We start from the raw sequence: 117,710 nt of genomic DNA, 5'->3' as shown, positions 1-117,710 counted from the left end.
TTGTCCTAGCAGAGCTCAGGTGTCCTCAGACCTTGGCTAAATTATTATCTGTCTCAGATGCACACACACCCTTAATAGAGTTGTGAAGTGGGAGAAGTTATTTTAGGCCTATTTTAGAGTTTCCAGTAAAGTCCAGTACATCTTCTGATAGACAACATACGATTATGAGTTCTTCAAGACTTGTATGAACATGAAACTCTCCTGGTTTAATCACCAGTACAGAAAAAACAACTTTGTTAGAAAATATTCTAATAATAAAAGTTACTGTGGACCAGTGGACATAAAAACTGAGGGAAAGACGTCAGCTTCAACTTCTAGGGTGCTTTTTAATAAGAAACATCCAATAATGTAGCTACAATTTCTGTTTCATGTGTTTCCTATAAAGTTAAACTAAAGGACACACTTTGTAGAATTTAGATACCGTTAAATAAGAACATTTTTACCTTGAGTTACTTGCACAAATACAGCCACTGGACTGTTTTCACCCTTAACAGCCAATGGGAGTACTGCTTCTAGAAAGGAAGAGGGGCTTGCCTCCATAGATACCACATACCTAGACAATATTTATTTCCGCCATCAACCATGACCAAAATAACCACTTGTACTGGAAAGCTGGCTGTGCCGATGTTTGAGCTAACTAACCGGGGAAGGCAGCTAATGCTAGTGCTAACTTGGCTAGTAGTAAAGTACAACCAACAGCTGGAATCAAGTAAGAGAATTCTGCCCCCTTTGCCAAATTCTGCCCTCAAAAGTTAAAAAAGGTCTGGGGCATTTGTAGTCTTTATATCCATGATGGTCACAACATCATCCTGAAGGGTCATTAAATTGTCCAGGAGACTCCAGAGTTTCTGTTTTAATGAACTCTGAGGATATAAACACTTTCAGAACTTTCCGCTTCTCCCACCCCATAAACTTTCATATGAAGTGTCTCATGACTGATGTCCAGATTGTGGACGACTTGTCCTGGGTCCAATCACCTAATTAATATCTGTGATGATAAATTCTACCAGTAGACTGTGTATCTTAGTCCTGGATCAGGGACCTCAGAGGCTCTGCCCTCTGAAAATCTGTTGGGTGGTAGGCACCTGTCTTCTTTAGGACTTTTACAGTGGGAAAAAGTGTAAAGTAAGGAAAAGCAGGATTTGTTTCTACAGAGAAAGGTGTCTTCCATTACAGTCAGTCAGAACTCAAATTCAGTCAGTGAGTGAGGAAGAAATCTTCATTTATTTTGATTTAATAATTGCATGAATTGAATTAGTTACTTTTTTGTTTCTTCACACATGCCTGAGTTGATGTCAGTTTTCCACTTTAAACATACCTATGGAGGTTGCTTGCGGCCTGGTGACATTGTACTTTTAACATTTTCCCCGTAACAAATTTTACAAATCCGAGCGATGGCTCCCCGGGATCATCTCACCTAGTTTGATCCCCCCCTGGATCAGGACTCATTTAGGATTCCAGATTCTCCCTCTCTCTGGAAATGCAGCCCCAGCCACAGTGTATTCCTCACCACTGTCCCTTCCACAGCCCCCCCTCTCCTGTACATACCGCTACTGAATGATGCCAGTCACTGAACGCTTCAGGTCACATGACTGCAAGGCTGCAGCAATGCTTCTCTTCACCAAAGAGTTTTTCAAGCTGTGACCGGGCTGACTTGATTTTTAGGTCCTAACCAACAGCAGAGCAGACAGACAGGCGAAAAGACAGCAACAGCTCTGCATGCAGCAGGAAAAAAATGGAATTGACTTATGTAATCAAATAAAATGTTGTTTACTTTGTATTTTAGCTATGCTATCCTGGTAGTTTTTAGACACTAATTGCTTAATTAGCTGTGTATGAAGCTTTAAATGTTTCTTTTATTTCCCTTTTGTTCATCTTGGATGAATCCAGTGCATTATGGGAATGCTGGATTGTGGTGCTCAGGGGTTCAAAATATACAAAAAAGAGGTGAAAGTGATTTTCCTGTTTTGCCATTTGACTTGCAGCGTATTTAGAAATAAAATCATGCTTTTAACTTCAGTGTAAAGCTTTCTGTGTCATTCTTGCTCTTGTCATTACACCACCGTGACTCTAAATACAAACACACACTGAGGCTACAAATTTCTGCCTAAATATTCCATCTCTGCTGCACGTGACCACCCCACATCATTTCATCAGCTCACACTCGCTGTATGTTGGGAAAAATATCCTTTTGCTCATGTTTATTTATTATGTTTTTTCCAAATCACATTTTTTTGTTCAAAAGCACATGTGGAAAGCACAAAACTCGCTGATGATGGTACAGGAGGATGGTACATCATCAGCGTCTATCTGCACAGGACATGGGGCTGCTCCAGTGGAAAATTCTATTTCAGTGGATGGAATTTTAAAATTAGAATTTAAAAAAACCATCATATTTTTTCAGAAAAAAATTTCCCAACACTCTGATTAACCTCCAATAACCTGCACAATCTCAGAGAAAATCTCAAAACTTGGACTAATAATAAAACCAAAATTATCTACACAATGTATTTTTGTTTCTTTGGATTTAAATTTTATTGGAGAATTTTAGGTAAATGACATTTAGAATATTCCCTTTGGATGGAATGGGGGCTGTTAAACAGCTTCACTCAGTGTAAATATATATAACTTCAAGGAATATTGAGACATTTAGATACAAAGTCTATTTTCCCTGAAAACATAGAATCACAAAGCCTTGATAAAAATCAAGAGTTTTTATTTTTCTTTTCTCATTCTGGCACCAAAGATGACAAAACAAAGATTATGAAAAAAAAGGAAGACATTTGCTTTCTTTAAAAGTGACAAGTGGAAACCTGCAAACTCCAATTTCAGCAAACGCACGCAGTTGAACTAATGCGGTTTGGTTGAGTGCAGCATTAAGCAGGTAAAATGGGGTAAAGATTGGTTAATTAAGGCTGAGAATCCTCATGTAATTAGTAGCAGCAAAGATTAGTGGCTGTCGATGGAGCGACAAGGATTTGCAAGTAATAGACTTATTATTGGGGCCAGCTGAATGTTACTTTATACTTCTGAATAAACAAAAACAAATTAGGAGCAGTCGTCCAATAATGGGTTATCTCGTCAACGGCTGACAGAAATCCATGCCCCTATAACACAGTGTTAATTTTATGCACCACTGACAAGCACAGTGCTAATCAATAACACTACTATAAAATAAGGTGAAGCATCAATCTGCAGTGAAGGTGTTAGATGGAGCTGTGAACAGACCGACAGAAAAAAAATGTCAGCAGTGGTTTTTTTGGAGAAATTTACTAGTGACCCCAGATGTAATGAAGCCTGTGCACAGTGTGTTAGGCCAGACAGACTGACACAGCAGGAAGGCAGCAGACTGCTGAGCTGCTGCTTCCTCACTCCATCTTTTTCAGTGCGCAAACTGTCATGAAGTAATCTGATTACTTTCTCTGCAGACAACAGTCACATCACACGTGCTGTATGAGGCATCTAAACTCCTGCTGCGGGGCACGTATACCCTGACACCTTCAATTATAAACGGCTCGTAAATTGAATGAAAATTATCTTTGGTTTTATTAATATAAACCTCCTATTGTATAACACCATGTGGGATTATCGGTACTATGGTGAAAAGTCTAAGGTCCAAAGGTCAAAGACTCTGATGACTCTTAAAAATATCTGCTGCAAGACCTCCACCTGACCTGACAGCACCTCTTCAGTCCAAGGCCCAACATCACTGTTCCCATCAGGAGTGGTACTTACTGCTGAGTGAAATTTTCTGGTGATAAAATCATCTTACTCCAGATTCAAGAGGAAAACTCACTCATTAAGTCTCAAAGGTTGAGTTAGAAGGGTCACGGTCCAGGACTAGACCCTTTTTTCTTTTCTTTTCCATGTGGCCCCCAGTATGAAGAGTTTGGAGACCTCTGAACAGTGAGCTTCATTCACTTGGTCAGGTGTAACATTTAACAAGACTCATAGTCACTTTTAACATCAGACACTGACATATCACAGAAGGAGAAGGTGTTATTAACATAAAGAACACGGCTTTAGAAAGATCTTTCAATGCTGACAAAGGTGTGTCAAGATTCTATATTGTTGTTAATGATACATCTTGTAAAAAATAATGTTTAATTTTTTCTAATTTATTTTTCATGGGAAGATAAATCATCATTTCAGAAAGAAACAGGATGATGATTTTATTCTTTTCAGTTGCACCATTAAGACCAAATGGTTAAAAATCTGTAAATCTCCACAATCATGATGGATTAAGGGACGAACACTAAGCAAATTAAATTATACATTCAATTATTTACAACTTTAAAAAAATATATATCATATTTTTGTGTCTCAGATGTATAGTAGTTACTATTTTTATGGTGGTTGGTACATTTTATTTTTGGTTTCAGTGCTTTATTTTTTGTATAGGAAATAATAATCTAAAAATAATCTAAGGTATCTCATAATGTCTTTAATGTTCTAGTTCTTTTCTTTCATCTTATTCTTACTTCATGGTTTATATGGTTTGAGGTGAAAGAGTCAGAACAGCCAGAACAGAGAGGAGGACTGATTCTAGACATTGTGGGAGCATTGTCTGAAGATAACGTCCGAAAAATTGGAACATCTTTGATCATCAGTGTGTTGTTTGTTTTTATAAGCACTTTGACACAGTGGTATGACACACAGAGTGTAAAATGACTCTGCTGAGTGATGGAAGTACACATTGTTTTATTCTTTGTAACATGTCACAATTATGCCACTGTATTGGAGCTGTCAGACCATCTGTGACGTCCTCATTATGAACGTCTGTCCACTGTGCTTTATACATGGAATACACTGAGTTTTTACAGGAACTAGATCTGTTTAACTAGGGATTCGTTTTCACAATCCCTTGTGTAAAACATAAATTGCCCTGGACACTAGAATGCACCATTGTTGATTTGCTTTGTTACCAGGATGTCAAATCATTCAAGTCTAGCCTGAACAGCACAATAAAAAATTTTAGGCAATAAATATATATATTCTTCTTTATATACACCCATATATTCCTGTTTTAGTTACAGTTATTTAGTAGTCACCTACCTGCAGTTTACACACTTGTACATCCACTGTCCACAGGGATATATGGACAGTATGTCCAGTGAAGTTGACAGTGGGACATTTAGCTCATACAAAGGTTCAGAAGGGAAAAATAACTGCAGAGGCAGAAAAAAAGTGGCAGCACTTAACAGCTTAAGTAATCAGGAGGTTGGTGGACGAACTTTTATTCCTTTGTTCTTTGTCTTTTGTGTGAGGGGGATGAAAGGTGGAAGAATGCTGTCAGCTCAGCAGAGTCCGAAGGCCGTCACAGACAATCACAGTCCACCTAAAAATAACTGTGTTCTATCATATAACACACTGATCATTGTGACCTGAACTGAATGGAGTGTCTTTTTTTTTTCCAGTCGCTTTGTGTGATATTACTGTGAAGCAGGTCTTGGCTGTTTCTCTCAAAGTAAAGCAACCTAAGGAGAAGAAAAGAGAAAACATTCCATCCCATCATCGCACTGTTTCAACATAGTTTAAAAAGTCGGTTAAGTAGTGCGTCGCTGAGACAAAGAGGAACACTTCGCCTGCAGCTACTAACAGTTCGCTGGCTTGGTTAGTTGCTCAGCAACAGTTCAGCAAAGCCACACTTCACGAGTGTGAAGTGCGGCATGAAGTGCCCCTCCCATCTCTCCGTTTGTCAGCAGCTCAGGTTTCCTTCATCTGTAGGTGAGATGCCTCAGGTGGAGCTGAACATGAGTCTCAGATCAAATTTATTGGGGCGATCCAAGAAGACAAACACAAAGAATCACTTCAAAGGCAACCTGATAGGCTCATTCATCATCCCCTCATACCCAATCAGCTTTCATCCTTCCCCAGTTTAGGCATTTTGTCTTTTCAGGAGTCTCTTCAGGAGTGTCTGGTGTATATTATAGATATTAAATGTATAACATGTTGACTCATACTAATACTAGCCCATAGATAATTATCTCTAAATTCTGCAGTTCCTCTCAGCATGGAGCTACCATATCTGAAAAGTCATGCTGCACCAGCCAATACTGTTTAAACCCACAGAACTTCAAACTGTGCTGGAAATCCAAATGTTTCCAAAGCTACCAAATACATCAGGTTGAATATTTGGGAAATGTGTCTAAATGCACATGATGCATTAAACATCTCAAATATTTGCATTTGACGGAAAGATACAGAAAAAAAACCATGGAGTCTTGGGTTCAATATTGCTTTTCATTGCAACCACATAGATTGGGTGAAGAGCTGCAACAGGCATCATGTTGGGTTAATGAAAGTGGTAATCAACTTACACATCTGAGTTTGAAAAACATAAAGCCCATTTTCACGATACAGGACCTGTAATGACGTCTTCCTTGGAGCCTGGTCAGCTGGTTCCACAGTAAACTCATACAGATGTGACATCTATGTAAGAGAAAGAGATTATGAATACAAATAGCTAACACACTACTGTACAACTCCTGTAATAAATACAGGCCACTGACTGAGGACATGTATGGTCTAAGAAAACCTGCAAAATGAATAGTTCCTTGAAACAAATTGTCATATCAGCACTGAATTTAACATTGTCACTTCCTACTTTGCATTACAAATCTTCAGAGGACCACACCACAACAACTGATAGTGGACTGTTGAGGATAAGCAGAGCTCCTGAGTGGAGCATCCATACCTGTACACACCTGTCAGTGTGTCCACTGGGCTGGAGAATATGGAACATTTAATATGCAAATATACTAAAAACAAACAAAAAGGCAACAGGAGGCTGGATAATGATGAATGTCACTGAAGCTAAGCTGCTGACAGTCTAACAAACACAGCTGTGGGACTGCTTTGCCTGACAAATAAATGGAAAAAGAGCCCTGGTCATGGTCGCTGCTGCTCCACAACACAACAAGAGACACAATAAGAGGGAACAAGCACTCCTCTGAATCAGTATTCTGTCTCCCTGTCCGTCCACAGTCTCTCTGCTGAGGTCACTGAGACTAAAGCAGACAACAGGCATTAACAACTGCAGTCATTTGTTTTATGGGACCAGTGAGCAGAATAAAGATGGTCATGGTGAGGTTATTAACTTTGAACAGGCTTAGCATGATTGGTGATAAACCTGAGCAGCAATGTTTCACTGACCTCTTCTGGTTGAACATTTCAAGTCCAGGTGTGGTCCAGAGCGTCTCTGCTGCATCCATATCTACACCCAACACTGATTTCTCTGTGTACAGGAAAACCTCAAAGTCATCCACAGGATGTGAGCAAGAACAGAAAGTTCTTCTTTAAAGTGGCTACAGTCAGTACTTTATGACAAAATCAAATGATACTTACTTACGTAGATTTTTTCAGCTAACCCTGTTTTTAGAGAGGAAGCTGTAAAAGCCACTGTCCACTACCTGCTCAGCAGCAAAGAGCAGACAGACACAGGGGAGAGACCAGCTGGTGAACATAGTGGAGCATGTAGCAGCTAAAGAGCCTGATATTTCCCTCAGGAGCAGGTAGAGACCAAAAACGGAGCTAAAAGAGAGGGAACACTGGACTAAGACTAATCAGGTGGACATAAACACCACTCCAGATGAAGGATCATGTTGCTCTGTGTCTACTGGATATGGGAATGGGGTAGTGTTTGCTAATAACATTAACCTAAAAAGTGATGATATGTCAACATTGTGATGTGAACTTATTTCTGTTGCCTCCAAGGGGTGAAAAAAAAGTTTTTTGAGGTTTAAAGTTAAAAATCCTTAAAAGGTTGACAGCAGCACAGTTGTACAGTGGTGCACTGTCACCTCAAAAGAAGGTTCTGGGTTTGAACCCACTGGCTGGGACTTTTTGTGGAGTTTGCATGCCCCCCCTGTGCTGGTGTGGGTTCCCTCCACCTTCCTCCCACAGTCCAGATACATGCAGATTAGGTTAATTAGTGACTCTAAATTGTCCATAGGTGTAACTGGAGACCTGTTCAGGGTGTACCCTGCCTCTCACCCAGTGTCAGCTGGGATTGGCTCCTGCATTTACCAGTGAACTCACGTCGCCTATAGAACTGGCCAACCAGAAGCATATTACAGGAGCCAAATGTGACTCCTGTGATAGATGTGTGCTGCTGTAGAAGTATGTTCTATACAGACAGACTCTGTGTACTGAAGACCTGACAGAGTTCAGAGCAGTTTGGTTAAATAGTTGATTTTGCTTGTCCTATCAGTGTAGTACAGTCCATTTGTTTTATTCCTAACTAAAGTTTTTGTAATTGAAAAAGTGTTTAATGTGCCTTATTATTTATTATTATTTATTATTATTAATTTGAAAACAGTTTTCTGTTTTCTTGAATTTCAAATAAACCTACATGCATTTTCTATTAACTACACAGCACTCACCAGGTTTTTCCAAAGAATAAACCTCATAATGAATCTAACAGGATGCTTTGGTCAATTAGTGTTTTCAGTGTTATTAAAATTGGTAAGTACAAAAGACACCTAAGGAAAGTACACATTCATGTCTTCTGGTCCTTGTCAAATTTCAAGGACAGCAACATTAAATAAACATTTCTATTATTTATGTATTATTCTGGCAAAAACCTCTATCAGTGTGTTGTTGGATTATTACAATAGAGTGCAAACCAGATAAGGTATGAAAAAAAAATCTAAAAACTTAGAGTAAGAGCTTCATAATTACCTTTACTGCACATTAAAAACTATTAATTTCAACAATTGTATTAACCATCAATATCACTAGAAAGGTGCATAAAAGAATGTAATGAATTGATGAATTAAATAACCACTTAAAAATATATAACAACAACAATAATAATGATAATAATAATGATGTTAAAAAATACATACATACATATACACACACACGTATGGCCTTTTAACTGATTCAGCAGAACTGTTTAAAAATTAGAATTTCCCCTTTAATTGAAATTAGCTCCATCAAGCAAAAATAGCACAGTTATGTACAAAGCTGCCACTTAACAATGAACAAACTGTATGTGGCCATAACACTGTTCACAAATGTGCGAGGCTTGTTGCTTTTTCCTCAGATCGGTCCTGCCCGTTTGTCAAAATATGGTAACTTTTGGCTCCAAAAAACCAAGATGGCGACGACCAACGACGACCAAGGCTTCAAAACGGCAGTTCACAAACCAATGCATGATGTCACCATGGGTTGCCACTTGCTCAAAACAGATTTTAAACACACACGTACACACCCACATGACTGCTGGCCCAAGATGATCAAACCAGTCTTTTCTACTGGGATTTTTGTGAGTTTGAAACCAATCGAGCCTCTTCGTGTACTTGCGACAATGAGATTAAACTTCTGATATCGCTGTGTTTTAATGCTAAAGAAGCACATGTCGAAAAAACACTGGACAAACTCAGTGAACAGCTGAATTCCTCCATGGAAAATGTACTTTGGTTGTTTATGTGCTGCAAATAGTCTCAAATAGCTTGGTGTGATTTCCTCTGCTGAATTCCCACAGTCAGAATCACAGTCTCAATTGATCCTTGTAATGGATACTAGCCCACAAACTGTGTAAGTGATACAATTACAGCACAGCACAGTCCAGCACACAGGTCTACATATACCTGAGCAAATATTTAAAAAAAATAAAATAAAACACATATAGAGAAAGACAGTCACACCACGCCACATGCTTAAAGTGATGAGCATAATATTGGCTAACTGCCTTCATTCATAATTATTCATTGAGCAAGGCTGTGTGGAGGACAGAGGCTGACAGGGTAACAAGGCTCCTAGACAGATGTGAGAGGAAAACTCCCAGAGGAAGAGTTCCTCCAGCAGCTGAACACCTAACAAGCCTCCCGTCCACCTCACTGGGAGCAACCGCTGCAGCTTCATTCCACCAATAATTGGGATCTTGCCTGCGTCTGCCATCCGCCTCTGCCAGTCAGAGCCATGACGTGCTTAATAAAGGCCCACTGCTCCGGCCTGTGTAGGCGTGCAACTTCTTCTGCTTCTGTCTTTGTGAGAACCTATTAGAGCCGCAGAGAGACTGTGTGTGTACATGTGTGTTGTTTTTGTTGTTGATCAAATTAAGGGCATTTTTTCGCTTGCTTGCTTGTTTCTTCTAGATGCTGCTGTAGGATTTGGACTTGGCTAAAGGTCTGTGGTTAAAACTGGGATCAAGCTGAGGTTAAGATAAAGGTTTAAGATTAGGGGGTTGTGTGTGTGTGTGTGTGTGTGTCTTTGTGAGGACCAGTTTGAATTATAGACCTTATGCAGTGAGGACATTTTGGCTGGTTATCTCTCAGATCCATCACTGTAGTGCCTTCCATTCCCTTTCATGATTTCTGTTTTCATTTGTAGATTTCACAAAAAGTTTGTCTGAATTTAAAAGGATTTTTGTGTTGCAGACCTTCTGGAGGAGCCTTCTTTCTTACAGAGACTGTCCTCACAAACGGCTAATATGACTTACATGACTGAACCAGGACCTCTACCAGCGAGCAAGACTCTGATCTGTCGGGAAGAAAAGCAGAAGCAGGGTGACACTGATACAGTACCGAAACCTCACTGGGTGGAGGTTTATGTCAACACAACCTTCAGCTTTAACAAAGGAGACCGCTGTTTCCTACCAACAGTCAGTACTGATTTCTTTTACCCATAACCATGATCTCTAAACTTAACAAACTGTAAGTATACCTTAATGCTGATTGTCATGGATGACTTACATTCTTTGGAAGGCTTTTAAAGGACACCCAGGGAGGGGGGCTCGACAATCAGCAATCTGGCTCTGGAGTGATTAGATGGATTTCTGATTCTGATTCTGATTTCACATTCCTGTCGACCGTTTTAGTCAGTTCCATAATCAAGTTTCCCACACAGCTGTAGTGAAAAACATTGGCTATCAACTGTAGTGAGCTGACCTTTATCTGTATATTGAAACAGCTTATGTACAGGTTGGGGTTCCAGCAGTCTGGACTGGAAGGCTGGATGGCAGTTTGATTTCCAGATCCTCCTTCCTTCAACAATGGACTAAACCCCAAGTACACACAATGTCCAGGCCACTATCTTGCATGGTAACATGCAAGCATGGTGCTGTCACCAGAGTGTCAGACAAAATGTAAAGTGTTTTCAATAAAACTGCTTTATACACTGCCGGCCAAAAGTTCTAGGACAGCCTAGAATAGGTAAAGCCCAGTAAATGACCTTACAAAGGTACAAAGGTCAGTGTAATGAGTAAGACCAGAACAGTCTCCAGACTTAAACCGAGCTGGTTTTGAGATGAATGGGACTGAAGGTGAAAGCAAAGAAACCTGCAAGTGCAACACAGCTTGTGTGTTTGGTTGTTGAAGACGTTTGTCCCGGAGCGTAAATACAGCTCATTTGAAGGCACCTGGGAGCAGAGGTACAGTGGGACAAGGTCAGGTGGACCCTGCAACTCTTTTCTTCCTGTGTGACCCTCAACAGTTTAAACCAGCCATGACAGTAATCACATCTTAGAAATATAGGCACTAAAGGCAAATATATTTTTTCATTTTTTTTCCAGCCTAGGTCTTGTTTTCAGTGCCTGCTGTTTGACAGCCAGCAAACAAACACCTGCCACTGACCTTAACTTAACCTCAGCCTTCACTGAGTCCATGTCTGATAGTGGAATCTGATTTCCCAAGTTGACCCCCCACCCTCCATTTTTGCCTCTGCTTTCCCCACATCCCCCCTCTGCTCTCTGGTTGTCATTTGACCCTGACATGTTGAGTGTACAATGATTTATTGGGCCCCTGACCGCAGATTAAAAACAGTTGACAGGGGTGGTTGCGGGGGTATTACAGTGGTCTAACTGATTTGAGGCCTCACTGAATTCAAGCTTTTTTTTTCTAAAACAAGTTATTGTTTTGTAGAGCTGAGAATCAGGTTTTCAAGTTCAGAAGTTCTGATCTATTGATTATTTTCCTCAAACATCAGGGTTTTGGGTGGTGAACAAAGTCGGCCTGAGGTTTTCTGATGCCACAAGAGGAATTTGATCTCAAAAGAAAATCAATTAATTGCAGTTTCCTTTGTAACAAAAATTTGCAAATAGAAAATGTTATCGGTATTATCTGTAATTGTTTGCATTCATACAACTGCAAGAGTAAATACATTTTGTAGGAAATGTAATCGCTCTGGATTCTGTAATGAGGAAATGTTCATTTACATATCTGGTAAGATGTGCTTTCTCAGGAAACAAGTTGTTGGTGTGAGGCATAATACAGAGTTCAGAAATCATATTAGCTGACAATCCAATCTGAGAAAGTGTGTGTGTGTGCGGGGCGGGGGTGTCTAGTCTGGAATTTTTGATGGTGGTTTTGATTAGGTCATGAAGCTAGGTAATGTTTTGGAATTTATTGCAACAGTTGCTGTAAGAGACCTTTGGTAACAATTAAAGCAGACATGATGTGCACTCCGTGATGAATTACCTAACTCAAGGGTGTTTGTGACATACAGACAGACTAGGTCTCGCAAACTCTGGTTTTGCAACAAGACAGAAGTGACACAACTTGGAATCAGTGCAGTCCAGTCAGATACATCTGTTTTGATGAAAACATGACTTTCTTTCTCTCCAAACCCATGAACCTTGTTCCAAAATTAGCTATAAAGTGGCAAAATCAAATATTAGGGATAAAAGTTATCTGGTGTCTGCATCACAAAGTGAGTTCTGACTCTCTCAGGGTTACTCCTCTCCAGCTATGAGCGTGTTCACCTGATTTTTTGTGTGATGGTACAATATTTGCAGTTTCTACAGATCTCATTAAGTGCATAGGCTGTTCAGCTCTTTGAGTGTTGATGCAGAAAGTTTGAGGTTAATAACTTTTGTGGTTTTTCTGTTTCAGGTAATTGAAAAATTGAAAGTCAGCTCTGTCATTGTGCAGTCTATCTCTGTCTCAAGGGCTGATCACCAAAGGAAGTCCACGAGGACCTGGTGGCAACACCAGCAGAGGGTGCCCCTCTTGCAGCATAGTGAATCCTCTGAATTCAAACATGGCAGAGAGAGTCTGGAATATGACCCCTGTCTTACAAGGCCAGTCACCACACAGGAGACTAGTGACAAGATCCATGATGTGATCTTGACAGATTGACAAATAAAAGAGGAGTACTTCGCCACAAATCTGGGTAGATACCCTGATAAGAAGAGGCTCATGAAAAGGCACAACATGTAAAGGGACAATATTGCCATTATTGAGGTGGATCCAAAAAGATGTCTCAAGCAATGTGTAACCATGGACGAGACTTAGGTCCACCGCTTCCAACCAGAGACGAAAGAACAATCAAAACAATGGAAACACCCAGAGCCTCCGGCTCCCAAGGAAGCCAAATCTGTGAGGCAAGGTGATGGCCTCTGTTTTCTAGGATGCAAAGGGAGTGCTGCTGGTGGACTACCTGGGAAAGTGTCACACTATTACAGGAGCCTGCTGCGGTCATCTCTTGAGACAGCTGCAGGAGAAAATCGAGTTCCCATATCAGCATAACCCGGTAAGAACCACAGTTGTAACCCTGAAAAGCCAGGGTTATACTACAGGCCTCTGCTCTGGAGTAGGTTAACCCTGCAACACATGTTATTATGGTGATCTACTAAAGTGACCTATCAAAATCTGGATGATAGATTTCCATGGCACAGGGCCCAGGTCTGACACCAGAGAACCTTGTTGAACAGAGGCAAGGGTTCCCCCCATATATGACCATCTGATCAAGTTACCTTTCATGTTTACATTTGTAACATATAGTTGATTACTGTCATGACCAGATTGAATTGTTTTGGGGGCCAAGGAGCAGAAATTAGTTGTGGGCTCATGGACCCCACCACCCCACTCTGTGCACATAGTTTTGTACCTTTATATATTAACCAACAGAACATAATTCAGTAAACATAATACACTCCTTTCCAGACCACGCAGAGAGGGAAGTGTCAGATGTTTGTTACGTGGACTGAAAAGAAGGAAAACACATTCAAAAACAGAAAATGTGGCAACGCACTGTTGTGTTATTCATGCTGCAATGAAAAGATATTTCATATAATATGTGTAGTGTAGGCTTGTGTCACCAGTGTCTGTAACACACGTTTCATCTGTTTCACAAGTGCTGAGCTGTGGTCTGTGTCACTGATAAGGTTGCACTGCCCTCCTGTGGAAGAGGAGAGGAACCTCACTGTCTGCCCCCTGAAATGCCTTCTCATGAATGACAGTATGGGACCCCTGGTGGTGGCACTACATCTAACATTTAAAAACTGGAAAATATATATATATACATACAGTCAAGCCCGAAATTATTCATACCCCTGGCAAATTTTAACTTAAAATTACTTTTATTCAACAAGCAACACAGGTGTGTCCCAGAAGAAAATAAGATGATGTATAAGAGGCATCATTATGGAAAAAAATATTTCTCAGGTTTTATTTACATTTGAACAAAAAGTGGCATGTCCAAAATTATTCATACCCTTTGCAAACTGTCAGTCTGTGGGAAAATCCAGAATTCTATACCATTCCAAATAGTGCAAGCTGTTCTAAAGCATCCTAATTACCCTGATTCATTGGGAACAGCTGTTTTGATCAACTCAGCAGGTGAAAAACAGCAGCTCTCTGCAGTTGGTTTGTGGACAGTCATGGCTAAGACAAAAGAGCTGTGTTTGGAAGCCAAAAGTGACACCTGTGCTGGCCAGGAGAATAGTGAGAGAGATGAAAAAGATTACAAGGATCACCACCAAGGCCATCCTGGTGAATCTGGGCTCTGCTGGTGGCAGTGTCTCAAGCAGACAGTCCAACGGACACTGCACACCGCTGGGTTCCACAGACGCAGACCAAGGAGGACACCATTTCTCCAGATGAGGCACACAAAAGCCCACTTGGCCTTTGCAAATGCTCATCTGGACAAAGAAGAAGACTTCTGGTCTTCTCTTTTATGGTCACATGAAACAAAAATTGAATTGTTTGGCTGCAAGGATGTAGCCTTCATTTGGCATAAAAAAGGAGACGCCTTCAACCCTAAGAACACCATTCCCACTATCAAACATGGTGGTGGGAACCTAATGCTTTGGGGGGTGTTTTTCAGCCAATGGACCACGGAACCTAATCACAGTAAACGGCACCATGAAAAAAAGAGTAATACATCAATATTCACAACATCAATCAGTCTGCAAAGAAGCTTGGCCTTGGGCACCAGTGGACATTTCAGCACGACAACGACCCAAAACACACAGCAAAATTGGTGAAGAAATGGTTAGCGGACAAAAACATTAACGTTTTGCAGTGGCCCAGCCAGAGTCCTGACTTGAATCCAATTGAGAATCTGTGGAGGGTGCTAAAGATTAGGGAGATGGCAAGGAGACCCTCCAACCTGAAAGAGTTGGAGATCATCGCTAAAGATGAATGGGCGAAAATACCAGTGGAGAGATGCAAAAAGCTGGTCAGCAATTACAGGAAGTGTTTGATTGCTGTAATAGACAATAAAGGCTTTTCTATTGATTATTGAGAAGGGTATGAATAATTTTGGACATGCCACTTTTTGTTCAAATGTAAATAAAAGCTGAAAAATAATTTTTTCCATAATGATGCCTCTTGTACATCATCTTATTATCTTCTGGGAGACGCCTGTGTCATTTCCAATCAAGAAAAAACTTGCTGGTCGAATAAAAGTAACTTTAAGTTTGCCAGGGGTATGAATAATTTCGGGCTTGACTGTATATATTATAAAATTATATTATTTTGAAAGTAGAGGTAGCGGTTCCTTTGCTTCAGCCCTGTTCTACATTAATTCTACATTAATGTATTCTAAAATTTAATTGGAGCTTTCTCCCAATAAAATGAACTAAACTATTCAAAATCGAATGTACTTCATAATATCACACCAGAGAGAAAAAAGTAAGACTGTTTTAGAGGAATGAATGGTGGGGCCGATGAGGGTTGAACACTTGTGTCCGATTGGCTGTTTATTTACATGTGATTAATCGCTGTGAGCTGTTATGTGTCTCTCCATCACTTCACTGAAAGTTCCTGGAAATAACAACACTTGTTGCAACTAGTTCCAAGAGCGACGGCTTTTAACTGAATTTAAAAAAAAAAAAGAAAGAAAAAAAAAGCGTTTAATAGTAAAAAACAGCAACACATGGTACCACAATTCAAAATGCTTCAAGTTCACAGATACAGGAAAACAAAACAAAACCAAGTTTGTAACAAACCATTCTGTAATAAACTTTGTGAATGTGAGGCAAACAAAGATCAGTGTTAACATGGTGTCAAAAGAGAAAGATCCACGTGATCTGAGTTATGTTTCAAGGTTTACAAAGGAAAAGTTTATGAAAGGGAAAAAAAAAAAACCTCATGGCACGTGACCCCGTGGATCCACATCACCAACATCTGCCTGCAGGTACAGAGAGACTGAGACTAAAAGTCTAATCAGTAATTTCACAAAACACTGACCTCTCTTCACTAATGCCTTTTTTTTTTCCAGATGAAAGGAGCTGCACAAATGGGAAAAGGATTGGATAGCGTTGCTGAAGTCTGAACTTCGTTGAGTTATTAAACCTGCAAAGGGCTGATTCACCAAAATTACAAAAACATATCTTCTCACCTACATCTGACAGGTTTGGTTCTCTTTGTCCAGATTTTGAGATATCTGTTTCTAAATGGATGGTGAACTGAATTTATCAACAGTTTTCATAGTAGTTCTACTCAAGACTGTCTCCGGTGTGTGAATTATCCAGAGTAACACAGACACTGAATCTGCAAAACACGCTGATGTTGATTGTTTTTAAATGGCATGACTGAAATCTCAAGACTCAAAACCTGTTTACATAAAACAAAACCTTCCTCATAACTACATAATGCCATTTGGGTGGACTGAGCCTCATCACTGCCTTAACATCAACATTCATTATTATGTTTGAATGAAACAGATACACTGACCTAAACTGATTCTACGTTAGCCTAGCCCTTACACCACCATCTGTGTTTCAGTTACAAATGCTGACAGTGTTATTTCTATGTGTCCGTACTTTAAAGAGGAGTGTAGGTCCCTGAGATTGAGCGCTCAATGGCTGGAGGGGTGCGTCCACATAAACAGCAAGTCATCCACATAATGTAGTTATTAAACAGTAGCTGCCCTGTTTGTCATTCTTTGCTGCTGCTTGCTATTAACTGTAAGAAAGTGGGCTTGAATGAAGGTGTTAACACTGAGCAGATGTTCATGCCACATCCGTCCGTCCCATCCCAACACAAGACAACACAACACAACACAAGGTGTTATCAACATACAACATGGGCCTAAACTAGCAGAGAGGTCAGAGTTCAGGTGAATTACCAAGTGTTAACAGAAGGGAAGGAAATTATAGACTTTTGGCAGCACAAACTTCACATTATTTAAAAAAAAATCCACTAATCTGTCTCAGACTTGTCAAAGCTGATGAGAACATTTGTTTAAAAAAAAAAAAACAGTTCAATATTTGGACAAATACACTTATAGACTTAATTTCCCAAGAGTGAGATGAGAAGATGGATATCAATCCCAGGTCTGTAGGTTAAGTACAGGGTTAGAGACACGATGTGATGTTTAGCCTAGCTTAACATAAAGACTGAAGGCAGGGGTACCACACACTAAGACCACAAACTGTGGCTCTTCCATTTCTAACTGAGTGAGAAGCAAACTAGTGAGATACGTGTTATTATTTTAGAACTTTGGACCGTGCCAGGCCAGCGGACCCCTGCCCCCCATTTCCACTCCTTATGCTGAGCTAGGCTAACCACATCCTGACTCCAGCTCTGAGATGGACATCCATGTCAACACCTGACTCTATGAAAGAAAAGAAATGAGCGACCTTTAGGTGTATTTCTCCTCCAACAAAACAAAATCATGTGTCTCTCTCATATATATATATATATATATATATATATATATATATATATATATATATATATATATATATATATATATATATATATATATATATAGAGAGAGAGAGAGAGAGAGAGAGAGAGACTTGACCATACACAGAGGAAAGAAAGTTTGATTTGGGAGGCAGAGTGGCAGAGTGGTATGAACCAGGTGGAATCATTTACTGAGTATCCAAACTACATTTACACCTTCATCTAACCTAACACTAGTTAAATTATTATTGCTCTGACTAAATTACAGTAAAAACAAAGGAGCAAAATTTACATTGGTATGACATGAAAGCTGCCCAGTAACAACCCACATCAAAGTACTGAGCGCCAACTGTTCTGTGTTTCCATCAGTGGGAATTAAAGTCCAAACAGGAGCTTTGGAAAGCCAGCAGATACAAGAAGAGCCCTGTGTGGGGTACGTGAGGAGGCCACACACCTCCACAGTCTGCTTATCAGTCCACAAGTCTTTTACCACTGAGGGGCTTCCTACTTCCAACCATTCATTTACATGGATGCAAAGATGCTGTGCGAAACAAGATCTTGCTGTGAGTCCAAGCTCTTCTTCCCTTCATCCTGACTCTGTTCCATGCAATGAGGCCCGCAGTTCACGTCAACCAGGGCCAGAACAGGCCTGAAGTCAGATTTAAACGTACGTGTGAGCAAACAAATTGGTATAAATGGAGAGTTCACTGTTGGGAGGTTTTTCCAACACTGAAGAAACTTTTTAAAAAGTGTTAGCAACATTTATCTATGTGCCAGGAAGACCTCCGCAGAGCTGAGGATGGAAACTGTACGGTGAAATACAAAGAAAGTCCTGATTAAGGCAATATTTCTGATATAAACGCTGACGTGAATGACTCCGCAATGTGAAAGGGTTGCCACCTCCACCGATTCCACTGAGTGCGATGCTCTCAGCCCGACACGCAGTGGAACAGAGCTGAAGGCAGTGGGTGGCTGGTGAAAAGAGTGAAACACCCAAATGAGGCAGAGACACAGAGGTTTTCCCCAAACTGGACTAAAACCAAAGCTAAAACAACAGGGCACTGTGGACTAAACTGAGGCTAAAACCCTCTTTTGTTTGGATCTAATGTGATTAAAGGATATCACAACAAAAAAAGAAGAGTCCTCTACTGCCGAAGCCCAGAGAACTTGAAAAGAAAAATTGGCAAATCACAGACACAGATTAGGGAAACTGTCACATCTTCATGACAAACCATTTATTATCCTACCACAGCAGATAGGATAAAAAAAAGAACATTTGTTTATGAAAAAACAAAGGGCCTAAAGAAAAATGCCTGGTGTAAATGCTCAGGCTGTCAAAGTGCTCATGTATACCAATTTGGGTGCTTCCATGTAAAACTTAAACATGTTATGAACATGTTGCCCAGACGAAAAAAAAAAAAAAAGGCCACAAAAAAACCAAAAAGGGGGCCTGAAAAGGTTCAGTGAGACGTGGGCTCAGTCTAGTGAAATGATGTCTGAAATGCCACTGTCGGTCCCTCCTCCAGCTGCTCTGCCTCCTCCTGTGATGACCCGGGTTTCGTGGATGGAGCTGGCAGCATGGGCGTTAGTGTCATAGTGGCCGCTGGAGGAGACCAGCGCTGAGCTGGTGCTGGCTGCGGCCGTGCTCTGCATGCTGCTCGTCAGGTTATCCAAAAACATCTGAGGCCGGTAATGCTGTGCGGGGAAAAAAAAAAACCAAATGGCCCATTAACATCCATGTTAACCAGCAGTCACTTTCCACGCTGCACGTTTCCAAGCTGCTGCTAAAATCCTGATTTTCTAACCAGAATCACCATAGCTGGATTCACCTGTAAAAGTCAGAGGATCATTCATGTCTATGTCAGCTGCTGAGGTCAGTTTTTTTTCTAGTCTTTCTGACCAGTCAAAGTTGCTTTTACACTACAAGTCACATTCACCCATTCATACTTTCCACTCTAAGGCTTTTGGCACTTTTTTGACCAACACACACACACATTAATACACCGATGTGCACATCAGGGACAATTAGGGGTTCAGTATCGTGCCCCAGGATCTTGGGTATCTTGCCCAAGGATACTTCGACATGCAGACCAGAGGACCACCGAACCACCGACCTTCTGATTAGTGGACAACCCGCTCTACCTCCTGAGCCATAGCCGCCCCTCAGTGACAGACATACATGTTTGGCTGTTGCTGCTACAACTCCTGGTTTAGACTGATATGATGTAGTAATCGGGCACAGTGCATCCTTTAACAGTAACAAAGTGGAACATACCTGAGGATCTGCTTGAATTAAGGAAAACAAATCCAGACCTAAAGGTAAGAAAGAAAAACCAGATTATCAACAGTATCACATAAATGTTAGCGATAATACTTAACAGTGTAGCTCACTCACTCTGCATGTCTGTTGGGATGGTGGCCAGGGTGGATGGGTGGAAGGGGACTGCATAGTCAGCAAGCGTAGAGGTCAGAAAAGATGGGTCCAGGGACTGGACGTTTGGCATGCGCACAGTGGGCGGGTAGGTCAACACTCTGAGAGAAAACAGCAAACTCTGTGTTTTGATGTGTTTTACACCGAAGAATTAGTTGCTGTGCCATATTGAAAAGCTCTTACTATAGTTGTGTGTTCCACATCCCATCCCCTCCAGAAAACAACAATCAAAGGATGGAAACAGTAAGAGAGTAAGAGAAAATACTGATGTGTCTGTAGACGTCTGACTGTAGACCAACGTGACTAATAAATGCAGATGATTTTTTTTTTTTTTTTTTTTTTTAAATATGTTGTTTATATATTTATTGTTTGTTTAAATTTAGGAACTGGGCTGGTACACACAGATCTGTCTGGTGCTACAAAACAACAGAAAGGCGCTCACTTACCCCTTCGCATGCATCTCTTCGCTCTTGGAAATGTAAATACAGCGTTTCTTCAATGGAGGGTCCGTATCCTCTTCATCATCATCATCAGAGGAGGAGTTTTCCAGAGTAAGATCAATCACGTCAGCCTTCTTGGTGGCGCTCGGCTCAGTAGAATGGGAGACCGCTGACGGCTGGCGCAAAGGAGCTGAGGTAAAAGGGAATAACGTTATAGGACAAGGCTGATGTTCTAGTGAAGATACAAATCATTAATTACAACACTGAATATATCATTTTTTTCAGCAAAGGATTATTCCATGTTTTCTCTTCTACTGAGGATTTGGGGCAGCAGGACAGTGTATGTGGGACTGAGCCAAAATAAACCACAGTGTGTATGTTCGTGGTAAGGAATGAATATATCACCCAGAGCAACAGTGTAGCTCAGGAGGAATAAGATGCATCAGACTCTGTTCCACAAACAGTGCTTGTTAGGAGGATAAATTCAAACCTTGCCCAGGTAGCAAGATGATGTACTTACTCTCAATTTTTGGAACTGACTGAGAGGGGACCTTGACTGCCTCTTTCTTTGGTCTCATGGGACACCAGGTTCCATCCTCCTGAAATTTGATTTCATCCACGTCTGAGCAGTCATTCAGGATCTCCAAGAATAATCTGAATACAGAATAAAACACTTAAATGACCAGTGTACAATGACTTTACACCAAAAGGTCACACAAGCACATTGACTTTGTTCTTGTTGTCCATGATGAACCCAGCCATTAAACACTTTAAGTTCTCATGTAAATTTTAATATGCATGAGAATGAGGAATCTCCAAACCGATTACGGAAATGAGTTCAAATCTGTTTATGCTTGTGTTGATGTTAGAGATATCCCAATCAAACTATTTTTGCCCCAGTGCCATCCAAACAATCCATTTTCTGGCGCGTATCTGGGGTCAGCTCACGGTGGCAGCAGGTCGGGCAGGGCAACCCAGACACCCCACTCCCCAGGAACAATTTCCAGCTCCCCTTGGGGGACCCTGAGGTGTTCCCCAGCCAGACGAGATATATAATCTCTCCATGTCCTACATTTTGCCAGTAGGACATGCCCAGAAGACCTACAATAGAAGGCACTCAGGTGATCTAAGGTCCGACCCTCACCTATGGTCACGAGCTTTGGGTAGTGACTGAAAAAATGAGATTCAGATACAAGCAGCTGAAATGAGTTTTCCTCCGCAGGGTTAGGAGCTCTGACATCATGGGGGTGCTCGGAGTAAGTTGAGGTGGTTCACGCATCTGATTGGGATGCCTCCTGAGTACCTTCTATTGCATATTAAAATTCACATGAGAAGAAATACTGATTTGGATTAATGACTACTAGTCGATTAGTTGGGAGCAGCCCTAGTAACAAGTAAGGAGAACACTGCACAATGGCTCATTTGGAAATCCACCAAAACCTGAATGTACTGCTGCCTCAGCAACAACTGTTAGGTCATGTTTTGCATTAAGTGGCTGAATCAGTGTGACTAACCCATCAATGATGAGACTCTCGTACGCAGCCTTCTTGTCACACACAGGACAGATCCAGGTGGGTTTCTTCTCATTCATCTGTAGGTAGAGAGCGGCGTCAAAACACTGCAGGTGAGAGCAGGTCACCGCTCGGCATGGCACCGTCAGTCGCATCTTACCCAGCTGGAGGTCAGTCAAAAAAAAAAAAAAAAAAAAAACAGCAACAAAAAACAAAGAAAATGATTAGACCTTTGCACAAGCAATTCATTTATGTACTGCAAAGTTCTTGCATTCCAGAAAATCTGAGGTGCATTGGATCATTAAGTCAGAGGAGAACAGTATGTCACCAGTAAATATACCACTGTCCACCGGCAGGCACTGTGTAACACTCGCAGCTAATGCCATAACAGTCATTGATGTGATGAATGTTAAATTTTTCTGTTAGCTAAACTAGCAGAGCAAACCATACAGCTAACGGCACTGATGGTGCCCTTGGACAATGTTTGGCCATTATTGCAACTATATGCCTATGGACATTATATTAAAATAATAATTATACATATAATAATAATAATAATAACAATTTACTTATTTAACGTAAATGTCAGTGGAACATTAAATCAGTGGACACTGGCACACCACAAATATAGCAGCGAACAGTGGTATCTGTGGTATTTAAGTCGTATACAGCAGCAGCAAATCATAATAACCACCGGTATATGTCAATAAGAATTGTTATACTGTAGACGGGTGAGAAGTGACACATGACAGTGGAACATGACATACTGTTTATACAGTCATGGAAAAAATGATTAGACCACCCTTGTTTTCTTCAATGTCTTGTTCATTTGAATGCCTGGTACCACTAAAGGTATACAGTGCTGTGCAAAAGTTTTTGCCCCCTTACTGATTTTTCACCTTTTTGCACCTTTGTCCCACTTAACCTTCTCAAATCATCAAACAAATTTAAACATTACACAATGATAACCCAGGTATTTAAAAAATGCAGTTGTCCTGTTGTGATTTTATTTGTTGAGAGAAAAATCCTCTCCAAACCTACATGATCCTCTGTGAAAAAGTATTTGACCCCTTGTTAAAAGGTGAGGTAATTGTGATTAATCCTACTACTGGGGAAAGCTGAGTTCAATTTCATGGCCACACCCAGGCCTGATTGCTGCCAGACATTCCCAATCAGGAGACCACTGGTATAAAACCTGTCTGACAAGGTGAGGTAGGCCATACTGAACACACATCATCATGCCACGTTCCAGTGAGCTTCAAGAGCAAACAAGAAAGAAAATTATAGAGATGTCTCAGTCTGGAAAAGGATACAAAGCCATTGGTAAGTCTTTGGGACTCCAGCGGAGCACTGTCAGAGCCATCATCCATAAATGGAGAAGACATGGCACAGTGGTGACCCTTCCCAGGAGTGGCCGACCTACCAAAATTACTCCAAGAGCATGGCGCAGACTAGCTGCAGAAGTCAACAAGGATCCAAGAACCACATCTAAACAACTGCAAGACTCACTAGCTACAGTTAATGTCAATGTTCATGACTCCACCATCAGAAAGACACTAGGCAAAAATGGCATCCATGGAAGAGTTCCAAGGCGAAAGCCACTGTTGACCAAAAAGAACATCAAGGCCCGACTCACTTTTGCCAAGAATCATCTTGATCATCCCCAAAGCTTTTGGGAAAATGTCCTCTGGACTGACGAAACAAAAGTTGAACTTTTTGGGAGACATGCATCCCGTTACATCTGGCGCAAAAAGAACACTGCATTTGATAAAAAGAACATTGTGCCAACAGTGAAACATGGTGGAGGAACGGTGATGATCTGGGCTTGCTTTGCTGCTTCAGCACCTGGTCGACTTGCTATTATTGATGGAACCATGAATTCTGCTCACTACCAAGAAATCCTGGCAAAGAATGTTCGGCCGTCAGTTCGAGACCTCAAGCTAAAGCGCACCTGGGTTCTGCAGCAAGACAACGATCCAAAGCACACCAGCAAGTCCACTTCTGAATGGCTAAAAAAGAACAAAATGAGGGTTTTGGAGTGGCCTAGTCAAAGTCCCGACCTGAACCCTATTGAAATGCTATGGCATGACCTTAAAAAGGCTGTTCATGCCCGAAAACCATCCAATTTGGTTGATCTTAAACAATGGTAACAAACACAATGCACACATTCTGGGTTCTGACACAATTCCATAACAAAGCTGTGAAACTGCGGTATTTCAATAATGGCAATGACAGGATGCTGCATTCACACAAAAGAGTAATGTTGTTGCAGCCAAAATAAAAAGTCAGTTGTGATCAGTAGTCTCCAGTTTTAGTGCCTTTTATATGTTGTGTATTTGTACTTTCTACTGCATGCTGACATCCCACTCCTACCCTGATCTGATCCACGGACCCCTCAGACAGTGTGACAATTCTTTTCTCTACAAACTATAATTTACACAGCCACAGTGGCTTAAAGGTTGTTCTAATGACAAACATTTCCACACAGATGCTTCATTTACCGGACACATGAGTGAGACTCGAAGGCTTGTTGTAGCAATCTCACTGTCTGGATCTGCTGTCAGCTTCTCTTTAACTGGAACACAGAGAGCAGGGGAAGAGAGGAAAAGACAACCATTTATTTCAAAGGTATTTCAATTTGCCAAAACAAAATAACTAGACAAACATCAAATAACCAATAACTTTTAATAACTGATAACCTCTGAAACAGACAGTTGTAGGATCCCAGCCATGGTAATACATTCAGCTTAACCCGGTTTCCATATTTTAGTTAAAGGAATTAATGAAACTTGATTTCCTCAGCCTGATTTCTCCTGACCTGCATGGGGTAGTGGTCTCAGACTTAAACTCAAAACTAAAACTTCAACACACACCTGGCCTCTGGAAGTCTGAATGAGTCAGTTTCCATTGATGAACACCTGCCTATTTGTAAAATTTAGGCACATTCACTCTCTCACTGCAGGGCCTGTTCTCTCACTGCACCATCAGTGCTCCAACACAAACACACATAAAAGAAATCAGGGAGTGCTGCACTATGTCACTACCACAGTTATAATAAGTAAGTCATTCAGAGACTTTCAGGAGCCATGTTACTACACTGCATGTAAACTGATTCTCCTGAGTAACCTGGTTTCTTCTGTGCATGTAAATATTCCACTCATGCTTTTCAGGACAGGTAAAATTTTGGGATTTGTAAAGACTAGGGCTGCAACCAAAGATTATTCTCCGGATTTAATTGATTATTTGTCCTGGCTATAAAAAGAAAGAGAAATAATTGTGTGGTTTTCAGGTGTCTTGTTTGACCAGTAATCCAAAACACAAAGATATTCAGTCTGCTATCACGTATGACAAATAAAGGCATTGAATTCTCACATTTGAGAAGCTGGGAACAGCATGTATTTGGCATTATTGCTTAAAAATCACGAAAACGCTTATTCAACTATCAAAATAGTTGTCAATCGTTTTTCTGTGGACCATCAGCTCATTGTTCTAGTGAAAACATCTGGTCTAAATGTAACAATCTCTTTAAATTAAAACTGCTGCTCTATTTTATTAGGAAATAACTGAAGTGCTGTCATAGTGGTGGAATCAATAGTTACTCAGTGCTCTGGAGTGGTCTGGGTTTCTGATGCCCTTCATCCTCAGTCTCTGCAGCAGCAGTGGTGATGTCAGCTGCCTCACCAGGTACACAGACATAGAATAGGTCTGAAAAGCAATAGGATCAAAGAGGCTTAACCTAGAAGTCACTCATACTGTCTCCGAACATGTCATGTCCAACTCGAGGACAGGAAAAAGAACTGGGTTTTTGTTCTCACTTTTCCAATTTCAGGCGCCCATGTCACTGAAATCTGATTGGGTACTGCAGCGGAGAGCCGGACGAGGGAGGTAATGTTTAGAGGTCTTCCCGGTCTCTTCTGTTCCACGCCATTTTTTGGTGGTGGTGCATAACCCTACAAGAATAAAACACTTTGTTAGTGTCTTCATAGACGAATACTTAAGTTGCCTTTTCTTACTGGAACTGAGCTATAAAAGGAGCACTTACTGGCAAAGGAAAAAGTTTCCCATTGACCTTTATACAGAGACTGTTGGGGTAATTATCCTCTTGAGGGCAACTTGTCTCTGACAAGCAAAACCTGACAACACAATAAAACATTTAAGAGCCTGAATGTACAGTTGGATCCTAAAGTCAGAGACCACTTTGATATAATTTCATTTAAACCTGAAAATAGAGAGTTTGAGGGTGGCAGTACAAAAGTGACCCACACCATCAGAAAAACAACACATCAAGCTTAGTTCCCTCACAGATACAATATTCAAGTCTGGGGATGTGTTGCCTTCTCTGGATTTGGACACTTCCACCAAACTGACTACACCCTGATCAAGGAGAAGGATGACCCCATCCTTCAGAGACATGCTGTTCCTTCTAGTTTGCCTCTGTGGAGAAGGATTCATACAAACACACCTCACAGCTTTGTAAGAACTACCTGAAGACCAAAGAAGACCAAGAGTCCTGGCTGTCATGGACCTTCCTCCATAGTCACCTAACCTAAGCCCCACTGAACATCCTGTAGAAGAACTTTAAGACTTGGAGTCATCAAGAAAACACTACTCAAGTTACTTAACATGATTTTAAAAGAGTTTTTGAACTATTGTGCTCACTTAATACTAAAAAAAAGAATGTGTGTTTCTTAGTAGAATTTCAAGATCCATTATTTACAGCTCAGAAAACTCTGAACATTCTCACCTCAGCTGAATTTGAACCATATAGTCCCTTCTGCCTCCAGGTAGAAAGTCCCTGGAAACAAACAAGGTCAAACATTTCATCCTTAACTTACACAGGCATATCTCCAGGTAACTGTGGCTTAACTCCACTACGAACAATTAGTCCTACCTGGATATGCATACTTCTCGAACTTGCTGAGGTGTCAAGGCAAAGATAAAATATTTTTCTTGGTGATACCTCTGTGCAGTACTCGCTCCTGAAAACACAAATCATGACTGTTACAAATTACAACTAACGCACTATGGCTCAGAACACACATAAATGTATAATTTATGATCTTTATTCATTTATTTGCATATTTATTTACTGTAAACCTGCATTGTTTTCTGTCTCAGTAGATTCTATTGCAGTAATTCAAAACTCATCCATACATATGGATTCTGCTTCGAATGCACTGAACTGTTAGCTTGACTTTAACCACACTGACAACACATTATATGAAATGTATATTAATATATATTAATGGTTTGTGATATATGATGATGTATGATTACAGAGTTGATCAAGTGAGGCTTAAAACACTGTGTACTGACAAAATAACTCCATATCCACAACATTTGGGTAGAACTGTACTGAACGACAGTCTTTGGCTAATGCAAGGTGTCCACATTTGTTCTGTTTTCAGGTGCATTTGTGTTAATGTATTAGCCAGAGTTGTTGCCAGGTGTTTTGTTATTATACCAGAACTCAAATATTGTATTTACAACAGTATTTTTGAAAAAACAATCTGATTCCCAGCTGAAATCATGATGGCAAAACCTGGAGCTACGTGGCTAAGTGTTATTCTTTACACCCCGAAAGAGACAGACAAGAGCACAGACCTAGACTTGAAGGTTTGATTAGGACATCCAGCACATCATAGAAGGGCAGGGGCTTCATCTGCACATCAGGGTGGACGGGGGGGATGAGAGGGGATTGCTGCTGGAGATTCATGCTGGCTTTGCTGTCGTGCCACACGGCTGTTTCACCAGTCCACAGGCTGAGGTCTGCGTTACAGTACTGACTCCTGCTAAAAGAGATGTCATTGTTTACAACAGTTACTCCTCTCTCAGCCGAGAGAAAAATCAGGGCGAGGTGTATGTCCTGACACTGGTAACACAGTTCCTTCATTTAACCTGCTGGAGGGCAGCCTCTCTTCAGCTCATGCAAGGTTCTCAGGAGAATTTCATGTTTACTACCATTTTTGTTGTGCCACACAAAACCCAGTCACACCTGAAGCTTGGACACTTTAGAACTTGAAACAGCAGCACATCATACAAGTAAGAGTATTCGGTAAGAGTATTACAATAAAGGTTTACTATAAATGTCTGGAATAAAGCACTTTCCAGGCTTATGTGGCATTGCTTTGAAATAATCATTAGTTTTGTTTAACTCTGTACCCACTCATCATTTACAAAGTCCCTGAGGCTAGAGTCTATGCAACTGAATTTTATTATTATAATACTATTATGCCTACAGATAATCATGTATCTAACACTGGTTATCCCATAACAGCTGTAATGTTACACTGAACACTGTTTCAGCACCTTCACATTTAGCCTGTTTGCTTGTTAAAGAACTGAATGTTTTCTCTGACATCACTTAAAGCCGTTAAAATGTCAACTATTATTTAACAGAAAATTGAAAGTCAGCCCCAGCCTTCATGCAGTCATCAGCTAGTTTGATTACAAGGGCTCTTGGTCCTTGGCCTGATTTGGCCCCTTTGACTACCACGTCTTCCCCAAGATGAAGAAGAAGCTCAGTGATCTCTATATGACAGTGATGATAATGTCATTGCTGCTGTGGACCACTTTCTGGAGGTCCAACACTCTAACAAAGATGGATCTGTACGCTCTATAACCACTGAATTAAGCTTAAAAATGTGGGAAGGGATTGCACTGAAATATTTTCTGAACTGTATTTTTAAAAATATTGTTTGTGCATATTATGCCTATATTATAGGAACCGTGTAGATATGACAGGGAAAAAACAAAGGGAGAGAGAGATGGGGTGGGGGGGCGACTGCAATAAAAGTATGTTGTTGTTGAAAGTGACCAATGAAAGGAGCAGAAACATCAACCACTGTCCGCGCACCCAAAGTTTCAAAAGTGCATTGAGCTAATAATTAATTTTTCTACAGAGCAGCTGGAATTTACTAAGCTTTTGGTTGTTGTACAATAATAACAACCCAAACCTAATGGTAACAATACAATACAATGTGTACAAATGAGTTGTTGAAACGATGGAAAAAAAAAAAAACCCTTTTAAATGTAAAATTGATATTTAAGCTCTCAAGACACCCTAGAACTAACTTTTGGTTAGCTGGGAGTATTCTCGTGATATTAGCCACATGACAACGGTTTTTAAATCGTTAACATTACTTATGGGTTACTTAACAACTACGTACTTCGACAGTGACCGCGTATCTAGTTGCAGTCAGAACAGAGATACAGATCAGTGCGGTCTCAGTTGCTTGCAGCGAGTAAACAAGGAGCCTACTAGCGACTGGCTATTCTTAAAGTGTTAGCATTTAGGCTAACTACCGGGATGTAAAAGAACTACTATGAAAAATCGCCTTCCTGCCTAGCAACGCCCAATCCTCTTAGCCCATCAGTACGGGATGTCATATATAAACTGGTCTGTGCGTTACAAGTTATCAGTGCATGTTGCTATGTTGACAGAAGCGAGTCACAATCAGTGTTTTTCTCGTCGCCTACCCGAAACTCCTCATTCTCCACCATCTTGCTGTTCCGGTTATCCCCCCCTAGTGTGACTACTTCCAGGTGACGCCTCCTCCTCCTCCTTCTTCTTCTTCTTCCACATTTTCTTCTTCTTTGTCTGCGATGGTCAACGACAGCTAGCATCCAAATGATTGCATTACTGCCATCTTCTGGAGCCAGTAGCCTCCCAGATCGTCCCTATTTACTAAACTTTTCCATCAGTCCCGTTTTGGTTGGGTGGTTATATCTTGATTACCGCTCACATTTATCCAGTAGTTTACTAATATTTGTTTCCTGTGTAGACACAGTAGCATTTCTCCTGTTTCTTCTTGGACACAGGGAAGGTTCTTACTGTTCCCATAGGGCTCATGCCAGGATAACATCAAATCCCAAATCCTCTAAGTGTGGTTTCTGATGCTGAACCATATGCTGCACTACCATAATCCAACCGTGATCTTATTAAAGTTTTGTAAATGTGTTTCAAGGATACAATATCTGCTCCTCAGTCCAACCCTACTAAGATAGATAGATAGATAGATATACTTTATTCATCCCTCAGAGGGAAATTATGTTACAGCAGCAAGTAAAAAAAGTCACAAAAAGAAAGGAAAGGACAAGTTGACAGCTAACTGGCAGCACTTATGCATATATATATATATATATATATATATATATATATATATATATATATATATATATATATATATATATATATACACACACACACACACACACACACACACACACACACACACACACACAGCTCTGGAAAAAATTAAGAGACCACTGCAAAATTATCAGTTTTTCTGATGTTACTATTTATATTATTATATATTGAGTAAAAAGAACATTTTTGTTTTATTCTATAAACTACTGACAACATTTCTCCCAAATTCCAAATAAAAACATTGTCATTTAGAGCATTTGCAGAAAATGACAAATGGTCAAAATAAAAAAAAAAGAGGCAGTGTTCTCAAACCTCACATAATGCAAAGAAAACAAGTTCATGTTCAGTTTTAAGCAACACAATACTAATGTTTTAACGTAGGAAGCGTTCAGAAATCAATATTTGGTGGAATAATCCCGATTTTCAATCACATCTTTCAAGTGTCTTGCCATGCTCTCCACCAGTCTTTCACGTTGCTGTTGGGTGACATTATGCCACTCCTGATGCAAAAATTCAAGCAGATCAGCTTTGTTTGATGGCTTGTGACCATCCATCTTCTTCTTGATCACATTCCAGAGGTTTTCAATGGGGTTCAGGTCTGGAGATTGGGCTGGCCATGACAGGGTCTTGGTCTGGTTGTCCCTCATCCACACCTTGATTGACCTGGCTGTGTGGCATGGAGTATTGCCCTGCTGGAAAAAACAATCCTCAGAGTTGGGGAACATTGTCAGAGCAGAAGGAAGCAAGTTTTCACTCACATCCACCAAATTTCACAGTGAGTGCGAGACACTGTGGCTTGTAGGCCTCTCCAGGTCCATAACTGTGTGTGTGTGTGTGTGTGTGTGTGTGTGTGTGTGTGTGTGTGTGTGTGTATATAACATGTTTTTTACACTTACCAATAACATTTGAAATATAGTCTTTCCATGTTAATCTGTTGTCAAAGTAGACACCTAAAAAACATGAAGTCTCTAATATTTCTAAATTGTTTTCATACATCTTCACATGAAAATGTCCCCTAACCCTCCTCCTCATAAACAACACTACTTTTGTTTTTTCAGCTGTGAATTTAAATCAACGTTTCTTTCCTCAGAGTTCAGCTTTTTTTATGCCTTCTTGCAATTTTTGAACTCCTCTTTCGAAATTTCTTTCTTTTTTTTCCACAAGGCCCCATAATCCACAAATAACCCTCCCATTTCCAGTAAACACAGTTCCAAAGATGTAATTTATCCTAGCTGGGAATCTCATTGAAAATCTTGTCACACTCCCTTGTGAAGTTCCATTCTCTACCTCATATTTTCTGGGCATTTTGACACTTTTACATGAATTAAATTAAACATTTCCCCTTATTCCCATTAAATGCATCTTAATTAAAAGTCCTTCCTTCCACAGCATATCATAAGCTTCTTCTGCATCACTGAGCACCGCTGCCACTCTTTCATTATTCGCTTGTACCTTCCTTACCTCATCTTCTAAACTTAATACTGAATCCAAAGTACCTGAACATTTTCTAAAGCAACTCTGACACCCTACTATTAGCTGCTGCTTCTCTAAACAATATAGTAACATTTCGTTTACCATGCATTCCATGAGTTCATGTGAAGTTAGAGCAATTGTCTAATTTCCAGATGACGCTACATCTTCTTCTTCTTTTATTGTTTTCATTGGCCATTGGCAAAGCAGCTTGTAGATACATTACTACCACCTGACAAAAACGGGAAAAAACCAAATTCTCCATTAACCCTGTTTCCTTCAGGTACTTAATTAGGTGACTTTCCCCCTGATGTATCTCTAAAACGGTTCCCTACAGTGATACTTAGTTTTCTTTAATGCTGATGTCAGGTCCTTTCTTCCTCATAGCCTCTACATTTCAGCAGCACATACTGAACACATTTAGTATGGCCACAGTGTGTGTCTACCAGTTGGATGTTTTATGAAGTGTTAAATCTAGTTACTCCTATCCTGACATGGGCAATGAATGCCTCCTGCTTTTGTTTCCTGCCATGCCTCCTTCCCAAACCCACATTTCTGGATATTATAAAGAGATCTTCCAGTGTTGTTTATGTCAGAGTGTTCTTGTGATACTTTCCTTCAAAAGAATAAGTAATTAAGTATAGCTAATGGATGGATGGATACAAACACTGCCCTTCAGGGTTCCATTCCCTACATAGTATACTCTTGCGTATTCTGCACCTACCCTTACCTCTACTGTCCTGCCAAACTGGAAGTCAGGAACAGGAAGAAGCTATATAACTTTCTGCCCACACATAACTTAATTTGATAAGCAGTTCCTCCTCCCACTACATATCATATGCTTTTTCTACTTTGAAAAAGATGGCTACCATGTTTTCCTTATTTGTTTGGGCTTGTTTCCAACTCTATGCATAATATAAGTTATATTGTATTTCTCCCTTCCAGAAACCCACTTTGAAAATGAGAAAAAAAGTTTCAACTTTCTAGAAAATATGTTAATCTTTCAGTTACCATTCACCCCATAGTTTTCCATAACTGTGATTTACGTGCTATTGGTCTATAGTTTGAGAGGTCTGAAGAGTCTTTACCAGGTTTCTAAATTGGCACAATGATTGACTGTCTCCATGCTACTGGTATTTTTCCTGTGTCCCAAACTATCGAAAAGTGTTGTCCCTACACTGTCTAGCTCCTATGAAAAAAAAATTCTGAACTTCTAAACACTGGTGAACAGTGTTTCTGCTGGAAATTCTGCCTTTTCTAAATTGCTGACAGCTGTTCAACTCAATAACACCAGTATTATTTTGTTTCTCCTATTCACCCTATCTTTTTACAGTTTTGTCTCCAATATGCAGGTTTGATTATTCTTAGGCTGCGTATGACATCAAAATGAGTATAAACAAGAAAACGAGGGATTTTTTTTCCTTGTCAGTGTCAACAAGAGCTTGGAAAATTGCCCTGAGATGACTTCTGTTATTTCATGCATTCTTATTTTCTTACAGTAGTGGTGGACACCCCAACTTTCTGCTAAAAATCTGTCTCATATTTGTTTGGAGAACAAATTCAACAGTTGGCCCCTTTAAAGACAAGTCTACCTCCACTAAAGTGTATCAGCAATGTCATATAGCGTACAACCATCTACTTTAGGTAACAGAGGGCTACTAACTGTCACACATTGAGCATGACACTTACACAACTGACAGAGATATTGCATGCCACATGTCTTAACATTTTGTCTTGGCTTCATCTTTTGAAAAATTTGTGATGTTTTTAAATGAAAGAACAGCAGTGCCTGCAACAACACACCATTGTGATATATGTTCCAGTGGAGCAGCCAATGAATTGCTACAATGATTATGTATATTGTAGAAACAGATGAATGATGTCAGTGACAGTTCAGCTCAAATTATTTTATATATATACATATTAATTTTGGTGAAAAACTTACCAAGCCATTTTTGACTGATACTGCACTATTATAAATCAATTTTGCTTATAGCTGATAAATAAATTTGAGCTGTCTGTTCCAGACTATTCACTTTTTGTGATCCAAGGTCTCTGAGCTAACTCAAAAGTTGGTATCCGTAGGTAAAGCCTAGGGATCCACTACACGGATCTAGTTAACGGGCAAATAACCGATCGTGAGTCCCACGGACTAGACCCATATTCGCCGCGCTGTGTATTCTGGGAACACACAGTAGTTTCAAGATGGCGGCGAGCAGGAGGCTGGCCAAGGTAAATCTCCCGATACCATTATTTTCATACAATTTATAACGTGTAAAGACGCACTGGCGGCTAGTGGGTGCGTTCGTTTTTCGCATAAACGCATATAACATAACGTTGTTGTGTTTAGATGCATTTAGAGCCTGTCGTTAGCTGTTAACTTAATAAAAACGAGAGGTCACTACTATCCACCCAGCCGACCCAATATTAACGTTAGGCAGCAAAGCACCGGCAAATTAGGCCAGAGAGTCTAGAGTCAGTCTTCCGAAGACCACCAACGATATGATGTTTCGTTTACCAGCCAGTACTGGCCTTCGGGAAGCTACTGGGTGTATGAACAAGGGAGCGAGCTTAGATATGGTCAACGTAAGACCGCGAGCGAGTTTCCACCGCATAAGGCGTTTGCTAATCAGCTAACTCGCTAGCCTCAGATCTTAGCTGCGTTTCAGCTAGCTAGCCAGTGAGCGTCAGCCAAACACGCCGTCAGCCCGGTTTGCGACTCCGTCATCTGGGCACGGGTGAACACAAACTTTGTGTAAATGCACATCTAACGTTTGTCATTGCTGTTATATGAAAGCGACACACAGCAAACGTTTTGAATCGTTTTGTAAAGTGGAGTTAGCACATTACGCAATGTCTGTGTTAACCTATGCGTTTGCATGTGATGAACGTTAGGCTGTATGTCTCTTTTTCAGCCCCTGCTTCTTTATCCTAGGCAAATGACCATACCAGTAAATTACACAGTTAGCTCATATATTCGTTGTTTGAGTTCTTCAGACTGTTCACTTTAGCCGTAAGCTGTCATTCACAGAATGAGGACGCCTGAATGTGAAAGTAAAAGTCAGTAGACATGTCACTGCTGTTGGCGCATAAAAAAAGACTTGTGTTACTCAAACTAGACTTCTTTTGATTTTGCGTAATCACTTTATGATAATTCCATTGTACAAAATGTAGGGGTCATTACTCAGGATTTTGAAGAGCCAGATGAGCAAGTTTTCTGTCTTTCTTTCTTTCTTTTATTCGAGGCAAAGCGGAAAAGGCTCCGTCGTGACATGTGACACCAGTGAACAGTTGTACAGTGTACTTCAGACCATAAAAAATATAATCAGAAATTGTTTGGTAATTCAACACTGCATAAAAAGTACAAATTACCCTTAGCGTGTGGTGTTGTGACTATAATACAGGATGTATCGTTTTCCAGACAAGCCAATCAGATTTTGTACAACAGATACTTTCAATCTCACAACACACACCACAATATTCAGCTTTCAAAACGAGCTGGCGGAACAGAACAAGGAAATCAACCTGAAAAAAAAAAGACTGAGGCGTGAGCAAAGTACTGCCTTAGTCAACAGCAGTGTTTCACAGAGCAAACTGGGGCTATAGTTTAGACCATTGCCTAGTAAATCACAAAAGATCACTCCGTCAGGATCTGCCAGACTTAGCTTGGCAGATGACAGTGATTTAAGATTACGCGTACACATTATACCTTTTGCTTTATGGGAAGTAATCAGACCAGTATGTCAGAATGTTGGGAAATACAGTGTGTAATTCCCCCTCCTTTCTACCGCCCACCATACTTTAAAATCCTTGGGGAGATCCCTGAACTATCCCACCCAGCACTGGTGTCTTTATGAGCTAGGAAGGATAAGTACTAGCTAAGGGCTTCTCAGTGTACTGTTAACCACCCAGCCGCCAGGCTATTGCTAAACAATAACACAATCATGTTATCACAATACAATCCATCTGAGTAATTACACTCAGTATACACTAATATTGATTTTTCATGTTGAATTTCTGGAAATCATTTTTGAGGAGCCTGTTGTTTGTTCTACACACACACAAACACACACACACACACAGATGTATACTCTATAAAAAGTTACAAATAACAAACTAAAGCAGATAAGTGAAGTGTAGTGTGTTTTAGTATTGGAATTGAAACGGTTTAAATTCAGATTTAAGAGAAATATTTAATAAAAACACCTTTATTTAATGCAGCTTTAGGCTGCCGTATACAGCTGTAAATTACATATTTTGTGGAAAACTTCTCAACGCTACTTCTACTGTCACAAGGCACAGAGTAGACGGGCACATACTATCTTCATTACTCAAGGCTGACTGAGTCCTCTCAGCTTCATTTCTCATTGTGTGTGCCTGACCAACTAGTAAAAGTTACTGGTGCAGCAAAAATTATGGTAACGCTTGCCAGCTTCCTACCTGCACATAAAAAGTGTTGCACAGCAGCCTGTAGGTAGCAGTGTTAGTGATTGAACCAGGGATCTCTGAGGTGGTGGACAGGAGTCTTACCACCTGTGCCACACATCACCTCCATGTTAATTAGTTCGTGTTAGCCACATTGTTGAGCGCTAGCTCTCTTCTGCCACATTGTAAATGCTGTGCATGTGTTGACACATTCTTGTCCAGGGAGGCACCGTGAGACTTTCAGGAATGAATAAGAAGAATTGAAAAACAATAAACATGTGGTTATATACTCTGAACCACTTCCAAACTGGTTCTCTGTATTGTACACTTCATATGTAAATAAGCTAAAAACTAAATTCTAATGGTTCCATTCTTGTCATCTGTATGGGACATGGCATCTCTACCTTGAAAATTTTCACTTATATATTATGTAATATATTATCTGCTTCTTCTCTCAGGAACTTGAAGAGATTCGCAGGTCTGGAATGAAGAACTTCAGAAACATACAAGTTGAGGAATCAAACCTATTGTCATGGCAAGGGCTCATTGTTCCTGTAAGTAGCCATCCCTTGTTTGGTGGCTCTGACATCTGTAGGCCCACAGGTTCCTTTTGCTAACCTCCATCTGTCACTTTCAGGACAACCCCCCTTATGACAAAGGTGCGTTCAGGATCGAAATCATTTTCCCCACCGAATACCCTTTCAAGCCTCCCAAGATCACATTCAAGACAAAGATCTATCACCCCAACATTGATGAGAAGGGCCAGGTGTGCTTGCCTGTGATCAGTGCAGAGAACTGGAAGCCTGCCACCAAAACTGACCAAGGTGGGTGTGGGTGTGTGATGTATAACGTTAACATCGTCATGGTTTAAATCTGGAAATATAGGAACAGTTATATGTTTCTGTGTTTGCTGCACTTTACTACTGTGAGTTAAAAACTAACTTGCATCAGCATTTAGATCTATGGGAAAGATGTCAGTAAACAGGGTCAGAGCCTATGGTCCACAGAGCTCTTGTGATAAGTGTGATGCTCGTTCATTAGTGTGATATGTAAGGACAAACAGAAGAGCGCCTTTTCCTCAGGTGGCTGCGGATGTCACTGCAGGACGTGATTAGACTGTGTCAGCAACAACAGTCCATCCACAGTTACACAGAGAGGGATGCTATAGTAAGACTGCAGAACATAAACCCCTCATTACAAAGATGGAGGAACATCTGAGAGCTCAGTAATATTAAAACCATAAACTGGTCTCTACCAAGATGACAGTGCCTCTATCCATAGGACAGGAGGGCTCACTGAATATCATCAATATCATATGCTGTGGCCTTCACAGTCACCAGATCTCAGCCCAGTTGAACACCTATGGGAGATTTTTGGAGCGATGTGTTAGGTAGTTCTCTTCACCACCATCATCCAGACACTAACTGAGGGAATATCTATAGATTCCAATTGGCACGGTGTCTTTAAAGTTGTGTTGCTGCTTTGAGCACCAAAATTTTTTATTTTTTTTTACCTGGTTCAGCTTTTGATGCAATGCTCTGTCAGCCAATCACATACATGCATGCACACATACAAGCTGGATCTCCAGCTGGATTACCTGGATCATGTTTCACTGCCCCACAGGTAAATTAAATAACACAGCCCCTGGTGTTGATTAATGCAAGGCAAATGTCTGTCTGAATACAGCCTGAGAACATAGTATAGGGATATTATACAGGGCCTGCTTACATTTTTAATGCAGTCCTCTTCAATAATAGAACACACCTGCTGCATTCATGACAGAGACATAAAATAATTAGATACAAATTTCATTCAAGACTAATGGTGAGTAATTCTTCTCCACAAGGAGGAGAGAATAAAATGACACTGAACCTAAACTGAAACTCTATTTGGTGTTTTATTGCAGTTCGTAAATGAATATACAGATAGATACAGAAACACTGCAGCTCTCAGCAGCAGATTTCACGCACTGCTTAATGGTCTAAGGTGGTGGTGATGGACTGGTGGCACCTCGTGTTCTGTTGACCTACATTTAAAATCCGGTTATCATTATTATTATTTTGTGAAATATAGTAACAGCCTATAAAATAATCATAATTGTTACTCAGACTTTTTTTTGTCAAATCATGTCATTCTCTCACAGGAAATGTTCTGTGGACAAGATTGAAAAACCTTTGAAATTAGCCACTGAATGTAGCTAAGCTCTGATCTGATGATGATGATGATGATGTAGTGGACACTCTTCCTTATTCTAGAGGTGAAAAGCATGCGTCCAAATTTCAGCTTTTGTAATATTTTGCTAAATTGGTCATCAGAATGAAATTTTAAGGTGATAATCCCACCTTAAAATGTAGTGCTTTGTCCGCCCCCTGCATTTCTAATGTCCTGCCTCTGAGTAGTTCTGATTGGACAGGCTCTGCTCCGTGAAGCACGCTACGTTTCCTGACCCAAATGTTCCAGTTAGGAAGAATTACGCAACTTTGTCAGCTTCACCGCACAGCTGCCATAGAGTGCTGAAATCAGGATGGCTCGTCGCACACATTGGTTCGCCCACTGCATCGCTGCTTCACTTTGACTCGCACAACAGCGGCGCCACGATGTCCCAGGATTCACTGCTGGAAAAACACTGGATCGCTGTATGGTTGTTCCAGAGGCTGGCAAAGTTGTTAAAATTTGAAATTTAAGTTTAATCAAATAGATGGTGTTTATAATCAAATGTACAGCTTGAAGACGAGAGATATTTACAAAGTGTCGTTAATGAGATCAGTTGTCCTGCACAGCTCTGTGGTCAGCTGGTCATGGTGACTGGTTAGAACGTGTCGCTGTTTGTGTTTTATCATGTGTTTATAACTTTATAATATCATTACAAAAGTTGTGAGTGTTGCTACAAGTCACAGTCACACATTCATGCAGCAGTTTTTCTTTCTTTTTTTTTTTTTACTAACACACACATTCACACACCAATAGACACATCAGAGATTCAGCATCTTGCCCAAGGACACTTTCGCATTAGGTTCAGCGCTCTTGCAATTTACCGTACCATTGTCACCACAGAAACATCAGCATCAAGCTTTGCACACAGTAAGCTTGTTGAGCTGGTTAAGGTAGTTAGCACTGTAGGTAACTCCGTGACACCAGGCCACATAGCCTCCTCATCAGAGTGGATGTGTGTTCCCAGCTTTATACTAACAGCCTGACATTCACTCAAGGAAGCATCACACCACCGTAGCTTAACTACTCTCTGTTTACTAACCTCCAGTCCTCATCATCCAATGAGAGCACACATCTGGTTTCAACACAGAGGAAACGGTGTATTCATATGCTGTCATGTAGCTAAAGCTTTCCTTCACAGTGAGGTCAGCATTTTCAGAGACCATAGTCTTATCAGCACGCCTCACATCTAACTTGATTTCTTTGGCTGTGTGTGTGTGTGTCTTGCAGTAATTCAGTCCCTCATTGCGCTGGTGAACGACCCTCAGCCGGAGCACCCCCTGAGGGCAGACCTAGCAGAAGAATACTCAAAGGACCGTAAAAAATTCTTGAAGAACGCTGAAGAGTTTACAAAGAAACACGGCGAAAAGCGGCCAATGGACTGATCACCCGACGAGCGCGTAGCCCCCTCTTCTGTCTCTTCCTCCTCTTCTTCTCTTCTCCTCTTATCTCACCTGCCCCGACCAAACACCATCCTTCCTCTCGCCTCTCTCACACACACACAAACACACACACACACACACACCTCCCCACCTTCCTCGCTCACTCTCCTTCCCCCCCGCATCCCCCCCTACACACACACACACACCACTCATCCCCACAGCCCCAGGAGCCGCCCAGCTGAAAGTCAGGCAGCGGCAGCCTAAGCCGCCCTTCCCATCCAGGACTCTCTGTGGATCAGACAGCTTCCTCCTCCCCCTTCCTCCTCCTCCTCCTCCTCCTCCTGGCCATAAATATCCAGACCAACTCTAACTTTCTACTCTTTTCTTAAAGTGAAAAATGGAAAAAGAAATGCTAAGGGAACACGAAGTTCAGATGAAGAGTTAGATGGAAATACTCAAAGTAACGTGTTCATTTTTCTGTTGGCTTTTCCTCTATATAAACAGCTCTTGTGTTAAATAGATCTCACTTAGACTAGCCATTTTTCTGAAGTATGTTTTTTTTTTTCTTTTGACCCATCACCAATAATCTTTGAAGCTAAAAAAAAAAACGTGACAGAAAGAAGAGAAGCTGTAGCTAGGACCTGGAGGCATGTGCCGACTGACTGCCATGTTTCCCTTACCTTCACTGCTTCTCGACTTGCACTGTACTCCGTGGAACAGTCCCCCTCTCTCATCTCCTCCCACACTTTTCGTACGCCACTGAGCAGACACACACACACACACTGACAGGCCACACATGAATTGAATAGTTATTTTCTGACGATGCTACAGGAGAATCTTGAGTTGTAAACACTTGGTTTCCAGACATGCAGCGATCATCAGCAGGCCCTTACATTTTTTCTCATCTATGTTGATGGGCTTTTTTAAAATTTTGCACCACAGATCAGTTGCGCGCTTAAGGCCGTACTGTTAAAACAATTGGCTACGGCCACTTTCTTTTCCTCATTAGCCATATGTTTCTTTCTCCACCTTCAATTGTTTTCCTCTGCACTCGATCTATTAAATCTGAGGGAATGTGGGAAGAACCTGTTTAGTTAAATCAAATCTTTTGCGCATGTCTCCTCTCCCAACCTTGGGCGCCCCTGTAAAACCACCACCCAGAAACAAGAGCCCTTTACCACACCGAGCGCACGTTCCAGCAGTAGATTGTCAGCTGCCCGGCCCAAAAAGGGACCCAGGTCGTCGGGGTGAGGGGAAGGAGGAGCTGGAGAAGGATGCACTCAGCTTGGAATATGGAGCTCAGCTCCCAGAGGCGGTCCAAAAACAAGCACCTTGAAGGCAGTTGGGAATGAGGGCTGGCTGTCCCCCCCCACCCCCGGAGATGTGTCGGGACACGGGAAGGGACTGCAGTGGCAAAAAAAATCCACCATGTAACAGCTGTTTGATCTGGTCCCAATATTGTTTCATAATAAAGATGGCTAACCATTTGGCCTCACTGTCTGCCTGGTAGTCAAATGGATGTTGCACATGTTTGGCCTGTGATAACTCATTGTCATGACTATACAGTTGCTCCACAGTCTCACAAAAAAAAAACCCTCAGTCCATGGTCCATTAATTGTTTTTATTTTGTTTGTTTTTTTCGAGTTTGTAACAGCATCTCAGTCTTGTAACATTCCAGGATGATGAAATACAGCTGATACTCCTTAAAAAGGTAGTAAGTGGACCTTGAGTTTTGAGTTTTCTTTTTTGGTAAATTTCCAAGGTAAAGAATAAACTTTGCCGGTCATTATTTTCCCGTTTACTACAAATCCCACGTATGTGATACCATAGATAGAAGTGACAAACCCTGTTAAATGTGGAGGACTAACTGATTTACAAAGCGCAGTTTAGAAGTTTTTATGGCTGTGAAGATAAAACAGTGAAGTGCTTTCTTGGTCACTTGTGTAGTTGTGGTTCAACACAAAGGTGTGGAGTGTTTTTTTGTAGTTAAGGGTGCAGATTTGTTCCAGCATAGAAGTGTTCCTCCATCGTACAGTAGCTGTAGGGTCACTTATTACTTCAAGTACTCTATTACAAGTACAAGCCCTGTATCCAACATGGAACTTCAGTGAAAGTACAGAAGTATATTCAGCTAAATGCAGGGTACTTCAGTTATTAAAAGGAAATGACTTGTTAAGAGCTGCTGTGAGTTTTATTTTATATATTCTTAGACAGTCAATACTAGTGAATTAGTATGTGAGAGGTATTGTAGCTTGTGGCTTTACTCCTGTAAAGTTCAATTGAAGTACTTCAGTAAATGTACTTAACCTGAAGGTTTAGCACTGTCAGAATGAGCTCAGCTTCAGATGTTAGTACTAACCTTTATTCGTCAGTGTGTTATGATGTGGTCTGGTCCAGTTTTAACGTTTGATGCTGAGTCTGGGTTATCCTTTTGAGGGTTGTTGTTGGAGGGGAAGTAAACATGCAAACTCCACACAGAAAAGCCCCCTGACAGGTTCAAACCCACAGCCTTCTTGCTGTTGGGGCAACAACAGTAATAACCACTGCACAATATCTGATGATTATTACTCATGAACGAATAAAAGCAGCACTGTAACGCTGTAGCTGGTGATCATGGACTTTTACCATCTTACACTGGGCCTCTTATTCTGAAACAAAGCAACAGTCTGAACTAACTGAAGTTACTTGTCAGTAACTGGGACAAAAATGCAAATGGAATGAAACGTACAATATTTCATCGAGCAAAAGAAGAACTGCATAAAATAAAAGCACTGAAGTAAAGTAGATGTAACTTACAGATCTGCTTTGGACTCCAGCTCCCAGCAGCTGCCCCTCCGCCCATGAGCTATATGAAAAAGTATGTTTCAAACATGTCTATGCTTTTAATTAGTGAAAAATGGTTTTAGATGTGAGACTTGTTTTATTTAGTTGAGTCCAGGCTTGAGTTTGTCCTTCATCCAGCAGATGGTACTGTTTGTCTCATGTGGAGGTCCACACCTCCTGTCCATCAGATGTCCAGTCAGGCCTGTAGAAAATAAGTATGTCATAAAGGCTAGAGGACCTCATGAAGACAACCATGGTCCAGAGAAACAACCTTGCGTTTAATCAACAGTCTCCTGCGGTGACGTCCTATATTCTGTTGACCCATCAATCCATTAGAAATATCCATTAATATCTATTAATATTAGAATATGAGAAATTGGTCAAGTAAAACGTTATTCTTTTTTTCTGTAACTTACAGCCTCAGGAAGTGAAGACTTCCTGTGTTTCATGTGCCTACATCACTGACACTGATGAAATTAACCCAGGTAATTGAGCTTATAAATTTAACCTGATGCTGAACTTTACGCCTTAAAGGAAGTTCAGGTCTGTCTTTAACGACACTGGCTCCTTACTGTAATTCTTCGCCCTGACCACTGTCCACTCTGGTCCTGAAGAGATGGCTCTGCACAGCTGGAATGAACAGGAGGAATAACTGCAGTGACCGCTCATTCTTCCAGTGGACATATGGGCGTGTGAATGTTGTATTAAGACAAATTTAAAAAGGTGAACCTGTTCTTTAAACTTCTGTTAGACCTGAATCAGGTTGAAGCTACATGAGCTCCAGTCACTCATACAGTCCAGCTACATATGATCTGAACTGTGAACATACTACCTTTTCCTTCACCCACTGTTTACTGTTCACCAACCTTCTTTCAGATTTGTTGTCCTTGTTTTTATCTGCAGATCTGTTTCTGCTGTTAGAAAAGACTGTGGTGTGTGTTTGTACTTTCAGAGCCATCAGAAACCGAGGTCATGTTCCTCGTACTTGTGCACATGCAGTGAGGCTAACTGATTCTGAGGCTCTCTTCTGGGTTTCAGCTTAGTCAGTGGCACAGGTCAGTCACGGAGGTATGTGGTATCTGTGGAGGCAAGCCCCTCCTCCTTTCCTGAAGGAGCACTCCCATTGGCTGTTAAGGGAGAATCATTGTGGACTGTGAAATCTTCCAAAATCAGTCTCAGTCTGGTGAGTCTGAGTCCGCCAGGTCTCACTCAGGAAGAACCTAAACATTTCAAATCACCATAGTAACCTCTGAGTTCAGCTGGGCGTGAGCAGCTGATTTCGATCAGCACATTAAAGGAGTTCGGTCTGTGATATCTGTTCACGTTTGTCAAACATTAGACTTCATACAAATATATGCAAACAATGCAAAATACTTTCTGGCCTTTCCGGAAACCAAGCTCAGTCCCAGCTTTTAATTTTTAAACAGCAGTATAAGCGTTAGCTTTACTACAAGACAGCAATCAACCATAAGTTACCAATAAATGCCATTAATCTGTCTTTACCACATTTGAAGTGACACACACACACACAAACACCAGCCATGAGTTCGACATCTTTTATTAGCTCACACTGTCTGGTTTGCAAGCTCCTCACTTCTAATCTTTGAATGCAAATATAGCAATGCATAGAAAGTTTCAACAGAAACATCATCAAAATATAAAATCTTAAATACCACAATGGACGATGGTTATAAATACTACAAATATAGTGTACTGTGGCAGGTGCTTTTATTAGAGACACACACTTGGCAGGAGATGAGATGTGCTACATGTGCTACACAGACCTGAGATCTCTGGAAACTGTCCCCTCCACCCTCTGACAAGAAAACCACAAAGACCACATGGCTTCATGATGCTGTTAAAGGCCCCTGAGGCAGAAATTGAATTGAAATACGTCACTCTATCCCTCCGCTGTTTGACAATGTACAATGACATGACACTTCCTGACTCTAGATTTCAACATGTAAATGATAAATATGCAAAATGTAAGCACAAAACTAAATTAATACAAGGTCTTAAAACCGGGTCCTAACTCTAACTCAGGACCTTAACAGGAAAACCAGCGTTTATTACAACTTGGGTCTCATTTTATTATTTTTTTTTTTTTTTGTAGTTTCATTTCTCAGTAATTACAACAATTGCTGGACACAAACCAACAGTTCATTCACAGCTGTCTAATCCACTTTCATGTGGAGGTCAGAGTGAAAGTGAGTGCGCTGGACATGTCTCTAATAATCCCTCACTTCACTGTGAAATGTGTGTGCACAACTGCAGTGAGTACAAAGAGGTCAAAGCTGAAGCAGGAAGTGAGTGTGTAAGCCGTGATGGGACGTTGATAACACACAGTTTGTCACCCATGTCATGTCAAGTGGTTTGTTTCCAGCCTGATCGTGTGTTTTAAAAACCCAGGTTTTAATAAATATGTGCAGTGAGGAACCTGTGAGTCCTGTGAAACAACTCTTTGCCTCCAACATGTCAACTTAAATTCTAAAGGATAATATCATGTTTTGTAGTGCTTCTGTGCTCCACAGTCACATGTGCTGTGCTAAATGTGATGAGGCTGTGGAGCAGATTTTGGACTCAAACGTGAGGATCTAAAGAGAGCTGAAGCCCTAATGCTACTTCCTGTCTGACCTCCTCCTCCTCCCGTAACTCAGTCCAGTTTCTAACTGAAGCAAACAAGTAAAACTTGTTCCTGGGTTTAGATCCTTAATGTTTTAAACAAAGGTTTACTTATTAGTGGCAGTGAACATCTTTGTGTTTTAGGAAGTGTCTTTAAAAAAAGAGATAACCCCGTTAACCTGTGAAATACTGTTCATTAAAGGCTACTAAAAACCGAAAGATTGGAAAAAAAAAAAAATATATATATATATATATAGTTTTGTTGTTAAAAATTCTCCATATGGAATAGCCCTGTGATTAGGATTCACAGTATGTGAATCCTAATCACAGGGCTCTGTTGCAGGGTGGATTTATAGATTTTTTTTTTTTTTTTTTAACAGAACAAAAGAGGTTGGAGCAGAACCTGGGGAAGCAGCAGCAGCAGTCAGAGGTCTTTGAAAGCACAGAGCTGCACCCTCTCCTGGCTGTAGAGGGCCAGCAGGGAGGGGTCTCTGAGAACGTTCAGCTCGTGCTGTCTGTCAGCTGACTGGGAGAAGTCATCCGGGCCCTCTCCGCAGCCTCCTTCCTGGGGGTGGCTGGGGTAACCTGGGTGAACCATGAGCTCTGCTGTGACCACAGGCTGATTGAAGCCCGGTGCACTGCTGGAGCTGGTGTCTGAAGGCCCTCCCAAAGCCTGGCTGAGGGCCCTCTGCAGGTTGGGGATGGACATGTTCTGGCCCATGGTGGTCAGTCCCAGGTACACATCAGGCCACCTGCGTACGCGGAAAAGGTTTAGACTCTGACTAACGTTTGTCAGCCACAGACCATGAGAGAACCCATCCATAGATGGCCATTTAGTGACACACATACCAATATAACAAGGATTTTTAGATCCTGTTCACATTAAACTAATCTAACTTTAAAAGCCTGGCTCTACAATCAGTTTGATTCCTGACTGATTAGAAAAAGCTCTGGAAGAATCAGACCAAAGTTCAGTATGTAGGTCACCCTGTGTAGCAATGGTTCAACATGGCCTTTGTGCCTCCAGTTGTCAAATCTATCAAAAACGTTTGCATGCTTTATATGATACTGGTTTTTATGGTCCATGGTTTTTATACAAATGCATAATTTACACATCTGACCTCAGAACAGAATATAGAATATACAATCAATCAGTTAATTCCACTGCTATTACAGGGTTTTTTTTGGTCCAAACACACACACACCCAAACAGACCTGATTCCATAGCGTGTGAAGACAGGGATGGAGTCCAGAGCATCTTTCTCGACCTGCTTGTAGAACCTATGGAGGTGTGCTGGCAGCCATGGACAGTTGTGTAAACCTGGCTCCACTGGAACACGAGTGTATGGAATCCTAAGATCTGACAGCACCTGTGCAAACACCTCACGCACCTCTGCAAACACACAGCACAACAACCAGGGGAATAACAGACTGGCTCCCACAGACAGAGAGCTGCAATAGTCAAGACATGACGTAAAGAAAGTATGTAACCGTCTCCAAGTCAAAGGACAGCTGTGGTAATGTTTTAGCATCATAACAAAAATACTTCATGGATTACTGGCATGTGTACAGATGGTAGGAGACAATGGGCCAAGACTGGTATAACGGTTTTTTTTATATCAGCTTTCCAGAGCCAAAGTTCATGTATTCAAATCTCTTGTTTTGGCCGACCAACAATCCAACTTTGACAGAAACTGGAAAATTAGAAAGCAGTGAATGCTGGGTAGTGTAAACGTCCCTTAAATTTGTGACTGAACTTATACACAGGAACATTATCTGTAACCTCTGTTATGCTTATTTATCATATAACTATATATTCTCTTATCATGCACTTGTGTATTCTCATAAACTCGTATATTCAAATTCTGTGTGAAGCACATACAACTTGACCTGTGGTGACCTAATGTACTGAGCATGCTGTTCATCGTGCTTTGTGAAGACACCTGCTTATGTCTCGGACAAAGACTATCTTGTACCTCAAATTGTTACTTATTCTTTATCTCAGTTGCTCATTATTTTTATCACTTGACTTTCAGCTTGTTTTCTCTCCCTGCCATCAAAAAACCCTGGGAACTTGAGCTGGGGGTCAGATCTCTGTAGCACCCGTTGCTGCTTGAGCTCTGTCCTTTCTGCAGAAATTGATTACTCTGTAAACCTTTTTTTTTTTTTGTAATAAAACATCAAAAGACAATTACTGTCTAAAGAATTTTATTTCACTCCTCATCAGGAAGAAAGTATTTTTCCACCACAACCTCCAACCAATTAAATATCTCATGTTAACTATCCGGTTGGTATCTGGTATTCTTTTGTTTACTACCAACTTTATGTTGCTCACCAAGCACTTTAATAGGAACAACATACTAATGGGTAGTTCCTCCCTTTGCTCTCATGGATTTCACAAGATGTGAAATCTGGTTCTGCTCCATGTTGACATGATTCATCACATCATTCAAGCTGCCAGTCTCCTGTTCTATTACATCCACATCCCAAAGACTGGGGAGGCCACTGAAATTCACTGAACTCACTGTTATGTTAATCCAACTAGCTTGAGACGACTTTATCTTTGTGACATGGAGCATTATCCTGCTGGAAGCAGCCATGAGAAGATGGTGAACTGTGGCCATGAACGGATGAACAGGGTCAGCAACAATACTCAGCCCCCTACACCATCATACCACCACCAGCTGCACTGACTGTGGACACAAGGCAGGTCCATTAATTCATACTGCTGATGCTGGTCTTCTGCTGTTGTAGTCCATCCACCTCAAGGCTGGATGTATTGTTGATGTTTAATGATTATTGATAATTACTGATTCTGAGATGCTTTTCTGTTCACCACAGTTGTACAGAGTGGTTATCTGAGTTAGCATAGCCTTTCTGTCAGCTCCACCAGCCTGACCTCTGACCTCTGTCATCAACAAGGTGTTTCCATCCTCAGAACTTGTCTGTGAAAATCCCAGGAGATCAGCAGCTTCACAAACAGTCAAAGCAACAATCACTCCACGGTCACTGAGATCTGCAGGAGTTTATGCACTGCACTGCTGCCACGTGATTGGCTGATTGGATAGTTACATAAGCAATCCGGCATGCAGTGCTTCCTAATAAAGTGTTAAGTGAGAAAACTGTAGCTTGTTGAGTCATGTACTGGGGTGAATCAGTGAATAGAGTGAACAGTAACAGTTACAGTTTGAGTTCTTTGTTTCATGAAATAATTTGCATTACCTGGCAGTACATGGACGTGCTGGTGTCCATCCATGTGGTGGGGTAGGTGACCTGTCAGTTCCCTGAAAAGCCTGACCTGGGCCCTCAGCTCCAGCTCCACCTGGGAAGGAAAACACACACCTGGAAGTCACAGTCATGGAGAAACACGACTCTTGCGGTTTGCTAGCCAGCACTGCTGTAACTTCAGCAAAATATGCAACAACAACAGTGACTATAACAATTCTGCTCCCAACCAAAATTACCTCACTGCACATGTTGTGAATGTTAGTTTGATGAGGTCAGTCTAAGATGGTCTGGATATACATTTACAGACAGTAAAGCAAGTGACTTTTACTACTCATGACTCTATGACTCCGATAAAGGCATAGTTAAATACCATCAAGTGCACAGGACTGACACGAGATGCAACCTCCAGCACTAAGTCAACTTCATGTGGCTCCAGGCAGTTTGTTTATCCACCTGATAACGGACTGATAACCCGGTCTTTCTGTGGCTTACTACAAACCTGTGTGTAGGTGGAGGTTTGTGTGGCTCTGCTGAGTGTGTGTCTGCGGATTTACAGTAGTGCTGCAGTAAAATTTTTAATTTGCATCTTCCATTGTTGTAAAACCAGGTGCACCGGAGTCATTTAGTGACTTAGCTAGAGCACACTGCAACACACATTTGACTGTTTATTACAGTGCGTTCAGAGAGTATTCAGACCCCCTCACTTTTTTAACCTTTTGTCTTGCTGCAGCCTTAAGCTAAAATCGATTTCGTCCCTCATCAGTCTACACTCAGTATCCCATGAGGACAAAGCAAAAACAAAATTTTAGAAACTTTTACAAATTTATTAAAAAGGAAAAACTGGAATCCCTTTAGGGTTGGATGGGGACAATCAGTGGACAGCCATTTTCAGGCCTCTCCAGAGATGTTCATTTGGGTTCAAGCCAGGCATCTGGCTGGGCCACTAAATGACATTCACAGACTTGTCCCTAAGTCACTTCTGCGCTGTCTTGGATGTGTGATCAGGGTCATTATCCTGTTGGGAGGTGAACCTTCAGCTCAGTTTGTGGTCATGAGTGCTCTGGAGCATGTTTTCTTTCAGGATATCTCTGTACTTTGTTCCATTCAGCTTTCTCTCGACCCTGATCAGTTTCCCAGTCCCTGCTGTTCCAAAAACAACCCCACAGCATGATGCTGCCACCATGCTTCACTGCTGGGATGGCACTGAGCAGTGCCTGGTTTCCTCTAGACATGAGAATTGAGGCCAGACAAATCATAACTTTGAATTTTGAAATCTGAATCTGTGGTGGTATTAACCATTAGAGCAGGCTGGGAAGACACTGATAACATTCAGCTGGCCAGTTCCCAATGGCAGTTGCTATAGCAAACAAGGTCACAGTACAGACACTACGCATTTACTAATTTAAAGGATCTGATAAGCTAAGCTTCCAGTTGAGGGATTAAACAGCCACCACAAACCACCTGTGCCTTGGTGTCTCTGGGTCAAGTTTTTTAATTGATTCCGATGATTGGTTCTGAGTGTATCCCCAGTATTAAATATCAAAATAAAGACAAACTGAGCTTTGGAGCAGTGTACCTGTTTCATGCTGAGCTGACCTCTCTCCAAGGCCTGACGGAAGCCCATCTTTCCATGGAAGAAGCCATGCTGGTTTATCAGTGTGGATGCCTGCTGGAGTCTCTGACACACAGGAATTCCCTCTGACAGGTTTGCATGGAGGCCGATGGGGATGTTGTGTCTGACAAAAAAAAAAAAAGAAACAACTCCATCATATCATGTGATGCTGGCTGAAATGTATAACCACTTTAAAGCTTCTTACTTTAATAACTTAGCTTTCATTGTATTTTTAATTCCTATTTTGTTTGATCTCATTTTATTTTTGACCTATCTCTGACATACAGGTATTCATGGCAGTATCTTCGTTTGATGTTGACTACATTGCCTTGAGCTGCTGTGTCAAACTGAATCTCCCCTAATAAAGGTACACCTTATCTTATCTTCCCTCCTGCAGCAATCAAGCATTGCAGTCTCTCTTCAATGCTCGGTTACTTTTTACATCAGGAACACAACAAAATAAAGAAATAAATAGCCATTGTGTTGAGTTCAAAAGTTTAAGCACCCTAAAAGCACCCGAGCACATCGCATCACCAACAGCTGTTTCAATTCTCTACCTTTTAGCCAAATCAGCTGCCTCTTTGGCAGCAGAGGCATTAACTAGCAGTGACACATTGGAAATGCCACCAGCCTGGAAGCAGTCCACAATTCCCTGGTTCCTCCGGGGACAGTAGCCGAAATCATCTCCCGTCACCACCAGCATCATTCTGGGTTGTGGCATAATTGCTGGTCTCTGTGGAGGACACTGTGGAGGAGACAGAGAAACACTCATCATAAAGGTCATAAAGGCAGCTGTGGCTCAGCAGGTAGAGAGGGTTGTCCATTCATCAATTAATTAATAAGTCAACACAATTTTTTCCTGGTGGTTAAACCAGTGCCTTCCATGGTAGCTCACTGCTATCCGTATTTTTTCTTTCAATCCACCTGCTTCTAAAGTCAGTGATGAAAAGCAGCTGACTCTGAAGTCTCATATGTGTTTCTCATTAGCGTATCTCATTAACAATACAGCCCACCTGATCATCTCTGGGATGTCATCTGCAGAAGAGGTTTCATCTCATGGAATACACTTATGATCTGTGCAAATTACAAACTTGCTTCCATTCAAATACTTGTGAAAATACGGTACTCCAAAAACAACAGCCCTCTCTCCCTCTTTATCTATCTGGGAAAAAACTTCTTTTCAGGAGCTGAATGTGTGCACGATGCAAACCTTCCTCCTCTCCATCTAACACGTGGTGGGCTAGTACTGCTCCAGCTCTGTATGGAGAAGCACCATGGGAAAGTATCAGTTCTTTTTTTTTCATCATAGTGTGCTAACACAGAGTTGGATTGTAAAAGTTCAAGTGATGTACTCAAGTTTGGCAGGAACTTAACCTAAAAGGTCAACAGTCCCAAATAAGGTTTGAGTTCAGCCACCGCTGTGGGTGTTGTCTTGTCCACTCAACAACAACGTCACTTCCTTCTCCATAAACTTGCACTTCCTCCTTTTTAAGCGCAGTCCTACATTCTTCCATTGCTGCAGCACTTCCTCCAGTGTCTGGAGGTGATCTCTGTCATCCGTTCCAGTCAGAATTATTATGTCATGGTACATTGCAACATCTTCTATTCCCTGCAGCACACCCTCCACAGTGTGCTGAAAGAGGCCTGGACAGGAACTCACACCAAAAGGTAACCTTGCGTATGTAAACATCCCACTGTGTGTGTTCACTGTGTGTGTCCTTGAGTCTTCATCTAGCACAATCTGTTGTCTGGCATGGCTCATGTCTAACTTTGTGTATTTCTCTCTCACAGTTAATCATGCTTCTCACTCTGAGAATTTCACTGGCTCTACAGTTTTCTCCTATAAGAGCCTCTCTATCTTTTGCTTTACTTACTATTTTATAGCAAAAGGAACTGACCTTGGCTTTTAGAAGCAGAGTGTAGCATCACTAGTGACTCTTACTTTTGCTGTGAAGTCTTTCAACATCTCTGACTCATCCTTAAACACTGTTTCATGTCAAGACAGCACTCCCCGTAGAGGGTCTTCTCTGGGTTTGAAAACATGAGATATATATAAATATATATCTCCAACACTACAACGACTTTAAATTTCATATGGCACATCTACAGGCAGCCACTTTCTCATTTAGGAGCCATTGTAATATTTCTTTAAGAGCTTACAGTGACAGCCGGTTGACTGGGTACAAACAGTAAACTATTCACACTTGGTGTTTGCGTGTTCATTTTGACCGCTTCCAGCACCCGTACCGTCAGCGCACGAGGAGCTGAGCAACAAAATCCAGGCGGCGGCTGGCTTGACAGAGATTTAGCTATCGACGGCTCATCTGACCATGCAAGGTCGAATATCCAACTTAAAATTAAGTTCCCCGGTAGCAGTGGAATCCAGTGAGACAACAATAACGGCAGCAAGACACCTTCTGTACAACATAGCCTTTTTCTTTTTTTTTTTTTTTTTAGTGAAACTGTTAATTAAACTGACTCTTTGAAGCTGTCCTTGTGGAGCGCTGTGGTAGTGCTAATCTGTATTATATTTTGGTAAAATAAGGTTACATACTGTATATGGTTTACAGAATATTGTAAAGATCTCTCAACGAACCACCGAAAAACTATGGTCTCCTCAGTTACCACAGAGCTGAATGAACGCCTCACTCACATCTAAACAAACCTTTAAGACAACAGTATTTTTATTCGCCGGCTACGTTTCCCCTCTGCTTCTCGGTGTCACCGTGGGAAGACCCGTTGTAACACCACCGACAGGTTCGCCCTGCTGGCACAGATAAGATAAACACGATTCTCTCTTGGGAATTAAAACAAAGCTCAATCTTACCCATTGTATTACACACGATTATCCATATATGTCCGAAGCCACACAGGGACGGCAGAAACAAGTGTCCTTCCGACTACAGAGAAGCATTGATGTAGGTTGGTGCGGACTGGACTTTACTAGAACACGGCGCCCTCTGCTGGAGGATAAATGGCACCTCCTGTGGGAAATGAGAAGCACCTAACTGCCAGCAAGAAAAACTTCAAAATAAGACGTCCGCTGGTCTCTCAATTTTGTAGCGAAAATAAGTAAAACCACAAAACCAGATCTTGATATGTCAAAATATCATTTAGTTTAAACGTCGCTTTTATATATGGATATATTTGTAACATGTATTTATTTTGTCATTGGTAATCCTAAGTACAGTTATTACATTTTATATTGCTCTTAGTAACCCCATTTATCAACACAGCTATTAAATGAATGCCTGGCATGCTCTTAAAAAAATTAAACATATTATTATATATATTATATTATATATTATATTATTATTTTGAAGCGAACATTGTACATTTGATTGCGCTTTTAGAAAGAAAGAAAAAAGAAAGAAAGAAAATCGTAACGGAATGTTGACGTGCCACATCTTTCTGTCCTTGAGTTAAAAAGTTCCACTCTCGATAAAGTACAGTGTCCTTTATCGAGTTTGGAACTTTGGAAGTTTGTTCTTTTCAGGACAACGTAGAACGAATGGCATGGTCACCACACGGGCTCTTTAAATAGAACAACGTTGACTACACGGAACGTCTCCAGTAATATGCATCAAGTAAGTTCATAGACTCCAGAATAAACAGTTCGCGTTCATTTTTTTCTTTCTTTCTTTTTTTTAAATGAGCAGCTTCGAGCTATTCTTGTTCAACAGAATCTCTGACTGACCTGCCCATCCATCCATAGCCCTCAATTATTGCCGCCACTCACTTTCCAAACTAAATGAACTGTACTGCACTACTATAGAATCATAGTAACAGATTACTTTTAAAAGTCAAGAAAAATGTCAGTATATGTTTTACCACTGAAACAATGTGTCATATTGGACAGACAGTGAAAAGGGGTGCAGCAAAGGCATACTGTAGATGCAATATACATTTTATTTAGCCTACATGAACCAAATTAAGCAATCTTATTTTGGATTTTGAATTCTTCATGCAAATCGTCGGCATGCAAGTGCTGCAGACTTTCTCTGAGAAACATCATCTTTATTGAGCCAGTGAATCGTGATGCCCTTCAGATATTTGTGTGGATCAGTTCTGCGGTGCCGAAGGCGGCTTCTCTTTCAGCTGCACCAGCCAGGCTGTATACTGTAACGTCGACTGACAGCTGTCGTAAAACTTTTTTTTTTTCTTTTTTTCCCTGAACCGGGGTGAACGTCGTTATTTCCCTCCAGATTGAGCTAAGCTCACGTATACGCTCACAGTTGGAACAATTATGCGTTCAGTTCATAGTTCACAAAAATATGGACGTGTTCAATGGACGCCATTCCTTGAACACGTTCATGCACAACACTGTAAATAGTAAACATTCATATTTCATGACCACCACCTTATCATCGTACCGTGTCTGTTTTTCAGTGACCAAATTGACCAACACCTATTCCCACGAACGGTTTTTCTGAACATACCTTACACAACCAGCAGTCTCACTGAATGCTGAGCTCAGTGCTGACTGTGTTATAACTGTGTTATAACGTGTACAGGTGTGGCTTCCCTCAAGTGTGCACGTCATGGAAGCTTGAGAGACTGCGGTTTACACAGGATCAGGACCAGGATCAGGAGCCTCATTCCTGTGTGTAGAATGAAAATCAAACCAAATAACAACAAAGAGCACAAGAGACCAAGAGTTGGTAGCAGCCTAGTGGTGTGTTCTGGACGCCTGGTGCCTCTGGCAATACAGTCATGTGATCACTGAAGAGATTTTTAACAAAAAAAAAAAAAAAAAATCCAGAAATCTAAGAAGACTATTTGATGACAAAGAATTCAAGGTGTCGCCTCAGCCTTCAAATTGTCCAGATTGCAGTCTAATCAAGTATCTTTGGGACGTGCTGGACAAACAAGTTTGATCCATGGGATCTGCTGCTAATGTCTTGGTGCCAGATACCAGAGGACACCCGCCAAGGTCTTGATTCAAGGTCATGTGATTTTAGGCAGGTGGTTTTAATGTTGTGCTTGATCAGTGTTCAGCAAGGATGAAATAAAATAGGCTGAAAGAGAGACAAAATTCTGCTGTAAGACATTCTGCTGGTGGTAGGCGACGTCCATCACACAAATCATATCATAAAGAGAATTTATTCCCACACTGGGACATGCAGACAGCAAAGATGTTGAAGTCAAAAGAGCTATGATAAATGGTTTTTATTCTTAAGTTTGTGAGTAAGGACTTTTACAACGATCTTTCACTTAAGTCCAAAATTTTACTTTTAGCATTTATCTTTTTCTTAGACTCTGGGACGAACTTAGTGCCTCATTTTTATTGTGTATTTTATTACAAATATATTTTTCTGTTTTTAAGTTATGAGGTACTTTATAACCTTGAGACAAGTGCTGCATAAATAAAGTTCTTAATCATTACTGGTACTTGACAGCTGTCAATACTCAAAGGTTTTAGCCCCATCTACCGTGTGATTGCCAATAGGACACCGTGACAATGCTGTTTCCCCAGTGGTAATTTATATATAAAAATGACACAAATGCAACAGTGCATGAGTATATTCATACAGTAGGCAATAAGACAGCCAGTGTCACAGCCAGTGTCATAAAGTCCTGGATAAAGGCCCAGAATCTGAAGAGAGCGATTCTACTTTGAATGTATCACTGTTCTTCAGGATGGCAAAATTTATGAAAAATAAATGCAGACTGGAAAATAACTACAATTCTTGTTGAATTCTGCAAATAACATTTGTTGACAGTCCTGCCACTGGAACCCTGCAGGCAGAGTTCAGCTTCTAGTTATGGTCCTTCATCCATTGCTCAGTCCACTGTACTATCTGCTCCAGGTTGCACTCCAGGTCTTCAGGAGTGTTGCTGGACAGCTGGTGGACAATCTCCTTGCTGTAGGCATCCATGGCTTCCTCATAGATGGTCTGGAAGATCTCACACTGCACGTTGTCCTGAAGCTTCTTCCCTGTGTAACCCCTGCAAGGCACACAGAGGACAGAGTCCACCTCAGACAGGGGGAGGGAAATGGAGACAAACAAGAAAAGCTTTGCTCATAGCAAGGGGGGCCAGGTTTCTAATATGGTGAGACAGATCAATAACTGACTTCATCATAACAGGTGAGACAAAAGAGTGATGGGACAGGCAGGTATTTATCAAACAGCCATGGTTTCAAAGTGATACAAAGATTAAAAAGTGGCTTATTTACATGTCACTGAACCATGTAACATATGTCAAATCTTTAGTGGTATGCCGCTGCTGTCTGCTGGTGTGCTTCTAATGTTTTACCGGGATACGTCGCATTAACATGGCATGCCAGACACCGCTTTCCATCGACAGGTACCAGTAAAATTAGCTTATAATGTAATACAAGAAGACCACTCCTTGTGATCAGTACTTCCTACTAACACTATTGTACTCTTTTAGCAATGTTAGGCGGTAGTGTACATATTAGCCTTGAATGGCTAGTACAGTGGGTGTAGACACTTGGACTACATCTGAATAACAAAATGATTTTCCTTTTAGGAAAGTTTGGAACTGGAAAGTTAATGTTATGAGTTGCAGAGTTAAATGTTGCCACTGACAACCATCAGTGCATGGTGGTGGAGAGTGGCTCCTGTCAGTGGAAACCCAGTAACTAGCCATTTTTACATAGCATGTGCTGTTTATAAGTGGTATCTGCCAGGGAAACACAAGTGACATGCCATATTAAGTGTCATATACCATGACCTTGACCATAGCTGATGAAAAGGTATGAATTGTTCAAAGATGTTAACTAAAACATGAAATCGTTGTGGCGTTGGCTCGATAGTCCACAGGCTCAAAGTCCAGTTGGAGTCCTAAATGAACTGAAGCTCTGCACATGTGGGAAATGAGAGGGATGTTACCTGCTCTCTAGCCGCGTGAACAGCTGAGTGTTATCTGTGCGGAGGACAAAGACGATGTGAAACCAGCGTTCAGGAAACAGGTCACAGCCATGATAGTCTACAATCACACCGCCTTCTATCATCTTTTCATCCAGCTCGTCCACCACCTGCAGGACCACAGCAAATCACAATATTTACTAACACTTACATCATTCAGCATGCAGTGATAATTTACTTCATCTTGGTTCCACATTTTCACAAACACACTTGTATGCACAGACAGGCGAAGCTCCTCCTGCAATCCTCTTAATTATAGTGATAATTTAGTCTATAATTTGACCACATGCATTTTAAGTAGCAGAGGACATAAACATGAGCACAGCACCTCTTAACTCACATCTCTCATAGATGTGAAGTGCACCAATGGTTGCGTTTTGAGCAAACACTGTGTGAACATCAGCATCTGACCAGCACCATGCCGGTTCTGTGGCACTGTGTTTCCATTTCTGTGCACTACAGATCAGCACTGCAGAACTAGGTTCAAAGCTTGCATAATTTAACTCACCCTGTCCTCATCCAAAATTGGGCACTGGTACTCTTCGTCATAGCCGTCATACAGTTGTCCTAAGGAAAGAGAATCAGGATAAGTAGAACAGCCTCGGGGGGACCCTGCCATTCACCTGCATACTGTTTATAAAGTCTAAATGTAACCTGTTCAAAATCTGGGTGAAGATTCAAAGCTGGAGCAGCTCCGACTACTCAAGGATAATGACCAATAAGGGTTTTTAATTTGTGATTCAACAGATGGATGAAGGATGCTCCATCCTCTAGGAATCTAAATCAGTGTAAGACATTTTTTGTTTCAGAATAGCTCTGAAAGCTGCGAAAGTCAGTTGAAGTTTTTACCTTCCTGGGCAAGGTCTCCTATGTTAACATAGTGCAGCCCAGTCCGCTGGGCCAGTTCCTTTCCTAAAGTGGTCTTTCCAACGCCAGGTGTTCCTGCAGAACATTAACATTCAAGATTAATTAACAATCAAGATTTACTAGTTCATTTTGTCTATCAACTAATCGATTAACAGCCTAACTGTTGTGTGGTTTTCCTACAATGCTGAATATCACCACAAGGTGGAGTTTCCTTGTTCATGTGTTGAGCTAAAGTTGAGAATAGTAGACACACACACACATACACACACAGATACAATGTTCTGACTGAGATGCTCAGACCCGGTGTTGGCTATATTCCGCTGCTCGTGTATAAATGTGCGGTTAAGCATCATTGTGGAAATCCCTATTCCAGTATCTGTCCACTCTGAGCTAAGCAGCTAACCCGGATCTCATGCTAGGTAAACTAACCGCATGTTGCCATCTCTCTATCTACACCACCTCATCTTTCAATATAGGCGACACTATATATAAAGATACTGACAGAATAGCCCTGATACATGTGACGTCTCCTGCTTAGAGCTGTAACACTCGGAAGTGAAAGGCCTGCAAAGTCTTAACCTAACAATTCAATGCAACTCCGATGTTACTAATTATACTCAGTTACTTATAAAAAACGAATTTCTTTAACGAATAGTGGCTCGTTAACTAAACTAGTGAAGTGTCTGTCACCTGTTAACAGAATGTTTGGTCGCTTCTTCATCTTCATGACTCGCCAGCCGCAAACACGTGTCTTGATAACGACTGCCCCAAAAACAGAACAGCCCCGTTATCTCTTTCCGCCGTTGTCGACGGACTATTTAGTCTACAAACCTGAAAAAAGATCAAGCGGACAAAATGGTAGAGATTAATCACTTGCTTGTTGTTTGCCGTCACAGCCACCTCGGTAACAATCCAACAGCTCTGTGCCCACAAACACTGCCACCGACTAACGCTTCACGTCACTTTTACGTCAATGAACAGCCACTTTACGGCATTCCGAGTCCACGGAGTTTAAATAGAGAAACTCAACTTTGCATCTCTGTTAACACTAACGTTACTCTCTTTTGAGCCATAAATTACTTCTTATTATACCCGAACGAGGGTCTGAAGTGACGGAAACACCGAGGTCTGCTTCTAACTCAACAAATGGTCCAACAAGGTAAGTTAATACAGAGACATCACATTAGCTTACAATAAACTAGTTAACCCGTTCCACTATCCCGCAGTCAAAAAGCAAATGTAGTTAGCTAAGTGTTTGACTCTTAAAAATTGCCGAGTACGTGTCTGACGTGTCTGAGGATGTCTGAGTTTAGCAGCACAATAACAAGGACCTGAAAGCTTAAATACCCACTATCCTTTCTTTTTGCTCTATACTAAAAAGTGTGTGTTTGCTGAATTTCTTTCGCCATATATACCACCACCAACAACGTCTCCACTGATTTTCAGGTTCCCAGTTTTTCAACTGAACTGCTCCCACCAATGCGAATCACCACGGTGAAGGATGAACAAACTTTCTCTGGGAGATAAAGCTGCTTCGGGCAGAGTAAGTTGACTTGATAATCTAGAAACCAGATGTCATTATCAAGCTATCTGATGGGTATATTTGGTTGCTTTAGTTTTACAGACCGGTGCTTCCATTGTTTTGTCCAACACATAAGTATCAGTGAGGGAAGCTGAAATAACAGAAACACCTCTCAGAGTAACACAATGCAGTTCAACAGCACCACAAGCTACATACTGCAAAATGCTGAATAAACACCTTATTATAAGAATTTCTCAACCAGCAGCTGAACACACTCCTGTTGATCTTTGTACAATGAAAATCAAACATTATTCAGAAAGTTCATCCAACACTGTTGCAGAAGTTCCCACAGTTTGTAAACAGTTTTGCCTTCAATTAGTTGCTTTCAGTTGATTCAAAAATTACTTTAATAACTTTCTTGTTGATTGTATCTCACTGCTTCCTGCATTTCCTCTTCTCTCAGTCATAGCACACATTTGTCACATACACGAGCCACATTTCTTAAGAAATAACTTCATTTCTGCTTAACTCAGTTCTCACTGGTGAGGTACCAGTTTTTCACTGTGCACACAAGGACCTTTGCCTCCACTTGTTTAATGTCTGGTTCTGTCATATAATCTTCTCTGATGTGGCTGTAATTTACAAACCTTCAGTTTGCTGCTTCAGTTGTACCTCATAAATGTTTAATCATTTTTGTTTGACTGTACTTACAATAGGTGAACCGCTGGGTGGATCCGTCTTTCATTGATTTGCCGGGGGAAAGCTTTTCTCTGCTTGAAAGAAGGAAGGGCACCCACTCGCGCTCTAAGGCCGAACCCAAGAGGGCGAGGAAGAGGAAAGGAGAGGCCTGCAGCTCAGACCCTCACACATCCTATCTGCCGACAGAGTCAGCCCAGGGGGAACAGGATGAGCCCTGGGTGGACAGATACTCACCTCGTTCAACGGTCAGCATCTGTATCCATGAGTTCCTTTACATTCAGCCAATAACTGTGTGTTCTAAGTCTAAATAGCTACTCCTCTGGACTTGCTGACTTAGCTCATACTTACTGTGATGTGTCTGAAGTGCTCTGTCATCACATCCAGACAGTGAGGGCAGTGGGTCACCGGGGGGGAAAATACATTATGAGACATAACTTAAGACTCAACTTCTCACCATAGATATTAACAAACACCTACGTCTGGACTTTGTCCAGAATTCACATTTGCAATTTGTCTGACATATCAAGCCTCAGTAAACACAAATATACACAGCGTCCTCAAAAATTGGGGTGCCTGATATGATTCTTCAGTCACGTTATACGCAATTTTAAATAATTATATTGATACCGTATATATTTTAATACAGTCCATTTTTTGCAAAACCTGTTAAGAATTTATGGGTAATCCAGTAAATGAACTACCTGTCAAATTCACATGAACTCAAAACTAACTTAGGATCCATAGGATAGTCCTGCAGAATAATTTCAACATCCCATGTGATGGCCTAATATATCCAGAAATATTTAAAGCATAGCTACCTCAGTATATAAATGGCGTAACAAAATCTCTGATGGTTGACATTATCTTACTGTAGATATCATCACATCACCCAACCCTACTTCACATCTAACTTCTCTCTACTATGGTGTGCCATTCAGCAGCACTCATCAGGGGCTTATGTTAATTTGACTTGAGTGTATGGAGGTGTATTTTTAGCTGTGATGAAGCTGTGATAAAGGTTCCAATCCGAACCTTCTAGCCTCTTGTAATTGTTACCATCTGTGTTTATATGCAGGCCGAGCTAGCTGTCCACAAGAAGAAGATCGAGGAAGTGGAGAACTGGATGAGAGCTCACATAAACTCATCAAAGGTAACTGAGGTTTTTCATTTTAATAATCAGTGATTCCAGTAACTGAACCCTGGCCCACAGACTGGTCTCCGTAACAAAGTCTTTTAGTAATTATGATATAATTAATGATAATCTTAAACTGTCAAAATGCTTTCTATGGAGGTCTTATGTGAAGTTGAAGGTTCACGTCCAGCTTGCCCATTGTCGTCTATAGGGCGGCATCTTACTGCTGACAGGACCATCAGGCTGTGGAAAGACTGCTACAGTCCAGGTTCTGTCTCAGAAGCTGGGCCTCGGGATTCAGGAGTGGATCAACCCCACCAATCTGGAGACATACAACAGCAGCAGTCAGCACGGTCAGGAGGATCCCTCTCTGTCCTACCTGCCCCATGCCTGTCACTGTCAAACTAAGAATTAGCATGAAATTTTTAATGAGTCCCCTCAGTCCCCTCAAAACTGCCCCCTAGTGACCAGAAAATTTTAAGCTTTTATTTTGTCCATGTGATGTTTGTAAATAGGGGCATCACCCTGTGTCAGCGTACAGGCTTCTCCAGCCTGTTTTTCTGACATGTCCCTTATTCTCCATCATTTGTCAGAATGGCGGATGAATGGCTTGTCCTGCAGCTCCCAGTTAGCCCAGTTCCAGGACTTCCTCCTCAGAGCCAACAAATACAACTGCCTGAGGATGGTGGGTGACAGAGGAGCCACAGACAGGAAGCTCATAATGGTGGAGGTATGTACTACATTGTTCTTGTATTTAACCCCAGTGTATCACTCCTGTTCATTTCAGTAGTACAGTACAATGACTGTAGAAGATTGTCACGATTGTAAATTGCTCAGGCTTGTTCTGACCTGGTATTGACCTGCTCCTCAGGTGATCCAATCACAAGTGGACAGCTCCAAGTACAGGTGTGAATGCACCCAAGACATATTGAGGACACATTGAGATTCCATCACTCAGACCACATTCTGAGGTGGTTTAAGCCAGTGTATGTCATTCATAAACAAATACAAGTTGAACAAATTCTATAAGCTGGCTTTGTCCACGACATCTGAAAATGTCCAGTTAAATCCACCTGTGCCCAAGATGACCTGTCCTTGCAAATTATGTACTGAAAAATAAATCTAAATAAATAATTGTTTATTAAATTGACATTTCTTTAACATGCAGTAGTTAATAGCCTATTTAGGCATTTGTTTGCTAAAACAGAAAGTCATTGTAAAGTAAGTTTTTCACATCTCTTGACACTTGAAAATTTGATTTTAGTAACTTGAGAACTGGTCTCAAATTGTCCAGATTTTTGCAGTCGTATGTCTCTGGGCTTATCAGTTCCTCTTATCGATGCTGGCGTGGTTTTCTGACAGTTGTGCATTGCAAAACAATACCGTCAGACTCGTGGGTATGCTGATGGAAATTTGCAACAAGAAGGAGTCATGGCGAAGAGGAAGGAACGGTCCCAAGTGTGGCTTCATTTCATGAAGAAAGACGATGACAGTACTAGTTGTAATGTCGGCAAAATCATTTTTTTTCCCCACAAAGTAAAAGGATCAATAATCGTGAAGAGAATGGGGCCCGACAAGTAGAACGTATAATGGCGTTGGTATAAATTAACCAGGAGATAACATACCTGTATGGTTTCTGTTATCTCCTTCCATCTGTGCTTATGTTCTGGTGTTTAGAGTCACAGTAACTAACTCTTTTTATAACAGAGTGCTGCATCTGAAATGTGCTTTGTCCAACGATGTGTTTCTTCTTCTTTTTTTTTTTTTTTTTTTTTTACCATGCACTAATTATGTTTATATGTTATTATGTTTATAATTATATGTTTTAGGTGATGAACAATTTGACACTGTTGTGACAGTATTTATGTTCACTGAAGCTAAAGTGTGCCCCACAACGCAAAAGGCATTTTTTTTTTTCTTTACCAGCTCTTTTTCATCTTCAGCTGTGTGGAAAATTGATTTTGTTATTATCAGGTGCATTAAAAGTAGAAATCTGGGTTATCCGCTGAGCCCTAATTTGGCTCCAGCTTTGCCAGATTGGTTAACAGCTGTTGGAAGCTGGATCAAGAGCTGCTAATGTTTCATATAACCATAGTTGGATTCAGAAATTTCCAGATGTGTATTTTCCTGATGTAGTAGATAAAGCTGTAATAATTAAACAGTTTAATTAAACTAAACCCAATGCTTTTTTGTATTTAAAACCGGTCTAAAGCTCACACTGAGAGAGAGACTGATTTTGGTTGCACACCTGAGTTAATACTTGATTCTCACTTCCTCAGGATTTGCCAAACCAGTTCTACAGGCAGCCTGGCAGCCTGCATGATAACCTGAGGTGAGGGCAGGTCGGGTTTCAGCCTACATTTCCTTACATTCTTTTTCAGAGTAAACCAGGAGATGTTGCACAGATTTTAAGCCACTCTTTAAAAGTAATGTCAGATGCGCTCCTGGTTTAACTTTGCAGCTTTTAGTGTTCCTGTGTTTGCATCACTATCAGTGGACCAGATTAAAGCCCTTCTACAGGAGTGTGTTTTCGTTAATTGTATTTGGTAATACAAACTGTACTATGTGTACAGAGTACTATATTCTCTATGTGAGACTTTGTCTTTCTGTGTGTCTTCCAGGCGCTTTGTGAAGACCAGTCGATGTCCCCTGGTGTTCATAGTGTCTGACAGTCTGAGTGGAGACAGTAGCTCACGCTTTCTTTTTCCCAGAGAGATCCAGGAGGAGCTGGACATCAGCAGCATCAGGTTCCCAATGATGCACACCACTGACTGTGACAGGGATGTTAGACCTTTATGGGAACCTGCATTAGCCCTCAGAGACCCTAGAGACAGTTTGAACCCAGCTGTGGACTGAGGAAAGATCAGTGTTGCACAAGTGCACACTGTGGTTTTCATTGAGTTTGTGGTTGTAATCAGTATCTATTCAGAACCTGATTTACGAAGACAGCAGCTAATAACGCAGTCAGCTCCTGGGCTGAACCTGGCTCTTGTAAATCCCATTTGGCAGAGATTTTCAGTAAATCCAGCAGAATACATAATTATCCTCTGTTAGTCCTATCCTTCCTCATGTGTAGGGCAGAATGCATCAAATCTGCACCCAAAACATCTGACCCTCACTATGAAAACGTAATGACACAGTCTATGTGGTAAGTTCAGAGTGACAAATGGAGGTATAAATTCCAATTACACTAAATTCTCAAATCTAAAATCTGCTGATCTGTTTGCATTTCAAGTAAACAGCCAGTAAAGTCATCCCTCATCATGTTAACCTGTGTGGATTCCATTCAAAGGGACCACTGCTTTCCTCTGAACATTGTTCTGTGTGTTCTCTGTTTCTAGTTTTAATCCAGTGGCTCCAACCACAATGATGAAGGTCCTGGTGCGCATTTCAACCCTGGAGGCAGGAAAGGTGAGTGGAAGCCTTGGAATTGATTATACTTTTTGGTATGGGTTTTGTTTTTGTTTTTTTTTTTTGTTTCTACAGTGTATTTTTTCCATAATTACAAGCAGAGCTGTGGGAGGATATGTGTCCCAGACCAGGCAGTGTTGGAAAAGTTGTGTTCAGGAAGCTCAGGAGATATTCGCAGCGCCATCAACAGCCTTCAGTTTTCCTCCCTCCCAGGTCAGGAGTAAATCCACCACACCTCACCACACCACACCACACCAGAGGGGTAGTCAAGAGTCTATGATCCCTTTTCATTTTAATGACCTCATGGCCTTTCCTAAATAAATACTGTCTCACCAAATGACCTCAAAGAACTTCTTCATTGTAACTTTTCAGACACGTCGTTGGAAAAGGGGCTATGGAGGCTAAAGAAGGACAGACCTGTAACTTCAGTGGGCAAAGCTTCTTCTAGGACAAACCAAAGGAAGAAGTCCAAACAGACAAAGGAGCAGGAAGAGGAGCAGGCGATTGGAGGGAAGGATGCCTCTCTTTTCCTGTTCAGAGCACTGGGAAAAATCCTTCACTGCAAACGTGAGTCAAATCTCCCCTATTTTAGTTGGAGCGGATGGATGATTGTTTTCCTGGTAGGAGCATGCGTTTTTTGTACCATAAATTGTCTAAACAGGAAATAAATTTGATTCAGATTCATGCATAAAATTATTTCTCAAACAATTGGGTTATGAGGGGCCACAAAAAGCAGGAGATCATAAGTCATATTCTGTCAGTGCTCTTTGCTGATTCAGAAGCATCTCATCACTGAGGGGGGTAGCTGCTGTGGCTTTGCTTGATAGTTCAGTTAAATAATTTGTATCCTTGGTTGTTTGTCATCAACAGGAGGGAATCACGAAGGTGCCGAAGCAGCTGAACGTGCCCCTGGACCTGGTCTATCATCTCACCTGTCTCATCATCATAGAGAAGCATTATTAGTAGACCCTGAGGTAATAACATGCCCTTTTTTTGCCTCAAATGTCCTTTTATTCTTCTGGAAAACTCAGAGATCATCTGTCTCTGTCTCTCTTTTCAGTTGGTTGTTGATCGTTCACATGTGTCTGGAGAGTTCTTCAACCTGTACCTCCATCAGAACTACCTGGACTTCTTCTCTGAGGTGGAGGATGTGGAACGAGCCAGCGAGTATCTATCTGATGCTGACCTCCTCACTTCTGATTGGACGGTTAGTGTTTCCCACAAGACATGAACAGCTAACAAGAATGCTTTGACAAGACTTGTCAGACACCAAATCACCAAAACAAACAGCACACTGGTTTATGATGCAGAGACAGGATTTTAACATTATCAGCGTGAACTACAGTCTATGTTGCCTTATAAAGGCCTGTCCTGTTTTCAGAGTCGCAGCACCATGGGGGGTTATGGGTCTTCAGTTGCCACCAGAGGGCTCCTTCACTCCAACTCTCAGCAAGTCTCTGTTGGCTTCAGGCCGCTGCACAAACCCCACTGGCTGCTAATCAGCAAGAAGGTAAGACACATCAGGGCTGCTGCTCTGTCATTAGCTTTAGCTGTGTTTATGTTTATGGTTTAAGACTGGTTTAAACCTGAACAAAGACATATGGTCTTTAAAACCTAATGACCAAAAGAGGAGAGACTGGTATGTGTGTGTCTTAGTAAGGTGTTGTCTCCAAGCACCTGGACTCCACTGGAGGGATGAACACCTTCTTCCTAAAGATATTTACTCATCTGGTGTTTGGATGGTGGTGGTGCAGAGAACTGTCTAACATGTTGCCCCACAGTGTGAAGGCCACAGCATATGATTCACATCGTTTTCATACTCATCAAACTATTCAGTGAGCCCTCCTGTCCTATGGACGGAGGCACTGTCATCCTGTTTCTCCACTTATTATTCAGGTTTTCCCTTCCACTTGTCACTGTATCAGCTGCTAAGTATTGGTTGGAACTGTCATTGTTTTTGCTTTTTGAATAGTTCTTTTTGTTCTTATTATTTTGTTTTTTGTCAATTCCAACAATTTTACTTTTTAACATTCTTACTTTTTCTTCCACTTGTAAATAGGATGAAATGTATAAACAAGCAGTTTCACCCTGTATTCCTTTGCAAAAAAGATAATACATGTGACCAGTCTGAGCTAGAAGTCAGTTCAGTGCGGTTGGTGGATTCCTAACCTGCGTGACCAGGGCCAGAAACTGAGAGACACTGAAGTCTAGTGTAATGGTCTCCAGCAGGTTTACTGTGATGTGGTTTACACTACATGTCTCAGTGCTCTGCAGTATCAGACCATGTGTATTTCCTTACACTCATTTATAAAAGTAAAAAAAAAACAAAAACAAATAGACATCAGCCCTCACTCAAACATCCTTAAATATATACAATGTTTCTCAGATCCCAAAGGTTAGTTAGAAATGGACAGTGTTGTTGAGCTGCGTCTAATGTGTCTGGAGAAGACGACTTTAAATGTAGCTACAGTAGATTAGACTGTAAGGAGACTCACGTTGTTCCTTTCAGCATCGGGAGAACTGCCTAGCTGCCCGGTCCCTGTTCAGGAGCTTCTGTCTGACACCAGTGAGCCTGCAGACTGAGCTGCTGCCATACCTGACCAAACTCACCAACCCCATGAGGAACCAAGGTAACACACAAATGTTGGTCTTACTGTAGCTGTGGGCACACGTATTGACATCCTTACCTGAAACGCCATAGTGAAATGCCTAATCCAAACCCTTATCCTAATTCTAACCTAAACCTGATTCTCATCTGAACCCTAAAACCAGGTCTCAACCCTCTAAAACTGGTTTGACAAAGGTTTGGAACTGGTGTGAGCAGTGATGGAACAATATTATAAACTTTTTAAACCCTTTTTAATGTGACAATCTGGTATCTTAGCATAATCATTAGGACTTTGTAGACTCATTTTAATGAGTGTGTTGTCATTAATATAAGTGTTCTGTCTGATACAATGTGTTTTCCAGCTCAGATAGCCTTTATCCAGGACGTGGGTCAGATGTCACTGAGGAGGTTCCCTGGCAGGTACAGCACACACTTTTATTTTCCCACAATGCACTTAGATTCAAGATTTCCTTAACAGCAGCATTCTGTACTGTCCTATTGACAGAAGAGAATAGTGGAAAATATAGCTTTTCCATAGCTGGAATCAAACCTATTAGACAGTGTTTACACTGAACCAGGAGCTAACAGCTAAAATAGAACTGATGTGCTTTTGCTGAACATCAGTTGTGTGGTTAAAATGTAGATGCAAGGAGCTGGTTCAGTGGTGTGCTGGGAAAGGAATTCAGCCCTGGACTTATATGGTGGGACAGGAGCCGGGGGGTGGTGCTTGGGTCCGTGAAGGTTGATTACATATTTACTGTATAATCCATATGGCAAGTGGGAGAAAATATTTTAACAACTAATATTTTTTAAATGAATTTAAATACACAATAAAGAAAAAAACATTCAATACTAAAAAGGCTGCTATCATGTATGAAGTCCGAACCAACAGACCATTTTAGCTCCCTTCCAGTGGCTTTCTCTATAAGGCTCTGTTATTTCAAGCCGTTATTTTACCACAGCAGTGGTGTAAACTGTATCAGACCAGACCATCTTTATTTCTCTGTTTGGATGTGTGTTACGTGTGAGCAGATTAAAACTGGAGGCTCTGACGGACAAAGAGCCGGGCCAGCTGGACACAGACAGTGAGGAGGAAGAGGAGAAGGCGGAGGAGGAGAAAGAGGAAGGCCAGTGTGGAGGTGAGGAGGGCCTGCCTGCCAGTCAGCCTCCACCTACTAGGAGCCAAGTCCTTTTGGAGGAGGAGGACCTGATCATAGAGGAATACAACAGTGATTAACACACACAGCTCTTCCATACATCCACTGTCACACTGTGACACACTTTCACTTTTTCACTGTCAAATTTGTGTTGTATAGATTTTTTTTAAATGGAGTTATGGTTTGGTATGGAGGAAGATTAGCACCATGTGGAATAATAAAAAGTACCTCTGAGGCTAACTGACGTAATGTAAATAATGTTCCAAAGTTGGTATATACTTTTTTTTTTTTTTAACTTTAATTTGAATCTTGAGAATTAAAATGGTGAAGTTGATCCCAGAAGTGAAATAATTCTCCATGTGGTCCTAACCCTCCTCCATAGTATGTTGCTGTGATAATAGTTCTGTTATTACCAGTATTTTTTGCCTTATTGACATGTTAATTGGGCAAGATATGATCACTTTTCAAAGGAGCTGAGTTGAATTCAGTGATTCTGTGGCTTGTCACAGGCTCATAATGCCATGAAAGCACTGGAATTAATTGTAGTAATCTCCCAAAGTGACCCTTAAGAGTTCAGTCCTATCAGCTGAAACACTGTCAGTATTTATTAGTTTTAAGTGCACATTCAGCACTTATTTTCCTTTCTTTCTTTCTTTCTTTTTGTTTTTTTTTTTTACTCAACATTTGTTTTGCTGGTTGATTTTTGGGCCTGGACTAACCTGTAATGGAGACCCGTCCAGGAACAAACCCAGCCCAGCTCTTTCACATGGGTGGAAAATAAGACATATTACATTAATGCTTATTGAGAGATAAGTTGTTTCAATCTAAATAATGTGAATAAAAAATAATGTGTGAAAAGCTGATCATGGGGCTCTTTACTTGAACATTATCTCTTTACACTCTACCTTTACACACCCTTTCATCCAATATTTACTCAGCAGTTTCTCATGAAGCTCACTGACTGTTTGCAGCTGGAAATCCTTAAACCACTTTCAACTTAAATCCATTTTACTTTTGTTTAATGTAACCAGCTCCCGTAACGCATACCATACGGATTTTATTGTGAAAAGATGAACTAAAGTTGTATTTTATTGTTAATGAAGCAGTAAAGTTTGAAACCACACGCTCTGTTTTCCGTTGTAGGTTAAATTTGGTATTTGATTTGTTTTTATCTTTCGTTGTATCTTTTTCATTTTCAGAAAAAAGTGTTATTTATTTTTATGATTGTTATTTCTTAAATAAGTAAGGAAGTCATTTCAAGCGTAGTGTTTTGCTTATATATATATATATATATATATAAAAAAAGGGTTTATTTTCAAGGTAATGACCGGAAGTAGTTAGTGGTAGCGCTTTTAGCTTGACTGCGCTGGAGGGGTAAACTGTATACGGCTGGTGGAGGAAGGGGAGACGAGTAGACCCAGTAACGCGGGACGGAAACGTTTTGTATGAAGTATAAACTCTCACTTCGTCGTTAACATTTAGTTAATTAACTTTCTTTATGTCTGTGTGTCGGCGGAGACTTTAAAGCACCGAGGAATATAAGTTTGTTTCTTCAAAGTTGCAGGTAAGAGGAAGTAGCCGATACTAATTGATAAAAAAAAAAAAAAAAAAAAAAAAAAACAGAACCACGAAAGTTAGATGGCAAGTTCCACTTTATATTAGAACAAATTACTTCTGTAACGAACGTTGTATAGACCAGGTTTTGTTTGTGTGTTTCATCAAATGTTTGCATAAATGAATCAGCTCCAGACTGTAGTGATGATGTCCTCTGATAACTAATAATCTATGATCCATATGATACCACAGATACGGCAAATGTATTCAGAATGATCTAATTTAATATTCAGAGCTATTAACTGTTCCCAATACGCTTCATGTGACATAAAACTTTTCACATATTTTAAAAAAAAACAACTTATTTTGTAGTTTTTATAATGCATTTGGTCAACATCAACAAAACTGTTTTTTTTTGTTTGTTTGTTTGTTTGTTTGTTTGTTTTTTACCTCATCAAGCCTCTAAAGATATATGAGATGAAGTAACCTGTGAAACAATCAGTGTCTGTTTTCTTAATGGTCTGGCATACCTATTCTGTGATGATGGATTAACAGTGGTTTAAGGATTCACAAGCATAGAACAAGCAAGGAGTGTAGACACTGTTAACAAATAAAATAAAAAGCAGACAGCAAACAGTGTTTGATTCATTCTTGAAGGATTTTGAAGAGACAGCATCCTAAGTATCAATGGTGTCTTAGTATTTAAAATATCTGTCAGGGGATGATTTATATTTCTATATATTTTTGTACTAATTACTTTATATATATATTTAAATAGCACTAGAGGTTCTGGATTGACCATTTCAGTTTGCAAATCAAAATGTGTTTTTTCTTATAGAGGTGAGATTTGACCTGATTCAGATGCAGGAGATCAATGAGGCCTGCAGCCTGGATGATGACATGGTGGACGGAGACCTGGGTGATGGAATGGGAGTCAGAGCAGCACCCAGCTCCACTCGTACGAAGAGCCAAAGCTTCACTGGTCTCTCAGAGACCCTGCTGTCCCAAGCAGAGCTGCGCAGGTGCAGCAGCCAGTCAGCAGAGACAGCCTGGATCCTGGGACTGAAGACTGCAGAGGTACAGCAGAGAGCCCGCTGGAAGCTGCCACTCTATGGTACGAACGTCTGTGAATGAAGCCTTTACTGAAAAAAAGGAGTCAAACAAGACTAGAATAAAATGATTGGTTTCCATTCCACTGTGCTAATGATACATTTGCTTACTCCAGGCCTCATTCTGGATGTTGGATAACTGTCTCTGTGTAATGTGAATGGGATCGCTCCTAATGCAGAGATCATAGAGAAGAAAAACCAGCTCACTGAGCTTTTTTAGCCACTTTAGCTCATAGTTTTGGTTTTACATCAGTGTTATTTACAGCACTGGCGGCTATTTCCAGTGAAAGGACTCTGCACCTCCTGCTGAGCAGCAAGCAACAGGCAGACATAGTTGGAGACTATCTTGTGTCCACAGTTGAGCATTTAGCAGCTAAAGCGCCTGATATTTCCCTCAGGAGTTGGTAGAGACCAAAAACAGAGCTAAATGAGAGGCAGTACTGGAGTTAGATTCATCAGTGGTGCAGGTGTTTCTAGATATTTCTAGATCTTTTCATGTACCTACACTGTGTGAATGAGTATTTAGTTTAAAGTAGAGACTCAAACCGTGTTTGGTAACACAACTGTTTGCTTAATCTGTGGATATATTTCACCCAGCAAATGTTTTCAGTTTGATCTCATCCTCATTATGATGATGATTTTTACCGTGTAGTTACATTTAGAAACACTCCTCATCAGTTTGTCCTCTGTCTTTAATCACAGCACAAGTAGTAGCCTTCAACCATGGTGTACAAAGGTCGGGTCAAAGTTTAACAAATTTGAACTAGGGCTGTCAAAAATCAATGTCAAACAAATTTGAAATGATTTGCAATTTGTTTGAATTCATTCCAATGCCTCCATTTTCCACATTTTCATAGTAGTTCACCATTAGGTCAGTAGGACATGCTGTAGGTCAAGCTGAAGTTTTAGAGCGCTCTCTGCTGGATCACAAGGTGGACTACTTCAAACGGTCTGTCGTGCTTATAGACTGTACACATACAAGTTATTACAGTTCGAATATGAACATTTTCCCCCGCATTTGAATGAATTTCGGATGAAAAGTGATGGCCCTAATTTGAACTTTGGGTGCTGCACCGCATATAACAGGGGAGGACCATCACAACACACAACATACACAGTAATGAGGGTGGCGTTTGCAAACATTTTTTTTCATTGTAACATAAATGTGTTCTTGCTCTGAATGTATAAAGCTCCAACTGGTTCTTACAAAACACAAAGCTACAACAAAGCACACACACACACACACATTTTCTGTGACCTTTTCTGTGACCTCTAATTTTTATGAATCAGCAGGCTCCTTGGTTGACCTATCCAAAGATGAGCTGAGAGACAGACTACAGGAAGCACGTGAGGTAGGAAAAGTAAAGAAAAACTATAGTGGATATAAGTTACACTCTTCTCCAGCCTGCAAAACTCTGAATGATGGTTCTGCTATGTTGACAGGTGATAGATGCATTATCCTGTGAGCTGGAGGTGGCACATCGATACCTTGAAGGCAAATACGAAGCTCTGAAGATCTTACAGGGAAAGGTAGAGCAACACATACTGAAGTTACTGTATCTTACAGGTCACTGTTCTGTAGTTCAGGTGGAATCACAAGAGTGTCCAAAACCCAGATCAAGAATACTGAGCAGTGGTCTGAAGATCTCTTGTGACCTCAGAGTTCACTTGCAATCCTCCAGGTTGATCGGAATCTCACAAGGGTTCCTAAGTTTTGTTATTTTACCACAGGTCTTCTCCTTCACTCTCACCCTGTGTTTCCTGCATGTTTCTGCCATCAGCTGGTAAACTGGCTAAAGGCAAAAAATACTGCCCAGTGGGATACGTAGCAATGAAGCTTGTGAGTAAAGGATATAAATGATCACCAAAACTATGAAAATAAGGTTCAGGTTTAAAAAAAAAACAACAGCTTCTCAGATCGAGGTCATCCTGGCCTAGAGAATAAGGCTGGTGATACACTGTCAACAAATTCCATGAAAACACCAAAGTCAACACTTGCCTACTCTGTGTGTGGCTCTCTGCCCCAAACCTATTGGTTTCTACAAAAGATGTCAGTCTTTCAGGAAGGCTTAATGACGTGTTTCAGCTCTGTGGCCCAGAAGACAGAGGAAAATCAGGGAAGCTGTTCTGCATCTTTGGATCATGTCATATTTCCAGTTGTCTTGGTATTGATGTTCAATTTTCCAATTTTCTGAGCATTTTAATGACTTCTTATCCATATTGACTCAGAAGTTAGCTAATGGTATCAGACTGTTTGTTGTAATGTATAAAGGATATAAAAGGTACACAATTAGATTGAAGAGTCACCTCAGGAACAGCTTCAGGTTTATCAGCATGAAGTCTGCCAGTGCCTGATAGAGTTCAGGCAGTTTTGTAGAATAGTCACTTTTGGATAGTTCTGCACAAAAGCTATTCTGACATCATGTGTAAACATTACACTGTACACATAAAAGCAAATTAAGACTTCCTGTGAAGACCAGTGTTTCTGTATGAAACATCTTTGCCTCTGAAGTCTCAGACTAGTGGTCTTCAGTTAGAGAGAAGGAAGTAACCATCTTCTGTGATGCTAAGCTGAGAGAATTTTGGCTTCGTTCAACGAATAAATAAAATGTTCTCTTCTTCACACAGGCCATTCTTGACAAAGCCACCAGTCACACTAAAAGTCTGCTGCAGAAGAGCGAGGAGAAGGCCAAAGCTCTGGAGAAGGTAGCTGCTTTTCTTTGGTCTGTAGCTCATAAATGTTCAGGCTGCTCAAATAAGGGCTTGGTTTGTTTGCTTTAACATTCTGCAGCAGGTTTCTGCTCAACAGTCAGGAGCTGACTGATCCTTTCCTGTTTATCAAAGACAAACTGTAATCCTACAGGAGATGGTAGTGATGTCTCTGTTTACAGTTCCACTCTGACTGATTTCTGCTTTCCAGACAGGGAGAGTCCACAAAGTTGATCAGTTCTATAAGAATTATCAGAAAATATGAAATGGTTCAAGAATGAAGAAACATTTAGCACAGTGAGTATTTAAAAGAGCTTCACTCGGAGTGTTCTGGTTCCTGAATGGTACACAAAGGAGAGCCCAAACAAGTAGGTGTCCAGCTGCTCTTTAAAAGTGTCTACGGCGTCCAGAGATCTTAAATGGGAGAGAGGATTCCAATGTTTAGGAGCCACAACCTCAAAAGCGCAGTCTCCATTAGTTTTAAATCCTTGAACAGCCAGCAAACCCTGATCAGAAGACTGTAGAGACCTGCTGGTAACATAGATCTGCAGTAGCTCTCTAATGTAGGCAGGAGACTGACAGTGTAGAACTAGACCTTCTGAATTTGATGCAGATCCAGTGAAAAGCAATTAGAATTGGTGTCACATGAGACCTTATGGAAGACCTGGTCAAGAGTTAAGCAGCAGCAATTTGGACAACTTGTAAACGATTCAGGGATAATTTGCTAAGGTGGGTGAAAAGGGAGCTGGAACAGTCAAAAGCATGACATGAAAGCATGGATTAACAGTTCCATTTCCACTGGAGACAAAGTGGGCTTAGCTTTGCAGTGTTTCTCAGCTGGAAAAAAAAACCAAATGAATCAGTTAACATGTTGGTCCGGAGTCCAGGGTCCAGAGTCCATAGTGACACCTGTGTTTCTTATGATTTAACCGACAAGGTGAGAGATCCAAGACCATTCATTATTTTAGGGACAACACTAGGAGGGGCAGAGATGAAGAAGTAATCCAATGTATAAAATATAAATATAATGTTGCAACAGTAGGTAAAATATGTCAGTCAAGATGTGGTGCTTCCATCCCTTGCAGGAGGTGAACAGTTTGCAGTGGGAGCTCAGCTTCAACCAGGTCCAGATGAAGAAGTCTGAGCAGTCCTGGGAGCAGAAATACAACAGGTCAAATTTACTCTACATTCACCCATATCTGATTTTTCACTGCTGTGTATTGTAACTTTTTTGTTGTTGTTGTTGTTAATCAGAATTTTGAGTGAGAACAAGACTCTGACGGACAACCTGCAGGAAAGAAAGCACGAGATCCAGCATATCCGAGCAGAAAATTCTGGTAAATCCTGAATTATGCAGAATGATTTTGAGCTGACCCAGACATGTCTCCACACATCATCTCCACTTGTGAAGTGAAGGTGAAGTGAACTGGTGGTGGGTAGAGTTGATTACCTAGCCTCATGCAGCTCCAAACTCCAAGTCGCTAACAGTCTTTTACCAGTACTTTCAAATGCATCTTGTGGTCTTTGGCCAACTTGGAATGGTGTGTATGTGTGTGTGTGTGTGTGTGTTTACGTTTACAGCCTTAAGTCGACAGTGCTTGGAGCTTCTCTCCATGTTGAATGTGAAAGAGCAGAGAACCTACCAAGGAACCAAACCTCAGTACGGCCCAGAGAGAGACGCAAGTGTTCTGGAGGTGAAAGAGCATCACCTAAAGGACGACACAGGAAGTCCTGCATACCTTCTTTTACTACATTTCACAGCCCCTTACCTTAACCATCACATTTTATTTATTTGATCTTAATTTAATGAATGAATTATATTTTTTCAGCCCATTAGTGATCCTTAACATTATGGCAATACTAGGTGATTCACCTGACATTTATACATTCTTGCCACACAGTGAACCTGGTCTTCTAATGGTCCCCCTGTGTACATTGTGAACATTGATGTAGTTGTAATATTTAAGAGTATAAATGGCATTTTCAGCTGTTTTACACATCTCAGGTGGAAAACTGGAGTAAGACTGTGCACGTAACATCTGTCTTACTTGTACTTAAGTTTAAGTTTATAAGTAACTTGTGCTCAGGAGTTGATTTAGTTTAGTCTTTGTCTTCTCTGTGTGTCTTCCAGCTGGCAGTGTTGGGGGCCTGCCAATGCCTTGGAGTTGCGGAAGCTTGTCCGTGCAGTCGGACTGCTGCTGCCAGCAGGAAGCAGCTGGTCCAGCTGCAGCAGGAGGTAAAATACCTCTAACTTCACCTGCTCTCAAACCATCATTGGTGTTCATTGTTTTCTGATCTGCTCTTCTTAATCTTGATTCTCTTCTTTATCTTGGGTGGAATAAAAAACTTCTTTGTCCTTACACAAACTCGACTTCCTGACTGCAAAGCATGTGCAGGAAGTGTTGTGTTGGCATCAACAGTAGCTTTATGCTTCAGCATCAGTTCATCACAACTAAAGAGAGAACAGGGTGGGCAGTGGACATGACTGGACTGTTGAGGAAACACAGCATAATAACTCAAGATTCTAAAGATAAGATACCCCAGTAGAGATTTGTTGAACAGATTCATACTCACACAGAGACAGTTGTTTTGGTGACCCCCTGTTCTACCAACCAGCTCTCACATTACTGGGGAAGAGTGGAGGGAAGGCTTTATCAAAGATATTTGGGATTTTAACATTTCCTTTCATTTTTCGAAATAATTTTTCTTTTTAAAGCTAAAAGAAAGGTGGAAGGGATATATATACACACACACACACCCGTCAAAAGTTTGGACACATGTTTTTTCTTTATTTTTATTACTTTCTACATTGTAGATTCATACAGAAGACATCAAAACTATGAAGGAACACATATGGAATTATGTAGTTAACAAAAAACGTGATAAACCAACCAGAATATGTTTTATATTTTAGAGTCTTGGAAGTAGCCACCTTTTGCTTTGATGACAGCTTTGCACACTCTTGGCATTCTCTCAATCAGTTTCATGAGGTATTCACCTGAAATGGTTTTCCAACAGTCTGGAAGGAGTTCCCAGAGGTGCTGAGCACTTGTTGGCTGTTTTGCCTTCACTCTGCGGTCCAACTCATCCCAAACCATCTCAGCTGGGTTTAGGTCAGGTGGTTGTGGAGGCCAGGTCATCTGACGCAGCTGATTGAGAGAATGCCAAGAGTATGAATCTACAATGTATTTGTGTATATTGTGTGTATGTATATATAAAGAGAGAGAGAGAGAGATACATATAGGCATGGCTGTGCAATGTAATTGCATGCGTGTGTGTTTTCCAGCTTGATGCTCAGCGTTCGAGGAGAGAGGAGGCGTTGATGGTTGCAGATGCTTTTCGCATTGCCTTCGAACAGCAGCTGAGAAAACGAAGTGAGCACTTTCTGCTGCTGGCTGAGGCTAACATCCTGAAATCCCATCACTGCAAGGCTGAAGGCAAGTCTGCCATCAGTACAGTGTGTTACATCAGATCGGTGGATCCTGCCCATAGGGTGTGAATTTCTGTGAATTTAAAACTGATGCACTCAGGTGTACCGTACCTTAGAGTCTTAAGTTTAAGGTGTAGACCTGTAGTTCTCACATGGTGAATTTTGGAGTTCTTCTGCAATTCGAGGGGTAACTAACTAAGTCACAGATGGAAGAAGAAAAAAGGCACAACAAGGCAGTTCAGTCACAGACCTACTACAGTGTGACACTTTCAAGTTGTTAAAATGAAATGAAATGTATAAATTCAATCAGGTGTACAGAAAATGATATGAATCACTAAAATGAAGACAGGAAGAGGGACTATTACAAAAACCTGTGTCTTTTCCCTCCAGGTGCTAACAGGAGTCCTTTAATCAGTGTGAGCCAGAGGTTGAGGGGATTGCTGCCTTCAGGTTTAGAGTTGAAGATGCCTGATGATCTTTTAGAGACTCTCTACAGACTGCTGGACTTGGTTAGTATATGGTCCCTAAAGAATTCGCCTCTTCCTGTATTTTTTGCTGGTAGGCAATAAATAGCCTTAGCTATAGCATTTGTCCTTAAGTGGACCTGAATTTATCTGTTCATTTATCTGTTCATGATCTAAAACTGATGTAGCTGAATGACAAGGAGGAGGCCCTGGCCCACCAGAGGAAGGTGAGCATCATGTTGGCCCACAGTGCAGAGGAGCTGCAGAGACAGTTGAACCTAGACTCACAATGCCGGCCGTCGGATCCATCAGAGCCCAGCATCACATCAAAGCAACCGCAAGACCCCTCGAGGAGTCAGAACCAGTCTCAGCAAACAGCTGATCCATCAGAGTCCAGCATCCAAGCAAGGCAACAACCGGAGCTGCCAGTTTCCCAGCTCTCCGAGTCCAGGGCTGAACCACAGGAGCTGTCAGACCCATCACAGACTGACATCCAGCCCCTGTCTAACCACAAGAGCCATGGGTCTGAAGTCCAACAGTCACACCAGTCAGAGTCCTGATGCACCCACAGGATCCACCAGACCACTCGCCTCAGCCGCAGACATAGCCACAGCAGTTAGGATTTGATCGTGAAAGAACAAAGGAAGACGTCGGTGTAGCATATGAGATGTATCTGAAGGAATGGAATAGAGGCATGTGCTGTGGCCTGACCACTCGCTGGTGTCCCAGCAGCTATTGGAGCTATTGGTGGGCTGGGACATCCCACCCCACAAACTACATCTCAGAAGCAGTTTTTACTGCTACTTTCAAGCCTGGAACAGCAAATGAAACGTTTAGAACGTGTTGAACTTGCTGTTATTGATAGAGAATATGGGAAAATTTATGAACCTGCATCAGTTTGAAAATCAGAAGTCAAGACTAGTTTGTCCAGTCAAGAATGGCTGGTGTAGGAGTAGGAAGAGTTCCTGTTGTTGTCTCAGTGAAAGAGACACATGTCTGTCAGCCAGCCTACCTGCGCCATGCTTGACCTGCTGGCTGGTTTGTGACTCACTAGTAACGGTAATTAATGAGACTAATAATGCGGCAGACAAGACAAATTAACATGTAACATGAGAACAGATGGCGAGAGGGGAGGAGAGGAGCTCAGTGCATCATGGGAAGTCCCTTGGCGGTCTGAGCCTATAGCAGCGTAACTAGGGGAAGGTTCAAGGCAAAGCCTGAGCCAGAACTAAGTATACGATTTATCACAGAGGAAAGTTTTTAGCCTCCTCTTAAACATGGACAGGGTGTCTGTCTCCCAGACCCAAACTGGTAGGTGGTTCCACAGGAGAGGAACCTGGTAACTGAAGGATCTGCCTCCCATTCTACTTTTGGAGACTCTAGGAGCCACAAGTAATCCTGCATTCTAGGAGCACAGTGTTCTAGTGTTCCGGTGTTCAAGGGTTGCAGGGAACTATGATATGAAGCTCCTTAAGATATGATGGTGTCTGACTATTGAGGGCTTTGTAGGTGAGGAGCAGGATTTTAAATTCTATTCTGGATTTTAGAGGGAACCAATGCTGAGAACCTAATACAAGAGAAATATGATCTTGTTTCCTGCTTCCAGTCAGTACTCACACTGCAGCATTTTGAATCAGCTGCAGACTTTAGAGACTTGTTGGAGCAGCCTGATAATAAGGAATTATTAACTTACATCTTTTTTGAAACACGATGTGTCTGATTTTTGCAGTGTTACGTAGGTAAACAAATCCTTGAAGTTTGTTTGATGTGGGAGATAAAGGACATGTCCAGTGTGATGTTCTAAGAATGTTCTAGTGAAGACGAGTAACTCTACCTCTGCCTCCACAGACTGACATTCATGATATTTGATATATATATTTGATAATACCGGATATTTTGAGATGTAACTTGTGCTTTAACAATCAAAGAGGAGTTGTACAATGGCTATCATGCTGATTTTGGTCTTATGGAATATTATAACACTTTCATTATTTTTTTCCACAAGTTATTCTGTGCTTTCATTTAGCTGATATGACAGTTAAATACATTACATGACTTCAAACTTTTTTTTTTTTTTTTTAAATGAGATCTGCTTTCAATAGCAGAGCAGATTCTGGAAGCCTTGAAATGGTGAGCTCGACTGGAAATACAAACCTCTGTACATTCGGACTGAGAGAAAAACTGTCACTGTGAGCTGAGAAGAGTTTTATGTGTTCCACAGTCTTTGGCCTTTGAGTTATTGTCCAGTCTCTTGTATACAAGCAGCTTCTATAATAATCAGGCTTCTTTGAGATGATGTTTAATCCTTTCGATTTTAAGTTTGGACTGGAGGTCAATGAGATCTCACCACCATGTTCCTGAGAAACTAAATGCGCCCATGTTTTGATAATTTCATGAAATTTGTGGATATTAAACTTTTCCATAAATTTCTACCTCACCAAATTCAGCTGGAGAGACTAGAGGCCGGTTTGGCGTTTACACTGGACTGAAAAGATGAAGATCATGAGATAATTATTTAATAGTCGTGAGGATACAGAAAGTTAGTTCCACCCATTATCTGTATGGCTTTGCTTTCAAAAAGAAACAGTCGATGCATGTACCTCTTTTTATTTATTTATTTATTTTTATTCATTGGTCCCCTTGGTGTGATGTTATTCAAACCAAGGGGCATTTGTGTGTCATCTGAAGCCAAAGTTGAATTTAACGTGTTTGTTAGAAAAGTCTCACATGTTTGGGATAGGGTTAGAGGTGCATTGTGCTGTTAAAGATGTTTTGGAACAGGCTAAAAAATATTGGCATTACGCTGATTTTTTACAGTGTTAAAGAAAGGAGCAAAGACAGCAGAATATGTTAACTTTATCTTCCCTGATCAGTGAGGATGGACGGAGGACGGCTTCTCACAATGTTCCTGACGATGGACACCCTGTAGTCAGACTGCATTCTGACTTTTCAATGAACAGAATGAGACGTCTGCCTTCTGTGTGAAGCTCGTCCTATATCTGTGAGAAAACTCAGGCGAAATATACATTTTGAATGTGCTGTTTGATTGGGAATAGCGTGCTTTGACTTTTGGCAGCGAATTGTGCAACCATGGCAACGCAAGTTCCATAGAAAAACAATGGAAAGTCATCAAGACCTGATTAAACCCTCCCCTTTTTGGAGCCTCATCTTAGTTTCGCATAGAAACATACTTAAACCTTTAAATGGGCTTCAGGACTTCAGTATTTTGATTATTTTATTATTTTAATCAGAATTTTGAAATTCTCTCCATAATGCCAACTATAGATTTAAAAATGATCCTTTGTCTTATGTTTTACACAGATAATTAAAAACAGTGTGTTCGTTGTCTTTTGTTACCTCATGTTTTTTTTTTTTGTTTTTTTTTTTTAATGTTCTGATAATAACTGATTGTAGGCACATTCTAAATCTTACAAAATATGCACATAAAGTTTAGAGTTATTGGTTGATAAATATCTCCACTCTTTTATTTTTAAGAGTCCTGTGTTTTCAGCTTTTATTTTTCAAGCACCAAACCCATGCATACATATACATGTAAATAAATCATGTACCCCATTGCTGATTTTATTAACTAAAATCCTGTTACTCTTAAAATATACAGGTGATGTTTTGTGAAGGGTGTTAACATCCTGTTTCAGGGCCTTTCTTCTGTGTCAGAATCTGCTAAACAAAAACACTCCTGTATCCTCCTGTGTTTTCCGGTGCACAGTGCATCTTTTTCATAACCTCCTCCATTGTTGTTGTCATAAAAATGAGCACACTGTGTATTTGTGTCTGTGTATTTAGGGATTTTTTATTTTGGACACATCCATCATCAGCAGTCTTATCTCACAGGATATAATCTGTTCTGGAAAACAGGCAAATATCTTTTACATGGATACACATAAAAAAAAAAAAATCAAAACATGCTTTTGGATTTTTACTAATTAGAGATTCTACTAAACATTAACGTGTTGTTTCCTGCTAAACATCAAAACACACAGATCCACACTAACAGCACAAACACACACCACATGACCCCTGGATTTTACATGTGTATGTGTATCAGCCTCCATCTGTACCACAGTGTTAATCCTCTGTCACGTCTCTAACACGTTCTGACTGATGTTTAAATCTAGAACATTGTGTTGTCGTTGTCATTGTCATGTGTTTCATTATCGACAGCATCACACAGCAAAGTTCTCATCTAACATTTGACCTACAGACTCCACACGTTTCCCATCATTCTAAAGTGTTTCTGACCTGAGATGAAAATGCTCCCTGTGCTGTCACAGCAGAACCACACTTGTCTGCTCCTTTTAAAGGAGAACTGAAGTGGAACTAACAGCTGAGCTTAGCTAATAAAATGTTCTGTAATCAATAATCAATCCAAATGTGTCTTCTTTGAATTTATCTATGGACGTGTCATTTTGGGTGAACTTCACTGTCATGACTGTGAGGCAAAACGACAGCATGCTGTACAGGAAGTGACCAGCTGAGGGCAACGTTTGTCCACACATGGCTGCTGCACACACACACACACACACACAGCATCATCCATCCCAGTGCGTCCATGACTGATCCATTCATGTAGCTTTGTGTTACTGAGCTTTCAGCATCAATGGAACAACAAGTCAGAGAGTAAACTCCAGGTTCAGGTGAATGCTGATGTCCTCACACCTTTACAACCAGTATGAAGCATTTTTCCACCTTAGATGTTCGTCAGCAGTGTGTTTCTTTTCTGACTGATCCTAAATGTTGGGAAAGTATTTTTCTCTGGATTCTTTTGCAGTCAACACAAACATCCACATGTTCCAGGCTCTGGTAGGACCTCAGACCTTCTGAGGATAATACATGGACCTTACTCTCACTACAGACATCATATCTGCTTTTTCTGTAATCATCCCTGTCTTCCTACTCAGAGGCTTATCTCAGCTTCTAAGGGTATTTTTTTTTCCATTGTGGTTTTTGCAAATATTTTTTATTTATCCCCGTTGTCAAAATTTTGTACAGTGAGATCGATCGAGGTTAACAGTGGAGGACACATACAGTGGGTACGGAAAGTATTCAGACCCCCTTAAATTTTTCACTCTTTGTTATATTGCAGCCATTTGCTAAAATCATTTAAGTAAATTTGTTTTCCTCATTAATGTACACACAGCGCCCCATATTGACAGAGATACACGAAATTGTTGACATTTTTGCAGATTTATTAAAAAAGAAAAACTGAAATATCACACGGCCATAAGTATTCAGACCCTTTGTTCAGTATTTAGTAGAAGCACCCTTTTGAGCTAATGCAGCCATGAGTCTTTTTGGGAATGATGCAACAAGGAATGGCAGAGGATCACCAAATCCAGGTGCAAAAAACTTGTTGGATCATTCCCAAAAAGACTCATGGCTGTATTAGCTCAAAAGGGTGCTTCTACCTGGTGCTTCTGGATGGTGAACATTGGTGGACAGTCATTTTCAGGTCTCTCCAGAGATGTTCAATTGGGTTTAAGTCAGGGCTCTGGCTGGGCCATTCAAGAACAGTCACGGAGTTGTCCTGAAGCCACTGCTTTGTTATTTTAGCTGTGTGCTTTGGGTCATTGTCTTGTTGAAAGGTGAACCTTCAGCCCAGTCTGAGGTCCTGAGCACACAAGGTTTTCGTCCAGGATATCCCTGTACTTGGCCGCATTCATCTTTCCTTCGATTGCAACCAGACCTGTCCCTGCAGCTGAAAAACACCCCCATAGCATGATGCTGCCACCACCATGCTTCACTGTTGGGACTGTATTGGACAGGTGATGAGCAGTGCCTGGTTTTCTCCACACATACTGCTTAGAATTAAGGCCAAAAAGTTCTATCTTGGTCTCATCAGATTATTTCTCACCATCTTGGAGTCCTTCAGGTGTTTTTTTAGCAAACTCCATGCAGGCATTCATGTGTCTTTGTTATGAGGCAGCTCTGCTGCCTCTGGGTTTTTTCTGTTGTTTTTGTCCATTCTCTCTTTCTCTTGGTGTGTATGGGGCTGTATGTGTGTGTGTGTGTGTGTCCTAGGTGTGGGTGTGTTTCAGGTGTTGGATTCCGGGGCGGCTCCTCCCTACTCCCACCTCTCAGCCCAGGCTGACTGTGCGCACCTGTGCACAATCTGGGCGTGATCAGTCTACTCCACAGTATATGAGGCTCGGCGTTCCTGTCCACCCTTGTCAGATCATTCCGTCATCGTCTGTGGTGACTAGTTCTCTGAGCTCCTTTGTATTACTCAGTTTCCTCAGTGGCATAATCTTTACTCCTGTTACCCACTGTTAGAGCAGCATGTGACAGGACTGAATGATTCTCGCTGAAATAAACTGATCCAGGCTGCAGAGGTGCTCCAGCTGTGAGAGCTGAAAACAGCTCCTCACACTTTACAACTCTCTAAAGCAACACTTACTCCTACAAATTACATTTCTACACAACTAAACTGGGACAGCAACTGTGTTTTGTGGGAAATATAATTCCTGGCTGGATAACGTTCAGAGGCAACATATTTTTTGAATGACATGCTACATATATTAAGAGCAGTGGAGCTGGTTGTTGTGGATGGTAGATGTACATGCAAAGTGCACTAATATCAGACATATAGACCGGAGCTCAGATCCAGAATTCTGTCTGTGGACCAGGCAACAAAAACACTTCGGTTAAGGTTCAGGAAAGATGGCGGTTTTGGTTAAATGTAGCCTAACTGGTTGTGCCTGAAGTTGCAAGAACTGTGTCTGTATTAAACCAGACCAGGATCTTTCTCAAACCTGAACCAAGAACTCAGAGAGTCTGAGAAGAACCATAAAGATTGCTTCTCTGTTTCTGTGTAAGTATGAAACAGTTACTGAAACGTGGGCCATTAAGATCCATGTTAACCAGCAGTTAACAACACTACAACACAACAGTTAACAAGACATTTCCAAGCTGCTGTTAAAATACTGATTTTATAACCATGTCGTCTGACAGAATCACAACACACACAAGTTAAAGACAATGGCCAATGGAAAACTCCAACACTCAGCCAGACAACCAATGGTGTAACTTCATCACTCAGTCAGTCAGTCAGACATTTATAGGTGTTGTGGTCCCACCAAAAAAAAAAAAAAACAGATCAGATGGTTTGGCAGAAAACAAGTGTCTGTGAACATTTTACTGATATGTTCAATAACAGCAAGGTTGCAACCTGTAAAACATGCAGTTATCATTTCCACTTTATATACATTGTGAATAGCAAATGTAATCCAGTCACAATTATGTGTCCTACAAAACATATTTGGACAGGGTTGCTCTAAAGACAAAGGCCCAGTAACATCCCACGATGCATCTGTGGCCAGTTAGTGCCAATCTGTGGGAGTTCATCTCTGAGCAGAACTGACTGAGGGTCTGTCTAGCAACAAACAAGAACTGTTGTTTTCCATTTTGTAAAATGTTGTGTTTTTGAATTCTCTGGGCCACCTGATAGTCAGTGAGGTCTAAATACAGGTAAAATAAAGTCTGGCCTTTAAACAGGCCAATGAATTAGTTAACAATAATCATTAATAATGATTAGTCAGCAAAAATAATTTCAAAATCTGCCAACTGTACCATTTTATCCTCTCATGTTTTAAAGGATACACTAAATGAATTCATGCAAGCTTTATTTCCGTGTTCTAATTCTTGGATCAGAGCTAGCTACCTCCAGGAATGAAGCAAAACCTGCCTGGAGTGGATGGTATTTATTACACAGCCAGAGTTTGTTTAAGTGGTTTACAGAACATACAGAGGACGAGCAGAGGCTATAAGTTCCACACACACGTGCACGGACATGCACAGAATCACCTGTTAGCGTGATGTTTCTCAGTATGTGTTCAATCCAAACACTGTTGCTGCTGTGAGGCTTTTGAAATTCATGTGTGTATACAGTAAACCCTGTTTGCATGATATACAGTATAGTCTGAAATTTTCTCCATTTGAAATAAGTAAGTGATTGTAAGATCTCTCGCCTCCTAGTGTTTCAGCCAATCAGCAACAGGGGGAGTTTGTGCACAGGACAGGGAAGAGAAGAAGAGAGGGGTGGGGGCAGTGGGAGCGAAAGACGGTAAATCTGGTAAATGCTAACGGATAGTGCCAATTTAAGGATTACCAGGGGAAAGGAGAAGGAGCAGTCTACCCTTCTGTTGCCAGTGGACAGAGTGGAGTTTGGAATGGAATTGATTGGGACTGCAGACGAGAGACCGGTGACAGGTGACGTTGAGGCGAGCGCGTAGAAGGAATGTCTGCCAGTGGCAGCATGGTGACAGTGCATGCTCCACAACATGATTGCACTGTCAAGAAGGACAGATGGCCTCTCAAAGAGGAGAAGGTTGGAAGAACTCAAGAAGTGACAGTGATGATCAGAAGAGGATGAAGAGCTGCAGCTAACATCAGTGAGGTTTCAGCCCTGGACTGATGCACTGGGACCAGCCCACAGCCTGGATGACAGGCCCATAGTAAAGAGACCGACGGGGCTGGTCAGCCTTTAACAGTTTAAGAACTTTAACAGTTTCTGTTGAATAAGTAAAACCAGAAGCATTTAGAAAAAATCTTATGGCCTACTTGATCCCCTTGCTGACTTGACTTGACAGGAAACACTGAAGGCACATCATGGTACATTTGACTGAAGTCCATGAGGGCTCAGTCCACAAGTCCAGAGGGTGAATGTTTGGACTCAGCCACTGACAAAGCAACAAAAATGATTTTACATACTACTTGAGGGAAAGATAATTGTTGCCTGCACAAAATGCAGCACCACACAGTCCAGGGTTCATGTCCTGAATTTATGCAACAAAAGCACTGTAGTTCAGGTAAGGCTCAGTGAGTGGTCACAGAGGCAACAGACACAGACAGAGTACTCTGAAGACTGAGGAGAAGGTTCAAGTGCGTGTCTGTTTCTACACCTGCACACCTCTGGCCAATCACAGCGTAAAGGTGGGGTGGCGCAGTGGTGGAGGAAGTACTGAAACTTAGTACTTAAGTAAAAGAACAAATATCCCACAAAACATTTACTCAAGTGAAAGTGGAAGTACTACATCAAGAATCTTACTTAAGTAAAAGTACTTACTTTTAAATTTACTTTAAAGTATTTTTTTTTAAGTAAAAGTACTCATGCAGTGGGTTGTCTCAGTGTCGGGGCTGTGCCATTTTTTTTTTCAAAAATGGCTTTATTGATCCTCCTGGGGAAATTACTCTCTGCATTTTGCCCACACCAAGTGAACGAAACACACACACAAGCATGCACATGCACTAGAGACGCTAGTGAGGCACCCAGAGAGCTGGGGTGAATCGGTGCCTTGCTCAGGGGCACCACAGGAGGCGCATGTCCTTTACCACCACCGAATCCGTTTTTTTGCACTTGGTCGAGGGATCAAACCCACGACCCTCCGATCTCAGGCCGGTGCAAAGTCCAAAGCTGCACTCTTAACTTACTGTGCCACAGCTCTCCCCCAAACTTTGATAAAGAACGTAGATATTCTGATTTATGCCTCTGCCTATGTCACTGCTCACAAGCAACTAAACAATACCTGCTTAAATACAGCCAAAGATGGCTGTCTAATTCTGAGCTGGAGGGCTCAGGCTCACGCTCAGCCAATGCTGGCTCTGGGTTCATGTTGACGCTGGCTCTGGGTTCATGTTGATGTTGCAAGTCGTTTCTTCTCACCGGAATCAGGCCAGGCCACTAGCTCATACTGCTCCCAAATGCGCGCTCTGCCATCATTGGAGGTAATAGAGCCACCTGATTGGTGGGCAATAGCAAACAACGCCTCAATGGAATCAGTCTTTTTTTTCATGCAAGATTTTGAGGAATTTTATGTTCATAACATGTAACGAGTAACAGCATAAATTGTAGAAATGTAGTGGAGTAGAAAGTACAGATAATTGCTGCAAAATGCAATGGAGTAAAATCAAAAGTATGCATTATTATTTTTACTTAAGTAAAGTACAGATACATAAAAAAATACGTAAGTACAGTAACAAAGTACAAATACTTTGTTACATTCCATCACTGGGGTGGCGTGATCGTGTGACTGTAGGTTTTGGAAAGTTACAAACTTCGTAAAGGCGTGGGAGGTTTTGAGCCACTGTCCATGAGTCCACCCCGTCCTGCTTCCCATGTGTGCACACGTTGTTTTTAGCCATTTTTCTGCTGTCAATAAGACAAATACTGATCATCACAGGTCACCACTCACAACGACAGGGACTGGATTCCTTTAATCAGCTTGTGGGCGGGTAGTGGTAGTTCTTTAACTGATACACAGGAAGTGAACCGCAGTACCGTGGCCACTGTATCATTTCCACTGCCCACGTCTGCCTCATTAGCTTTAAATAATGGCAAAGCTTTTTCACACTTGGGATGGCCCACGAGCCATCTGAGCCATTTGCATCTTTAGGCCTTGAAGCGCTAAGCATCACTGATTGCGGGCGTTTTGGGAACTGGACCGTCAGTGAGCGAGTAGACAGAATGAGAATTGAATAGCAATAACGTCTTAGGCCAATGACCACATTCTAAGATGGGGATTTATGCTCAGTGCTGGTTAGATCAGTATGTGGCATCATTTAGTGACTTTTTTTTCTCTGATTAGAAATTACTCACACTGACACACTGACAGGATCACATATACAGTAGGTTCTGCATCTGCTTGTTCCAACCTCACACAGCTAAGCTACAGTGTGGTATGGTGTCTAAGATAGAGGACACCTGCTGCTGGGCTGTAAACGAGTTTAGGGACGAGCTACCTATGTGGTCATTTAGGTTAAAGGACTCATTGTCAATACCAGCGCAGGAAGTAGAGGGACCTGTATCTGGAGAGGTGTTAGGGTTTGGAGGTTTGGTTGGTGAGTTTTATTAAAGAGTCACACATGGATGGAGCAGGATCTGGGAGGTTGAGACTACACTTCTAAATTGTTCTAAATCACAGTTGTATTGTAAATTTCCACTACTGATTAAGAGATAAACATCTAATTTCATTGTCATATTATCCCACGCTGATGGTCAAATGGAAGTGAATAGCATGTGTTTTAATGTGACTTTTTTTATTTGGTCAAATGAAATGTACCATGGGTGCATCTGAAAGGCGTGCCACAGGCAGACCTAACCCAGCTCTGTGGGTCACAGCCTGTCTCCTCCTCCTCTACACTCAGCTAGCAGGAACAAAAGAGCAGAGTAGCATGGTGGAGACAGAGGCTGCATTCAGGGGCTTTTTGGGCCGCCCGCATCCCCAGGGCACTTTATTTGGGGCAGCCTGAGCCTTCAGGACTTTTTTTTTTTTTTTTTTCACTTTGGAAAATATTGACACTCCCTGAGCTCTCAACCCAGTGCCATTGATTGGAGCTTAAGCTTCACGGCCAGACCCCAGAGCGAAGCTGCTCCATAGTATTGGCGTGATTAATTAAAAAGAAAATGGTTTTTAGTATGGCTGGCTGCATGGAGAGTGGCAGCAGCAGCAGTGAAGCAGGGGGAGGGGGGTGGTAATACACGTAGAGCCAGTCACATACACACACACACACACACACATACACACAAGCTGATTGGCACACTACAGTGACTGTGGGTGAGGGGAGGTGTATGAAAAACATTAACCCACAATGCACTGCTGAGTTTTGACAGATCCCTGCTCCGGGGCTGCTGAATTTATGAGCCATTACTCCTGCCGGCCCAGGATCTAGTTGGTGCATTATGTTCCATGTCATCCGCCATTAGTGGAGCAGTGAGTGACATCCATTGAGAAAGCCAATGCTCTCTGACACTGGCTGGCTGATAGGGGCCAGGGTGGCATGCTTGGACTAGGATATAGCCGCATTGTTGTTTTGTTTCCAGACCCCCCCCCCCTCCCCACCCCCCACTTCTCTTTTTCTTGTGCATCCAGTTGAGTTCATGCCTGCAGTAATCAGGGGGACAATACTGCAACCTCCAAGCCCTCACAGTGGCCATTGTGCTCCACAGTAAGCTCCAGCTGGCCTGTTTCCACTTTGTTTTTTTAGGACACTATAGACTTGGGTTACCTCCATTAGAAGGATTTACTTTAGATTGTTTATGTCATATTTAGAGGATGATATGTTTGTGGTTATGTTTACACCTTTTAAGACAAATGACATTGATGGAAAGGAAAGGAAGTCCAGGACATATGTGACTGATATTTGGGTTTTAGATTTCAGTTCTTCCAAAGACATTAAAAACTGTATCAACTCAAAACTCAAATAAATAAATTTAAGAAATCAGGACACACATAAAAATGTATATTTGCATATACATTTTTCAATTTCAGTGTCCCTGTTGGGTGATATATAATTATATATATATTATATAAGGATTAATAAAGGCAAAAATAAGAAAACCTCAGTGATATCATGGATGTATGTGACACCCCAGATTTTGTGTTTGTATATTACAAGAGAAAATGTATACAAAGACTAAATTAAGATGTAATAGAAGTTTAGTTTGAAATGTTTTACGCCTATGATCTCATGAGCAAACAAACAAACAAACAAAGCAGAACTTTGTTACATGTGTTACATGTGTGCTAATGACTGACTGTTCTCCAGCACAGTAACAGAGCAGGGACCTTCCCATCCAGGCTGTCCTCATTAGCCTACAGTCTAAATAGCTCTTAAATATGATGATGGGGGTTAATAATGGCATTCAGTCCCTGTCTGTTGTTGTTTACACACTTCTTAGGGAAGGTCAATGTATTGACCTATCTGGGGGCATGCATGACAAAACGCTGACATATAATCTGTGTGGCCTTGATGTTCCATTAAATGATCGATTCAGCTGGTTTGGGGGTGGGGGCGTGAGGGGGGTTTGTTTCTCGGGGACTATGAAAAGGTCAGTATCTGTTAGTTCATTGGTGGAGTGATTAATAAATCAATAAGAGCTGGAGAGAGGCCCCAGTGAATCAAACAGTTCTGTGGAAATTCCCGACTTCTCTCTAAAGAGCTGAATGAGAGTTGGGGTTCCAGCACATGTCAGCGCTGCACCTCCAAAAACCCCTAACACTCTCAGTCTCTGAGCTCTTTCTCTCAGTCCTCTCATAGAGATGCAGTGTTTCTCTGTCCCAGTTGTTATTAGTTTTTTTGTGCACTGTCCATTATCAGGCTCAGAGATCAGAATTGCTGTCACAGGTCAATGATGGGAGTATCAGAGGGAAAAGAAAAGAGGTGCGAGTATGCTGACCAAAATCCATGGAAGTATTAACACAGACTGTAACACAGGTGTAATCCGTTTCTGGCAGTTGTTTCACACATGTTCTAGTCATGGTTCATCTCTTGAAATCTTTTGGAAAGAAATGTTTAAAACCAGACTCAGATAAAAGTGAGACCCAGTCAGAGCCTGATGCTTTGATTGCAGTCTCTGTTGTTACTGCAACCAACCAACTTTAAAAAGATTTGTCATTGCTTTTCTCGCCTCCTTGCTAAACTGAAATATTCCCCCAATCACCTCCTCACACCTGGTTTAAATGGAATTGGAGGAAAATCACATACACCTATCTAAGGTTCCTTAAATAGGTTTACCAAGGTTTGGACTTGACTGAGAGACTCACCTTACTTGGTATGCCTTGAAACTTTTAGCAAAAACATTCAAACTTTCAAAACAGTATTTACTTGCAATTCATGTGATCGAAATGTGACTGATTGGCCATTTTAACTGAACTGATTGCATCATTATTAAAAACACCTGTGTGAAGTCAGCAGCAGTGATGTAATTATACACATGCAAATCACCAGCATCTGCTTCTAAATGAAAACAGAAAAATGACAACAAGGTATTGTTATACCCATAGTAGGCCAGGAAGTATTCCTCAGACATGGAGTGACAGACAGGAGTGCTCCAGCGTGTGTGTGCACTTGGAGGGAGACCACATGCTTCAGAGTCACTGTGAGTGGATCATGTGACCTTCTGTATTTTCCAGGTGTGAGTTATTAATTGACTTTTGCTCTTCGATGCAGCATGCAGTGGTTTCTTTGCTAAATCACTTCAGGAGCAGTGCACAGCTCTGTCACAGACACAGGTAACTGAGCGCTTCTCTCAGAAAGCTTGCGATATATTTGCATTTGGTTGCCTGGAAACACACTGGCTCAACTTACTCACTGACTCAGCTTACTCTGTTCTCTCTGATGTGTAACTGACATAAAAAAAAAAAAGAAAGCTGTGTGGGCCAATTGTGACCCAGTCACTTTCTATATCAAGTCTAGCACTTTGGCAGCTGGCAGTTCATACAGACAGACCAAATGTGGAAATACACTCAAGAATATGGGATGATGAATGAATACACAATAAAACCTGAGGACAAGAGAACAAGATGATTAAAATAAATCAGATTTTGCCTGAAAAGAATACACAGTAAAAATATAATTCACTGTAGACACCAAAGAAATTGAAACCCAACAACAATTAGAGGAGAAATCATTGTAAAAGATGAAACAATTAGAAAAGGGACCTGAAATTTTATCTTTTTGTTATTGTTGTTGTTTTATGTTGATAAACCCATGAAAAACTAAAGAAAAAACAAACAAACTCAAAAACAAAAATCATGAAACACTGAAACATTAACTTTGCCCAGTTATACAAGTTTACTCACAATTTTCCATTCACAAAGCCACAGCAGCAGCACAGTAATGGAGCAGAATGTGAAATGTACTAAGAAGGCCACTGTATAATGAAGCATTCAGCAAGATAAACACACAAACTGTAGAGCCTATGATAAACCTACAAAAACATTGTTCCAACAGACACCCCTCACACACACACAGTCCCCTCTGCACATACCTGGGTCTGTCATTACTGAACAGATGCTCCGCTGGTTATTCATTTAATGGAGTGGGTGTTCTGTGATGGGGCTGTGCCTTCCTTGACACATCCTGCTGCTGATGAAGCTTTCAGATGAGCTCAAGTGAGAAAACTAATAAACAGAGTAATTAGAGAAACCAAGTGTCACGTGTGTTTGGCTGCAAGCTGCAATTTGTGATCATGCTGTTTGTTCATCGGCAAATTGCTCACCTTCGCAGGAAGTGCTGCAGTTCGGCCTTTAAACAAAAGGGGGCAGTAGCACCCCATGCCTCAGAGGGGGGGCTGGCATCCCATAGAGCCTGTGTACAGAGGTGAGGGAATAGAGATGGTTGCCACATGTTTATCGTCTAATGTATTGGAGTATGTTTGAGTGGATTTCAAACATTTCCCTTGGAGGCATCTCTCTTTTGAATGTCCTCCTCCATGTAGGGAAAGGATGAGATGATTCCCCCCTGCAGCAGCTTGTGGGGTAATGAAGGGGAACTATAAACACACACACACACACACACACACACACACACACACACACACACACACACACACACACACACACACACACACACACACACACAGACACACACACACACACACATATACGCTGAAAGTTCACATTCATGTTTCAGTACAGTTTCTGTACTGCTGTGTTTTTTTTGGAAGGACGCAGAGGTGGAGTTTATTGGGGAAAGGATAACGGAAAGGACAGACAACAATAGACAACCTAACTTAGACGTAAAGTGCAAGCACCTGCACAGTGACGTCTATGATGACAGGTGTAAGTGCAAATAATGTACAGTAAAAAATGCAGAACAATACATCTATATGAGGGTGGAACTGATGGGTAACTATTCCGTTATGGTAATTATTTTTAAATATAGCACAGCATTGTATATTGGATATATGTATGTGTGTGTGTTATTATGTTATTAGTTTGTATAAATAAAATAATTATACAAGGAATAGCAAGGAAAAAAAATACAGACATATACATACATGTATATAGATATAGATATGCATATATAAAATAATACTTCAGTGGATTGCAAAAAAAAAAGTGACGTCAATGCGATGCTGCTGCAAATTGATTTTCACAGTGTACATAAATGAATAGAAACTAATGGCTGCCTACAATCCATAAAGCATTAAGCCATAAAACATGGAGAAACAAACACAAACACGGTCCTAGCTGAATACCAGTTTAGCTTTCATTTTTCTCACATTAATAAGTTGGCTGGTTGGACAACTTCCAGAAGCTTCCAGCATCGTGTCCAGAGCAGAAAATCTCAGCGCTGACTGTTTCAGTAATGGCATCAATCAAGTGTGTACTCCTTGGACTCTAACACTTCACTAAAAGCTTCAGCTAAAACACAGGTAAACATAAAGGCCGACAAGGATTTACTGGATGTCGTTCTGACGGCACACATCAAGGTTCTTTCCACTATCATCACTCGTAAACAGGGCTGGTAAAATGGTACAGTGTGATGGAAATGATGGTGGTGAAACTGAAAGCAATTTGTCTGTAAATCAACTGCATTGATGGTAATAATTAGCAAAGGGTAACAATTTAAATCTGGAGGTATTATGTGAAGAAGCACTCACACTGATCGTGGATGTACACTTTAACATGAGCTTAAAACAACCAGGAATACAGTGACAGAAAAAAAAGGAAAAACATGAGGAATTTGAAATAATAAAAATGGAAAGAAAAATATTTGTCTCCTTTGTGACTAAATGCTATGTTCACCAGCTGGTAACTTTAGCTGGCAACTTTATGCGCAGTGTACAGTGGCTTTATCAGAGCTTTTCACTCCCCCAATTTTTGTATCTGAAAAATTGTTTTGAAGCAGCACAATGTTGGCTCTCTATTTAAATCTAAACAGCTTTAAAGGCTAAAAAGCTGGTGATCTTTGTTAAGTCAATACAGAAATTACATTGGCAATTTGCCATGGAAACCCTGAACACAAACAGCTCCAGGGCTGTTTAGGAAAATATGTCTTAATGAATATCCTGAGACCTGGCATTGTGCACACTTTCACATAAATGTTTAGGTATTTGAATTAAGAGTTTAAACACGTGTTTAAGATTGGTATTAAACTCTTTCAAGGCTCTTTCACCCAAATTATTAAAAACAACACATTCTCTCTTCCTTTAAGTGGCAGTTTAGATGTTATGTGCCCAAATTTGAGGAACAATGTTTCAGCTAGGACAAATGCTGTTGTTGTGGTGAAAATTCACAGAGAGCAGCTACAGAAGCAGAAGTCTAAAGCCAAAAACTAAAACCAAAAAAAAATTAAAAAAATAAAATAAAAAATGCATACACGTGCATATGCGACTGATGCTCACCATTCACCGTGAGAATAATTGTGCAGTAGCCAGTGTCTGTGAATTTCAGAATAAGATTAAATTGAAATGACAAGTTAGTCAAGGCAGTCTAAAGCCCTGTCTGAATATGACATGAGTGAATTTTCCAGCTGAGTGGAGGTGATTATTGATCTGACCGGCAGACACTTCCAGGGGCTGTGCTCATATAGAAGTTGGGCCTTTGGTAAATGTTGCATGCTGGCCAGTCACGTTATTCATTTTGACCAGATGGATGCTCCTGACCACACTGACTGGTGAAGTCTGGATATTTTTGCATATATAATATATGCACTTAATAATTTAGTTTTTTTTTTTGTAAGTAATAATTCAGGAGTGTTTTTGCCTCAGTTAGCAGGCCATCATCAGCATGTCTGATGTTTTACATTTTGGTCCAGTGTGAGATATCCTCACAACTAGCAGCCATGAAATTTGGTACGGATACTTATAGTCCCGAGAGGATTAAGTCTAATGATTGCCATGACCCTTCACCTTCCTTTAGAACTGTCAAGTCAAACCTTCCTCTCAGCTGATAGCTTTGTCCAAAAATATCTCTCTCTATATTTATATATATATATCCATCTCTCTCTCTCTCTCTCGCTCGCTCTCTCTCTCTCTCTCTCTCTCTCTCTCTCTCTCTCTCTATATATATATATATATATATATATATATATATATATATATATATATATATATATATGAAGAGTGACCTGGGTTGCCATGACATTTACAGTACATTCATTCATTCCTTGGTCTTTGAGATGGTCACTGTATCAGATGAAATGATCACAGAGCCATGACTTGACTCAGAAACCTGACCAACTAAATTTTGGATGCCTATCAATCATAGCTTGCTGTATGGAGGTTATGAGCAAGGTGCCAGGAATTCACCGTTCCATTTCACAGCACCAGTACCAAATTTCTCTGTGTGTAAGCAGGGTTTGAAAGTGAAGCTGGAATCATTCATGGTCACTGAGCAGTGAAGGTGAACTCTGTCTTTTCCCTTCGCAGTCAGTAGAAGGAGTGTGTGGTTGAGCAGGCTAGATAAATGTGCAGAGGCCCATGTCGAACCCACAGGTGTGATTAATTTGACCAAGTCAAGTCCAGTTAGTTTTAGTTACATAGTGCTCAAGCATGACAGAAGTTAACTCAGGGCACTTTTCATATAGAGCAGGTCTAGACAGTACTCTTTATAATATAGAATACACTTTAGGATTTAGGATTACAGGCTCAACAGTTTACCGATGAGCAACCACTTGGTGACAGTGGTGAGGAAAAACTCCAAGAAATCTTGAGCAGAACCATCTGACTCGACCGGTTGGGTTGAGAGAGACAGAGAGAGGGAAAGTGAGTGAGAGAAGAGATGAAGGGATGGGGAAGGAGGACATTAGAACATAGCACAATGCGGGTTCTACACAAGTATGATATAGATAAGACTAATAATAACAATAGTAAGACTTTTAAAACTAATGGTTATAACAATAACAATAATTGTAGCAGTGGGTGTTGAGCCGGATCATGGGGCAGAAGGTGGTTTACAATCACAGATCCAGACTCTGCAGCTCTGGAGGCTGAAATACCTACAGAAAGAGACAGGAAAGAGAAGAAGTCAAGTTAGTGACATGTATTAATGGGATATTAATGAGTACAGATGGAGAGGAGCATCATGGGAGGTCCCCTGGTAGTCTAAGTATATAGCAGCATAACTAGGGGATAGTTAAAGGCAAGAACTAAGCAGAACTGTCGTGTCTCCTTACAGTCCTCCTAGAAGAAGGGATGATCCTGGGGTGGTGGTTAAGCTGCTGCATGTGTCGTCTGGTTCTTTGAATTCAGTTAAGTCCAGCCAGGACATACACTCCTTCAGCTGGTTGGTGGAGCTGGCAGGTGTGGGAGAGGCAGCGATCCACAAGGTAGTGGGGTTTTTTATTTGGTGCCCATCATCTTTACTGTCTTAAAGGACATTAATTCTCTAATGATAAAGCTTTCAATGGGGGGAATGCCTCTTCACAGGACTCCAAGTTTGCTTCATTCCCTTGGACCATGATCCTTCCTCTGGTGTTATGTGTGATGGTGAGCAGAGGGTCATTCTTCTCAAGGTGGTCATCTCTACAGATCTTTCATCTGCCTCCTGGGCTGATGCCCTCTCTGGATACATATTGTTGCACTGAGTATCTTTCCAGATGTAGATGGAGTCAGTGAAAAACATGAGGTTGTTCTTCTCTTTTCCTTCTTTTTGTTGTCTTCTTGTGTTTCTTCCTGGCTGTTCCACTTTTACATTTAGCAGGGTACTCTACATCCCTGCTCTCTGCTCTGAGAGCTGTGTTGTACTTAGCTGGCTGCTGACCTGTTTCTACGGCAACTATTTGCTTACTTCAAGTGGATTTAGGCTAACTATTTACTTGATCTTTTCTAGTTCCCAAACACTGGCAAAAAAAAAGAACAGTTTATGACAAATAATCTCATTACTGACAAGCATGCTTGACATGTTTTCTTCTAGGCCTCTGTTAGCTTCTTTGGTGCAGTTTCTCTTTAGGAATGTTGGTAACAGTGGCAGGTAGCAGTTGTCGAATAGCTTGTGCGATAGCTTGATAATTAGAGCAGCTAGAGCCACAGCATCAAAAGCTGAGCTTGCGAAAGGAGCACAACACAGGATGCTACTCGCTATCGCCTCCTGATGTACAAAGTAGTATTATGAAATGGGATTGGGCCAGGGCTAGCTGGTTAGCATGCTTTCTTCAGTAGCTATTTGTGCAACACAATACATTGGTGTCATTGACATAACAGGAAAACTTATGTATTACTTTTTTCTTCAGATTTTGGTGAAAATCTTAGAGTATTTTAAACTAAAACACCCACAAGTAGTATGAAGTGTATAGCCTTAAAGCCTCAGATACTAGCAGGAAGTTGAACTTTAAGTCATAATTGTTCATAAGAATTAATTAGTTTGTGTTCATTTTTCTTTGCAGGGAAAATAATTCATAATGTTAAGGCATAAAATGTCCCAGAGCTGCCCAGGACTGATAGTCATATTGGCCTTCTGGAGCTCATGATTTATTCAGTGGCTTCATGCAGAAAGCTGGAGTTTGCATCCTGTCACAGGACAACAATTAATACTTGCTTTTTCAAATTGTAACATTGATTGCATTTAAGGAGTGTATACTGCTACGAAATATAATCTATCATCAGCAGCAGTCTCTAAGAGATGGTGTGTGCAGCTCTCATTATTGCAGATAATCTATATACAGTGTACTGCGCAGAGACACACAGGGCCTGTCTGTCAGGCCTTTCAAGCAGCTAACAGGCAGTGATTAATCACAGAAAAAATCTGCCTGTCACAACTGAGGCAGCAGTGGGACGCGTCGCTGTTGGTCGCTGGTCTTTGTCCAGGACTAATCTCTGTGCAAGATCGACTTCAAAGTAATGGCAGCTCTCCCAGTGCACTGATGCCCACAGGCAACATCTCTGCTCTGCCTCCATCCCATAAATCCAAGATCTGGTCGCACTGACAGGTTGTTATTAATCTGAGTAGCTTGTCTGATATCTCTGTGGATGACATCAAGACTTACACTGGGTAAAACAGGGATCACACAGTGTATCCCTGCAGTATTCTGTTACATGTGTATGTGTGGACAAAAATTGTGCTCACACACAAAAGACTGAGCTTTTACAGTGCTGATGACAGTAGACTGAAGGGGCATATTCACAGGAGGGAGCCAAACATTTTACCATCTCAGTGGTAATGATTTTGATGAGAAAACTATGTGCTGTTGATGTTTAGGCTCGTGCAGACATTTTGTAATTTTTAAATCTGAGCTTAAATCTGAGTGAAAACGCAGACTCTCAGTCAGTTTGTGGCTGAAGAGAAAAATAAAGGTGAACTGTAAAATGATTACGCAAACTATCTGTTGTAAACACCCATTTCCTGCTCTGACCTACTCTACTTATTGTAGATGTGTTCATGCAGTTTTCCTGTGCAGTTAGGGGTTATTAGAAGCAGTCATGTACATTCACTTTCAGTTTGATCAACGTATTTCTTGACCCGTTGGACTTTGTTGCAGTAATGTGATTGTGTTTGTAAGTCTTAGCAGACAATTAATGAGTGCAATGATGATATAACTAATAAAAATTATGACTAAAACCATAAAAACAAGATCCAAATTCTAATAAATTAGAGCTGTCCTTTAAACACAGCCCACGCCAGCCATTTTCCATAGGTTTTTTAACTGACATGGGCTTCCAGTTGCAACGTTCTGCTGCAATGACAGAATTGTTTTTTTTTTTTTTTAATCCATAATCTGGAAACATGTCACATACAAAACCCTGTGCAAACAAACAAACAAACAAACAAACAAACAAACAAACAAACCACCTATTACTGGGAAAATCCAGCTGATCCTGAACTGCAGCGCACATAATATGTTTCCTTGCAGAAATGTGTTCGAAATACAGTATATGCCTTAGAAGTAATTTTGCGGCTCTACATTTATGAACCACACTGGGTGTCACAGGGAGGTGGTTGGGGTGGATGGTAAGTGTAGAATGTGTAGGGCTTTGACACCAGACACCAGGGTTCACATCCGAGGAAAAGATGGTGAGCTTGGTTAAAACATTTTATATTTTCATGTAAATCAAATCCCTGAGAGACAGCTGTTGCTTTAACAGAGATTTCACAATCAGCAGGTAAGACTGTGAACAAATAAGCTATATGACAATTTTATATTTTTATATATGACTTTTGCATGAATGTAATGAAATAGCTTGACTTGATATCTAAACTACTGGTTTGGCCAAATACAAACATCTTCTCATTTTTACTTTATGACAAGTTCCTAAGTAACAGAATATCTACTGTATCACTATAAACACTATAATGCCTTTTTTTTATATTTCCCATCCATTAGCAATAGAATAGAAACAATTATTGCTACCTTTGTTCATTGAGGAGTTTTTTGAGGGTTTTCAGAAGACTTAAAGTGTTTCAGTTTACAGCCTGTGGCAAACTGAAAAAAAAGAAACACTCCCATATGAAAACACAAACAATGTGGTCTTAATCCTTTGGTGAGTGGACCCATGAAAGCAGATAAGTCAGTACCCACTGTGACCCTGGCTGAGGTTTTGTCATCTGGCCCCTCGCCGTATGGGGGTGGTGTGTGTGTGTATATGAGTCTACATGTGTGTGTGCAGAGTCTTGTTCCACAAGCATCTGTTCAACTATTAACACCCCCCCCTCCCTAACCCCCCCCCCCCCCCCCCCCCCCCCCCCCCTCGCCTCACAGCATGCTGCTCTTGAGGATGAGAGGTCGCCCTGTGCTGCTAAATGGCAAGGCTGCTGCTGGATTAGCAGTCACAGATGAAGAGAGAAAGTGTGGATATATTTATCCCCGGCTCATAGCGAGCTACAAGGAAAGCTCCTCAAAACTAAACCCCAATTCCTCAGATCTCGGAAGGCTCAGCGAGGACCAGTTTGGATGTGAGAAATATTGTCACAATCAAAAAACAAAACCAAAAAAAAAAAAGAACTATTTATTTGACCTAAGTTTACCTTTTGTGTCTGCAAGATGACAAAACAAAACAAAAACAAACAAACAAAAAACAAACAAACAATAAATAAATAAAGCTTTATTAATTATTACTAATATTCTTGAACTCTGAACTGTATCTTGTTATTATTTTATGCTCTAATGAGCACCCATAAGTTTTGCTAAAGCTTTATTTGATATATGTTTGACTTGTGTGTTGTTATTCAGCATGTTAGTGACTGTTCTTTCTCTTCTAAAAAGTGCATTTCTATGGCTGTAATAGCACACTAAAGGGGTGGGGACGGGAGGTGAGGATGGGTGTAGTGGGTGGAGAGAGGATTGTGTGACAGTAGATCAGTGTAATTCCTCCCCGGCAGATGCGGGCCAGATTGAGCTGGAAGGATAAAGATGTTACCCAAGAGCACCGGCTAAGGCCTAAACAACAAATGGGTGTCTGACGTGTGTGTGTGTGTGTGTGTGTGTGTGTGTGTGTGTGTATGAGGGGAGAGAGGGATAGAGAGATTTTGTCCAACTGTGTACTGACTGTATTACCAGCAGGCCACTTTAACGAGGACCTACTTAGAGCTACTGGGGCTTCTTATAACTGCTTAAGATCTGGCATGGGAATTGAAGCAGCTTTGTAATCTACTGTTCAATGAGCATGGTGCAGAAAGAACACACACACACAACACACAGTTGCCAGTTTTTAGGTACACCTACCTAAAACTAATGACAAGTGCTTCTATTATTTTGTCCACTAGTGTTATCTAAATATTCCTAATAAAGTGGTGTGAACTTTATAATACCCTGTTGCCCATAAAGTTGGAAGAATTTTGTTTTCAGCTACATTCCTCTTTTTATTCCCATTTACACACATCAGTAATCACATTGGAAGAGACTGATCAGTAAAGTTTTGAGCAGATATACACTTTATCTATCAAGAATAAATCACATTGTCAATCATTTCATGAGAAGAGGTAAAATATATTTTATTCAACTTCATGGGCAACAGTGTATATAATTAAGTCACAGGTACATGTAATATATTGTGTGTAAAGCTATGTACTAGTAGTGGTAAAAACTATATGATACAAAATTTGAATTTTTTAAAAAATATTTCATCTTATTAAAGACAGTGAGGCCTGCATGCATTTAAATACTGAAGAGATGAAATTGTTTGTATATGTATAAATATCTCTATATATACATTTTGATATTGTATGTGATTCTTTATGTATATATGTATATAGTGGATCTTACATATATGTAAAAAAATGAATGTATAAAAGTTAAAAGTGCATTACTGTTGGCTAATATGAATGATTATTTGATGTCCATCATACTGGAAGCTGGATCTGAAGGGGTTTTCCTTATTGGACAGTCACTGAACAACGTTTAAGTGGATTATTTTATCATTTTATTTGATTGATCTGATCTTATTTCAATGTTGACTTATTATTTTATTTTTATGTTAATATTTTAATGTAACAATACAGGATGTATATTCATTTCAAATCTTTTACCTTTTTAGTCTTAACATGTATGTTTAACATGTTAACTTTCTGCTGTGTAGGATTTCTATGCTTCCAGACAACATGAGTCTTAGAGTGGACCTACTTGAAAATTAACGTAATATTACAGACAGAAACGCTGCCCAACAGTGCAGGCTGCTTTCTGATGGAGAAGAAGGCAATCTCCTAAAAGCACTCAGTTATATTTGGTTACAGGCGATGTAGCTGAGCTTGATATGAATCAGACTTCAAGCTGTGAAGAAATAGAAATCAGTGTAAAAGCTACCAGCTTCATCCAATGAACCTGCAGTGTGGAGGTCAAACATCCAGAAGTTTTTGCTTTATGAACACCCCAAAGCTTTTCCTAATATGAAACTGCACAATCCCTGTGAAAATGAAACCTACAATACTTGTAATAAAAAGGGACCAAATCCAGAAAGAAGAGGAGATAAAATAAGACAACATCTATACAAAGTGTATCTGGCATCTGCTGGGAGGCTTGATGCTTGCCGGGGAGTGAAAGGAGATTATGTTAAAGCCTAAATGAGGCTTTTACATTTTTTTTTTTTTTTAAATCCTGCAGGCATAATCTAATCTTATCCGTCTCAATCCAATTTTTAATGCTGGCTACACATAGGATTAAAGTAGTGCAGTTTGCTTTGTAGGCCATTTGACAGTGGAGCAGCGTCTGTTGCTGATGGCTGGAAGATGTGTAGGTTAAAGTGGGAAAGATCACAGCACAGGGGGGATCAAGCTAGGTTTGATGTTTACAGTGGAAGATCTACAGGATTCATAGGCATGGAGCAAAAATCATTTTATATGTTCATGTTGTGGGTTACGATCTTTGTTGACAAAGGGATTCACTCTTTCAAACTGTTTCTATCACAGCATTTATAAAACGTGTTGGTTGTCTGGAACCAATGGCATCAAGAAACCTCAAGTAATAGACTTTGTTTCTATAAATTAGCCTTAAAATATGGAGGCAGTTCTGAGTCATGACCTCAGGGACTAGGGCACCAGGTCATCTTGTCCAGGTCATATTTCTTTGGAACAGATGGCTGCTCTCCTAACTGCAGAGCTTTGCTGTGAAGATGATATGGGATTAAAGCTAAACTGATATTAATCGGGAAACCTTCTCATTCTTCACTTGGTGTAAAATGAGCAAGTGAAAATATCCACTGTCCCACAGTATGAGACAGAATGAACAGCTGATATAAATGGTACCTTTTGTATGTACTTGCTAGCTGCTGAACTCACCCCTAGTGGGGCTAAATATGTTTGACTTGAGGATGGTATGTAACACCTCTTGGAATCATTGAATCAAAAATGATTGTTTAGACTGTTTAGAGAGGAACAGTGGCACTATCATCTCAGAGCAAGAAGGTTGTGTGGAGTTTACATGAATGAGCAAAACCACGTTCATCATCACATTCAGTGGGAATGGTCCCTGACAAGCTCCAAAATTGTTTTAGAAAAAAAAAGGCCTCATGTTTTAGTTCCACTGCAGCCCACACTGTAATACCCCTGCTGGGGCTACAAGAAAAGGCTAAGGGGTTCACCAGGAACCAGCCACGGGATTCATCCTTTGGAGACCATGAATGTTAACAACGCAGTTCATGTCTGAACATCCATTATATAGTTTTGGAGGGCATTTAGTCATGAGGAAATTTTGAATGTGGCATAAGATGAAAGGTAAGGGGTACACCAGGTCCATCAATCCATCCATTTTCTGCCACATATTTAGTGTTTAGTTTTACTCCCTAACCATGTCCTCTTGCTTTTCTTGTGAGATCTTGAGAAATTCCTGGGGCCATGGTATATGCAGTCTCTCCACTGTGTTCTTGGTTTGCTGTGAGGTCACCTCTAAGAAAACTCCCAGAGGAAGGTGTCTAAAAAGTACGCAACTGGCTCAAAAGGGGGCAGCTGTGGTGCGGCAAGTTAAGAGTGCGGCTTTGGACTTTGGACCGCCCAGAGATTGGAGGGATGCACAATGCACATGGGTGGGGGTGAAGGTGACGTGCCCCCCCTGCATCTGCGACCATGGCTGTGGTGCACCTGAGCAAGGCACCGATCCACCCCAGCTCCCTGGGCGCCTTACTAGGCAGCCCCCTGCCCCAGCGTCTCTAGTGCATGTGCATGTTTGTGTGTGTGTTTTGTTCACTTGGTGTGGGTTAAATGCAGAGATAAATTTCCCCAGCTTGAGGGATCATAAACTTAAAAAAAACAAACATTGGAAATGAATACCTGGAGACCGGACCATCGAGTCCACATTACATGGCAATCTAGCCTGTAGGTGCCGTGGATAGCCTTGCATGGACAGACAAACAGATGGGTTTAGATGATTAGTCTGATGCCATTTCACTTGTGCTCACGTTATCCACCTGCTGCTCTGACTCTGGGACAGGTGCTGTGTCTCCCTCCCTCTCCTGTCTGGCACTGCAAGCTTCTCCTGCTCCTGTCAGAGGATGCTTTGTAGCTAAGAACTGGACATTCAAGTTAAAGCTAGGTGGTAACTATGTTATTGCTCACGAATAACACCTTTCAGACCTGTACTTGTTGCAGCTGCATCTTCCACTTCAGTATCTTTTTTCTACTACTTTCTACTATCTCAACCACCATGAAGTCTATACCTCTGCTATCATTTTCTCTGGTTTGTCTCTCTCTCTTTTCTGAACACATCATTTTTGACAACTTACCATTTTCAAATTTTGACCAAAAATTTTTTTGCATTACAGGGAGGGATTGTAAAAATGTTTTTGACCAGTATGTTAAGGAAAATGAGGCCCTCCGTTGACCGAGGGCCTTTGACAACTGACCTGGTGTTCTCCAATGTCAGCAGCCATGTTTGTGGAAATAAGGATATGAACAGATCCACCATTTTAATGCAGCATTTTTTTTAAATTACAGATTTCATTTTTATCAGCATTGGTCGTTATTTGCCCTTTGACAAGTAGGGACTGGGGTTCACAGATCATCCTCTTGCCATTTCCCTCAAATAACTAATAGACTCGCATGCAGAGTGTCATCCAGTCTGCATAGCTGTCATGAACTCATGGTGCTACCTGACCTGTCCATGTGGCGTTAAATGTCCTGGTCCTATTAAGAATCGAAGCCTGGAAAAGCTCCTTGTCAATGGTTTGCTCAACTTGCGCGGACATGCTAAAGGTGTTTATATAAGCTGTTTGAATAATGATACGGGGACATGATGGCAGATAGTGAGAGTGAACAAATATTTGACAGAGGACGAGCAGCTGTTTGTCAGGATGCCATTAAGCCAGGAGGTTGCATAGCACCTCCAACTAAATGCTTCAGTTTGTCCTCTCTGACAACAGTCCCAGTCCTCAGCCATTACTTGTTCAAATATGACAGAAATGTATAAAACCTGTGCACTAAAGGTGTCCAAAAGCAAGACTGTCAACAAACACCATGTTGAACACTGGAAAGGCCAGTGGACTCTGCCCATTTTAACCCCTTGTGTGCAGGGAGGACAGTCAGATTTGCCTAAGCCTTATCTCTAATGATGAGGTTATGGACTGGTACATTCTGGCAACCCTTCCTCTCCACAAGACAGGAAAACTGTGCTTACTGATCGTGTCAGTGTTGCACCCAAAGAGGGACAAAGTAGACAAGAAGTGTATTAAAAACGATTCAGACACTGTTTTGCTTCTACATATAGGCAAATTAGATGTATCGGCTGACAGCAGCTAAGTTACTGAGCCAACAACACCACCAATTACACTCTTATGTTATGAGATGGACTTTTACAACTATGGAAAGTTACAGTCTATCAAACCCCTGTTATTCTGAAGGCCAGGTAAACTATAGAATTAGCCCATTACTGTATGTTCCAAAGTAATTTACCAAGAAAGTGTGCTTGTGTGTATTCCATTAGCCAAGGGAGTATGTTGCCAGAGGAGGATGCATTACTGCAAAAACTGATCCCGGTTCAATGTTGTGATGTGTATAATGTATAATGGATGTGTTTTTTTCCAGAGCCCTGCCTTGCTGTGTCATCGCAGTGCTCTCAGTGAAATAAATGAGAGGCTTGTGTTCTTTGTTTCATGTTTCATTGTTTTGCATTTTGATTTAAATACTTATATCTTCCAGACCTTTATTTAGGTTTTATTTCTACACCTGTCCTGATACAACATACATGAGAGTTGGTAGTTTTGTTAATTTACTGTAAAATACACATGTGGCAACAATACAAGTTTCACAGTAAGTTGAGTAAAAACACCTCTTGATTTCATGAGTTTTATGTAGCATGCAGCTTCATATTTTGGGAGGATAATGGTGCATACATTTTTACTTCCACTGGATACCAGCATACCATGTTTGTGTGCCTAAAGGGTGTACAACACTCAGGACTTGAAAACTAAAAATACTCTAAATTATTCAAGATCCGATGGGTGCCAGGGGAAAAAAAAACAAAAACAAACAAACATCCTGACAGCTGTAAAATTATTGACTGCAACTTGTTATGCAAGATGGACATTTAAGTTAGGTATGCATCATATACCTGCGTAACTGCACCACTAAACCTCTGCTGGCTTCAGCAGAGTCATAACCTTATTTCTTGCAAAGCTCAGCTGTGCCAAATGTTATGTATTTAACGTTCTCCTTATTCCTGCTGGTGTATGCAGTGCCATTGCATGTCATGATGTGACCAAACTGGCACACTGAGATCATGTTTGCATCTGCGAACCCAAATTAGTGATTGGCTGGTGCTTTAGAGACATTCTTTTATAGTCTATAGTAAATTACAACATCTATACAGTATGCTGCCATTCATCAAAAATCTTTTTTTTATTCTCAAATATATCATTTGTTATGGTATGAGATAAGAATGAACTACAGTACTTAGTGAATGACTGAATGAAAAGCCTATCACGAAATCTAGATATTGTTTCTTTATCAAAGCCCCACCGCTGACAAATGAAGACAATGGAAAGCCTTTGAAAATGGAGTTTTTTTTCTTTCTCTCACTGAGCTGTATTCCCTCTAAACTCACAAATGGATGACCTTTGAAAATTGCTGTGTTTAAGCCTTTGCTTTTTAGCCTTCTGTAAATGTCACATAATGTTATTGGGCTCTGGCAGCACAGGATCATTAATCTTTCCTGTGCAGGCTGGGTGAGGGAAATACGGTGGGTAGAGCAGCTATATCACTAAGTAGGGACATCAGAGCAGAAGTGTAAACATCATTTGGACACTGCAGTTTTTCTGCTCAAATGGGTTTGATGTTGATGAAGAGAGACCTTCTTTTCAAAGTGCAGTGATGCACGGTGTTTGATCGATGCTGCCAGGGAAGGTTGGTAGTTAATCTGCCACTGGAAGCAGTGGAAAAGGTGGAATCCTTCTCCTCCACAAACATAGAGAACAAAGTTGTCTTCCGTGCTCCATTTTTCCACTCCAGCAGATAATACAGCCAGTAATAAATATGCTGAAGCTGAAGGCAGCGAAAATCTTGCTGAACCTTCATTACTATAACATATCAGCTTTGATTTGTCATTTTGAAAGTAAATTTTAGGTCTAGAATTGTACATTTGCAGATAGTGTGACTGCTGTTCAACTGCATGTTATGTAGTACATTGTCTTGTGTAGCTTTTTGTCTCACTTATAAATTCGTATAAATCACTTATAAATTATTAAATTCTGCAGATACCATAGACATCCATGGTAGATCTCAGCCACCGTGTAAAATCAAACTTACACTCATATTCAGAAATTCTGTAAATAAGCTCATTATGATCACATTTCCAGTTTGTCTTAGTTTGTTTTTAATGTTCATAAAAGTTTATGGATGCTTATTCAGCCCCATTATATTTGTTTGTGACTCACCCCCTGTACATAGAACAAACTATATTCAAATTTCAAAATGCTGTATATTGCACACTGAAGGACTATGAATTCAATTCAATTAAATTTTATTTATATAGCGCCTTCCACAATCAAAATTGTCTCAAAGCGCTTTACAGAAACCCAGAGTCTGACCCCAGAGCAAGCACTTAAGGCGTCAGTGGCAAGGAAAACTCCCTTTTAACAGGAAGAAACCTTGAGCAGAACCCGGCTCATATGGGGGACCCTCCTGCTGATGGCCGGGCTGGGTGAAAGGAGAAAAAGGAGGAAGACAGGACAGCTGGGAATGGAGGAGAGGAGGAGAGGGACATGCAGCATAATACAAAACAGGGTTGGCAATGGACAATGTTAGAAGGCCAGCATTTGAATTACAGTTAGTGAACAGTTAGTGGATAATGTGTGCTCAGCAGATTACAGTTATGATAGGAAACAGAGCACAGAGGCAAAAAGCTGTCATAATTGGTAATTATTTACATTACAGTCTGCATAGAATATTAATCCCAAATTTATCTGTAGCAGAATGGAACATTAAACGTGTTAGAAATGGATAATTGAAGACAATAAACAGCAGCAGGTCAGTGGAGCCAGACTAAGAACATGCAGCTCTGGAGCCAGAGATACCTGCAGAAAGGTACAGAGAAAGAGAGACCAGAGAGAAACAAACACAGGACTACGGGACAAAGAGGGCACAAAGTTAATGACATGGAATAAAGGCTAATACATGTGAGAGTGGGTCTGAGGAGAGAAAGAGAGAAAAGAAGAAGTGCGCAGAAGATCATGGGAAGTCCCCCAGCAGCCTAGGCCTATAGCAGCATAACTAAGGGATGGTTCAGTTGCCTGGGCCAGCCCTACTAAGGGATATATCCTTAACTGTAACAGTGTCTATAGAGATAATTGTGACTAACATAATAACCAAGACTTCTTGCCGTAGACCAAAGTGTTGGCCTGATGGGCAGAGTTCCTAGGTGACATCGGCTTTCTTGGAGATGTCTTTATCGACACCACTGAGAATACTAGTCAGAATACCAATGCATTTCCTGTCCAGTGGTTGTTTCTGCTATGGTGATGGACCAGCATGGACTCATTTCTCCAGTTCCAGCTGTAGGCATTACACATAGCTAACGACCACAGGTGAGGGTGGGACCTTTGTTTAACTGGTACATCATGAGCTTCACCTTTCTGTTCAAACATACTTACAGGACTCTATCATTGTGTTGGCGCACTGTGTGGAATGCAGTGGCCCACCAGTGAACTGGTATTTCTCTGCGGGGCACTGAAATAAGTTTGCTATCTTGGTGGGTCGCCATTCACCCCAGGAGGAGAGGAGGGAGGAGAGGTACACAAGAGGGTGTGGCGACATGAATTCAGCAGCACACTGCAATCTCAGTGCCTGGAATGAATGGGTTTTGCATGGTCTGCCGCACACTTTATTTGGTGAAATCAGCTGTATAAACCTACTGACATGTGACATGGACAAAAAAAAGTTGTATTCCGATTATGCTATTAATGCCAACCAGCGTTATCAGCTCTGTAAGTCACAATAATTAGTCTGTAATCTTTACTCTGGTGAGTCTCTTGACAGCTGTCTGAAGGTAAACGCTATCTGCGGGTATCACCAGACTGTTGTAAAAAAACCACAGAAACTTTTCCACGATTCCCAAACTGTCCCTGTGTCATGATGACAAATTTTATTGGCTGTGATGTTACAACCTCCGACAGGCAGATTTATGATGAATGATAATTTCTTGATACTAATGCAGGTGCACCGGACAAACCTCCTGATGCACTGGGCAGTGGCCAACCAAAAAACTGAACAGTCCTCACATGCAGCTCAGCACATTCCAGACCAAAGACAAAAAGTTTGTCTCTTTCTCTCTACACTTGTTGTTAGAAATTGTAAAAGCTTTCTATATCATGGTTTGCCAGCCTCTTTGATGTTTGCTTGTCAAATCATTTTTGTTTTGCCATCCTCTTGCCCTTCTTTCAAAGATTTTTGCCAGTACACTGCAGCACACACGTCTGCTGTAACCTCTATACTGTTTAGAACAGTAAATAAACTTTGTTCTTAAAAAAAAAAAAAAAAAAAACAGTGACAAAAGCCAGATTTTAATTTTATTATGAACAAATGCAAAGTGTTTTGTCACTTTGGCAAACACACGCGACGAACAAAAATATTCGGACATCCTTATGTAAGCATGCATGCACGGTCTGAAGATGGACTGTCACACAAGAATGCTCCAGTGCCCAATTAGAGTCTGAGGAAATTGAAAAGAAACTTTGGTCGTGCTACCAGCAGGCCTTGTTTGGCATTCAAAATGGTTGTGGCAGGTAGTGTCACTGGATGATGACAAACTGTTGTTTTCTGCTTCACAACACCAGCAGACAGGAACACTTTCAGACTTTCATCAAGAAGCACACACACACATTGTCAACCCCCCCCCCCCCCACACACACACACACATACGTCTCTGCACATGCCCTTCACAAATACACAAGAATACATGCAGTCATTCATTCACACATGGGTGTACACATGCATGGAAAGCACACAGACATACATACGCACACACACACACACACACACACACACACCAGAGTTTCTCAAGCATGTCACAATGTCATCTTAGCCCTGTGGAGTCACTTTATTATAAAATGTAAAAATCCATTCAGTTTTATTTAATCAGATGAAAAGATAAGACATTTCCAGGTCATTAATCACGTAGACCCTCTCAGAGTCCCCCCCCCCCCCACAACACTCTCACAGTCATTTGTGAGAGAGAAAGTAAACATAGGGGATTGATTGGATTCAAAGGGACAGAATAATTTCCTAAACAGCAGCAGTCACTGTCCCTAATGGAGTAAACCAAATGCCCTGTCTTCATGGGACAACCTGTAAGATACTGATAGAGCCTCTGGTGGGATCTTTTTCCCATGATGCTGTGTTGTTTTCCCTCCAGGGGTATTGTTAATGAACAAGCATGCAGTTTAGCAATTTTAGAGCTGTGAAGAAAAAGCAGCAGTGAATATAAAAATGAAAGGCCAAGGGAAGGCCAGCAAGGGGTCGAAAGGAGAGAAACAAAACGATAAAATTCACGTGACAAAAAAAAGTGATGGTCATTACATGAATACAGCGAGAACAGAGAGGAAACCTGAGATGAATCTAAACTGAGTCCTTCTGATGCTGATGCTTCAACAACACAAAAAGAGTGGTTTTATTTCATGTAAGGTAAAGATCACACTTATCTGTCACAGCAGCTGGGACAAATAGAAATGACAGTCTATTTCCTAATTGAATTAATGAATACAGAATTGTTTTTGGAGATAACTTCAGTACTGGTACATGCACAGGTAAAAAAGGCCAGTATCACTTCATCAAGTAGTCTTGCTCTAAAGATGTCTCAATGTGCCTATGGTGCGTATAGTGACACATTATCCTTACGAAAGAACATCTAAATCTGGAAGACATCATTCTTTCTCAAGGATAGATTATATATTAAATTCTTTTAAAATGGAGCATATGACAAAAAAAAAGGCAAAATAGTAAATGTCATATTCCAACTAAAGGATTTTTTTTTATCTGGTAATAAAGGCTCTGTTTCGGATACTTGAATATTAAAAGGTGCTGCTGAAGGATTTATAAGGAATAACTCAAGCCAGAACGCTAACAAGGAAATTACCTCTGTGCTATCCAGGAAAACACTGGTGAGACACTGACTTCTATGCTGCGTGCCAACACCAAATCACAGCACTAAATAAGGCTGGGTTAGAACTAAAGCAGTGGAAATTTAGTTGCCCAATTAAAATTTTGAACCAGGGTTGTGAGCGTCCTACGGATGATGAGCCTTGATCATTTCTGACTAATCTACTGTGCAAGAAACACATTAAAGACACAAGCACTTCACACTAATTAGGTTTGGTGGACAGTAAACTTTCTCTGATGAGTTAAGTGAAGGAGTAAAATATGTTAATGTGTTGTTTATGTGTGAGGTAGAGATGGGCTGGGAGTTGGACAGGCAGAGCAGCACAGCAGGTACAGCAGCTGTGGTGATGCTGTACCAGACTGTGGTGGTGGTGGTGGAGCTTAGCCTGAAGGTGATGGCCAATCAACCCTGTATGTATTTGGCAGGTTGCAAATCTGTTGATACTGTAATTATCAAATGTCAAATGTTCATCATTTTGTTTTCCACCAACTATCAGATCTTTCAGTACAATATCCACCTGTTGTGACTCCAGCACTTATTAAACTCTTTTATGGTTCTCTTCAGACTCTCTCACGGGTCTTGGTTCAGGTTTGGGAAAGATCCTGGTCTGGTTTAATACAGAAAAAGTTCACAGTGTCTTCAGACAGAACATGTTTATTTGTATATAACCACAAGCATTTGTTGCCTTAACCTAAACACAAACAGGACTCTGGATGGCAACCCCAGTCTCTGGTGTGACAGCCATGTGCTTCGTATTCTTTACCAGCCACCTCTTGGCAACTCTGCTCCAGTTGGTCCAGGATTTGTTGGAACCCTCTTTAAAACCAAAGCAGTCCTGTATAATTAAGCTTATTGGTTTTGTTACAACTAAATATACAGTAGGTCCCGCCCACTGCCACTTTATGCCCATCTGAAATAACATTAGTAAGCTGAATTAAAAGCACTCCAGTGCAAAGGAATGGCAGAGACACTTTTGATTTCAGAAAGCAGCTAGGATTGGCATCATAGTTAGCCAGCCAGCTAACTGGCAAGTTAAAGTATTGCAGGCTGACATAAAAAAAAAAAAAATAAAATAAAAAAAATCTGAGTGCACCCCAAGCTGTAGACAAGGTCAGAACCAGTGAGTGTGTAATAAATCGGGAGGGAGTGTGCTGAAGCCATTATCTTTCCCTCTCTGCTAGCCAAGCAGTGCAGTGACCTGACATTATAACAAATGGAGGGGAAAACTCTGCCATGAGATGTAAATTCCCACTCTGCTCCTCTATGAATGGTGGAGTCTCTTCAGAAAAGTGAAGCACTGACCCATAGCGTCCACTACGATAGGATAAATGAGATGTCATGGCAAGCAACATATAACTGTAAAATGGACTTCTGCAGCAATTTATACTGTAAGTGACAGGCAGTGGGCAAAGTAATGTGTATGAGTGTGGGTGTGTGTGTGGTGTGTTTGGTGTGTTAGCCTTGGTGTAAAGAAGTGACTGGGCCCTCTGCACACTCATTTATTTTTCTGAATAAAAATAGTTATTTCCTTCACATAATTTTATTATTTTTGGAAGTATAAAATTATATAAACATGCACAATTGCACAGTTCAGATTCCACACAGAGATGCATAATAACAATATTAACAATAATAATGGGACTAATAATAATGATGATCATAATCATAATTCTAGCAGTGGGTTGTAGCAGAGCAGAGAAAGAATAATACTAGGAAAAGGAAGAAGCTGAGTTAGTAAGTAGGGAGAAAAAAGAGGATCATGGTGCATCATGGGACGTCCCCCAGCAGTCTAGGCCCATAGCAGCTTAACTAGGGGATGGTTTAAGGAAAGCCAGAGCCAGAACTAACTATAAGGCCGCACTGGCTGTGTTTCATGGTGGTTGGTTTTCATTTTGGCAGCCATGTAAGTGCAGCCACACAGTCTACCTACTCATGCCTTGCTGCAAGCGTTTCTGCGACTAATTTTCACGTGTGATGTGTGCGGTTCCCAGCAGAAAAAAGATAGGAAAAAGACCTGTTGATAGTGATATTGACATCATACCAGCAACATTATATAAACCTGACACCTCTCACCTTTTGCACACATGGTGGATTGATCGTTAACGTGAACAAACTGATATCGATCTGAAAAACTGGACTTAAACCAGCAGCTGGCAATTACCAGTGCCATCTCTGTGCTATGGTTCTCTCTAAATCCTGACTGAAGTAAAACACTAAATACATCATTGTTCTGTAGAAAGTGACACAGCTGATTGGTGACTGCTGTCTCAAGGATCTTAGATAGAAAGGGAAGGTTAGATATCTGTCTGTAGTTGGCTAAAACACCTGGATCAAGGGTCGGCTTTTTAAGAAGAGGTTTGATTACAGCTTTTTGATTACAGCTGTTAATAAAGAAAGATTGATCATATCCTGTAAAGAAGTGCTAACTAAGGGTAAAATAAAAATTGGTGCAGGAGGGCAGGAGGTGATGGATTCAGTCTTTTAGAATAATGCAGAACATATATTTGTTACTTCATCCTTATACATATACTTATTTTATTATTGCTCTACAGACTATGAATGACAATTTAGAGAAATGAATCATTCAAAATTAAATGAAGTTTCCCATTGTATTTAGATCATATATTTAATGTGTGTAGGGGCTAAAATCTTCCCAGAATATTTGCTCATATCTTAATGATTTGTATCAGATTTTTTTCTCATATACTAAAAGCTTTCATTGCATGCTTAAAATGATTGTGACCACTTGTCATACACTGTACATGATGCAGGCCTTTGTAGGCATTAGAAATATAGAAGAAAAAAAAAACAATTGGTTGAAATCTACTGGATTTGACTTCCTGCAGTTTGTTAATATGAAGATGGCTTTCACTTCAGGAATTGGTTTTGCTGAGGCTCTTTTTTTCCTATATTGCTCTTAAATCTCCCTGACCACAGAGCAGGGGTAGAGCATTAATAACACATTTCAGTAAATTATGACACATTTTGCCTTCCCTCATTTTGTGAGTATTAGGTGCATTAATCTGCCCCTACTGTTTTAAAGAGCTACCACATACAGATAGATTTGTATATTGTGTTTGGTTCACACGAGCTGTATGAGGACTAATCTAGTTCATAACATAATTACATATTAAAGAGCTCTGCACTGAGCACTGAGCTGCATTGTCTGTCTCAGGCAGACATATTAACAGTCATACAATCATTTCCCCACCTTAAATCGCCTTTGACTCTGTCCTCTGGTCTTCCCGTGTCCCTTATTTTTCTTTTCAAAACAGAATGGGGGCAACTCCTCTTGTATTTAATATGGTTTATCGCTTCAGAAAATTCCACCTTGTTAAGACTTGACACTGTGAAAAATGGCTGCTTTGTGCTGTACATTATTTTCTCTTTTCTTCACTCTTTCTCTGCTCCATCATTTTATTCTATTGAAGAGCTCACTGATGAAAAGAAACAGGCTGCCATTGAAGAAAGGAGCACCTCTCCCTAATTTGAATCCTGTCTCATTATGAGACTAGCAGGTGGTATATGGAGAATATTGCCATTTAATAAAGGTTCATTTCACCAATGTAGTGCTGCAAATAAGTGCATCTCCACATGAGCTTGGCTTTATTCACTCGTGTGAACACGCAGAGCTTGCACAAATTTTTCTCATGTTGTTTAGGAATATAGATCAGTCTTGTTATGCAGTCTTTCAAAGATTTGAATCTTTATTCACATCGTGAAATTTACCCCCTCATCTTTTATTAGCTTCTGCTTGCCACTAAAACTAAACCACACCAGTAAAACACATAACACGTCACAGTTTATTGCAGCAAATAATATTTTTTTCTAGCGTGATAATGAAACTCTACTAAAGTTTTGTTTTTTTTTAAAATAAATTACATGCCTATCTACGAGTTTGTTCACTGTCAAATCTGATTCTCTCGAAGTGGCTGTCTGAATGTTTCTAGGGAGGCAAGGGGTGGGGGGGGTTGGGATGGTTGAAGCTGATATTTCACTTAAATAAAAACACCAGACTAAAGATGTGGTGGTATTTAGAGAGGAACACTCCTGCTTAAAGCCAATGGCTGACACAACAAAAGGTGAGAACATTTTTATGGAACATTTTGAGGAACGAGGGATTGACACCAGGAAGATTTTTGCAGTGACAACAGAAGGTGCCTGGACCATGGTTGGGAAACTGAGGGGAGCTGTCAGATTTACTCTACCACGAAAACTCTTTTCAAACATGTCAAATTCAGATCTTAATGAAGTAATTGCTACAGTAGTAAAGGTTATTAACTTCATAGTTAAGCCATCTGTTCTGACACATCAACAGTTCCAGTCCCTGCTTGAGGAAATGGAGTGCACATGCAAAGAAATCCCTCGTCGCTCCAGTTAGTTGGCTAAGTTTGGCAACATTAAGGCCTTCCAAGCTGAAAAGGACCTAGACCTATCAGAACTTGATGATGAGAACTAGGTTGTGACATGTCTCTTTCTTATTATGGGGCACCTTAGTGAGATCAGTCTCCAACTGCAAGGCGCAGGGCGAGCTCATTTGGACATATTCTACACATGCAGAGCCTCTCCAATACTTCAGGGAGCTGTCCCCACAGCACAGCTGTCCTTGAGGAAGTGTGGCTCAGGAAGTAGAGCAGTCATCTCGTAATCGGAAGGTTTCGATTCCTGGTTCCTGGTTCAATCCCTGGCTTCTCCAGAGAGAGCGTTGAAGTGTCCTTGAGCAAGAAACTGAAAATGAAATACAGTCCGTTTATTTACCACACCATCAGGACCATCTGGAGATTTTCAGTAGTATGGACCCCCCTCCCTTCAGTCGTTTGACAACTAACCAGTCTGAAGCATGTGTGCAACCTAAAGTGACTAACTACAACCCACAGAAAATGCGGCCCTTCAAAGGAAAGCAGGACCAGGGATCACTTTGACTGGTAGGCAACTGTTTATTTGTAGCACACATGGGTTTGGACATGTAGCTGATAGATCCAGAGTTAACAGAGCCAGGTAGTAACCAGCATTGTGACACCAGTAATCCAAGATCACTAATGTTAATCACAAATCAACCATGTCTGTGCTGTTTATTTCACTACTAACAAATGTAATACCTGCCTGGATTGTGTTCACAGGCAGTGTTTTTATGGGTGAATGTACTGCACAGAAGTGACCACTGTCTCTGCCAGCACCAATGTTTAACGTGGCTGAACGTCATTGCAGTGCAGTTTAACATATGCTGAGAAGGCTCTGTGCTGGCAGTGCACAGTATTTTGTGATGTGAAAAGTATATTTCTGCTGTGATAACTCTTCTAGTTGTAAATTTTAAATCACCGTGTAGTGTTTTGGTGTCTGTTTGGTGTTATCAGACCCATGGGTCTGCTACTCAGATGGGCTTTGCTGTCTCGCCTGTACGAGAAGCAGCATGTCACCACTGACAAAGGCCCCTTGTCTTTTTAATGCAGTGCTGGTTTCGGTCTGAATGCCCTGTAAGCTGAACTTGCTTTGTGAAATAGGCCACCTTAAAAATTTGAACAATTAATTTGTGTAATTAAATTGCAAATAAATGTTGCCTTCAAGATGTACTTTACCTAAAAAAGTCAACAGTGTAATTTTCTTTATTAAAAAATATAACATTATAATAAGAAATATTACTTTGTTTTGCTTTTGATTTTACATTTCTCACAAACATAAATGCAAATTGTTCATGTTCATTCCACACTAACACAAAAAGTAAGGTAACACAGTCTCCTTTGATCTGACTGTAATCTTCTGACTTGCTTTCATCAGTGTGTCCCTGTCCATTCTTTTGATGAGACTCTTCAGCCTTTTAGCTGCTGATGAAGAAGTCTTGAACTTCCTGACAGGAGGTTCTTCAACGATCAAGCACAGAAGAGTCTGTTTTGCGTATTTGTCCATTGGACAGATGTGATGCTCTTGTCAGACTTGTATAACGTAGGTGAGTTGTTGCAGTTGGTAGACTGTAGGATGGGGAACATTTAATCAGAAAGTCGTTCTCACTCATTTAGTTCAAGATCAGTCACAAGTGTTTGATGGTAATCTTCAGCTAGTTGTCTGGTAGAAAACATGAGGCCCGGGATTGAGTACTCAAGCTCTTCAAAGTGACCTGAGTGTTTGACCCACATCTCAGCCTTAACAATGCAGGGGACGCGCAGCCTAATTGAATATACAGCTAATGAGGGAAATTGCGGCCCCCAGAAATCAAACGCAGGTGCTCTCTTGGATCTTCTTTGT

At 40.9% G+C, this 117,710-nt stretch overlaps 6 protein-coding genes across 9 annotated transcripts; 3 read left to right on the top strand and 3 right to left on the bottom strand.

The window, feature by feature from the left end:
- Positions 1-16,394: 16,394 nt before the first annotated feature.
- Positions 16,395-29,763, bottom strand: pias2 (protein inhibitor of activated STAT, 2). 2 transcript variants are annotated; one of them, XM_041042493.1, is made up of 14 exons: positions 29,723-29,763; positions 27,848-28,032; positions 27,135-27,222; positions 26,988-27,038; positions 26,286-26,376; positions 26,059-26,193; positions 25,843-25,948; positions 24,745-24,818; positions 22,247-22,407; positions 21,253-21,386; positions 20,739-20,922; positions 20,257-20,393; positions 20,137-20,174; positions 16,395-19,556 (listed from the first exon to the last, which is right to left on the bottom strand). In XM_041042493.1, exons 1-14 carry the CDS (start codon positions 29,734-29,736, stop codon positions 19,338-19,340), a joined length of 1,617 nt encoding a protein of 538 aa, XP_040898427.1. In that variant the 5' UTR covers positions 29,737-29,763; the 3' UTR covers positions 16,395-19,337. The 2 variants fall into 2 exon arrangements, with proteins under 2 accessions (XP_040898427.1, XP_040898426.1); XM_041042492.1 differs by having other exon boundaries at positions 27,848-28,035; positions 29,723-29,762.
- A 4,262-nt stretch (positions 29,764-34,025) lies between these two features.
- ube2l3b (ubiquitin-conjugating enzyme E2L 3b) lies at positions 34,026-41,603 on the top strand. Its single transcript, XM_041042489.1, has 4 exons — positions 34,026-34,094; positions 36,746-36,841; positions 36,925-37,111; positions 39,729-41,603. The coding sequence occupies exons 1-4, from the start codon at positions 34,068-34,070 to the stop codon at positions 39,881-39,883; spliced, it is 465 nt and encodes a 154-aa protein (XP_040898423.1). The 5' UTR covers positions 34,026-34,067; the 3' UTR covers positions 39,884-41,603.
- Positions 41,604-44,245: 2,642 nt separating this feature from the next.
- Positions 44,246-53,119, bottom strand: ydjc (YdjC chitooligosaccharide deacetylase homolog). The gene is made up of 6 exons (XM_041042874.1): positions 52,993-53,119; positions 50,723-50,910; positions 50,130-50,289; positions 48,548-48,647; positions 46,541-46,718; positions 44,246-46,077 (listed from the first exon to the last, which is right to left on the bottom strand). The coding sequence occupies exons 2-6, from the start codon at positions 50,884-50,886 to the stop codon at positions 45,750-45,752; spliced, it is 930 nt and encodes a 309-aa protein (XP_040898808.1). The 5' UTR covers positions 50,887-50,910; positions 52,993-53,119; the 3' UTR covers positions 44,246-45,749.
- Positions 53,120-55,290: 2,171 nt separating this feature from the next.
- ak6 (adenylate kinase 6) lies at positions 55,291-58,855 on the bottom strand. The gene is made up of 5 exons (XM_041042584.1): positions 58,616-58,855; positions 57,908-58,000; positions 57,567-57,625; positions 57,023-57,168; positions 55,291-56,114 (listed from the first exon to the last, which is right to left on the bottom strand). The coding sequence occupies exons 1-5, from the start codon at positions 58,650-58,652 to the stop codon at positions 55,925-55,927; spliced, it is 525 nt and encodes a 174-aa protein (XP_040898518.1). The 5' UTR covers positions 58,653-58,855; the 3' UTR covers positions 55,291-55,924.
- A 17-nt stretch (positions 58,856-58,872) lies between these two features.
- Positions 58,873-69,283, top strand: rad17 (RAD17 checkpoint clamp loader component). 2 transcript variants are annotated; one of them, XM_041042583.1, is made up of 17 exons: positions 58,873-59,084; positions 59,372-59,468; positions 60,164-60,391; positions 61,222-61,296; positions 61,490-61,631; positions 61,872-62,008; positions 63,558-63,610; positions 63,900-64,025; positions 64,620-64,689; positions 64,791-64,902; positions 65,062-65,256; positions 65,560-65,663; positions 65,750-65,896; positions 66,071-66,199; positions 67,199-67,319; positions 67,660-67,717; positions 68,330-69,283. In XM_041042583.1, the coding sequence occupies exons 2-17, from the start codon at positions 59,427-59,429 to the stop codon at positions 68,532-68,534; spliced, it is 1,944 nt and encodes a 647-aa protein (XP_040898517.1). In that variant the 5' UTR covers positions 58,873-59,084; positions 59,372-59,426; the 3' UTR covers positions 68,535-69,283. The 2 variants fall into 2 exon arrangements, with proteins under 2 accessions (XP_040898517.1, XP_040898516.1); XM_041042582.1 differs by having other exon boundaries at positions 59,335-59,468.
- A 556-nt stretch (positions 69,284-69,839) lies between these two features.
- On the top strand, positions 69,840-82,039 carry ccdc125 (coiled-coil domain containing 125). Of its 2 annotated transcripts, none has more exons than XM_041043150.1 (12): positions 69,840-70,018; positions 70,847-71,122; positions 72,411-72,469; positions 72,561-72,647; positions 73,746-73,823; positions 74,912-74,997; positions 75,081-75,163; positions 75,408-75,520; positions 75,958-76,062; positions 77,113-77,263; positions 77,647-77,765; positions 77,909-82,039. In XM_041043150.1, the coding sequence occupies exons 2-12, from the start codon at positions 70,870-70,872 to the stop codon at positions 78,278-78,280; spliced, it is 1,506 nt and encodes a 501-aa protein (XP_040899084.1). In that variant the 5' UTR covers positions 69,840-70,018; positions 70,847-70,869; the 3' UTR covers positions 78,281-82,039. The 2 variants fall into 2 exon arrangements, with proteins under 2 accessions (XP_040899084.1, XP_040899083.1); XM_041043149.1 differs by having other exon boundaries at positions 72,408-72,469.
- Positions 82,040-117,710: the final 35,671 nt, after the last annotated feature.

The sequence above is a fragment of the Toxotes jaculatrix genome, chromosome 7 (assembly GCF_017976425.1).
Source record: "Toxotes jaculatrix isolate fToxJac2 chromosome 7, fToxJac2.pri, whole genome shotgun sequence".
Classification (NCBI taxonomy): domain Eukaryota; kingdom Metazoa; phylum Chordata; class Actinopteri; family Toxotidae; genus Toxotes; species Toxotes jaculatrix.
Note: the sequence above shows the minus strand (reverse complement) of the source record. Positions and strands in the feature narration are given on the sequence as shown.

Bases quoted from the DNA above. Each gene is read 5' to 3' on its own strand.
- pias2 (XM_041042492.1), bottom strand. The intron at 26,194-26,285 runs GTAAGTGCTCCT...TTATTCTTGTAG, and splicing joins GGAAACTTTTTCCTTTGCCA to GGTTATGCACCACCACCAAA. The intron at 25,949-26,058 runs GTGAGAACAAAA...ATTGCTTTTCAG, and splicing joins GGGCGCCTGAAATTGGAAAA to ACCTATTCTATGTCTGTGTA.
- ube2l3b (XM_041042489.1), top strand. From the start codon at position 34,068: ATGGCGGCGAGCAGGAGGCTGGCCAAG. The intron at 34,095-36,745 runs GTAAATCTCCCG...TTCTTCTCTCAG, and splicing joins CGAGCAGGAGGCTGGCCAAG to GAACTTGAAGAGATTCGCAG. The intron at 37,112-39,728 runs GTGGGTGTGGGT...TGTGTCTTGCAG, and splicing joins TGCCACCAAAACTGACCAAG to TAATTCAGTCCCTCATTGCG.
- ydjc (XM_041042874.1), bottom strand. From the start codon at position 50,886: ATGCCACAACCCAGAATGATGCTGGTGGTGACGGGAGATGATTTCGGC. The intron at 50,290-50,722 runs GTAGAGAATTGA...TTTTTTTGTCAG, and splicing joins GCAGCTGATTTGGCTAAAAG to ACACAACATCCCCATCGGCC. The intron at 46,078-46,540 runs GTCTGTTTGGGT...CCGCGTACGCAG, and splicing joins TTCACACGCTATGGAATCAG to GTGGCCTGATGTGTACCTGG.
- ak6 (XM_041042584.1), bottom strand. From the start codon at position 58,652: ATGAAGATGAAGAAGCGACCAAACATTCTGTTAACAG. The intron at 58,001-58,615 runs GTGACAGACACT...AATGTTCTGCAG, and splicing joins ACCAAACATTCTGTTAACAG to GAACACCTGGCGTTGGAAAG. The intron at 57,626-57,907 runs GTAAAAACTTCA...CTCTTTCCTTAG, and splicing joins AGGAGACCTTGCCCAGGAAG to GACAACTGTATGACGGCTAT.
- rad17 (XM_041042583.1), top strand. From the start codon at position 59,427: ATGAACAAACTTTCTCTGGGAGATAAAGCTGCTTCGGGCAGA. The intron at 62,009-63,557 runs GTATGTACTACA...TCACTTCCTCAG, and splicing joins GGAAGCTCATAATGGTGGAG to GATTTGCCAAACCAGTTCTA. The intron at 65,664-65,749 runs GTAATAACATGC...CTCTCTTTTCAG, and splicing joins CATTATTAGTAGACCCTGAG to TTGGTTGTTGATCGTTCACA.
- ccdc125 (XM_041043149.1), top strand. From the start codon at position 70,870: ATGCAGGAGATCAATGAGGCCTGCAGCCTGGATGATGACATGGTGGAC. The intron at 72,470-72,560 runs GTAGGAAAAGTA...CTATGTTGACAG, and splicing joins GACTACAGGAAGCACGTGAG to GTGATAGATGCATTATCCTG. The intron at 77,264-77,646 runs GCAAGTCTGCCA...TTTTCCCTCCAG, and splicing joins CCATCACTGCAAGGCTGAAG to GTGCTAACAGGAGTCCTTTA.